The 144,179-nt window shown below is 37.1% G+C and overlaps 4 protein-coding genes and 2 long non-coding RNA genes across 19 annotated transcripts in view; 4 read left to right on the forward strand and 2 right to left on the reverse strand.

Annotated features, from left to right (window-relative positions):
• Positions 1–905: 905 nt before the first annotated feature.
• washc4 (WASH complex subunit 4) lies at positions 906–65,392 on the reverse strand. 8 transcript variants are annotated; one of them, XR_015526574.1, is made up of 33 exons: positions 65,249–65,392; positions 58,860–58,999; positions 58,725–58,778; positions 58,551–58,616; positions 54,649–54,694; positions 54,377–54,444; positions 52,769–52,851; positions 52,645–52,687; positions 49,158–49,261; positions 48,243–48,363; positions 46,693–46,816; positions 46,469–46,596; positions 46,224–46,384; positions 41,539–41,665; positions 41,329–41,454; positions 38,199–38,306; positions 37,976–38,122; positions 34,714–34,793; positions 34,511–34,616; positions 34,314–34,430; positions 33,944–34,112; positions 31,185–31,339; positions 31,038–31,112; positions 30,848–30,952; positions 27,630–27,764; positions 27,445–27,553; positions 25,722–25,788; positions 18,228–18,314; positions 15,838–15,985; positions 15,145–15,754; positions 9,072–11,157; positions 8,900–8,996; positions 906–1,555 (listed from the first exon to the last, which is right to left on the reverse strand). XR_015526574.1 is itself a non-coding variant. In XM_087312427.1 (33 exons), exons 1-33 carry the CDS (start codon positions 65,307–65,309, stop codon positions 1,485–1,487), a joined length of 3,522 nt encoding a protein of 1,173 aa, XP_087168553.1. In that variant the 5' UTR covers positions 65,310–65,392; the 3' UTR covers positions 906–1,484. The 8 variants fall into 8 exon arrangements, 3 of the variants coding, with proteins under 3 accessions (XP_087168553.1, XP_087168554.1, XP_087168555.1); XM_087312427.1 differs by having other exon boundaries at positions 9,072–9,268; positions 15,658–15,754; XM_087312428.1 differs by lacking the exon at positions 906–1,555 and adding an exon at positions 8,611–8,804 and having other exon boundaries at positions 9,072–9,268; positions 15,658–15,754.
• LOC147837869 (uncharacterized) lies at positions 3,773–7,044 on the forward strand. The gene is made up of 2 exons (XR_015526634.1): positions 3,773–5,759; positions 6,673–7,044. It is a non-coding gene; the product is annotated as an uncharacterized LOC147837869 (long non-coding RNA).
• LOC147837870 (uncharacterized) lies at positions 38,442–41,447 on the forward strand. Its single transcript, XR_015526639.1, has 4 exons — positions 38,442–39,238; positions 39,540–39,814; positions 39,935–40,109; positions 40,196–41,447. It is a non-coding gene; the product is annotated as an uncharacterized LOC147837870 (long non-coding RNA).
• Positions 65,393–69,766: 4,374 nt separating the features above from the next.
• On the forward strand, positions 69,767–101,595 carry slc41a2a (solute carrier family 41 member 2a). Of its 4 annotated transcripts, none has more exons than XR_015526588.1 (12): positions 69,767–70,013; positions 73,632–74,133; positions 74,215–74,322; positions 78,048–78,119; positions 78,198–78,342; positions 84,569–84,715; positions 84,810–84,957; positions 86,754–86,833; positions 86,905–87,036; positions 94,302–94,450; positions 99,206–100,296; positions 100,674–101,595. XR_015526588.1 is itself a non-coding variant. In XM_087312475.1 (11 exons), the coding sequence occupies exons 2-11, from the start codon at positions 73,792–73,794 to the stop codon at positions 99,365–99,367; spliced, it is 1,485 nt and encodes a 494-aa protein (XP_087168601.1). In that variant the 5' UTR covers positions 69,767–70,013; positions 73,632–73,791; the 3' UTR covers positions 99,368–101,595. The 4 variants fall into 4 exon arrangements, 1 of the variants encoding a protein (XP_087168601.1); XR_015526589.1 differs by having other exon boundaries at positions 99,206–100,284; XR_015526590.1 differs by having other exon boundaries at positions 99,206–100,221.
• Positions 101,596–105,526: 3,931 nt separating this feature from the next.
• LOC147830919 (uncharacterized) lies at positions 105,527–115,589 on the reverse strand. The gene is made up of 5 exons (XM_087312482.1): positions 113,874–115,589; positions 107,415–107,549; positions 107,041–107,101; positions 106,256–106,958; positions 105,527–105,666 (listed from the first exon to the last, which is right to left on the reverse strand). The coding sequence occupies exon 1, from the start codon at positions 114,420–114,422 to the stop codon at positions 113,910–113,912; it is 513 nt and encodes a 170-aa protein (XP_087168608.1). The 5' UTR covers positions 114,423–115,589; the 3' UTR covers positions 105,527–105,666; positions 106,256–106,958; positions 107,041–107,101; positions 107,415–107,549; positions 113,874–113,909.
• Positions 115,590–115,718: 129 nt separating this feature from the next.
• Positions 115,719–144,179, forward strand: part of nfybb (nuclear transcription factor Y, beta b) — a 36,173-nt gene continuing 7,712 nt past the window's right edge. The window contains exons 1-5 of one of the 4 annotated variants that reach the window (XR_015525708.1): positions 115,719–115,783; positions 117,469–117,562; positions 118,345–118,478; positions 119,562–121,716; positions 121,892–122,742. Coding sequence is in view for 2 of the 4 variants with exons in the window: in XM_087310721.1 (XP_087166847.1) it covers positions 117,469–117,562; positions 118,345–118,478; positions 119,562–119,759; positions 129,981–130,059 (505 nt within the window). In the remaining 2 variants the exon portion in view is untranslated. 4 annotated transcript variants of the gene reach the window in all.

Consider the following 144,179-nt stretch of genomic DNA (forward strand, 5'->3'; position numbering starts at 1 on the left):
TAGTAAATTAGTATTCTGGATGAGTAGACAACTATAGTATTCTATTTTATAATTTTTTTTTTTGGAAATAGGTTCATTTTACAAGTCACCTATAGATAAATGGTTGAGTTTTAGCATTTTTGAATTCATTCAGCCGATCTCTGGTTCTGGCAGGAGCAATTTTATCTTAGCATTAATCATTGAATCGGATTAGACCATTAGCATCTCGCTCAAAAAAAAAAAGTTTTTTTAAAAGCATTTAGACTTTCTTAAAAGAGAAATGCCTCATTCACACTAGCAGCCCATCACTCTGTGTAGATCTACTAAACATAGAATACAACCGGCCTCTGAGCAAGCAGAGAGAGGATCACATGAGCTTTACTGGTGCTCATTTTGGCTGTCGCTCCTTATTTGCATAAAGTTGAAGGATACTCAACTATTTCCTGTCAGTTGACATCCACCTGTTGCTCACATAGATGGAGGTTGCTGGAAGTCGCTCACTCTCCATTGAGATGAACAGTCGTTTGTAGTGTGAATGAAGCTTTACTCAAGAAGAAAGCCCCACCTCTAAACATTCTGTTTCAATTGGAATTTGAGGTGTCCTATCAGGAGCACTTTTAGCTTAGCTTAGCATAAACCATTGAATCGGATTAGACCATTAGAATTTCACTCAAAGTATACTCTTTTAAGAAATTCAAAACAAAATGCTAATGGTCTAATCCGTTTCAATGATTTATGCTATGCTAAGCTAAAAAAAAAACTCCCATCAGACTCAGAGATTGGCTGAATGGATCAAAAAATGGCAAAACAATAGTTTTACTGCAGGGGACTTCTAAAATGGGCCATTTTCCAAAAAAAGTTCCATGTTCATTTACTAAATAAACATTACGTGTATAATTCACCCAGATAAATTAAGTCTGAAATCATTTACTTGTTCAAAACCTGTTTGACTTTAATTCTATTGTTTTGATAAACAAATAAAAATCAAAGAGAGCCAAAACGATCTACAATAACTTTCATTGTATGGACAAGATTTTTTTTCGCTCTCTAATAATTTTCACTGAATTATCATCATATCAGTTTGAAAACAAAACATTAGGGTGAAATTTAAATTTATCTAGCTGAATTTGACGTTTCTCTGTCTAAAACATCTATCCAAAAGAGTGATTATCATATAAAAATATCTGTGTCTTATATTTAAGATGTTACCCTAAAAAAAACAACACTACAGACACCATCTATTTTTTTTACGTGACCACAAATCATTATGAAAAACATAACTGCTGATGAAGGTCTTTGAAGATACATAAAACAATCAATGTCTAAAAATGATGCATTGGTCCAATCCACAGTCAGTTCCAGTTGAATGCGAGTAGGCGAGCCAAAAATGATGCTGTACAGACTCCATAAGAAGTATAGTGGCTGAAGGGTCAAAGTCTGTAACCTCCTCTGGAACCAGTCCTTGTCCTTAAAGTGATTTATACCATTCACGCTGCTTGGTGCTTTTACTTGGCACTAGGTTCCACAGGAGAGCCCTCAGCTGTCATGGAAACGGGACCAGTTTTGGCACCTTCCTCTGAAAATAAAGATTAAAGTTGTTTATAGTGGAAAAAGTCACTTTTAGGAATGCACCAATATGAACATTTTGGGTAACACCATCTACAAAGAAACGAATTGCCATAGAAATGTTATGTTTATGTGACGAAAAAGGCTACATTTGGGCTGTCAATGAAAATCTAATAGGCATCTAACAAATAGACCAAAAATAGACAAATCATCATATTTAACAGACTTCACGAGTATGGAATGACAAGTTCTGCACAGTGGTCAGCAGGATTTTGAGCCATTCTTGCAGATTAGTGCCCAAATCACTACATGATGCTGGTGAACACAATGCCTAACTTGCTCCTCCAAAACGCCTCAAAGAAACTCAATAGCCGCGTTTCCACTATCGCGCCTAAAGCGAGCGAGCCAAGGCCAGTCGTGTTTCCACTGTCACTTCCAGGGCCTAATCGGGCCAAATCGGGGCTTTCTTGGGGCCAGCAGCCCGCCGAATACCTTGGGCCAAAGAGGGCCAGCCGGGGCTTTGGGGCGGAGTGAAAGGAGAGCACATGAGTACATGCGCCAAACACAAACAAATAAATAAATAAGGCAAAAAGAAAACATCTTGAACAAATTATAGGCTGGGGTCTTTTTGCGTATGATCGCCCTTATGTTTCTCTTTTAAATGTAAGGCTGTTGCATAAAATAATAAAGTAGTTTTCATTTATAGGTGTCTTTTCTTTGCTGCGTCCTCCTTGATGTTTCAATAACGCATAATAATCTTTACACCATATTAAAGACACAGGAGACAGTAAAGGTTTTCGAGAGTTTTTGTCAAGTTTAAAAGGTGTGTTTGTGCACGGTTAGATGCCTGTATGTGTGTGCGAGACCGAGGAAAAATGCGCTCCCTTCACAGCTCTGTTGATGCCGCGAGCGGCTTTTTTCTTTTCTTTTTTTATTGTTTTTATTTATTTTGCAGATAATACACAATATGAATACAACAGAAAGACATTAAACTTTACAAATTTCGTGTCCACTTTTGTAGGCTCAAAACAATAGTGTCATATCTAGATAAAATGGCCTAAGCTATATTGAAATAATTTAAAGAATTACAAATATCAGATATAATAAAATCACATTAAATAAATAAACCAATATAAAACTAACAAAAGCTAGCTATAACAATCAGGTACTACATCAAACTGTTTTAAAGCCATTAAACTTTCATTTTTCAAAAGCCTCTCTGAAAAAAAAGATTTTAGATATTTTCTAAAAACAATAAACACCGGCGAATGTTTTAAATATTATTTATAAAGTATTTGGATACGATGATATTAATCAAATCATGCAAACAGAGCATTTTCGGGGTGAGTGAAAGCAGAAACTAGGCGACTTTTTTTCCATCTGCAGCTGCGCAGCACTTTTTTGACGCATCGGGGAAAACTGCAAGTTCAAAATGTGTTCTGTGTCCTCAAACAAGTGTGTATGTTTTTATATGCCGTGGTAAAATTAAAAAAAGGAAACTTTAAATACATAAAGAGCTTTATTAGTGCATAGCTGCTGAGCGCAACGCAATATAGGCTATATTTTATTACGTGCTGCTCTTATGTGCTGAAACACTGAACACTTTCCTTTACTTAAGATATAATAAGCAACATCTTTAAATAAAGGGAATCACCTAACTTAGTGTCGTAAAGCCTATAGGGAAAAGTTCATGTTTCAGTTCTCTCCGGAGTATTGGGATGAATGTTGGACAGCGTCTGTCTAACTGAGGATATTATAAAACACATTTTATATTGAGTTATTAACGGAGAATTTCATATATGTGGTGTTATATTATGGATGTGCGCGCTCCCTGCGCTGGGTCTCTCCGTGAGTGGCAAGACCAGTGGATTTCGATGCCAACAGTCAGTCGGAGAGTAAATGAATATGATGAATGAGAACACACAGGTATGTGCGTATAGACATGCATTGTACTGCTGTACAGTAACGTGTCATCTGTTTGTTTTGGTTGTCCTAATTTTAATAGTTTCGTGATGATGTGGTGGGCTTTATCTGAAGTGGGTGGTTTGAGTGATGTTCGATTCGGGGGATGTACTGGGGGCGGGGTTTGCGTGACGCGCTGCGAGCTACTAGCCCGACAGTGGAAACGCGACATGATTTCGGCCTCACTGCTCAACCTCCCGGGCGATTGGCCTGGCCTGGCCAGATAAAAGCCCTGGCTCGCACTGGCCCGATAGTGGAAATGCAGCTATTAATATTTGAAACTGGTGACTGCAGGTCATGAGAGATGTTCAATTTCACTTTCATGTTCATCAAAGTCATTCAGTCATTCATTATTATCTATTTGATGACTAATCTATTTTTTGGGCTAATAGATTTTCACCAACAGCCTAAATTTAGTCTTGTTTTAGTCAAGATGTTCATAGATAACCATCTGAATGTTTCAAATTCCAATTGTAACAATATTAAGTAGGGGTGGGGCTTTCTTTTTAAGCATAATTACCTTGTAGCAAACTAATGATAAGAGGGAAGGTTGAGAGTCTTATGGCTGAATCCATCAAACTGACATTATCAAGCTGCGTCCCAAATACTATTGCACTATTCTACGGCATTTTGTAGTATAAATAGTGTAAGTAGTTCATTCACACTGAAAACTAACAATAGTAAGAGCACTTTAATTACCCGGATGATGCACTCATTCAGCCAGTTAAATGAAGTGTGTAATGATGGGCACGTCACGCACTCAACGACCGCAGGTTTGCTCATGTAGCCGAAGGGGCAGAGCTATCAGGCACACATGTTGGATAACTTTATTTATTTTGGATTGTGAAAGCAAAATTCTCCTATGAGAGTGATTATAGCGCCTCCTGATGGTGAACGCGGTTATACTCATGCCAGGTATTATTTAATAGTTTGGTCATTTATTTCACTAATTTGGCAATAGTCAAACATCATCAGAGAAACAGTTTGAATTTCCGTTTAGTATAAAAACATTAGTGCTCCATTTGGGATGACACTACATACATATACTATGCTGTTGAGTGGGTGCATAGTGTATAGTGTGCAGCTTGAGAGAAAAATGTGGGACCAAATAGTCAGACTTTAAATATTACCAAAACAAACTTTTTTGTGACACAAAGTTTTGTGTAATTTAGAGTGTTTCATTTTTAATTTGTCGACTTTAACTGCAGTTTGGCACTTTCACTTTCATGCAGGATCATTTCATGCATGCCACCTGTGACAAACGAGATATTGGATGTGAGTATGAACTGCTGGAAGAGTGTTGTTTTAATTGAATTTAATACTGTATGCTGTATGGGGAAAAAAAAAAACCTTCGAATTTCACGATAAGGGGGTCTGTGGTCTATTACTGACTTGATAGATGCAGAAAATAGTGTCAAAAATCCATGACGGTAATAGTTTAAGGTGTTTACATGTCTATACTACACTTCATAATTCGATTAAAATCGGCATACTCCACATCTTAATTCGATTTCTGTTTAGTTCGATTATGACTTTAGTCAGATTAAATTAATCAAAAATCGCTGTTTACATAGTAGACTCCTAATCAGAGTATTGTCTTAATCGTATTAAAATCAGATTATTGGTGTCCACGTAAACCAGGGGTGTCCAAAGTCAGTCTGGAGGGCCGGTGTCCTGCTGACTTTAGCTCCAACTTGCTTCAACACATCTGCCTGGAGATCTTCTAGTATGCCTAGTAAGAGCTTGATTAGCTGGTTCAGGTGTGTTTGATTAGGGTTGGAGCTAAACTCTCCAAGACACCGGCCCTCCAGGACCGAGTGTGGACACCCCTGATTTAAACGTACTTAATGTGCACTGGCAAATTAACATGATAAATTTTGATTTCACATGGACTTTAAACACAAAAAACAATTGCCCTGCGATAACTTTATATTTGGGAAACTGTAATCAATATGTAGATAGAGTGGACATTGAGATTTTCTAAGCTTTATTTCAAAAGCAGTGCGCTTAATCTAAATTTACAGTGTTTATTTGCTAGCTCACATTGTTATTCTTAAAGTGAATAATTTAGTTAATCCATTGAGAAAAATTGGTTTGTTTTGGTAATCTTCAATGAAAGTCTGATCATTTGGGGTCCTTCTGTTGAGGGCTTCCATAGCAACTGCGTATTAATACTCTCTCTTACCATTTAGTTTGCTATGAGGGAATGACATGCAAAAGAAAGCCTCGCCCCAGCTCAATATACTGTTTCAGTTGGAAGTAAGGGTGTCACGATTTCGAAATTTATGCTCAATTTCGATTATCGAATCAATAGTCACGTCAGCTTGGCTTGCCAAGCGGTAAAAAAAACGCTTGTCGAAGTGATTGTTGAACTGCAGACACAGGAGACCCGTCGACAGAACTTAAACCCTCTCCTCTTTCAATGAAGTCGCCGGTGTGGAAGTATTTTGGATTTCCAGTGAGTTATGTTGACAAAACACAGTTTGCAAGCTCTGCTATGTACGTATTAGGGTTGGGCCGATAGAAGATGGGCGCATCGCGATCCTCCGCCCCGCCCTCGTTGCAAATCCGCTTGCGAAATATACACTCTCAGGCCCTGTTTACACTAATAGGTCTTTGTTTTTAAATGCCATTTTAGAACAACAATGATCCACATCCACACTGGCGTGTAGCATTTCTGAGCAGCCCTCCTTCCTCACTACCGCTGAAAATGCACATCACGTGACCACACACACTCATTCACACACAGGCACACACACAGACAGTCATGCGCTCGAGACAGCAAGTCCAGGCAGTCAGCGGGTCACACTAGTACTTGTCATTTTAGCGAACACCTCAGATACTGTTGGCTGGTTCCTGTTGGTTGTGCACCTTCTTTACCGACGCCATTATAACGACACAGATCACTGCCTATTCACGAGTCCCGCAGAAAAATTGATTGACAGGTGGTAATTATGTGTGTAACTTGACCTAATTCATTTACTGTACGGTTTGTTTATGGGTAAAACAAAGACCATGCAGGTCAGGTAGTTTAAACAGTAGGCTACAAATAATTAATTTGTTATTAATTAATTAATTATTTATAATCGAAAATCGAATCGAACCGTGACTTTAGAATCGAAAATGTAATCGAATTGAGGATTTAGAGGATCGTGACACCCTTAGTTGGAAGTGCATCAACATACTGAATAAACTAGCATAACCTCTTTTAAAGTAAGCATCTGCTGTATGTTATGCGTTACATCATGTAAAAGCCCCCATTTATAACCACACATCTGAAAATGGATCAACGGGATCAATACAGTAGATCATTTATTACCGGATACTGGCTTGGCCACTGTTATACTGTACTATGAGGCATGACTTGTGTCTGCACTGGATGCATGTTGTGGGATGTTATCTGACTAAGTGAAAGTGAAGTAAAAGGTGGTTTATGGGACCTCAGTTTTGGCATAAGGGAACATTTAAGCCATCAAGTGCACAAATATTGAAGCAATGAGTATTAAACACATTAAACTTAAAAAAAAAAAAAAAAAACATTGACTCGCTTTTTTGGGGGCTTTTCTGACTCGCTCCTCCAAAACACCCCAAAGTGGCTCAACAATATTTAATTCAGGTGACCGTGCAGGCCATGGGAGAGGGTCAACTTGACCTTAATGCTCATCAAACCACTCTGTCACCAGTCTTGCTGTGTGTATTGCTACATTATCATCCAGATACACAACAGCGCCTTAAAGGGCCATGAAACCCCCTCGTTTCAGCAGGGTGTTTTCACACCTCTACTTTGGAAAAAGTCAGAAAAGTGGGCGTGTCCAGCTATGTTTAGGGGGGAGTGTCGGAGGAAGAAAAGAGGCTTGGTGTGGGAGTGTCTATTTGGGCGCGCTGACTTTCAGAGTCAAAACACACACACACACAGAGGACAAAGTGACTGTGTTTACATGGACATCTGTAGTGGAATTATTTGCCAAATTATTAAATGGTGGACTTTAACTGCAGTTTGGCTCTTTCATTCAGGGAATTCATTCATGCCCCTTGCGACAAACGAGATATTTGATTCAAGGAACTGCTCTAAGCGTGCATTTTTCATGCAATGTTTGATACCGCACGGCGAATGAGAGAAAAAAAACCTCCGCATTTCCCTGAAACTTAGATGCACACGGCAGGTAGCGTCAGAAAGCCGCGTGTGTTATTCCGGTCACTAAATGCGGGGAAAACCCTACACGAGGTTAAAGTTTGGTTGTGGTGCTAACATGTTTACTCTCGGTGCAATAGTTAACTTAGTTCGATACGAACAAACTGAATAAACAAAGAGCGCTGGTCGCTCACTTACCAAATTTGTAGAGACAGGACAATCACCAGCAACTAGAGCCGCATCTTTATTAGGAGAAGACTACAAGCGAATCCGGATCTCAGCGTTTGCAGATGAGAACAGCTCTCAGGTAAACAATGTTCCTCCTTAGACACGTAAGTTATTGTTATCGAGCGTCGCGTACACTGTTAATCCACAAGTGACTCCAGCTGAGCTCTCACAGAGAGAAAATAAAAGCAAAACTTAACGGCAGCAAACTATAAAAGCAACACTTCACACTTGTTTTGCCAACACAACGTGGCGTCTCTGTCATCTAAACTATGACAGTAATGAATATTAATGAAGTTGCACAATAGAGTGCGCTGATTGGTTTGAACCAAGCCTTACTCATGCATTAATGCAACACACTGGAAGACGTAATAAGACTCACTCTGGCACAGACGCCCAGTCTGCATGCTGGAATACAAAGCTCTTATATCATGACCGTGACGCAGCTTCAAAAATTCGTTTCAAACCGGAAGTACGAATTTGCTTGAAATAACGCAAAAGATACTAATTTAAACTTTTTAGTGAAATATAGGTGTCCTAATAGTGTTTTTAGCAGTGTGGGATACATATACGACTGTCAACAGCTTAAAAATGTGTTTTGGTGTTTTGTGACCCTTTAAGGATACAATTTTACGCAAAACCTATGCAAATAAAGCACCGTTTCCATCCATTGAGTGAAAGTCAACAGAAATGTCACTTCCTGATGAATTGGTGGAAACTTTCAAAGAGACAAAACGACATTTGCGTAAGTGGGAGAAGCCACTGTGGGCCTTTTTTCATTTATTATAAATGATCTGCGCCTCAGAACATGAAACACAATGAACGCATGGTGACGTTTTGGATTTCAAATGATTGAACACCACAGAAGTCCAATACATGGAGAGCTTTTCCTAGAGATCTTCCCTGCAATACTCAGTTCCAACACACCTCTCTGTAAATTCTATCAGGTTTAGATGCGTTTAATCAGGATTGAAGCTTTAATTTACAGAATGGTAACTCTAAGAACACAACTTCAAGACGATTCCATCAACCAACCTTTGTCCTTCTTTTCCTGGGTCTCCTCTGCTGCTGTTTTATCAGCTCTGAAGAAAATCCGAGCACTGCTCAGTGAGAAATACAGCAACTCAAACTCCTACAAACACAAAGACGATGTCGATAAACAAGGTGACGTTCATTATTGCTGAAAGCAATGAAGATGCTCTCATACCTGCAGATAGACGTCCAGTCTCTTCTGAGTCAGGTTCATTGTCTGCATGAGCTTCTCATCTTGGCTGGTGGACTGAACGTTCTGCTCCTTCACCACCGCATTCATTTCCTTCACATACTTTTCCCTCACAGCCTGGAACCAGTGGAGGGAGTCAAACTCCTGATACTGGTCCAGAAGCTTCAAGATGTAAGCAACTCCTGGAAAATACGGGAAAGGTCTTTGAATATTGCAGATGAGGTCGCTGACTCTGCAATAAATCACTACTCTCTGGTGGAATGAAGTGGCAGTCTTCACCTGAATTTCTAAACATAATTTTAAAGAAGCTGCTTCTCTGCAAACACATAACCACACCAAAACATTAAAGGGTTAGTTCACCCAAAAAAGAAAATTCCGTTTTAATGATTCACCCTCATGTCATTCCAATCCAATCATTACAAAACTTTTTTTTTTAATAAAATAGAGAGAGAGATCTAAAATATAATCTTTTGTGTTCGGAAGATGAAAGAAGACCTCAGGGGTTTGGAACCACATGAGGGTTGAATAATCAATACCAAAATGTAGACTGTTTGGGTGAACTGATACTTAACCCAATGCACAGACATTTCCAAAGCGATGAGTTGCTTCATTCCTCTTCTGTATGTTGTTTTGGATAACAGTGTCTGTTAAATGCCTAAAGGCACAATAGATTGTGTTATGCTGGTTGAAAATGTTTTGGCATCCTGATAGCGATCATTAAATGAAGTGGTCCTAATGTATTTTCATATATTTGAATATCCTGTAGAAGCTGTAGGACCAAGAAAAGTTTTTCAAATCAAAACATTAGGTCCGAACATTACGATTGGCTGTCCAACCTTGCCTGTCAAAATATGCAAAACTCTGCGTAACCCGTTTACACACAAAGGTTTACGTCATTGGCGTGTTCACGGACACGGCTCAGGGCAGACAAATATTAACAACCTGCTGTTACGTGAATGTTATGTGATTGAAGTTGTCTAGTGTGTGTTTGTAAAGTGTGGTTTTGGATGCCGATTTGTTGAGTAAAATGTAGGCGTCCAGTGCTATCAGGCTGTTAGCAAAACAAATGCAAGTGCAGGTTTCCAGATTGCCAATAGTTACATTTCTGTTGTGTTTCATCTGGTGCAAACAACCAAATTGCACTGAAAATCACTGAAAATTTCGTGACGTAGGATATTGTTAGGACATGAGGTTACAATGTACAGTGTTTACGTTCTAAATATTTATATTATTTGCTAATTAATAACTCTATGTGAAACTCTATGTGTGGCTCATTTCAGTCTATTACTGTCCACCGCAGGTCGCATTTCAGTAACTGAGGCATGCTTTGAGAGTCTTTCTGACTGAATGAATTAAAGGGCACATAGTTTACCCTTTTTATGATTTAATATTAATATTATGGTTGTTCTGAGTGTGCCAGTTTAGGTTCAGTTCAACACACAGTTCAGATGTTTTTTTATTATAATGTGTTCAAATGTGTCATGTTGGGGGTGTGTACACAGCTCTCTGTTTTAGGGGTGTGCTGCTTCACATGAAAATTAGTTTCGGCTTCCTGCCCAATGTAACAAGGGGTCGGAGCCAAGAGCTCACCCGCTCTGTGTTTGGCAACAGACAGGCAGACAGAGTGAAGCTAAGCTACAGTACATGAGAGGATCAGCATTCAGTTGTACATGTGCGACTCGGACACAGACCAAGCAGAGAGTACACAATCATTTGTGTCTTTGTATGTATTACAGCCAATTGTGTGCTAGTTTCAAGTGCCGAGCTTGTACGCCAAGACTAATAACTACGCACACTGAATTAACTTTAACTGAGGTACCGGATGCGCAGCTCGAAGCCGCGACACGGCACAACAGACACTCTCAGACGTGCGGTAGAAACTCGAAGTGTCTTGAATCCTCACGCCACGCAGCGCCATGCATTCCAGAACACCAAACACAGACCTCCAACCAGGGCAAACACAATGGCGCCCCAAGTCGGCGGCCACCCGCGGCATCCAGCCACCGACCCGAAGCTGTGCCGCGTGCACCCCGACAGAAACCCACACCCAGAACTCTGAAATGCATGGCGTCTACCTTTTTATTAAGGTAGACGCAATAAAAAGCACACATGTTTGCAAACCTACCAAAAGGTACAAACAATAATTCCGATTAAAGCACTAATGTGGAGAAAATTGTTCTTGTGTTGAGCCAAATGAACCTTACATCTAAAAAAAGAGCAAGGTTGTTCCTTTAGTGGCATCGCTTTGACTCACATGCTGAAAATAGCGAACGTGAAACAACAAACTGAGGATATGGTGACGCATGCCTGTCAATCAATATTGGTGAGCCGGGGGACCGCACTCCTACGCCAAGTTGCGGTCGCTCTGAAAACCGCTCTAATTGGTCCTCCGTTTTTGTATTATTGTATTGAAAAAAACCCAAAAAGGACTGTGTGTGTTTATATCACCCCAATATGACGGTCCAAACACTATACTTACACACGTCTGTCCAAACAGCTTGAAAAGTAGATTTTTCACCATAGGTGCCCTTTAAATATGCAGTTTTCTAACAAGGCAACCCGGTTGTGCTGAAATATGATTGGCTAAAGTGGCAGTGGGCGGGTTAAAAGAACTGAAACAAAGACAGCATTCAGGCACGGATAGGACATTTTCAAAGTGGAATATTTGACTATAGCATTGTTTTTCAGATGAACAAGAATGTTCACTTTGTATGTTTCTCAAATATCTACAAACATATTATAGTATTTTTATGCTTTAGAAGAGTCAAAAACTTATATACAGCACCTTCAATATGACATTTTATGTAAATGTTTAATAAAGGGTTTTCCACTCATTAATGAAAAGCAGATTCGATGACTTTTTAAAGCACAGTTCATTTCAGAACAAGCACCTTTTTTGATTCCCTAAGCAAAAGTAGCACCATGAAAGTCCTTACTGTACCTAACGTAAAACGTTACACTTACACTTAATATTTTGATGAAAATGTCAGTAATACTGGTGTTTTAAATGTGTGATTTTTAACATCTGTTTTAAACAGTCATGTTCAAAGAACTTTAGTAAAATTCGATAATGGTAATATTCAAATGTGGTTTCTGAAATGTTGATAAAATACAAGATTTGAATGTAAGATTTTTAAATAATTTTTTAGTTCTCGTGGTATATGCAGGAATTCTAAAGGAAATTTCAATACCTTTTTAAGACTTTTTAAAGACCTTCTCAGAATATTTTAGGACCTCGTCGCCACTTCAAGTTCTAATCAGTATCAAACATTTAACTTAATAAACAGTTGTAGTTACATAAATCAATGGAGCACAACCATGCAACAGAACTCAGATAAGCCTGGAAGAAACAAACCTTGAAAAAATAAATTACGCGGTTGTTTTCAGCAACAGGCTTCAGCCACTGTTTAAACTCGTCTTTCTTTAACCAGGAGTACACAGTCATACAATTTTCCATTTTGCCGTCTGTTTCACTCTATGGTTTCACTACATGTGGAGAGTGTCACATTACCCTTCTGCGTTTATCACAAATTACATGACATCATCGAGCACGCCGTTGTTAATATTAGGAGGAAAATAAAAATATTTATGCTTTTTTGGAGACAAACACTTTAGACAACGCTTGAACAAAATTTAAGACCTTGTAAAAACGTGATTAAGGGTGCTTTTTACACCTGCCTTCGGTAGGCAGGTTCGGTTGAATCTAGTTCCTTTGAATCGCACTAGGAGTTCGTTTTCCCTCTTGGTGCTGTTCGTTTGGGCACGTGTGAATGCAGCAATAGTACTCAGGTGTGCACCAAAAGCGGACCAAAAAAAGCCTACTGAGACCTGCTTGAAGAGGTGGTCTCGGTACGCTTTCAAACAAACACTGAAGCTGTTTGTGGTGAGAATATGATCTGAACTAAAACAGACCCAGCCGAAAAAAGTACTTCGCCTTTTGGACTTATCCAGCTGCCGTAGGCCGATGCGTTGTGCATTATGGGATATGGAGGAAAAATATTTGTTGACATCGCTTTACCAACAGAGTGAGAGAGAGGGGAAAACATTACCTGATAGATCGTTGATAATATTTCCGCAAGATGACCATGTTGCAGTTAAGCTAAATTAATTCACGCCTCCTCCTGAAGTGACGTGCGATGCATTTACATTGTTTTCCATCTGTGCTTCATTCTCAAAATGTATAGTTTGTATAAAGCAGGGATACAATCAATCAGCGCAGTCGTCCCAATCAATCAGCGCAGTAAAAAGCGACATTTTGTGTCTGCCGGTTTGTTTACTTGTGGGAGTTCATTGGCATTTTCCCACACGTGAATTCTGTCCAATCAATAAGCCGTTTAGGAGCCATGTTCAACCACATCTGGCCAATGAGAGATGAGGATTTTGTCAGATGAGTGCATTTTGGTTCTTTTCAACTGGTTCGGACCAAAGCCAGCAGTGTGGTGTGAAAACGTCCCAGACGACAGAAATTGGAACAATGTATCATTTATTGCTCTTGGTCCGGACCAAATGAAGCGAACTACAGTTATGAAAGCACCCTAAGACTTTTTTCTCGTAATTGATTCATCAACTTTTAATACTTTTTAATACCCTGCAGACACCCTGGTTTTGTTTTTGACAGCAGCACAGCACAACTGCTGAAATAACACCATGAACAAATTTAATTTCAGTAGTTTCAAAGACCTACAAAGGGGAAAATATAATATTTTTTTAGAAAACAATTCTAAAATTTTTCCTGAATGTTGGTAACAACTAAAGAAATCCATATATGCAGCTTACAAATCTAGTTATGCGTAATAAAATTCATTAACACATGGAAAACGTACTGAACACATGAAGAAAGGGATGTGAAAGAAAGACAGTGAAAGTCCAGACAGCAGCTGAAATCTCTCAGTAGTTATTCAGCAAGGATCTACCCCCCTTTCTCATTGTAAATTAATATCAGCTGCTTCAGTCCAACATCTACAGTAGCAGGATGATGAAGATAAAACCAGAGTGGACATTTCAGCAAGACAATGATCTAAAACACAGCCAATGAATCTCTAAAATGCTTTCAGAGAAAGAAAATCAGGCTGTAGAAAGGCCCAGCCAATAACCTGACTTCAATCCAAAAGAGAATACAAAATGAAGATCAGATTTGGTAGACGAGACCCACAGAACCGTCAAGATTTGTACATTTTGTTGAAGTCTGTGGAAAAAAAAGTCACACCTGAGCAACTCATGACTCATGACATCACCAAAAAGCCTTTTAGATAAAGTATTAAATACAGACCACTTAACTGTCATGCTAATGCCTGCTTACAGACCCATCGTCACCAAACCGGTTTGCAAGGAGATACAAGTGTGGCCAGAAGGCTCTTCAGAGGCTTTACAAGACTGCTTCAATACCACAGACTGGGATATGTTTAAACAGGCGGCCACTTACAACAACACCACTGACCTCCAGGAGTATGCTGAGACTGTTATAGCCTATATAAACAAATGCACTGAGGATGTAACAGTCACCAAAACCATCACAGTCCGTCCCAATCAGAAGCCATGGCTGACAGGAGAGGTCTTCAGCCTCCTGAAGGCTAGGAACACTGCCTTCAGAGCTGGAGATGAGGCGGCCTAAAGACAGCTAGAGCCAACCTTTCCCGTGGCATCAGAGAGGCTAAAGCCTGGTTTATACTTCTGCGTCAAGTGACCGGCGTAACCCACGCCGCATGCAACAAACATGGCTGTGCATTTATACTTCTGGGCGCTCTCTCTGTTGGTCTGCATTACACTACCGAAACGCTAGTTGGCAGTGAGGTGTAAATGTTCCTCTGTGTCGAGTTTCTTCGCTGATGTTTTGCTTTACCCGAACACTTCCGGGATGTACAAGTGGCTCAAACTCGCTCATTTTGAGGCAGGAACAGGCGGACGTGCACTATGAGGTAAACACAAAACAAAACTTTCTATCCGGAGCTCCTTCACAGGACTCCACACTTGTAAACAATCACTCCATCAGGCTCGCACCATTTACGTTGCGACGGGTAGTTAAATTTTTTGAGAGGTGCACGTCAGCGACGCCAACGGCCACTGCGAAGGGCTTTGCATCAGCGCCGTACCATACGCTGGCGTTTGACACAGAAGTATAAATCAGCCTTTAGAGACAGTACTCCAGAGGAATAGCCCATCGCTTTGATTACAGCAGAGACACACCGAGTCTGTGGAGAGGAATACAGTCCATCACAGACTACAAACCCTAACCACAGACCTGTGACAGCACCATCTCGCTACTGAATGAGCTAAACGCATTCTTCGCTCGTTTTGAGGGACAAAACAGCTCCACTGCACAGAAAATCCCACCTTCCTACCAAAATCTGGTTCAATCCCATGTCAACAGCTCCTTTAGAAATAATATTCTCAGGAATAAAACATGACATGTACAATAATTATTTTCCCCGCTGTATGTTTGTTTTTAAGTACTTTTCAGGCACTGGATCCATTTGTCTGAAATTCAAATGCTTGGAATTTAAGTGGAAGAGTGGGAACCCTTGGTAATGACGTTTCAACCATCCTGAACACAAAGCCATTGACTATGACATACCCATGGCGAAACCATCGTCTGTAAAAGCAGCTCCCACTTTATTCTTCTTGTTCAGCTTTTCTTTGCAGCTGATGGAGTGTTCCACGAAGTTTACCGTCTGGAAGGGAGAACAGAAATAATGTTATGCAAGAGAAACGGCAGTCAGCAGAAGATTTCCACATCAGAGAGCCGAAAACGCACCAAAGGAGGAACAATCATGTAGAAGTTCCTCAAGTGCATGTTCTTGATGCTGCGAAACTCTGGAGCGAAAACCCCCACCAGCATCTTGAAGTACTCTGTTCCTTCTGCAGAGTTGCTGGTCAGGTCGCTTAGCACACAGTCTAGTTGGCTGAAAAGATATATTATTATTATTATATATTTGTAATATTATTGTTATTATTAATATATTTTGTGTATATTATTAATGACTAATTATTTAGTATTGTTATATTTTATCATTATTGTTATTTAATCAATGATGGTTTATTTAATAATAAATTCTTATTTTTATTAATATTTTTGTTCATACTTTATTATGATGTGATAAGTAATAAATACTAAAACCTTATTATTATTATTATTAATAATATTATTATTATTAATGTATTTATTGTAATTGTCATTCATAATTGTAATGTTTTTATTGTTTAATAATGCTCTTGTTATTTATCTTTTAATGAGTTATTGTCATGAATATTAATGATTGAATATTAATAATTATGTATGCTTTTTTTATAATTAATCATTATTGTTATTAATATTTTATTATGATATGAAGTTATAAATACTAAACCTTAATTATTATTTTATATTATTACTGTATTTATTGTGAATGTAATTAATTAATATATTATGTTTTGATTGTGCTTTAATCATGCTCTTGTTTTTATATTTATATTTTTGAGTTATTTTTATGAATAATATTATTAATTATTGCTGCTTTATGTAATAATGATTAATTATTGTTATTAATACTTTATTATGATGAGTAATAAATACTAAACACTGATTATTATTATTATTATTATTATTTTTAACGTATTAATGTTTTGTCATTCATTTATGTAACATGTTTTATTGTGTTTTAATAATGTTCTTGTCATATTTATATTTTGTATTTTTAAATGATAGTTATGGATAATATGAATAATTATTGATGCTTTTTTAAAATATAATGAATTATTGTTATTGCTATTGATTTTGATAATATTTTATTATCTTTCATGCAGCGATGATTAATACTAAAACCTGATTAATATCAATGTATTTTTTGTTATTGTCATTAATTTATATAATGTTTTTATTATGTTTTGATAATGTTCCTGTCATTATATTTATTTATTTATTTTTGTATTTTAAAATTATTGTTATGAATAATATGAATAGTTATTGATGCTTTATTAAATATTAAATTATTGTTATTGCTATTAATATTGTTGTTATTATTTTTTTTTCATACAGCAATGATTAATAAATATTAAAACCTGATTATTATTATAATAATAATTTATGATGAATTTATCATGATATTATGATTATTTTATAATATTAATGTATTTATTGTGATTGTCATTTTTTTATATAATGTTTTTATTGTGTTTTATTCATGTTCTTGTCATTATATTTATCTTTTTTGCATTTATTAATTATTGTTTTGAATAAACTGATGCTTTATTTAATGAGTTAGTGAGATTGCTAATAATATTGTTTTTGTTATTATTTTATTATCTTTCATACAGCAATGATTAATAAATATTAAAACATTATTATTATTGTTATTATTATTATTTTATATTATTAATGTATTTATTGTGATTGTCATACATTAATGTAATATGTTTTTACTATGTTTTACTAATGTTCTCGTCATTATATTTACCATTTTTGTATTTATGAATTATTGTTATAAATAATATGAAGAATTATTACGTTTTTAAAATACTAAATTATTGTTATTACTATTATTATTGTTTTGTTATTATTTTATTATCTTTTTATCCAACTAATAATACTAAAACCTGATTATTATTAATGTATTTATTTTGATTGTCATTCATTAATGTAATATGTTTTATTGCGTTTTAATAATGTTCTAATCATTACATTTATTTTGTTTTGTATTTATGAATTATTGTTATGAATAATCGAAATGTGTATTGATGCTTTTTAATAATGAATTATTGTTTTTGCTGTTAATATTGTTTTTGTTGTTATTTTATTATCTTTTATGCAACTAATAAATCCTGAAACCTGATTATTATGATTATTTTATGTTATTAATGTATTTATTGTGACTGTCATTCTTTAATATAATATGTTTTATTGTGTTTTAATTGTGCCCTTAAACCACTTTTTTCAATTTTCCCTGCCAATCTTAGCCAGTCATAATGGTTTTTGGGTCAACTCTGAACTTCCACAACCAGCGGAGTGCCACAGGGATCAAGGAGAGACCGGCTTGACCTGCCAGATCTAGTTGACTTTTTAAATTCATCATTTGTTTTTATTTAATTGAATTATTAGTTTCCCGTGTGGTTTACAATCTGGCTTGTGATAAGGATGCTGATTAAGTGACATGAGGTGATATGCAGTACCTGCTGGCTTTTTGGGTCTCTTCAGAAAGGCCTTCCTCTTTCACCAGCTCCTCAAAGTTCACAATGTCCTCAAGATCAGGAACAAACCTGGAAGACATTTCAGCGTGAATACCATGCTAAATACTTAGTAAAAAGACTTTTATAATGTTCATACTCTCTGTGTTTTATGTCTGGATAGATCAGGGGTGGACAACCCTGTTCCTGGAGAGCCACTTTCCTGCAGATTTCAGTTGCTACCCATCTCAAACACACCTGAACCAATTAATTAGGACCTGAACAACACGTGATAATTACAGGCAGGTGTGTTTGATATGGGTTGCAACTGAAATCTGCAGGAAGGTGGCTCTCCAGGAACAGGGTTGGCCACCTCTGGTATAGATATTTAAAGGGACAGATCACCCAAAACTAAATTACCCTCCCTCTTTACTCACTTCTGAACTTTAATGAGGTTCTTTCTTCTGTTGAAGACAAAGCAAGACATTCTTGTTGAAAAAAAAGCAGCCAGAGGCTTCCATAATAGGAACAAAAACATAATTGAAGTCAACAGCTGTTGTTTTCCAACATTCTTCAAAATATCTTCCTTTGTGTTCAACAGAAGAAAGAAACTCAAACAGGTTTAAAGTGTAAATAATGGTGGAATTTTTATTTTTACACTGTGAAAAAAAGGATTTGTTGGCTTTACTAAAAAAAAAATGAGTTAGCCCATTCAAATTATTAAGCAAACAGGCTATGTGCAACTTATTCTCTTAAAGAGCCCATATTATACATGAAATAGGGTCATATCTTGGTTGTAAGGGTCTCCAACAACAGTTTAATATGCATGCAAGGTCAAAAAACACTTTCATGGTCTTATAATCTGCATTTATTTTTACCTAATTATCCCAGCGACTCCTGTATGAATCGTTCAGGGATTCATTTGTTCCCAAACCCCTCCTTAGCGCGAAGCTAATCTGCGCTGATTGGACCGATGACAGTCTGTTGCGATTGGTCGACTGCCTTCAGTCAGAGAATGAAATGCCAAACAGCTAATCAGCAATATAAAAGTAATCACAGTTCATACACGCTCGATAGTGTAGGCGTGGAGTTTAGCTGCCAGTGGGTCAATGTAAATACAGACTATGGACTTGAAAATACAGACGACTGACTATTTTATTGAGCAAAAACTCCAAAAACAGTTGAGGAGATCTCCTAGCTTCTCACTCTGCTCTTTTCACAGACACACACACACACACACACATACGCACTTAACCCTGCTCCGGACGACAACGCGCGCGCACACACACACACACACACACCTCCGGACGACAGCGCGCGCACGCACACACAGACACACACACTAACGTTACTCCCCGTCCACGGAGCTCCGTTAACGCAGCACGCGTCGCGTTTTTAACGTGACTTTGCACACGATAAGAGAATATAGCCAGTTAACCTGATACAGTACACGCGGTTACAAGTAACAAATCACAACTAAATACATTTGCAAGCCAGAGTCAACGAGGCAACTTTAATCGCACGTACTTACACTTGAGAAATAGAGGAAGAAACCCATCCTGACGTCTATCAGTAAGTTACTCTTTACTGATCCTTCCTTTAACAAACGCTGATGAAGTATTCTTTGTAGCATGTAGCTTCCAGAAGTTTCCAGTAGTTTCCAACTGCTTGGCTATAATGCTGAGGTTTCATCTTTGGGTAGAGACTCAATATATCCATCTGCAGTGTGACTTCAATCGACCGGCATGTTTGTGTGTGTGTGTTTGTGGGTGTGTGTGTGTGTGTGTGTGTGTCTCGGTTTCTGCGTCAGAGGGCGGGGCCTCAGGTTTGAAATCTCCCGGGTTTGCGCGTGCATGTGAATAACTTGGTTTCGTTCGTACGTCATGGCGAAACACCTAATGAATCCGTATCAAGGCGACTCGTTTGAAGCACTATGAGTCGACTCTTTTTTAGATGAATCAACCGTTTTTAACACTGTACACTAACAGATTTAAGCCTTAGCTGGATACTCCACTTCACTTAGAGCTGTGTTACACACTACATGGAGGGGAATTTTCAAAAACCCATAATATGGGCTCTTTAAGGCCCAATGTGTTTTTACATGCATTTTTTATTTCTCTTTGCTATTTAGGCTTATTGGGACTTAATTAGTATAAAACCTAAGGATCATCTTTTGATATGATGTACTTTTAGAGAAAAATGATATCCATATGTGGACTTGTGGTCCGAATTTACATGAAACACTTTTTTTTCTGACTGTTTTTTTAATGCATATATAACATATACATTTTTTGAACATGTTTTGACTATCAGAGAGTTTTCCCCCATTTTGGACAGTTAAAACTACTGTTTGGGGACATTTCATATGCTGCAAAACAGTTGCAGGATGACACTGTATGTCTGTAACAAAACATAAAACATTCAAAGTATTTTAAATAGCCATTTAAGAGCTAAAATGTGCTGTTCATATACAGTTAATGCAGAATTATTAGCCCCCTTTGAATTTTATTTCCTTTTTTAAATATTTCCCAAATGATGTTCAGCAGATCAAGGAAATTTTCACAGTATGTCTGATAATATTTTATCTTCTGGAGAAAGTCTTATTTGTTTTATTTCGGCTAGAATAAAAGCAGTTTTTAATTTTTTAAACACCATTTTAAAGACAAAATTATTATCCCCTTTAAGCTATATGCTTTTTCGATAGTCTACAAAACAAACCATCGTTATACAATGACTTGCCTAATTACCCTAACCTGCCTAGTTAAAATAATTAACCCAGTTAAGCCTTTAAATGTCACTTTAAGCTGTATAGAAGTGTCTTGAAAAACATCTAGTCAAATATTATTTACTGTCATCATGGCAAAGATAAAATAAATCAGTTATTAGAAATTAGTTACTAAAACGATTATGTTTAGAAATGTGCTGAAGAAATCTTCTCTCCGTTATACAAAAATTGTGGAAAAAAAATAAACGGGGGCTAATAATTCTGACTTCAACTGTATGTGGCCACTAAGCCCTTGAACAGGGGTGTCCAAACTCAGTCCTGGAGGGCCGGTGTCCTGCAGATTTTAGTTCCAACTTGCCTCAACACGCCTGCAAGGATGTTTCTAGAAAGCCTAGTAAGAGCTTGATTAGCTAGCCCAGGTGTGTCTGATTGGGGTCGGAACTAAACTTTGCAGGACACCGGCCCTCCAGGACTGAGTTTGGACATGCCTGCCCTAGGAAGTTATGTTGATTTTAAACTAAAGTAACTAATCACTTTTTCCACTCAAAGAGAGATATAAATATGGACTCAAAATGAAAGACAATTACCTTTTACTTAATTTAGGAGTGTTAGGTTAAACAGCAAGTACATTTGACAGGATACTGACAAGTTAATTGTACCTGATATAAGACAGCAAAAATGAGTTCAAATGTGTTCGTGAAAATTATTACGAGGATTTTTGAAAGTGTAAGGGACGGCGCAGCGGGTAGTGCTGTTGCCTCACAGCAAGAAGGTTGCTGGTTCAAGCCTCGGCTGGGTCGGTTGGCGTTTCTGTGTGGAGTTTGCATGTTCTCCCTGTGTTGCCGGTTTCCTCCGGGTGCTCCGGTTTCCCCCACAAGTCCAAAGATATGCGGTACAGGTAAATTGGATAAGCTAAATTTTCCATAGTGTATGTGTGTAAATGAGTGTGTTTTCGTGTTTCCCAGTGATGGGTTGCAGCTGGAAGGGCATTCGCTTTGTAAAACATGCTGGATAAGTTGGCAGTTCATTTCACTGTGCCAACCCCTCATTAATAAAGGGACTATGCCAAAAGTGAATGAATGAATGTACAGTGTAGGTGAACTATCCCTTTAGGACATATATACAGGGTGGGCCACTTACATGGATACACTTTAATAAAATGGGAATTTTTGGTGATATTAATGTCCAGTTTGTGGCACATTAGTATATGTGAGGGAGCAAACTTGGTGGGTGGTGGCCATGGTGGCCATTTTGAAGTCGGCCATCTTGGATTCAACTTTTGTTTTTTCAGTAGGAAGAGGGTCATTTGACACATTAAACTTATTGGGAATTTCGCAGGAAAAGCAATGGTGTGCTTGGTTTTAACATAACTTTATTTTTTCACGAGTTATTTACAAGTTTCTGACCACTTATAAAATGTGTTCAATGTGCTGCCCATTGTGTTGGATTGTCAATGCAACCCTCTTCTCCGAATCTTCACACACTGATAGCAACACCGCAGGAGAAATGCCAGCACAGGCTTCCAGTATCCATAGTTTCAGGTGCTGCACATCTTGTATTTTCACACCATAGACAATTGCCTACAGATGACCCCAAAGATAAAAGTCTAACCGTACGTTCACACCGAAAGCGGCGAGAGCGTCAAAGTAGCCGGAAGCCATTCATTTTCAATGAGAGCCGGCGGCGATAGGCGGCGATAAGCGGCGAGGAGCAGCGCGGCGCGTCTTCGCCGGCGTGAGCGTCGAGGAGAGTTGAAATGAAGTCAACTTTATGATAATGAGCTATGACGCGGTTCGGCGGCAAGCAATCAGAATGAAGACGTCCATCGCTTGATAGCAGTTCAGAGAACACAGACCAGTGAACTTTGGTTCCGACCACAGTTGTTCCCAAGGGTTTGATTATTGCGGTCGCCGGATTTCCAATTATTTAAATTTTTTTCCTACATGAACATACATTAAATAAGTTACTGGCGAGTTACTGATGTTCATTAATATATGTAAATTTATCTTAAAAAAGCGGGAATCTCACGCAATGTGACAGTACAAAACAGTACTGCTGCTTCAGGATATTTCAGACATAAGGACATATTGGATAAATAGAGCAAAGCCACACCACACGCAACTTGATCTTCCATTGTTGTATGAATTTGATAAGAAGTGCGCAACATTTTCACGCTAGAAACATGTTTTATGCAGGAATATAACTGATATGCTGCAACGGCTCCTTTAAATACGAGATAATTGTAGCGAGTTTTGACGCTCTCGCCGCAGGAGCTGAAGGCAGAGAGCGTTGTCGCCAGGGCGGCGAGAGCTTTCGGTGTGAACGTACGGTAAGGGGTCAGATTGGGAGACCTTGGGGGACATTCAACTGGCTCGCGACGACCAATCCACTTTTCAGGAAACTGTTCATCTAGGAATGCTCGGACCTGACTCAGACTCAGCTTTATAATCCCATGAGGGAAACTAATTGCAACAAGGTACCATAACACAGGCGAAGTTCCATGTACACTTTAATAAAATATTACCACACAACATCCATACATCAGTATGTAGAAACATCTCCCTCCCCCCTGGACTCATTTAATGACCTAATGGCCACCATTATAAAATAATTTCTGGTTCTATTTGTCCTGCAAATAGGAACCCTAAAACGACGCCCTGATGGCAACAGCTGAAATACAGAGTACAATGGGTGATCCGGGGTGCATAGGATTCCCTGAGCTCTCCTTAGAACATAATTATGGTAGATTACCATCAGACTAGTCTGGTTAAAACCAATGATCTTGCCAGCCACCTTCACCAGGCTGCTTAGCCTGTTCTTGCTTGACACACTCAGATTGCCGTACCAAGCTACAATGCAAAAAGATAAAACAGATTCGATAAATTGTTTATAAAACAGCGTCATCATAGAGGTACTATGAAAATAGAGGTACTAAGTAAAAAACAGTCTTTGTTGAACTTTTTTATAGACAGCCTGGGTGTTAGGTTGAAATGTCAACATATTATCAATAACAACCCCTAGATATTTATGCGTGTCAACAATTTCAATGTCCAAGCCTTTAATATTAGTTATATTCGGGGTTGGAGAAGCCTTCCTGTAATCTATCACCATATCTTTTGTTTTACTTGCATTCAACTGGAGAGAAAATCTATCACACCAGGAAGTAAACTCCTGCACAGCAGGACCATGCCCCAAATCCTGATCGTGGAGGAGACTTCCTGGGCTTTTTTTAGTATTAGTTCTCTGAAAGAGGTCTTTGACCTGAGTTCTACTAATGTTTACGGAGTTACTACATGACAGGTGTTGTTTTAAAATGTCATTTTCTGACTTAAAATCATCCTCATCAAACCTTAAGTAGAATGTATTTAGTTCCTCAGCAAACTCTCTTGCAGAACTAAAACCATTTAAACTGATTTCACTGCCCCCTCTATCTTCTTTACACCCAGCCATTGCCTACACCCCTTGCCTGGCTGATCTTAAATTACATTTACATTTAGTCATTTAGCAGATGCTTTTATCCAAAGCGACTTACAAATGAGGACAAGGAAGCAACTTACACAACTATAAGAGCAACAATGAATAAGTGCTATAGGCAAGTTTCAGGTCTGTAAAGTCTAAGAAGGAAAGTATTAGTACTTTTTTTTTTGGGTACAGTTAGTGTGATATCCAGAGAGGCAACTGCAGATTAGGAAGTGAAGAGGAGACTAAATAGTTGAGTTTTTAGTCGTTTCTTGAAAATAGCGAGTGACTCTGCTGTTCTGATGCAGTTAGGGAGTTCATTTCACCAACTGGGCAGATTGAATGTGAGAGTTCGCGAAAGTGATTTCTTCCCTCTTTGGGATGGAACCACGAGGCGACGTTCATTCACAGAACGCATGTTTCTGGAGGGCACATAGATCTGCAGAAGTGAAGAAATTATTACTGCTCAGCTGTTTCTCAATTTTGTCCTTATACCTAATTTTATCCTTGTTTATTTGCACTCTCACTGCCTTTTTTAGTGGCTTAACTGAGCTGGTATCACCCTGTTTAAAATATTTATGTTTACTTTGCAGGAGAGATTTTGTGTCATTTGACAGCCAAGGTTTGTTATTTGGAAAGTCAATAACAGTTTTTTTTGACACCCATAATGTGGTGGTGCACCATCTTGCTGGAAAAACTCAGGGAACATGCCAGCTTCAGTGCATAAAGAGGGAAACTCATCATGAGCTAGCAATTTCAAATATCCAGTGGCCTTGAGGTTTCCATTGATGAAGAATGGCCCCTCTATCTATGTTGTCTATGGTGAGTAGATACAAGATGTGCAGCACCTGAAACTATGCATACTAGAAGCCTGTGCTGGCATTTCTCCTGCAGTGTTGCTATCAGTGTGCGAAGAGTGGGAGAAGAGGGTTGCATTGACAATCCAACACAATGGGCAGCACATTGAACACATAAGTGGTCCGAAACTTGTAAATAACTCATGAAAGAATAAAGTTATGTTAAAACCAACCACACCATTGCTTTTGTCATGAAATTCCCAGTAAGTTTGATATGTCACATGACCCTCTTCCTATTGAAAAAAAACTAAAGCTGGGTCCAAGATGGCCACCATGGTCACCACCCATCTTGAAAAGTTTGCCCACTCACATATACTTACGTGCCACAAACAGGACGTTAATATCACCAACCATTGCCATTTTATTAAGATGTATCCATATAAATGGCACACCCTGTATATGTAGTAATAATCAATTATTAGGATGCTATAGGTATAGTAGCAAAAGGTGATGCTCAACCTAATAGCGCTGCTGCAGCAGTGCAGGCCTCCTGAGCGAATCATGCGCACGTAACCCATCGCATTGCCTGGAAGACAAGAATTTTTTGTACATTGTTAGATGACTTAAAATTGATTGCTTTCATTTTTGTTTTATGAGTGCAAAGAGACGCTAAATTTGCTGAAAGCACACATGTAACCCATTTCTAAATAAAATTGTTAAGATTTTCAACAAAATTTTTAAGGGTTCTGCTTTAATGTTTTATAGTCTGCGTGAAGTGAAAGTTGCTGAGACTTTTAATTCAGTATGTTGATGTACTTGTACTGTAACTAAATATGGCGTAGTGGGCAAGGATTTCTTTTGCGCATCACTTCCTCATAACGAACTAGAGAAACGGTTAGAGGAGCATGGCTAAGATTAAAAGTTGATTTCTACTTCTGCGTCAAGCACATGGCTATGCTACGGCGCAGCCTACGCTAGGACACATAGCCCTCGCCATGGCTGTCGGCATCGCTGATGTGTACCCCTCAAAAAATTTTACTAGACATCTCAACGACGCGTATTGCAAGCTCTGTGATTGGTCAGCTTGGAATCGCTGACGAGTGTGGGTGGGACCGAGAGCAGTGAGAGTCTGTTGGAACGACTGTTTACAAGTGTCGACTGTTTATAAGGAGCTCCGGATGGAGACTGTTGCTTTGTGTTTACCTCATGGTTAAAGTTGTTGCACGTCTGCCAGTTCCTGCCTCAAAATGAGCAAATTTGAGCCACTTGTACATTAAAGGAAGAGTAAAAAAAAAAAACACAAGCGAAGAAACTCGACACAGAGGAACATAAACACCACAACGCCAGCTAGCGTTTCGGAAGTGTTATTGCAGAGCAACAGAAACAGCGAGCAAAAGTATGAATGCACAGTGACGCGCACTGCATGTACCGTGGGTCATACCAATAACTTGACGCAGAAGTATAAACCAGGCTTTATGGTGGCTTTTAAAGTTGTCTAACTGATGTCAACAAAGAACTGCCACTCCAAACGCGAAAGCAAATGATCAGATTTTGATTGAAGATTACTAAAAACAATAATTTTTCAGTGTATTAGCTTGCACAGCTTTATCGTTTACCTAAAGAAAAACAATGTGCGCTAGAAAAATAAACGTTCGAAATTTTGATTACTCACAAACATTACATATTTCTTTAATATCCAAATAACATGTCTAATCATTTTCGTTACTATGTGTTTTCTTAAACTCTGTATTGTGTCATGATTCTGTGGCAGGCGCAATGATACAGAGACATTTGTAAGAGATTATTAAACATTTTTTTGGGTGCTGTGTAACATTGCACCAGTTGCAGCTATGAACACGGCAGCAAAGCACCTTGTTAATTTCGCTGGACGAAAGTAGATTTCTTAGCCATATTTGCAACTATTCATTTTCCGTCTGTCTTAATACACCATGTCACTACAGAAGCATAAAGCTTTTTAAAAGGAAAAATCGAATGACTTTTGAGGGAGATGCTAATGGTCTAGTCTGATTCAATGATCTATGCTAAGCTAAGCTAAAAGTGCTCTCGACAGACCTGGAGATCGACTGAATGGATTCGAAAAATGGTAAAACTCAACAGTTTAACTATAAGGAACTTGAGAATAAGATATTTTTTTTTGTGGAGTGTACCTTAAACCATCCCAACATAAAGTTGACAGTAAGACGAAAGGAAAGATTACTAGATGTGTTTGAAAGCCTCTTACCGATCTGACTGATGAGCTGTCTGAACTGGTCCAGGTAGCTCTGACCATCTGGAGTAAGACCCAACTTCCTGATACCGCGGTTGAACTTTTCTGCTCGCTCAAATGGGTACTAAACACAGCACGCATGTCAAAATAAATGAATAGCGCTTTACCAAATAATAAGACGCAAATGGAGACCAACCTACCTTTTGGTCGGTTTGATCCTTGGTTTCCCTGAAGAATCGGATGTCTTTGATGAGTCTGGATTTGATGTGCTCGTCGTACATGAACTGACTGAAAATGTAGAACTTCTTGCGGAGGAACTGATACGTGAAGTTCACCTGAGGAGATATAAACATGGTTTTAGACAGGACATCAAAGACTTTAAGTAATGTCAAGTTCAGACTGCGTGATTTTAGCCCCGATTTTGCCTCGCCGACAGATTTTGAGAAATCGCAGACAAATGCCTGAAATCACAGGCAAATCGGTGCTCGTTCACGTGAGTAACAATTACACAGCCTGAACTATCAATGACACAATCTGAGAGAATCGCAGATAAGTCACAGACACCCTTTAGATATTTGACATGCTAAATATTTGGACCTGTTGGCTATTCAAATCATGCCGTGTGAATTGTGGTCTGATTGAAAATAACATCAGCGATCACCTACAGCCAATGAGACAGCAGTATCCACTAGTGTGGGTATCTGCAGGCCAGCGGGAGGATGGGGAGAAGATAAAAGCGCTCATTTCTAGTCTATTTGCACCCAAAATGAAGGAAATACTAGTCTAAATTTGGCAGGAGCACCCATGTCTGTGTGACGTGTCATCTGAGCAATATCAGAACCAAGTCGAATAATTGCTAATTCTCTTCAAAGCCAAGTGAGCAAAATAAGTACATTTTCGAGGCCACTAAAGGCTTCTTTCTCATTATGTGGTAAATAACAATACTACGTGACCTCGCTTTGTTTCTATGTCACTTCTCACGTGTGTTTGGTTGCGAGACGTAGTTTGGACAAAGTTGTCGGCGATTCTCCTATTGTAAAGTCATGCAGTGTGATCCATCCTGCAGTGTGAACACAGCACAGACAGAATGCTGCCCAGATAGTCATGCAGTGTGAAACCATCAGTGACACCACTACTTTGAAAATCGTGCCGTCTAAACTCGGCATTAAACAACACCTTTTTCCAAGTACAAGTAGAAAAATGTGTCAGTTAACCTGTTAAATTTCACAAATCACATGTTATAATTCATTTGTGGACTGGAAAAATCCGATTGCGTGTGTTCTCAAGTAAAAAAAAAAACAGATTCTACAGTTGATACTAACGATTTATATTTTCCCCCAATTTCATTTTTTTAATAAAATTTTTGGGGGGTTTTCACCTTTAAATGTACAGGACAGTGGAGATTACAGACAGGAAGGTGAGGGCAGCAGAGAGAGGCGAAGGATCAGCAAAAGACCTCGAGTTGGGAATCAAACTCAGGTCGCCGTAGGCACTATGTTGACGCACTAACCACTAGGCTACTGGCGCTGAAAATTTCTGTTTAATGGAAAGAAGACTTTTGCCAACTCATTCTAATAACTGACTTCTTTTATCTTTGCCTTGACAGCACATAATATTTTACTAGATATTTTTCAAGACACTAGTATTAAGCTTAAAGTTAAATTTGAAGGTTAATTAGGCAAGTTAGGGTAATTAGGCTCTGCAGAAAACCAAATAAATATATTGTTTAAGGGGGCTAATAATATTGACCGTAAAATGTTTTTTAAAAAAAGTGCTTTTATTCTAGCCGAAATAAAACAAATAAGACTTCCTCCAGATGAAATAGAAGTTATAGGGAATACATAGGGAATACCGTGAAAAATGATTTGCTCTTCTAAAAGGCTTTTAACACTGAACTGGAAAACTCCTTCCCCACCCAGTTATGTACATTGGATGCATGATCTAATGCAGTCTATGCAAATAGAAAAGATTAGATATACAATTTGCGGTAATACTGAAAAATTTGACACTATTTGGCAACCCTTTCTCTTACACTTAAAAAAATAAAATAATCTGGTAACACTTTACAATAAGGTTCATTAGTTAATGCATTTACTAACATGCACTAATCATGAACAACACATGTACAGCATTTATTAATCGTAATTGAACATTTACTAATGCATTATTAACATTTAAGTCCATGCCTCTTAACATTAGTTAATGCACCATGAGTTAACATGAACTAACAATGAACAACTGTATTTTCATTAACTAACGTTTACTAACATGAACAAATACAGTAGTAAATGTATTGCTCATTGTTTGTTCATCTTGGTAAATGCATTAATTAACATTAACTAATGAACCTTATTGTAAAGTGTGACCAATAAAATAATAATAAATAAAGAAATATGGGTATATGTATGTGCGTATATGAATGCATGTATATAGCTGACCTAGCTATAAATGGATACTGCTTTTTATTTATTTATTTATATAATTGTTATTATTTTATGTTCTACTGCTGTACCCTTTGCATATTTGTATTCATATATGTTCTGTATTGTTTTATGGCCTAATATGTGTTTATCTATAATGTTATTTTATCTAACTTTTTATTTTATATATATATATATATATATATATATTTTTTTTTTTTTTATTCTTTTTCAAATGATGTTATATATATATATATATATATATATATATATATATATATATATATATATATATATATATATATATATATAATTTTATTTATTTATTTATTTTTCTCTCTTAATGCAAAAATATGCATTTTTAATACTTTATTCAGAGAGAAAGAAAATATAAGCAAACTGTGTTCGGCTGCTACGTTGGAGCATTCTATGTATTTGATGCTATGGCTCTCTGACTAATGTCTTTCATTAAAAAACGGAGTTAAACTAAAATTTCTTTGCTCTGTTAAACATAATTTGGAAATTATTCGGAAAAAAAAAATCCTCAGGAGGCTAATAATTATCACTGCAACTGTATATACACAAACAAAATAAAATAAAGCACAGATTTAAACATTAAGCAAAGATAAAAAATGAAATAAACACCACTGTATGGTTTTCGGTGGATTCCTAAGCTCCACCAAAACATTATTAAAGTTTAGAAAATCCGTGATCAAATGTAACATAACATAGTGTTGTCTTCATTGTATAAATACCGAAATTAATCTTTGTTTAAGTGCCAAACTTTCTAATTTCTTGTGTTCAAATGGTTTAAGCACATTTAAAATTGGCGTGACATCCTGCAATGTTACTATTGCAGATTCGCACATTGCGATATCAATGCTGAAATTATATACTGTACAACCCAACTTCAAAAGCACATAAATTTGCAGCATACTTTTTTAGCATTCAAATGATTCCTCAGGTAAAAAGAGAACCCTGACAGGATTTCTACACACCGTTGTGTTCATGATGCCAGTTCCATGAGTTCGAATGGAGTTGGCGATATGGCGGATGTTTATGGTGTTTAAGTGCTTGTTGTTGCTGGTCCTCTCAATGAAGATCTAAAACACAATACAGAAGATGTAATATAAAAAACACACCAAGCGCAGCCTTTGTGGATTAATAACCTCAGAGGTGAAGTCTTGCCTGGTTGTTTAGGTTGTAAAGGTAGCGAGACACAAAGACGTGAATGTTCCTCATGATCTCCAGGACGTCCAGCCCCTAGAAGACACTCAACTATGACATCATGTTGAATGTAACACAGTTTTTGAGATGTTCTGTTGTGTCACACACCTGTTCCAGAGTTTGGCTGGGTAGATGAGCCTCGGTCATGACTAAACCGTAGCGCTGGGTTGCCAGGTTCCTCATCTCACTGTACGTGGCCCAGTCATGAAGAGCCACGGTCGTCAAGTTGTAAAATGTCTTGTCTAGATAGTGAGTCACATAGGCTGCAGGAGATAGAAGGTTTGATCAGAAATAAACCTCAAGGTTATGCCAAAATAAGGCAGGATAATTAAAGTTGAATATGCCAAGAAAAATACTCATCAGGTTTGTTAAATGTAAATGTAATTTTGTAAATTTAAATGTAAATTTATTCTTATTAAATAAATTAAAGTTATTTTTTTCATATACTCATAAACTCTTTCAAATAACATTACCATGAATAATGTTACATTAATATTTAAATGATTGTTAAATATAAACAATGCAGCATTCACTTTTTAACAGAAAAAAAGAAATGAAAATTAAACATAAAATTATTTAATATAATATTTATATTTAATATTACTTTATATTAAATATCAATAGTTATAGTTAACTAAGTTATAGTTAATATAAAACAAACATTTTCTATGGATACACAAAAAAAAACTATGCAAGAACAAACATTTATTTTTGTTTGCAATTAGTTCATAGCATAACAGCAATAAAATATATAACTAGTTAACTCTGTTAGTGTTTAAAATATATAGGCTCTATTTTGACGGTCCATGCGCAAGAAAGTGCAGGGCGCAAAGGCTTTCAGGGCGTGTCAGAATCCACTTTTGCTATTTTAAGGACGAGACAATCCGCTTTGAGCCGTGGCGCATGGTCTAAAACAGGGGTTTTCAAAGTGTGAGGCGCGCCTCCCCTGGGGGGCGCCAGAGCATGTCAGGGGAGGCGCGGGAAAAAATATTATATAATAAAAATATAATTTTTAAGTTTAATTATTATATGTATTTTTTATTATGTTTAAACGTTTATTATATGCCTGCTAATACAATGGGTCGGTTTCTGAGACCCACCCCAATTCAAAGCTGTAATGAAGTTCACGGCCCTTTGGCCGCCGGGAAGGAGGCGGAGAACCGAAGCAGTTTTAAAGTGATTTATTAATGACAGTGACGGCAGCTCCGTCTAAACCAAAACAAACGGACGGCAGATCCTCACGGAGACTGCCGTCAAACTGAAAGCAAAAGTAAAATATGTCCGGGTCCGGTCCTCTCTCGGCTTCCTCTGCCCTTGTTCCTCCTTTTATGATCCAGAGCTCCTTCCGTGGGATCTGAGGCAGGTGCGCACCGCAACGTGGTTTGTCAAAATATTTTGGCTAATGACAGCATGAGACCCACTAAACTTCCACTGTTTTGACTGGGATGGACAGTTCTTGGAACTGTTCTATTCATATTGAACCATCATCCTAGTTTTAAAAACGTTATATTAAATTACTTGTTATTACTCTGTAAATAATTTCACTTTCATGCAAATGATGATAAAAGTGAGTTAACAGTCTGGCATCTGTCTGTGTCTTTATATATATGCGTGCGTGCGTGTTTGGGAGGAGGGGGGCGCCAATGGATAAGTTGTGTCAAAAGGGAGGCCCACTGTCTTAGACTTTGAAAAACCCTGGTCTAAAAGGGTTGAGTTTATTTTCCTAATGAGCTATAGGTGTGTTTTGAGAATAAACCAATCAGAGTCTCATCTCCCATTGCCTTTAAGAGTCAGTCGTGCCTTAAGCGCATTTGCTATTTACATGACGTAAAGTAAGTGGAAGTGGAAAAACTGAGCATTTCACTAGCAAGAACAAAGAGAATGAGAGATAAGCCATCTCATAATTCACTTTCACTTTTGCTCTTGTGGATAGGGAAACCTTGTACGCACAGACATCAATTAGCCTATAAATAATTAATTTCGTTTATTAAGCACAAATATTTGTTTCAAGACTATTTGTAAATTCAGTTCTAATTTCAAGCAAACGAATAAATGAACAATAATAACGAAGTGTGTTCAAAATACTGAGTTATAACCAAATACACATGCTGTGCTCCATCTGGTCTGACACCTGACAGGTGGACAAATCTAAGGTTTTTAAATTCATGTAGGCTAGAAAATAAAATGTTTTGTAATATTTTAATCCTTTATATTTATATCCTATATTCTTATTATATCCTTAATATTTCAATTCTTTTTCATATGTAAAGATATTTGCATATTGCTCTACATCTTGTGTGTATTAAGCAGTGTGTAAGCGAGGTGCACTCTGCGCCGGACTTTCGACCGGGTTTGATCTGGTCTAAAGAACAGACTATTACAGTTTCAGTACAACGCACTAAAACACGCCTGCTTTTTTAGACTCGAACGCCTATGGGCGCACATATGAGCGCAAATGCATTTGCTATCTAAACAGCGTGGCGCAAAATATCAAAACGACTCTTGCGCCAAGCTGAAACTAGCAAATAACAATTGCGTCACGCCTTGCGCCACATTGCGCTGGGTGTATGATAGGGCCTTTTATTTCAGTATGTTTATGTCAAACTGATGTCAACAAAGAAGAACCGCAACTCCAACCGCGAAAGCAAATGGTCAATCTTTTTTCAGTGGATTAACTTTTACCAATCCATTTATCACCCTAAAAAATACCTTTAGGTAGCAAAACTTTAGGCTAGCAAATTGAAACATTTGCAACAAATTTTGCACACTCATTTTAAAAGGGAATTTCAAAGACGAACAGCCGACATCTGATGATATGTTCCTATTAAAATATTCATTATTTACTAAGGGTGTTTCATGTGCCCTACCTTTGATGTCGATGAAACGGTTGAAGAAGCGAATGGGCTTGAGAGAGAAAAAGTGAGCCAGATCCTTCATGCCCACTTTGAAAGGGTTTCGGTCGTCCAGTTTGAGGTGTGTGTGCACAGATAATCGCAGGTCCTTCTCGATCTCTTTACACAGCTTATCTAGCAGGTGCTAAAGACCAGAAAACTACAATTTATATTTAATTTAATTGCAAAATATATATATATACATGTATAATATACAGGTAAAATATATATATATATATATATATATATATATATATATATATATATATATATATATATATATATATATATATATATATATATATATATATAAAATATGTATATATACAGCCTTCATTTTGTTAACCTCATTCAGGATTTCCATGATCTCAGTGTCATAACACTCCAGCAGTTGATCACATGACTCCATGTGTTTGGCATGTAGCATTGTGGGCACACAGTCTCTGAGCGCACTGAACATGTACTAGAGAAAATATATTAAAGTATGAATAAATTATTTAGTTATTAAAAAATCAAGCAAGTATTATTGAAAGGTTGTTTTACATGAATTCTGGCTGCGTCCACAGCATTTTCATACACATCATCCAGGTAGATGGGGAAGACAGTACGATGCCAGTACAGAAAACCGCAGTCGCATTGCACTTTGACTCTGAGAAGAAAGCATATCCCATCATGCACTTGTAAAAACCAAATTAAAATCTGCTGTTGCTTATCATAGCATTGCTAGCTGAGTAAATGTAACTTACCGTTCTCTTAGTTCACTGATTAAGTCTAGTTTTTTCAGCACAAGCTGTAAAGGCAAGAGTTCTTCATCCTTGAAGGTTTTCTGTGTAAAAACAAACAAACAACATTTAACAAAACAGGAAAAAACAAACAGAAACAGACAGTACAGCACATAAAACTTGGTCCTGGAGGGCCAATGTCCTGCAGATTTAAGCTCCAACTAGCTTCAAAACACCAGCAAGGATGTTCTAGAAAGCCTAGTTATAGCTTGATTAGCTAGCCCAGTAGTGTCTGATTGGAGTTGGAACTAAACCTTGCAAGACAATGGTCCTTCAGGACCTAGTTTGGCCCCCCCTGACATAAAAAAACAAAAACACTTAAACAAAAAAAAAAGAACGTAACCAATCGAAACAGGAAACAAAACAGACAAAAGAACAAAACAGAACACAGCATTTAACATAAAAAGCAACAAAAAACAGCACAGACATACAATTAATGGGAACACACAAACAAAAAAACATTTAAAAAAACACCACAAATCAAAACAAGTCAGGGTACAACAGAATACAACATTTAAGAGCGTAAAAGAAATCCGAACACACACACAAAAAACACTAATCAAAACACAGCATTTAACAAAACAGAAAAAACAACAACAATAACACTCAGTACAGAACATAAAGAGGACACAGAGGTGCCCAAACTCGGTCCTGGATCGCCGATGTCATGCCGATTTTAGCTTCAACTTGCTTCAAAACACCAGCAAGGATGTTACTAGAAGGCCGAATAAGAGCTTGATTAGCCAGCCCAGGGGCCTCATGTATCAACGCTGCGTACGCACAAAAACTTTGCGTACGCCAGGTTTCACGCTCAGAATCGCTCACGTTTGGATTTACTAACAATGAACTGAACGTGGGAATGTGCGCAGCTTCACGGCAGCTTTCTGGCAGGCGTACGCACATTTTTTGTGCGTGTCTGTTTTATTTTCATTGGCGACTCCTAGAGGCAGTTGTGTTAAATTCCTCTCCACAAAGTGTCTGAGCCTTGCAATGACAGCTGTATGAGACGGGTTCATGTAGCAGGTATATAAGGTTTCCATACCATACAGTTGACCAGCCAAACATTAAAGCACATTTTGCAGCAGTCGCCTGTTTTCCCAATGTAATCTGAACAATCTACCGCACGCACATTGCTATAAAGACACTATCTGAAGATGAATTTGCATGCGTGAATCAGAAACATTTCCATTCAATAAATGTGCAAATAAAATATGATGCACAAACTTTTTGATGATTCCTATTTGTCTTTCTCGTGATAAATAGTGGGCAAAATCTGATATGTAGCGGGAAAAAAAAATAAAGAATTCATCAGACGCTGGATTCGAGCCGAATTTATGCTCGAACGTGTCAGTACATGATCACATGCGTCTTACGAGGTGCGCCACTGAGTCTGCTAAGGGAACTGCAACATTTTACAGATAAAAACCACACTATTTCTTTTTTTAATGCACTCAGTGCGATGTTCAGACCCAACTGTGTTAACCGCATCAGCTAAACTCTCCCACTATATTTTTTTCTTTTGTTGTTAATTCCGGAGAACAAACCTGCAAATAACACTGCTTTTCTCCGGTCTACCTCAGAAAGCAGCACCTCCATTTCACATTCTGTTCAAAGTTTCTCTTTTTGCTTGATTTTGCCTTTGCTTTTTCGTTGGGTTTTGACATTAGCATAGTCATTAGCATATTCATACGGGGGAGGAGGCAGGGAGGGGTTTTGTGCTCGTGCATGTTGCGCTCAGTTTCACGTTCATTCGGATGTACAAAAGAATATGCGTGAGATTCGGCGTAAGCAGTGTTTCATACATCTGAATTTTTTTCTGCGTACGCACATTTACAGCTTTGTGCGTACGCAATGTTTTAGTAAGATTTCCACGCAAGTCTTCGTACATGAGGCCCCAGGTGTTTGAATGGGATTGCAACTAACCTTTGCAGACACCGGCCCTCCTGGACTGAGATTTTGGGATAACACAAGCAGACACGTATGTGTGTGTATGTATATATGTGTATATATATGTGTGTGTGTGTGTGTGTGTGTGTATATACACATTAGTTCTGTCACTCGAGTAAAAAAAATAACTAATTAACTTCTTTTTGCAATTAATCATGATTAATCACATTTAAAAGACTGAAAATTTCTTGAAAATGAAATATTTTAGGGGCTCATGCTGAAAGGCAGAAGAATGCGCTGACTTTGACAGCTCGCTACATCATTTGGCACTGATACACTGATACATTTACATGGACCCCAATACTCAATAATAAACAGCGATTTTTGATTAACATAAAGGACCACGGAGTCACAAAATGCTGAGCTTTTTCTTTTCGTTCGGCATGTGGTATCAAATTCCATTAAAACAAAAGTTAAAAGATTAAAAATGAAACATACGAAATTAGATGAAACTCCAGGGGAAACGCTGGATAGCCTGGTGATGCGACATTAATTGTTTTATACTGAACCTTTCAAAAAGTGCTTCCTTGGTCTTATCCACATTTCTTTGCTTATTAAACAAACGTCGACCACAACAGGAAAAAAACTGCAACTGCGTTAATTGTTTTTAACACGTTAAATATTTCAAATGAATCGTATGCATTCACGCACAAATTTTGACAGCACTAATATACACACACACACACACACACACACACACACACACACACACACACACACACACACACACACACACACACACACTCGCACGCACGCACTTACACGCACACACACACACTTACACGCACACACTCGCACGCACGCACTTACACGCACACACACACACTTACACGCACACTTACACGCACGCACATGCACGCACGCGCACACACACACACACACACACACGTATCCAATATATATAACACTGTTCTAGTGGTTTATGGATATTTTAATGAAAAAATAAATAATTTTACATATTGAGCCTTTAAAGAAAACGCAACAAATAAGATCACAGAAAACAGAACAAAACACACAAAATAACACAGAACAAGACATAAAAGACAAAATAACACAGAACAAGACATAAAAGACAAAATAACACAGAACAAGACATAAAAGACAAAATAACACAGAACAAGACATAAAACAAATCCCTTGGCATTATGCATTTTAAAAATGTTAAATTACCTGGATGCATTGTTCTCAACATCTTTGTATTAGTTTATATGCAAAGTGCAAGAGCTACAAACTGACCATTGATTTGATTGAAAAACGCTCTTTACTGATCTATACTCACCATCTGAGTGCCAACACTGAGAGCCAGGGACATGATCAACCTCCTCTCTTTGGTGCTCGGCCCGTTCAGAGTGTTTTCGGCCAGAACCAAAGCCGAAAGCACATCCAGCCTCTGCTCGCTGTACTTTTTATCAGAGATCACTCGTTTCTGAATGAAGAAAACATCCCGTCATTGTCCGCAATACCTGATACATAGTGCTAATTTATGAGTAATTCGATTGTACCTTAGCCATTGAGATAGAGACCAGAGCTTGAGACTGCAGCTGTTGTGTGATGTGGGACACTGAATCTGCTACGACCAGTGAGCGGCGGTGGAACGTATGCTCTACGGCCTGTGCCAAACAAACACCCATATAAAAACTTCCTGATAGAACACAATTAGTGTTTTAGACATCATGCAATTAGTGTACAAGCTATACAGTTAAAGACAAAATGATTAGCCCTCTTGTGATTTTTTTTTTCTTTTTCAAATATTTTCCAAATCATGTTTAATAGAGCAAGAAAGTTTTCCTGCAATATCTTTCCTCTGGAGAAAGTCGTACTTGTTTTATTTTGGCTAGAATGAAAGCAGATTTTGATTTTATAATAAATATTTTAAGGTCAATATTATTAGCCCCCTTAAACTATATATTTTTTGTTTGTGTATAGAGTAAACCATTGTTATGTAATGATTTGCCTAGTTAACCTAACTTGCCTAATGAACCCAGTTAATCATTTTAAGTTAAAATATTATCTACTGTCATCCTGGCAAAGATAAATAAAATCAGTTAGAAATTAGGAATTAGTTATTAAAACTATTATGTTTAGAAATGTGTTGAAAATATCTTCCTTTTTTATTTATTTATTTTTATTTATTTTTGGAACATTTTGATTTTAAACAAAGCCAGAGATCCACCCGACAAAACGTGTAAAGTAAAATAAAAACAGTAATATTGTGATAATAAGTACAAAATCAGGAATAAAACATTTCTGATACAGCCTCTCTCATATTTAACCAAAAATATACAGTTTTTTTTTTACTGGCACTACTTATTTTGGCTGTGGTGTATTCCAAACTAATAATGTCCAGTAGGGCCTCCAGGATAGATCAGTTGGAGCAGATGGATCCAGCCATAGTTTCAGGATTGTGTGTTTTTTTTTTTTTTTTTTTTTACAGAAGTCAGAACTACTGACAGAATCTTTCTTCGGTTGATGGATAATGAGAGTGATAAATTGTCCAGCATGAGAAAAAGCAATGGGTCGCATTGGATCAGAGTTTCCATTAGTTCCATTCACTCGCTACTTTTAAGAAACGACTAAAAACTCAACTATTTACTCTCCACTACACTTCCTAATCTGCAATTGCCTCTCTGAATATCACACTAACTGTACCAAAAAATAAAATAAAAAAAATACTAATACTACTAATACTTCCCTTCTTAGACTTTACAGACCTGAAACTTGCCTATAGCACTTATTCATTGTTGCTCTTAGTTGTGTAAATTGCTTCCTTGTCCTCATTTGTAAGTCGCTTTGGATAAAAGCGTCTGCTAAATGACTAAATGTAAATGTAAATGTTAATGTAGTTCTGATTAAAAGTCTCATGAAAATAGCTTCTTTCCGTTAAACAGAAATTGAGGGAAAAATCTACAAGAGGGCTAATAATTCTGGCCTCAACTGTATGTTGGAGAAGATGTTTACATGCAAGATGCATGCAAGATGTTTACCAATATACAATATACTAAAATATATTGCGATAAATGATATTGTTTTCCTTGTAGGGCCATATTATGCCTAAAATCAGAATGTGAAAATGCATATCCTAAATAAATAAATAATAAATGTTAACTAGTATATACTAGTATTATACTAGTATATACTAGTATATAGTATATACTAGTATATAGTACTATATAATAGTATATAGTACTATATACTAGTATATACTAGTATATAGTATATACTAGTATTTACTATGCAGTACTTAGTATATTTTCATGCGGGTGTCTTGAAAACTGAAAATAGATCTGGTACTAAGTACTGCATAGTAAATACTGTTTTTTAACCATACTGACACTGACACCTCGAATAGAGATAGAGAGGTTGACAGATGATCAGCTAAAATGTTGCTGGAATTGGGTTTTATGTATGGGTATGTATATATATATATATATATATATATATATATATATATATATATATATATATATATATATATATATATATATATATATATACACAGTTGATGTCAGAATTATTAGTTATTATTTAAGCTGTCTAGAAGTGTCTTGAAAAATATCTAGTAAAATATTATTTATTGTCATCATGGCAAAGATAAAATAAATCAGTTATTAGAAATGAGTTATTAAAACTATTATGATAAGAAAAGTGTTAAAAAAATCTCTCTGTTAAAACAGAAATTGGGGAAAAATAAACAGGGGGGCAAATAATAATTTAGGAGGGCTAATAATTTTGACTTCAACTGTAGATATATATTATATGAAGTGAGAATTATTATTTTGGGGGTGAACTAACCCATTTTGGGTGAACTAACCCTTTAATGTCTACATTTTCTGAACACCACAATGCATGAAATTGTAATTGTAATTACAAACATATTCAAATGTTGTGTTTTGAAGCACAACAAAATCAGTGCATTGCTAAAGTAGGCCTCTTCTACATTCAAAAACATTCATTTGTTATGTTTCGAACTGCGTAACAATTAGGGAAGCAACCGTTATAGATATTGATTGTACGATTATAGTCTAAAGAATAGTCATGGTTTTACGGTTATCACGATTATTATGCATTCATTAAATTCAAAACACTACTAGTTTAGAAAATTACAAGGAAACTGCTGATATTTTAAAGTGTTGTTTATTGCTGCTCAGTATCCAAATACAGCACAAAATATTAATAAAAAGCAAACAGCAGTCCATATCTCTCTTTGGACTTGGAAATGAAAAAGTTTTTGATTTAAACATGAGTGCTAATTTTACTAAAACAATAACTGACAGTACAATAAATAAATAAATAACAATAAGAATAAATAAAAAGTAGTATTTGTCTATAGTTAAGCCATATATTAGCTAAGAATTTAAATGAAGTGTTGTTATTATCTGCGTTCATACATACTTAATCATTTCGACTGAACTAAATTTATTCTCGATGTCTTGGTCGCACTTTTTTGGAGGACAGAAACAAATTGTCTTGGGGGCCGGGTTTGGCCTGTGGGCCGCCAATTGAATAGCCTGTACTAGACCTTCAGTAAAACTGTCTAGTAGCTATCAAACAGTAAACTATGCTATAAAAAGTTTATATAAAATGCAAGAAAAGTCTGCTTGAAATACCTAAAGGATTAACTCATCAACCTACTTTTAACAGTTCGACCAATCGGCACAGGGCCTTTACCGAGGTCTTGGTCATGGGTCGCTGCATGGACATGTACATGTTCATAGTGGTCTTGATGATAGTGCTGATGCTGTAAGCGTACAGTATTCCCTGTCCAAATACAAACGCATCGGATTATGAAATGCACTGGAAATGTAATTAAGTAAAAAATGGAGAACAAATATCAGTTAATACCTGCACAAAAATATTACACCTGTTGCTCAAATCCTCAGACAGTTTGTCTGGTTTTGGTTCTTTTGATAATATCGACTCCATCTTCATCATCCAGGAGGTTACAAATATGTAGTAGGACTGCATGTCCCTGCACACAGAAAATGCTAGCTATAATATCAGCCCTATATAAATCCCTTATGAAAACACTTGAAAAATTATATGTAAATTTATATATATCACACATCGCAAAATGCACAAGATTTTTTCTTTCCATTTGGCGTGCGTTATTATATTCCATAACACTCTCACCAGTCCTTACTCCTTCTTTGCGTCTAATACCCCAGTTTGTCAGGGGGCATGAATGAAATGTTCATGAGTTAAAGTGAAACTGCTGAACTGCTGTTAAAGTCAGGCATCCTGCTGATTGGATTCAGAAGGGCACTTTTTTGTCAGACGGCTCACCGGTCAGGTATACATGCGCGCTAAAATATCAAGGAGAAAGTCATCATAGCTTGCGTAGAACAGACCCAGCTCCCAACTCAACTTTGAGAACAGATTAACGGCGACATTTTTTTTTTCGCGCGGTAAGAGTCTCGCGTTAAGGCAGCACGTTCACGCCGATAACGGCCCACTACTAATATATAACTAACCCGCTCACATACAGCAAGCAACAAACAGGTTACAGTTTGACAAATAGTACTGTTGTTAGACAACAAAATGTACTTTTGAGGCTTTTTTAGTCGAGCATGTAGTGTTTTTAGATTGGAACTATGCAGTTTATTAGTAGAATAGTGCATATTTTAAAATATTTACAATTTCTGAGAGCTCGTCGGTGGCCATAGATGGTTGACATTGTCGATCCACAAGATGGCGCCAGAACCGTATAATAAGCCCTTGCTCAGTGTGTTCTCTTGAGGAAGGCATTTGATGTCACGTTCAGCCTTCTAATCTTAAAATGTGAGCAAAATTTTCAAAAGTAAGGGGGTCACACACCAGGGGCCTCATGTATCAACGCTGCGTACGCACAAAAACTTTGCGTACGCCTGGTTTCACGCTCAGAATCGCTCACGTTTGGATTTACTAACAATGAACTGAACGTGGGAATGTGCGCAGCTTCACGGCAGCTTTATGGCTGGCGTACGCACATTTTTTGTGCGTGTGTGTTTTATTTCCATTGGCGACTCCTAGAGGCAGTTGTGTTAAATTCCTCTCTACAAAGTGTCTGAGCCTTACAATGGCAGCTGCATGAGACGGGTTCATCTAGCAGGTATGTAAGGTTTCCATACCATACAGTTGACCAGCCAAACATTAAAGCGCAATTTGCAGCGGTCGCCTGTTTTCCCAATGTAATCTGAGCGATCTACTGCACGCACATTGCTATAAAGACACTATCTGAAGATGAATTTGCATGCGTGAATCAGAAACATTTCCATTCAATAAATGTGCAAATAAAATTGATGCACAAACTTATTAATAGTTCCTACTTGTCTTTCTCGTGATAAATAGTGGGCAAAATCTGATATGTAGCGGGGGAAAAAAAAAAAGGAAAGTGTTCATCAGACGCTGGATTCGAACCGAGTTCATGCTCAAACGTGTCAAAACATGTTGATATGCGTCTAACGAGCAGCGCCACTGAGACTGTTAAGAGTACTGCAACATTTTACACCTATAAACCACAATATTTCTTTTTTAATTCACTCAGTGTGATGTTCAGACCCAACTGTGTTAACCGCATCAGCTAAACTCTCCCACTCTATTTTTTTCTTTTGTTGTTTATTCCTCCGGTCTACCTCCGAAAGCAGCACCTCCAATTCACATTCTGTTCAAAGTTTCTCTTTTTGTTTGCTTTTGCCTTTGCTTTTTCGTTGGGTTTTGCCAAAGTATAGTCATTAGCATATTCATATGGGGGAGGAGTCAGGGAGGGGTTTGTGCTCGTGCATGTTGCGCTCAGTTTCACGTTCATTCAGATGTACAAAAGAATATGCGTGAGATTCGGCGTACGCACATTTACAGCTTTGTGTGTACGCAATGTTTTAGTATGATTTCCACGCAAGTCTTCGTACATGAGGCCCCAGAAGCGCCGCTTCACATTACGCTATAGAGAATCATTCAAATACTATCTCTAAAGTGACTGCTAAAGTTTCTGCTTTTCTGACGTCAGCTGCACATGTGAAAAATGTTTTTTTTTTTATGTACAAGATTGTGCCGTCGAACTGTTGTATAAACGCAATATCACACTCGCAGCAGTGTGCTAATATCACTATTGTAGCAGTGTGCATCGCACGCCTCCCACCAATACAGCCATAGCACACTGCTTGCTACTCGTGTGATACTGCTCATATATATATATATATATATATATATATATATATATATATATATATATATATATATTATTTGTATTATATTTAAAAAAAATATTGAGCTCTTGAAAGCAGCAGGACTGTGGCACAATCATCGCAGTTTATTTCAAAGAGAACAGATCGCCCAATTGTGTTTCCTCTAGGCTGGCAAGTAAACGGGAACACTCACGCTTTTTAAATAATCGCGCACATCCCATCATCTCTATTCACCTGCTTTCTTTTGCTTGCACAAACACAATTATTTTTGTCAGTCATGCTGCTTCTCGATTCACAAGACTCAAGATTACATTTGCACAAATATTGGGCCATGCATAATGTCAAAAAAAAATACAAATAAAAATTAAAAAAAATTCCAACCAGCCAAAGTGGCTAGTGGGAGTGTCAGTCTAACCAGCCACAGCTGAAAGCTACCTGCATCTGGGGGGTTGGCGGGTGTTAATGTCAAGCCCTGTAAATACATACTAACATTAAGGGTGCTTTCACACCTGTGAATCAATTCAGTTGTTCCGAAACAGAGATTAAAATTGTTACATTGTTGCTCTTTGCTCTTGGAGCGGTTCGCTTTCACACTGCAAAGTTTCTAATCGGACCAAAAGAGCTAAAACAAGTCACGTGCGAGTAAACTCTCCTTACATTGGTCAGAGTGTCAGGGTTTATTTTGCAGCGTCCCGCTCAGCTGTCAGGAGAGGTGGTGGTTTGGTGGTGATTGACAGGGTGCGCGCGATTGACGTGTCTGAGGAGAGATGCGGTGGGGAGGGGTGAGAAGGGTGCGCGACGATGCCTATTTGAGGACTGGGAGAGAGACGCGAGATTACCGGGAGATCATCACTCATTTGCGGGCATCCGGAGACTCGCGAAACTTCCCGCCCTACTCATAATTCTCTCTTCAAATAGCCGTAAGCCTATTACATATCCATAAAACACTGTGATATAACCGCGCTCGGATCGGATCGCTTTCTCAATGCAATCGAACCGCTCCAGGGTTCGTTTCAATCGAGCCGAGACCACCTCATTCAAGCGATCTCGGAGCGATTACTTTGGCGCGGAACAGAGCGCGATTGCCCTGTTCACATATGCCAATCGAACCGCACTAACTGGGCAAACGAGATACGTTCCGAAACAAAAGTGTAGGTGTGAAAGCCCCCTTAGTCAATGTTAAAACACCAATTACAAAATGTTATGATGATAAATGTCGCAAACATCGCAGTGGCGCAGTGGGTAGCACGTTCGCCTCACAGCAAGAAGGTCGCTGGTTCGATCCTTGGATCAGTTGGCATTTCTGTGTGGAGTTTGCATGTTCTCCCTGCGTTCGCGTGGGTTTCCTCCGGGTGCTCCGGTTTCCCCCACAGTCCAAATGCATGCGATACAGGAGAATTGGGTAGGCTAAATTGTCCGTAGTGTGTGTGTGGATGTTTCCCAGAGATTGGTTGCGGCTGGAAGGGCATCTGCTGCGTAAAAAACTTGCTGGATAAGTTGGCGGCTCATTCCGCTGTGGCGACCCCGGATTAATAAAGGGACTTAGCTGACAAGAAAATGAATGAATGAATGAATGAATGTCGCAAACACCTAACGTATGCCTAGGTTAAAAAAACTCCCAAAACAAAACCAGGAATCTGAAAAAACTTAATATGGGCACTTTAATTACATCCTGGGTTCTTACACATTTTAAAGTAAGACTTAAGCACTTTTCAGATGCATTTTCAAACTTTTCCAGCACTTTACAAGAGTGGCAAGCTGCATGTTTACATACATATACAGTGCATAGTTCATACTACATTAAACCAGATCCTGTTTGTTACAGTATTCTGTAAATGCTATTATTCCAAGCAAAAATTAACTCTCTTAAAATGTAATTGACTTATTTGACAAAACATTTTATTTTCCATTAGCATTTGACCCTATATAAATGTGTTTTATTATTTAAACTGTTATCTGGTACATTAAAACGTATTGTCCTTGTAAATATGAAGATTACATTTTGGGTTGTGTGAAGATATTAAGGTAATTAAGCTCTTATTGTAGGTAAGGACATTGTACTTAGTGTTTAATTCTTATTGTTGGCGTACAGCACTGTGGTCAACTTTTGTTGTATTAACATGTGCTTCTTAAATAAAGTGAACATCGAAAAAGACTAGGCTACAAGCATATCCATAGACTCCAGAGTTTTCATTTTATGCTAATCCAAAAATATTAATTTTATTTAAATAGTTCATTATTATTATTACCCATTTAGTAACAAATCATTATGAAAGCAACATAAGTATATTTCCAAGCACTTTGAAAACACTAGATTCAAAGTTTTTAAGGATTTCCAGAGGCCTGGACATCAGAAATGTGTCTTACTTCATTAGTGTCTGAGCTTTTTGCTGCAGAAACACATCTCTACTGCTGCGAATGCTCTGGAGACTCTTCTTGTCCATCAGTTTAGCTGCCGCTGGAACTTTATTAATCAGAAACGTGTCCGGAAACCAGATTATATTAGCTGCTAATGTCACAGCAGGAACCTGGAGGAAGAGCCAAAGCAAATGAGATTATACTTGGAGAGCAGATAGACACAAAGTTTTCATCTCACTAGTTAGTGCACTCACTTTTTTACACACGTCCAGCAGGGACTTGTAGATCTTCTTGTCCACAGCTCTGAAGATATGGAAGTGGAGCACAAATAGGCCACAAACACCCGTATATTTATCCCGCTGGTCAATCTCTGATGGCTCACCTGCGTAATTCAGATGCATTAAGGATTTTTTTTCCGCAGTCATGATGTCTCAATAAAGCCATTTGGAGCAATATTAATATAACTATTAATACAAACCAAGCTTTGACTCAACGTTGGCAAAAATGGTTCTGATATTGTACGCAAACTCCTCTGCAAAGGCACTGTTCTTAGAGACGGATACATTTTCTCCTGGGTTATCAAACCTCTGTTCCACACAAGCCTGCATATGAGAAAGAAAAAGTGAGAGAGTAAGAAAAAGCAGTGTTTGATGAATAACACTTTTCCCTAATAGATATAGATGGTTTATAGCAAGAAAAAAGAGTTAAACAACAATAAATAAATGAAAAATCTATAAACAAATTTAAATTAAAACCGCTTTTTAAGATCTAGTTTGATTAAAAATAAATCTATTAGTTCTAAAGGAATCACATTTTAAATCTTCCAAAGGCTCAAGTCTGTATGAAAAACAAAACATATAAAAAGAATGAATAAAATAACAAAATAAACAAATAGAAAAATAAATAACACAACATATTAAACACTTGTGACATTTCAAAGCACAATAATTCAGCCACTAACTTCACGCAGTCTTTAATGTATGACTCTTTTCGTAATACATGGGTTTATAGCAATTATAAGACATAAACAACCATAAATAAATGAAAAAAAACATCTATAAATAAAATAAAATAAACAAAACTAAAACGGCCTTTTAAGATCTATTTAGATTTTTAAAAATCTACTATTTCTAAAGGAATCACATTTTTAGCCATTCAAAGAGCCAAGCCTGCATGAAAAACAAACATAATATAGAAATAAAATAACAAAATAAACAAATAAAACAATAAATAACACAACAAATTAAACACTCAATAAAAGCACAATAATTCAGCCACAAATTTTAATGAAAAAAAAAATCTTTTACCGAAATATTTACCTTCATATTTAATATACAAATTCATGTATGTATATTACCAATTACATGCATATAGTATAGTTTTATGAAACTATTTTCTTTTTACAATTACATGAAAACGTCATTTTTACAATACATATTTAAGCATTTTGTCTATGTACTGTATATGTCTAAACATCTTTACAAGATTGTCTCAAAATATATGTTTTATATATATATATATATATATATATATATATATATATATATATATATATATATATATATATATATATATATATATATATATATATATATATATATAAAATTATTATACATCTATGCATAACATAAGTATTTAATATAATTTCAGAATATTTGTTCAAATGCAAAACTTTATTCATGATTTATGATATTATTGTGCACAATTATTCAGCGTGTACTCTATTGTTACAGTATTTTTTTCTTCTTGATAGTTTGATTAGTTCACCCCAGTGGTTTTAAACGTTTTCGAATTTCTTTCTGAAAATGTTTTTCAAAAAAAAGCCATTATCATTCTCATTCAATCTTATGAAAGTCATTGACTGTTTTTCCAACATTCTACACCATATCTTCCTTAAAAGAAAGAAAATCAAACAGGTTTGGAACAAGTGAAGGATGAGTAAATAATGATTGAATTAGATCAAACTATGCCTTTAATAATAAGGGTTTCAAAAACATTAAAATGAGGAAGTGTAGAAACAACGTCAACCTGAAAGATCATGCTGTCCAACAGCTGCCCCTCCAGCTTAAAAATTAGCTTCTCAAAGGGTTTTAGCTTCTCCTCTGGAATGGCAAACTTTGCTGGGTTATGATGGACAGATTTCAGCAACCTTAAGGAAACAATGCAGGGTTTGTGATCAGATTTTAGCGCACAAAAAAATGAAACAAAGTCAAAATATTGGTCACAAAACTTCATTAACTGAAATAAAATTAAAATGTGACAACAAATGACAAACTAAAACACAACAAAACTAACAAAAGTGTCTGAAAAAACTGGCTGAAATAAAATAATAATTAGCAAAAATAAATTAATACATTTTTTTTATTTATAAGTGGAAAATCTAACCTGCAGCTGCTGTTTAAAGAAACATCTGAAGATGTGCTTTTACAGTAAAACAGGTCTGTCTAGAGCATCATTATATACAAAAACATCAACAAAAAAAATTTATCTTTTCTTTATTTGCCAAAAATGTAACTAGGCAAGTTTAACTACATATACAGTATGATCATTAATATGACTATTATGAAGAAGTCTGTCTAAATTCTCCATAATGTTTTACTTTTATTAATTAAGCTGCATTTGTATGTGATTTTAGCTTCAGTCTCTGTTAATATTGTTTTATTTTTATTCCAAAATTTCCTACAAGATGTACAAACACTAAACTTTTCTTTGGTCATCAATGGACAGTTAACTAAAATAACTAAAACTGAAAATAAATATGTAAAAACTAAACAGAAATAGTAAAAATGAACAAAACTATTAATGAAACTAAACTGAAACGCACAACAAACTTAAAAATAGTACTAAAATAAAAAACTAATTTAAAATGCAAACAGAAACACCATTTGACATGACCATATTTCATCATCTTTTTATAGCATCAGCGGAAAGGTTTCACTCTACCTTTTGTACATTTTCCAGTGCTCTTTTAGAGTGGCGTGGTTCTCCATGATCTCATCCAGGGTTATGAGGACCACCAGAAGCTCTCCCAGATGTTCATAAACTGTCTGATTGTAGAAAAAAAAGAGAAACCATCGTTAGGAAGCGGTGAAGAAGCATATTAAACTGTTAGTTCACCCAAAAATGAAAATTATGTTATACATTACTCACCCTCCTGTCTTTAAAAACCTTTGAGAAACAAATTAAGTTATTTTAGATGATATCCTGGAGCTCTCTCATCCTCAATATACAGCATATAAGGGTCTCGAAATGCCAGAAAAGGAACAAACAAAATTCCATGTGCCTACAGTGACTGAACTACAAATATTCAAAAAACACTTTGGAATGCACAACCTGTTTTGATATCAAAGACCTTGACCAAAAAGGTTGTTTTTACAGTGTTTTTGTGGACAAAAATGTTATTGGAGCTTTGTATGATTACAATTGAGCAAATTAAGCCACATTAAATGATTTGACATGTTTTTTTTCTAGAGAGTGTTACGTTTGTAGCCGTATATTTGTTGTATTTTTGCCTCCCGTTCTCTCTCTCGCGCGTGCTTTCGCAGAGCCTGTCATTTCTTTTAGGCCCACCTTCGCAACAACTGATTGGTCAGGACGCCAGTCTATCATCATTATGTGACGTGGCGCAGTCATATAAAAACGGAAGCCAGGAAGAGAGGAGGACAGTGCTTTTTCCTTTGATCTCGTTTTGTGTGTTTTTCATTGTTTTTGCTTAACTTTCGTTTGGGTAAAATAATTTTGTATTACTTTTGGCCATTTTTGAGAAACTTTGTGATTTTTGTACATCTTTATTTCGATTGATTTGATTGATTTGTTTTCCCGAAAATATTGAGATATATACTTTAAGTTCACTCTGTTCTCAGAGTAAGGTAGATAGGGAAGATGTCGTACGACTTCCATTTTGCAAACATGTAGAAATGAGATGAACGCCATCTTTGTATTTATTGTATTCTACACTTCAGTATAGGAAAGAATACGGCGCTGAAGACTTTTCTTTTCTTTTCATCTGTTTCTAGCCAGGTAAGGGATTATTCATGAGTTAGAAGTGTTTTGTTATATTTCTGTCTTTTGTTTGGCTTCACTATCGACCCTTTACTTTTGAGTTGAACTAGTTTTTGTTTGATACTTTGTTTAAATTTGCTACTTTATTACATTCTTTTTATTATTGTAAATATTGCTTTTTTGTATATATATATTTGGGCATTATTCTGGTTTTAATTTGTGAAAATTTGGTGAAATGAAAGCTGTTTGGACAGATGTGTGTAGGTATAGTGTATAGACCGTCGTATTGTGGTGATATAAAACACACACAGTCCTTTTTTTAACCACTTAAAAACGGTGGACCAATTGTAGTGGTTTTCAGAGCGACCGCAACTTGACGTAAACCCACCACCCACAACCCACAAGTACTGATTGACAGGCGCGCATTAACATATCCTCAGTTTGTTGATTTACGTCCGCCATTTTCAGCCTGTGAGTCAAAGGGATATCACTAAAGGAACACCCTTGCTCTATTTTTAGATGTAAGGCTCATTGGGCTTAACACAAGATCAACATTCACCACATGATTGCTATAATCGGAATTATTGTTTGTAACTTTAGGTAGGTTTGCAAACGTGTACTTTTCATTGTGTCTACCTTAAACTATCATCCATTTGCATTTCTCGCGTTCACAGAAGCTCCCTGTGATCTTAACTAGGTGCAGCTGGAAAGTGCGAGCGCAATGCCTCACGTGCGTGTCTCTCCATTGGAAATAATATAACAAACTTGCCTGCAGGTGGCACATCAGAAGCGTCGCTCGCATACAGTGCCATGCATTTTAGAATTCCAAACATTTTTATCAGGGTACACACACCGGCGCTTCAAGTCAGCGGCTGTCCGCGGCACCCAGCCTCGATTCGGGACACTTCATGCCGCACAACAGAGCGCCATCTGAATAGTTTCATTTGAAATAATATCCGAATGTGCGTGTCTGGTGTGCCGTGTTGTGGCTCAGATCGACGCATCCGGTGCCTCAGTCAAAGTTAATTCAGTGTGCGTGGTTATTAGTCTCTGTGTACAAGCTTGGCACTTTAAACTAGCACACAGTTAGCTGTAAAACTATACAATGACACAAATGATTGTGTACTCTCTGCTTGGTCTGTGTCCGAGTCGTACATGTATGGCTAAATGCTGATCTTCTCACTCATGTTGCTTCCCTCTGTCTGCCTGTTTGTTGCCAAACACATAGCGGGTGAGCTCTTGGCTCCACCCCCTTGTTACGTTGGGCGGGAAGTCAAACTAATTTTCATGTAAAGCAACACACCCCTAAAACAATGAGCTGTGTACACGCCCCCAAAATAACACATTTGAACACATTATATTAAAAAATCTGAACTGTTTTAAACTGAACCTAAACTGGCACACTCAGAAGAACCATAATGTTAATATTAAATCACAAAAAAGGCGGACAACTATGTGCCCTTTAAATCACTTTTGTTGGCGGTTTTGTTGTCAGTGTCTTTTGCTTAGACTCTGACATTGTAAAAGTACCACACCTTTTAAATTGTTATTCCTTTTACCCTAGACTAAGATCAGAGGTTTATATAGGCTAATACCTATATAAACTGAGTTACAATATTCCAAGCGTGATGATATAAATGCATAAATGAATCTTTCTTGATACAACCTCTTCACCTAAAAGTAGTCCACAATACAGCCGCTAGGCTTCTTACTGGCACCTGTGAATTTGAACACATTACACATTCCTGTGCTCCCTAAACTGGTTGCCGACATGTTTTAGAATAGGGTTTAAATTTTTACTTTATGTTTTTTAGGTATTGAATGGTCAGGCACCATCTTATCTTTCTAATCCTATTACTGTTAAAATAACTGGCAGATGTTTAAAGGCGTCGAACCAGAAAACCAAGTTAAAAGTCCCCTTTTTCTGTAGTAGGTTCTAAAATGTGGAATGGGCTAACTATGTCTATTAGAACAATCTCTAATGAATCCTTGTTCAAATGGAGAATCAAACTACATCTCATAGAAAAAGCTATTAAACTGGGATGAAATTGATCTTATTGTGCCTATCTTTGTTTCTGCTGTATGCTTTCATTGTTTTTGTGGTATGTTGGTTGTACTGTATGCTGTTTTATATTTTGTTGTCTATTTTTGATCATTTATAACCCAAGGTATGTAAAGCACAATGGTCAACAACTGTTGTTTTACTGCGCTATATAAATAAACTAAAAAGGGAAGTAAGTAAGAGTTGGAACGTCTCGCAACTTTAGATGAGAGCGCTCTCAGATTTCATCAAAAATATCTTAATTTGTGTTATGGAAACAAACAACCATCTTAGGAACATTATGAGGGGGAGTAATTAAAAACAGAATTAACATTTTTGGGGTGGACTAACGCTTTAAGATGGCAAAGAAAACATAGGTGACGTCACCTGAAAGTGAACACCTGTGGACTCGATGATTTTTGTTGCACCCCTGAGATTTAAAAAACAAATAATGAAGCAATACTGAATTCAAGTACCACTACATAATATTGAAATATTTGTCATTTCTTACTTGCTACTGTTGTATAAAGCAGCTAACTGATGAACCATGTTGACCACCACCTCAAAACAGCGTGACACAAAGCAAGACAGCTCCTGGAACAAAAAAATGAACATTAATGCTTTTAACCACCGCCTTGTTTATATTTGATGCTGTGGTTATTTGTAAAACTGTATTTAACTGAAGAGGTTTTATTTATTTTTTTATTTTCTTTTAATGTATGCTTTTTTGTCATCATGTATGGTACTTTTCTTATTTTTGTTCGTCTTTTCTTTTTCTTTTATGTTTTTTTTTTATTTCTAGTCACCTATGTGATTGTATTCTTTGTGCTTTAAAACTAAAAACTACAATAAATAAAATAAATAATAAATAAATAAATAAAATAATGTTAATGTGTATTTTATTTTCAATGACAAACCACCTGTAGAAAACACTCTTTCATCTTTCTGACACTTTAACGACTTTCTTTTTTTTTTTTACTTAAAATCACTTCATATCTGTAGATAAAAACATTGTGCATTTCTGTGTGTGCCTCACAAAGGTGAGTGGGCTTGACAAACCACCTGTAGAACCACTCTTCTCTCTACTGGCACTGAAAACTTTACCTAAACCCCATCTTACAAGGACTCAATGGGGTATATGCCGAGCTAGTGTGTTTCCCATACTGATTAACTTCCGGTGACCTGTTATTGTGAGGTTTCTTCCATTTTATACGATTCCTTTTACAGCATCGATGTTGTAATGTCATTAAAATACAATCAGTTAAACAGACTTTGGCATTCATTTAGTTGTTCAAGTGTAAAACGAGACAAAAAGTCGTTTTCTCGCACGCCTGTCAAATCGCCAGGTTAGCGCAGAAGCTCCATTGAATATACTGGGGTCAAATAAATGCTCATATTATAAAGACATGGCGGAGGGATGTAATTTAATGCAGTGCTTTTTGTACAATCTGAGACCCACTTTATATTGGATATCACTCAGCCAGTGGAGATTTTTAAAGAAAACAGACCTTAAACGTGTCAATTTTGCATTGGCATACAATTCACCGGCAACGATTAACCCAGGTTACTGGCAAATTAAAAGTCCTATTAGCATGCTTCGGCATACACCCTATAAGGAAAACAATGTTTACCAGTGAATTTACCACAAATCGTGTTGCACTACTTGCTTTCTTCAACCTTAAAATACCTTCGTGCACAATATTTCTTATTTTCTGTCTTATATAAAAGTACTTGTATAGTCTGTCTTAGAATATGAGTATATAACCTAAATACATTAATATTCATAGTATATGTGTACCTCTCCAGTATGTAAGTTATGTATTTGTTTAAAATAGCTCCTACGTCCAGTGTTGTGTTGATATTCATGATTATGTTTATTTAAGTAAACATCATTCCATGTGTAGGTCCACACATGTAGCACAATGACAATAAATCAACTTCAACTTAACTTTATTGCTTTTATTTTAATGTAATATGATTGAATAACATCTGATAAAGAGTGTCTTAGCATGATATGCCACCTGCGGTGAGAACATAATAATTATTTTGCAACTGGAGCTGTGGTGTGACTATTTTTACTTTTGGCTCAATGGGGAAAAAAAAGACTACAATATCACACCTGTAAAAAGGAAACGAAGCGGCCCATCTGAATCTGAGACTCTCCCTCCACCACACTGGTGTCCGACACTGCAAATCCATAAAAAAAAGAAAAGTTATCAAATGGAGTCAGGTAATAATAATCTAATAAATTAATCAAAGCATTCTGATCATTTGGTTCATTGAAGAATTAATTCCAGATGAAATATAAAATTATTGTTTAATGTCATGTTGAGTAAAAAAGATTCTTGTGCAGAAGGTCCAAAAGAAAGAAACCAAAACAGCAATTATTACCTCCTTCCCCATAATACAACAAGCCGTTGTAGAACTTGGTTTCAGCCTAAAAGTAGAAAGCACAAAAATATTTAACAGTTTTGCTTTATTTGACTTCACAAAAGTTAGTTCAAAATATCAGTATTTTCTGTGTTTAAAATATAGTCATTTACTGAAAACATTGTATTGTATCGTATTGTATCTTTTATTTAATGCCATGTCAGCTTTATTGGAAATCTTCATGGTAAAAACTATTCAGAATAACACAAATATAATACATAAAGTAAAAACCTTTCGAAAAAACAAACACAACTGATATTACATCAGACTATTTACTTTAACATATAAAACATTTTTTCTGGCTAAACTTTACTAAATATTTCTTAAAGGAGCACTCCACTTTAAGAAAACGGGCTTATTTTATAACTCCCCAAGTGTTTAAGCAGTTTAATTTGACCATTTATGAATTCATTTAGTCAATCTCTGGATCTAGCAGGAGCATGTTTAGCTTAGCTTAGCTTATAAAAACTTAGCTAAACATATAAAAACTTTTTCTGACTAAACTTTACTAAATAATTCTTTAAGGACCAGTCTACTTTATTAAAATGCGCTCATTTTACAACTGCCCTAGTGTTAAACTGTTGAATTTGACCATTTTTGTATCCATTCAGTCAATCTCTGGATCTAGCAGGAGCCATTTTAGCTTAGCTTAGCATATAAAAATGAGCTTAACATATAAAAACTTTTTCTGGCTAAACTTTACAAAATCATACTAAAAGCACCACTCTACTTTTTGAAGAAAATAGGCTCATTTTACAACTCTTCTTGTGTTAAATTGTTGAATTTCAACATTATTGAATCCATTCAGCTGATTTCTCGATCTAGCAAGAGGACTTTTAGCTTAGCTTAGCGTTGCTGATTGAATCAAATTAGATCATTCAATGATTTATGCTAAGCACCAAACTGGGAGGGATTCTAAAAGCTGTCCTTTGTCAAATGCTAGCTATATATATATATATTGTTGAAAAGGCCAGGTATATCTGGCGTTCTGATTTGATGCTGGTTTGATTGACAGCTGGGTCTGGCCCGCCCAGAAGACGCATATCATTTCCGTTCCTGTAGCGGGACATTGCAGTTCAATACATTCTGGCTAACAGCTCGATGCAGTGGCTTATTGTGTGTGCGTCACGAGAAGTAAGTGTTTATGTCTTCTGTCCGTGTGCTTCTAACACTTAGTATATGGGTTTAGTGTTGTAACACAAACTTTGAATGACGATCGGACCGCATGATTGCAATTGCGTCATCAACGCAGGTGGTGCGCGCTTCCGAGCAAACGCCATTATTAACGACGCACATGTTATCCCCGCAAGTTTATATACCATTGAAGTGTGTTGATATGCAAATTAGTAAAGTGTTAAGCAATGTAAATGCCATGTTTACTCAGTATTTGGGCATTGGATGTGTCTCACATGTATGTGTTTACTGCATATTTAGACCTGATGCCCTGTTAATCTTTACTTGTATGCCATAATTGATGTTATATATATATTATGTCATATTATATTGTTCTGTATATTATACCAATTGCAGTTTAATCATTGTGGTACATTTCTCTCTTGTTTCTAGAAAATACCACACACACGCATGTGCCTTCATGACTGCAAATAAATGCTGTAAAAACATCAGCTAACTACAAAGCCTGACTTGTGCGTTCTTACCGATGCCCCCTGGTGATCACATCATAAATAGTAAAGCCAGTGCCATTTAACAAGCTCACCAACATATATATATATATATATATATATATATATATATATATATATATATATATATATATATATATATATATATATATATTATGGGTGGAGCCGAACCCGAATACGGTATTCGGAAAGGCACAAATAGCGTGTTTTTATGAATACTTATTTCGAACAAATACTTGAAAAATTATTTGTATTCGGGAACAGGAAAAACATTGTATCAAAAAGCAGCGTTTCCTCATGAGACCACAGTGCATGCCCGCGTGAGTGAGTGAGTGAGAGAGGAGCAGAGGGCGGGGCGAGGTGGAGGTAAAGGTGACTGGTCTGGCACAGGCTTCTCCACACAGCAACAGAGAAGGCTCGGCTGAGCGAAAAAATACTTCACTGCATCACTATTTTTGTTAAATAGATTTTTGTAACTTACCTGGGTTCCAGAGGCAGTTTATAAACTTGTAGCGTAGTTAAAGCGGAGTTTGATCGGGATATTCTATTATTGACTCTCCTGATACTGTCTGCCAACCCCCCACAAGCATCAATCCCCTCATCAGCACAGCCATGTTCTGCTAAATTTTTCACAATCACCAAACCATCAACACAGCCACATCCTGCCCCGGCAAGTCAGTTTACTTTTACTTTTGCTCTGCCAGACTTCCCAGTCAGGGGTTTATTTAGTTTTTGGAATTCTGTGCATTAGAAAGAAGTTCTTTCAGAAAAAGAACAGTTCTTCGAAGTATTATTTGTTGTTATTCTGTCTATTCAGCGTCCTTCAACAAGAACGGTGGTGGTGGGGTTCATAATATTCACAATGGTATTTTAGTTATTGGTTTAACCATGGATGAGGTAATGGCTTATATGTTTTCCATGACGTTTCTTGTTACATGTTCAAAAACATCAACCAATATTGAATATCCATAATTATTATTCATTTATTTATTCATTTTCTTGCGGGCTTAGTCCCTTTATTAATCCGGGGTCGCCACAGCGGAATGAACCGCTAACTTATCCAGCAAGTTTTTACGCAGCGGATGCCCTTCCAGCCGCAACCCATCTCTGGAAAACATCCAGACACACACATTCACACACACGCTCATACACTACGGACAATTTAGCCTACCCAATTCACCTGTACTGCATATCTTTGGACTGGGGGGGAAACCGGAGCACCCGGAGAAAACCCACGCGAAGGCAGGGAGAACATGCAAACTCCACATAGAAACGCCCGCTACCCAGCCACCTTCTTGCTGTGAGGCGACAGCACTACCTACTGCGTCACTGCCTCGCCTTCCATAATTATTGTAATTGGTATAATTAAACGATACTTACACTATAAAGTAAATTAGAGGTGTAATAGAAAAAATATATATTTTTACGCCATTTTGAATTTCACTCGAATACAAATACAAATACTTCCCCCCCCCTCAACAAATTAAAATACAGATACAAGTGCCGGCTGCTCTGCACATCCCGAATATATATATATGTAATATATGTATATATACAATTCTCTGGAACATAAAATTAAATTGTAAGCACTTTTCTCTTTCTGTCATGTATATTGGAAGCCCGAATACAGAAACAAAACAAGCTCTGAGGAAATAGTAGCATTTGGACAGCATTTTAGCTTTCTCTGCTACAACATTACAAAACCTCTGGCCACGCCCCTTCACTACGCGGGGTGTATGCGTGTGGTGAATGCACATAACCTGAAGCGTTTGTAATCTCACTAACCGAGAAAGTATTTTTTTGTAGTCCCCAAACTTTGTTAGCTGTTGGCTTTGCTAAGCTAACTCTGTGAAAGCCAATGTCTCCCTTTGCATTGAACTTTGAGCCTATTACAAGCGTATTAGATTCAGAGATGTTGTTTATGTTCACACAGCTGCATTGCACATGAACTAAAGTTTAAAATATGATACCTTAATGGACCATGTCTTTAAAACAGCACTTGGGAAACATTTGACAAATAATTACAATTTCACACGAGGGCTGATTATTTAGCTGTATATTAACATAAAAAATAAAGCATTTATTTAAAAGTCAAGTAATATTTCATAATATTACATCTTTTTAAAATCTGTTAACAAACATATGCAGCCTCTGTGAGCAGAAATCTTAACCAATGTATGTTCTTGTATGCCTATTTTTTACACCATTTTTCCAACTTACCTCATGTTTCAGCTTTTTCACCTCACAACAAAGCGCTGCATACACTGTGATGACTTTATTAAGCACCTAAGAGAGACAGAGACAAAAGTTAAAACACAATTAACCTTTTTCCACAGCATCTAAAAAAAAGCAATCAGTTTGAAAACAAAAGAAGGAATAATAAACATCTTCTACCTTATTGTCTGTCTTAATGAGCTCCAACAATGAGGACTGTTCATAAGGTAAAAGCTGGAAGAGAGCAAAGATATTGATTAATGTGGATTATAAGAAAAGAATACTGTTATGAAACTATAATGAATAACACAATACCTTTAAAGTGATGGGGTCCAGAGTGAAGTCCCACACATCTCCAATAGAGTCATCTAAAGCTTCTTCAATACCCTGCAGCTGAGCGATGTATTCTTCTAAAAACCGCTCATAGTTTTTGACCTGCACTTCTGTGTGGATTTCTGAACAGGAACAAAACAAATGCAACACTAAATTATTGAATGACAATAAATTACATTTTTAGGAATTAATAAACTAATGTAACTTTTAACCATTAGAAGTCTTTTATATGGGTCATTCCATGTCAACTTAACAACAGGTCAATGGTTGAAAATGATGAATTTAATTAATAAAATGTGTTGTATAAAAAAACAAATTATAAATTACTATGAGATTTAGAACATTCAGAAAACAACCAGAAATTCGGTGCAGAAAATGTACATTAAGTTTAAAGTTAAAACTGGTGTATTTTAATGATCATTTTAAATGAGAGATATATAATTACATAGACATTTTTGATTAATACATTGTAAGAAATATTTGTGGCTTTAATAACTGTGTGTACAAAAATACCTCCACACAGAGTTAAAATTAAGACTCTTTTTAAGGATCAAACTCTAGTTAGCTCTAAAACTTTGCTGTCCATACTACAGTGCATCTGGAAAGCGCTTCAATTTTCCACAATTTTTATGTTACAGCCTTATTCCAAAATGGATTAAACTCATTTATTTCCTTAAAATTCTACACACAATACCCCATAATGACAACGTGAAAAAAATATTGTTTGAAATTGTTGCATATTTATTTATTTATTTTTAAATCACATGCACATAAGTACACATTGCTTAATACATTGTTGATGCACCTTTAGCAGCAATTACAGCATCAGGTCTTTTTGAATATGATGCCACAAGCTTGGCACACCTGTTTTTGGGAATTTTTGCCCATTCCTCTTTGCTGTACCTCTCAAGCTCTATCAGGTTGGGTGGGAGCAAGCAGCAACCTCCCGCTCTCTCTCAGGAAGCCAATAAGGAAGTAACTAAAACTGCAATTCATCCGAAATTCCGCTAGTCGTGGCCGCTCCTGGCTCCAAAACAGAGCAAATTTCAATTGAGCCCACTGTTAGAATGGCCAACTTTACAGCAGAAAAAAAGGTGTTTACAGCCTGGTACAAAAAAAGGTTTTGGTTAATACAGCTAATATTACCCTTCATGACAACTGTGAAGGGGGTGAATTTTTTTATAACTCATCCGTTTCCCTTATATTAAGTTATATTAAGTTTGCATAATTAAGGGCGTGGCCACTTGAGTGACAGCTAGGTCTTGTTGGTCGCCGTCACGTCACCTCAGCTGAATCCTGCAGATTAGCCACTGATCTCGGCATATTTATCGTATTTCTGTGTTGTTTTATGTGGCTTTACACAGTCAACTGCCTTTTGGACTTGTTTCCTACAATTATCAGATGGCTTGGCATGCTGAGTGCACTTAATTGTGCTCACAAACCATTCACGTGGCCTCCGTTTCCTATGTGAGTAAAGTTATATACTTATATACCATCTCTATACATGTATTTGTTTTATTTAAGATCATTTATCGTTTATATTTATATTTAGAGCTGTAATGCACTCCAGAATCTGACGAATTGATTAGCTGTAGGCTCTAGAACAGTCGTCTGAAGCGTTGTCATACAGTGTTATGCTGGATTTCATTAATAGTCTTACATTAACTAATACAGACTATATCTGAAGTGTTTGGATGTAATTCGCATTTTTCTCCTCTTGAGAAATGTCATAAGAACAATATTTAGTGGCTCAATGTATTACAGCAGTGTTTTTAAAAGACTAAACACTTTATTGATATAGTGTACAACCAAGCACAAGTGGTCAAAATACAAACGAGTCACAAGTGATAAAGTATTAAGCGTTCTCCCAAAGTAAACCAGGTGTCTGAACCAGGTCCAAGCAAAATGCAGCATGCGTCTGTAGCTCCGCTCACTCTCCGCCTCTTTGCCCATGTTTGGTATCCCGTCGTGGGTGTGATGACGCGCGAACAAAATGGCGATGGTTGGCCGCGCCTACTTGTGGCTTCTTTTGCGCTCTGTAGAAACCTATGGGTGACGTCACGGATACTACGTCCATATATTTTACAGTCTATGGGTGGGAGCGACGATGTATAGTCCTTTTTAGATCTCTCCAGAGATGTTCAATAGGATTTAGGTCTGGGCTCTGGCTGGGCCACTCAAGGACATTCACGAGTTGTTGTGAAGCCACTCCATTGATATTTTGGCGGTGTGCTTTGGGGCATTGTCCTGCTGGAAGATGAACCGTCAGCCCAGTCTGAGGCCAAGAGCACTCTAAAGCAGGTTTTCATTCAGGACGTCTCTGTACATTGCTACATTCATCTTTCCCTCTATCCTGACTAGTCCTCCAGTTCCTGCTGCTGAAAAACTTCCCCACGGCATGATGCTGCCACCACCATGCTTTACTGTAGGGATGGTATTAGCCTGGTTATGAGCAGTGCCTGGATTTCTCCAAACGTAACGCCTGGCATTCACTCCAAAGAGTTCAATTTTAGTCTCATCAGACCAGAGAATTTGGTTTCTTATGATCTGATAGTCCTACAGATTGCTTTCGCAAATTTAAGGCAGGGAGTGGCTTCTGTCTGGCCACTCTACTATACAGGCCTGATTGGTGGATTGCTGCACAGATGGTTGTCCTTCTGTATGGTTCTCCTCTCTCCACAGAAGAACACTGGAGCTCAGACAGAGTAACCATTGGGTTATTGATCACCTTTCCTGACTAAGGCCTTTCTTCCCCAGTAGCCGCATTTCCACTATCGCACCTAAAGCAAGCGAGCCAAGGCCAGTCACGTTTCCACTGTCACTTCCGGGGCCTAATAGGGCCAAAGCAGGGCTTTCTTGGGGCCAGCGGCCGGCCTTTTTCGGCCCGCTGAATACCTTGGGCCAAAGAGGGCCAGCTGGGGCATCGGGGCGGAGTAAAAGAAAAGGCATACACTAGTTTTCCGATCGCACAAGAGTATATGCGCCAAACAAACACACAAATAAATAAATAAGGGAAAAACATCTAGCCTTATAGGCTGGGGTCTTTTTGCGTATGATCGCCCATATGTTTCTCTTTTAAATGTAAGGCTGTGTTGCATGAAATAATTAAGCTTTAACTTATAAGTGACATTCTTTGCTGCGTCCTCCTTGATGTTTCAATAACGCATAATAATCTTTACCCCATATTAAAGACACAGCAGACAGTAAAGGTTGTTGAGAGTTTTGTCGAATTTAAAAGGTGTGTTTGTGCGCATTCAGATGCCTGTATGTGTGTGTGAGACTGAGTAAAAGAGCGCTCGCTTCACTCTGTTGATGCCGCAAGCAACTTTTTTCTTTTCTTTTTATTTTTGAGGTAATACAAAAATGAATACAACAGAAAGACTTAAAACTTTACAAATTTCATGCCCTATTTTGTAGACTCAAAACAATAGTGTCATATCTAGATAAAATAGCCTAAGCTATATTGAAATATAATTTAAAGAGTTGCATATATCGGATATAATAAAATCACATTAAATAAATAAACCATATAAAATAAACAAAGGCTAACTATAACAATATAGGTATATACAATACATCAAAACGTTTTAAAGCCATATATTACTTTCATTTGACAAAGGCCTATCTGAAAAAAAAATATTGAAATATTTTCTAAAAACAATAAACACTGGAGGAGGTTTAAAATGTTATTTATAAAGTATTTGGATACGAAGATATCAATGAAATAGTGCAAACAGCAATTTTTGGGTGGTTGAAAGCAGAAACTAGGCGACCTTTTTTTCTGTCATCCAGTCCTGCGGAGCGCCGCTTTATAAATGCATCAGGGAAAACTGCAAACACAAAATGTGTTCTGTGTCCTCAAACAAGTGTTTATGTTTTTATTTGACGTGGTAAAATTTTAAAATGAAATTTTAAATGCATGAAGAGCTTTATTAGTGAAAAGCTGCTGAGCGCAGCGAAATATAGACTATATTTTATTAATTGCTCTTAAGTGCTGAAATACTTAACACTTTCCTTTACTTAAAATGTAATATGCAAACATCCTTAAATAAAGGGGAATCACCGATGAAAGGTTATATAACCTAGGGAAAAATTTATGTTTCAGGTCTCTCCGGAGCATTTGGGCTGAATGTTTGACATCTAAATAAGAATGAATGTTATAAAATACATTTCATACCAAGTTATTAACAGAGAATTTCTGTGGTGTTATTATATTATGGATGGTGCGCTCACTGTGCTGGGATCCTCCGTTAGTGGCAAGCGACGCACGATGCCAACAGTCGGTCAGCGAGTAAATTAATTCAATAAATAGAAACACACAGGCCTGTGCGTATAGACATATAATGTACTGCTGTACCGTAACAGTGTCTTCATATTAATGGTTTCGTTATGATGCGATGGTGCGCTTTATCTGCCTGATTCCCACTGAAGTGGGCGGGTTGTGTGACGTTTGATTCGGGGGACGTTCTAAGGGCGGGGATTGCTTAACGCGCTGCGAGCTACTAGCCCGACAGTGGAAACACGACATGATTACAGCCTCCCTGCTCATCCTCCCGGGCGATTGGTCCGGCTCGGCCCGATAAAAGCCCTGGCTCGCACTGGCCAATGCAGCTAGTCACTCAGCTAAGATGGCCGGCCAGCCCTAGGAAGAGTCCTGGTGGTTCTACTTATGGATGATGAAGGCCACTGTGCTCATTAGAACTATTAGAGCAGAAGAATTTTTTCTGTAATCTCCCCCAGCCTTGTTCCTCGAGACAATCCCGTATCTGAGACCTACAGACAATTCTATAGTCTTCATGCTTGGTTTGTGCTTTGACATCCACTGTCCACCCTGGGACCTTATATAGACAGGTGTATGCCTTATCAAATCATGTACGGAGGACGCGTGAAACTTCCCGGATGTGATCTTGATATCGAGGACGCACCGTTGCAGACTTGGGCACCGAACTCGCTCTGGAAGTCCCAGAAGTCATTGCGACTGGAGGTGGGAAGCGCAGCATTTTATCTAGATTTATTATTAAAGTTCAGAGATATCACTTATTTACCTCAGGAGTTTTCCCTAAATGAAACAGTGAAAGTAAACATTAACTTGAATATCTTAATAAAGGAATAAACACATTAAGGGTTGTTTGTTTGCTGAAATTCGTATTAAAATTTGTTTTATTTATATTGTGCAGAGTATATTTATAATGTTTTTATGCAAAGTATGTATTTTGAAGAGGGGGAAAACTAAAATTGTTGTATGAATGCTGTAATATTTAAATAATTTCCATTTAAAACGTGTGAAGGTCACATGACCATCAGGAAGAACGCAGCATCCCATTTCTCAAAGGGCGCGTTCTCTGCACTCGCGGTCTCCTGAGTTCGTTCTTCCAAGGACACCTGGCAAGACCGATCTCCACAAGAACACAAGTCCGTTCTCTGCGATCTTGGAATTGAAAAACAGCCCATGTACCTGAGCTCAATTTAGAGCTTCACGGCAAAGTGAATACTGATGTACATGTGATTTTTCAGCTTTTTTATTTAAAAAAAAATTGCAACAATTTCAAAAAATCTTTTTCTCATTGTCATTATGGGGTTTTGTGTGTAGAATATTTAATAAATAAATAAATTTAATCCATTTTGGAATAAGGTTGTAACTTATAAAAATGTGGAAATTCTTCCCGGATGCACTGTAGATAGCTAATGTTTATCTAACCAACCTTCTGTCTTAATAAATTCCAACACACTCTTTAAAATCTCAAAACTCAAGACTTCTGGTAGTACTCAGGTCAGGCGTTTTCATATATGGCTCCTAAACTCAGGAATAGCCTTCCTGCTAATGTCCGAGACACAGACGTACTCTCTCAAATCAAAACTATACTAAAGATCTAGACATCAGGCAGTTTACTTGCATTCAACACGCTTCCTTTAAGTAAAAAATATTTTTTAATAATTACAATAATAACATTATCTCAACTATTTAGAAATAATCATATTGGATGAATTAATATATATATATATATATATATATATATATATATATATATATATATATATATATATATATATATATATAAACATTAAACGATTACCATTCACTGGAGAATTTACTCAAATGAATTAACAATTTTAACACTGAAAGAAACCCAAACCTCTAATAATGTAACTGGAAGAAAATGACTCGAAATGAAAGACTTCCTTATCACATTTCCGTAAAATCGATCAAAACCACACATACACACACTCATTTAATCAGAGGGCTTAAACTTGGCCACTTTCCCCTGGTCATCTGACAGCTAGCTAACATTACTGAGCTAGCTGCAGGCTTTGCACAGCTCTACAACACACAACAGTTCTCAGTATCATGCATTATCAGACGCGTTTCTTACTTTGTGATCCATCGTCAAAGCGGTCAAACTCCCAGTCAGGAGATAATGAATCCACAGCCATCCTTACAGAAACGCCACAGACTTGGGTTTTCAGTGAGCTGCCATTAGGTTAGTCTGTTTTGGGGCTTTACTGCACAGACAGAGGAGGGTCTGTGCTGGGAATCACATGATTTCGTATGCTAAAGCCAACTTCCGGTTGTGCTGCTGAGCGAATTACACAATAAAAGCTCTTAGGTAAAATCGAAAGTCGAGTAATTCTATATATTCCTCTTAGTTTTATTAAAATATGCGAAATTACAATCATTCACTTGCTCCTGCTCTCCTAACATAGCTCTTTACAGCACTTCACAATATTTACATAAACGAATAATGAACAATACATTACAGTATTTATCATTCTTTATTAACGTTATAGTTAGTGGAAATAAAGTTATTGTTCAGTCTAGGGTGGCGCAGTGGGTAGCAGCACGTTCGCCTCACAGCAAAAAGGTCGCTGGTTCGAGCCTTGGCTGGGTCAGTTGGTGTTTCTGTGTGGAGTTTGCATGTTTTCACTGTGAATGTTTCCCAGCTGTAGCTGGAAGCTGCTTGGGACGTACTGGATTAGTTGGCAGTTCATTCCACCGTGGTGACCCCAGATTAATAAAGAGGCTAAACCAAAAATAGCATGAATGAATGAATAAATTGTTAGTCTATGTTAAATCACATTGTGTTAATGTCACCAAGCATGAAATGGAATTTTATTAGTGCATGTTCAAATGAGTGAAAAAGGCTGTACAGTTTTCATGTTCAACAATGTTCATTATTTGTTCATGTTAGTAAATAAATAATGAAACGTTTTTGTAAAGTGTAGGCCTTCTAATACAGTTTGTTTTAGTTTATTGTTTACATAATTATGAATAGTTATTCATAGTTGTAAAAGGCTATTTTTTCATATCTACTGGCATTAGCTAGTTGAATAGTGATCTGAAAATATTTCAAACATGGAAGACTTTTGCCATGTAATGTTATTGTCATACAGGAATACAGTAATATGTTTATGTGTGTGTGTGTGTGTGTGTGTGTGTGTGTGTGTGTGTGTGTGTGTGTGTATTTTCATTTTTCATTTAAAACAAATCATTTTAAATGTAATCAAATATCATGAATTGGGCGAACCGGTGGCGCAGTGGGTTGCACGATCGCCTCACAGCAAGAAGGTTGCTGGTTCAAGCCTCGGCTGGGTCAGCTGGAATTTCTGCGTGGAGTTTGCATGTTCTCCCCGTGTTCGCGTGGGTTTACTGGTTTACTGTTTACTGTGGGTGCTCCGGTTTCTACCACAGTCCAAAGACATGTGGTACAGATGAAATGGGTAAGCTAAAATTGACCGTAGTGTATTTGTGTAAATGAGTGTGTATATGGATGTTTCACAGTGATAGATTGCAGCAGGAAGTATATCCGCTGTTCAAAACATATGCTGGATAAGTTGGCGGTTCATTCCGCTGTGGTGACACTCGATTAATAAAAGGACAAAACTGAAAAAAAAACTGAATGAATGAATGAATAAATGAATATCATGAACTGTGAATATACAGAATGTTATTAAATGACTGACATATTGAAATGTCAGCCAGTTATTAATATTTGTATGTTTATATTTGCTAAAGTTTTTTAAATTCCTCCTCTATCAGTCACAGTTGATTGATGGCCAGTAGACTAGATATTTATTTAGAGTAGGGGTACCATGTTTTTATATGATTTATTTATATACAGTTGAAGTCAGAATTATTGGCCCATCCTGAACTATTAGCCCCCATTTATTTTCCCCATTTCTGTTTGATGAAGAGAAGATTTTTTAAACACATTTTTAAACATAATAGTTTTAATAACTCTAATAACTGATTTTTCTTTTGCCATAAAGACAGTAAATAATATTTGACTAGATATTTTTCAAGACACTTCTATACAGCTAAAAGTGACATTTAAAGACTTAACTAAATAGGTTAACTAGGCAGATTAGGGTAATTAGGCAAGTTATTGTATAACAATGGTTTGTTTTCTAGACCGGTGGTCCTCAGACTTTTTTTCATCAAGTACCACCTCAGAAATAATAGTGACCAAATAATGACCAGTTTTGAAATAAAGTAGTGTAGTAGGCCCAGTAAAGCAGCTACAGCTTTGCACAGTTTAAAAACATGGCAGATTAACTACTATTATTAAGAAAATTATTATTGGACCTCATAAATATAGGCTATATGTGATCATATTCATATTTGAATCATTTTTGATACATTTTGAAATCAATGTTGCATGTACATGTGACATATTGGATTCCTCTGCGTATCGCTAGAAGAAAGCTCAGAACCACTAGTGGTGCACCTACCACACCTACCACTCACTGCTCTAGATTATCAAAAATATATATATAGCTTGAAAGGGCTAATAATTTTGACAATAAAATGTGTTATAAAAAATTAAAAAAAACTGCTTTTATTTTAGACGAAATAAAACAAATAAGACTTTTCCAGAGAAAAAATATTATCAGACATACTGTGAAAATTTCCTTGCTCTGTTAAACATCATTTGGGAAATATTTGAAAAAGAAAAACGATGAAGGGGGGGCTAATAAATCTGACTTCAACTGTAAATGCCATTTGTGTAATGTCTGATGTCTCTGTGAGTGTATGCTGCAAATGAAATTTTCTTACGGGACAAATTAAGTTAACTATCTGACACTTAGGTGAAAATATATATATATATTTATAAAAATATATATATTTTTAATGTTATTCAAGTATTATTTTTGCTGTAATTATGCAACTGCATATAACTGCTATAGTAAATTGTATTATCAATGAACAAACCCAACATAGATAACAAAAAATCTAATCTTTTTTTCTGTTTTAGACACAAAATAATCAAATCAATTTGATGTTAGGTCAAATGGATTCTAAAATTGAAATTACATTAAATTACTAACTACAGTTTTCATTAAGTAATTTCAATCAGTTAATTTCCTGAAAGTGGAATGAACCGCCAACTTATCCAGCATATGTTTTATGCTCTTCCAGCTGCAACCCATCACTAAGAAACACCCAGGAAATCCACACACTCACAAACATACATATACACTACGGACAATTTAGCGTCTTTGTGGGGGAAACAGGAGCACCCGTAGGAAACGTACGCCATCACGTGGAGAACATGCAAACTCCAGACAGAAATACCAACTGACCCAGCCGAGGCAAAGAACCGAAGCTGGAACCAGCGACCCTCTTGCTGCGAGGTGACAACCAATGTTTATTTTATTACATTAAATAGTATTATAATATAATTAAAACAGAATGTTATGTCGCCCACATTATGTCAATTATATTGCACTGGCATATTATTTTTGAATTATTCAGGATTGTGAGACACAAATAGTAGATTAAATAGGCTATTTTGTTTTAGTATATCAAGAACTGTGAACATGCAAATAGGAATAAGGAAGTATGTTACCTCTAAATTAGGGTTCAGCCTAAGAAAAAAAAGTTGGTAAATCCATTTATCACATCACCAAAAATTACCATGACATTACATTGGCCAAAACATTTTTTGTCAAGCTATTTAGAATCCATAATTAGACGTAAAAAAAATTTATTTCACATTTTACTATAAATCATAATATATAATTATTTAATTAATAATATATTATAATGTTATAATATATAATATAATAATATATATAATGTTTTATCTTATTGCAATCGCTACGTTTTAAATTATTATTTTTTTTTTTAGATGGATTTTAAAGCCTTTACCTACCTTACTGAAAAAAACAGCTTAATCCAGCCTAGGCTTGTTGGCTGGTTTTAGCTGGTCGACCAGGCTGGTTTTAGAGGGGTTTTGGACATTTCCAGGCTGGTTTCCAGCCTTTTCCAGCCTGGTCTTAGCTAGTCAGTTAGCTGGATTTAGCTGGCCATTTTCCAGCCTGACCAGCTAAGACCAGGCTGGAAATGGCCAAAACCCCTCTAAAACCAGGCTGGTCAACCAGCTAAAACCAGCCAACCAGCCTAGGCTGAATTGAGCTGGATTTTTCAGCAGGGTAATTGAACTGCTGGACTGCTCGATGATTCAGAATGGGGGACAAATTTGTGTAGTTGTAATAATTACATTAAAATTGTATTTGTTAGACCATTACCATACATAATTTACCATATATTTTACTTGGGGGCCCCTAAGCACCCACTTGCTTATTGGGTAAATCCGCCCCTGCTACGCTGTGTTATCAGGGCATAAGCAGATAAATGATTACGTCATTTCTTAATTTGAATAAAACTAAGTAGATTAAATCAAAGCAATTATTTAATCTGTGTAAATACAACAGCCAGTAGTAAACCTGGTATTAAAAAGTAATGTTTTGAAGAATGTGACTTGACTTGCACTTCTCAAACTTTCCTGCGAGTGGCGTCAAGCATCACAGCGAAAACACAAATACGGACCAACCTTTTCCTCGTTATTGTGCAAATGAATACATTATTGTTTACCAGTCAGTTAAACTCCAGTGACCACATTCACAAGCATACACCCTACAGCAACAGTTTGGTCTGTCATCATTTTGTAATGAAAAAATGTGTGCCAAATAAGTTAATGGGCCGTATGGGGACAGCACAACATTCACCACAAACCTTCATTGACTGTCACACAGTCACTCTAATAATGTGTATGGAAGGCTAATCAGGAGAGAAACGAGTACAACATGTACTCGACTACTTTCAGCTTGTTGGTTTTAGGTCTTTGCTGCTTTGAGGTAAGTTATATTTATTGTATCATTGACTTAAAGTTAAGAATAATAGCCAATTTAATAGCTATAGCTTTAAACACAGAACATATTTTGTTAAAAAGTAAGACCTGATAGTGTTTGCTAAATGACAAGTGTGTTTATGTTTCTGTTTTTTATATACAAGACATATCTTATTTAATTTTTGTGTATTTTATACATTTTATACAGAAAACAGTAATTAGCAGTACTATGTATTTAGTGCTTTTGAAGAATTATTTATTCTTTTGGAATTGTTTTATGGGACCTTGATTTTTTCTCCAACAACTTTTGATGTTAAAGTTTGAAAATATGACTTTTATTAACATTGTTAATAGTTTGAAGTGATTTATTGTCTAGGGTTGTGTTGTAAATTAAGGTACAGAAGCCTGGTTATAATCTGCCAGTATTTTTTGTGTTATTTTACAAACTTAATTCTCTATAAATTTATTATTATTCAATATATTGTTATAAGTCAGGCCCGTAGCCAGCCTGGTGAAAGGGGTTGTTTTTTTTTCTCAAAAAGCGGACCTTTTTGCAGTTATTCACAGTGTTATTATTATTTAATTGTGAGATTTAAATACCACATTTTAGTGTCAAATAGTCACCATAACCACTCTTTTTTATGTACCGAAGATATTTCCTAAAGATTTAGAATAAAGAAATATGAATAAATACTTATTTTTAACATAAAAAATCACATTAGGTGTCTGCTTGAAATTAAAAACAGTAGCCTATTGTCATTTATTAGGCAAATAACATACTGGACAGTGCATTCGACTTTACTCAGTCAGAATTTGAACATTTGAATATTAAATTTTTTTAACATAATATTAATATTAATAATAATAATAATAATAATAATAATAATAATAATAATAATAATAATAATCATAATAATAATGTACATCTTCACTTTTTTCTAGTTTCTCTTATAAAAAGTACATTTGAAAACGAATGGATAACAAGAATAGCCAAATTAGTATTTAAATTTAAATAAAAGTTAGTTGTAAAACGTTTTCTCCATTTAAAAACAATACAGTAGGGAAAGATGGCTTCACCTGGTTCAGATTGTATGTTTTCTTGCACAGCTGGTTGTTGAACTTATAAAAAATAGCCATATGTTCCTCTGGCTAAATAATTCAATTCGCCAGGAATGCATATAGTGATATGTGTTGCAAATAATTGTTTGCATAAGCCAAAACTGATTAGCTCACAGAAGCAACAGCCAAAAGAGGATTCTGCTTGGTCTTACAGTCTTTTTCCATGGGTTATTTTCACTATTTATGATGGCATAGCAGTCAAAATAGGACATGTATGGGAGAAATTCTGGACTTTTGTCAGTGAGGGATGGGTCTTTCCAACCACCCGAACCCCCCCTGCCTACGGGCCTGTGACTACTAAAATGTCAATAAAATTCACTTTGTTCAACTGTTCACAGTTGAACTTTTAACATCAAAAGTTGACAGAGATCAATGTTTCATAATGCAATAAATAAAACAAGAAATAAAATAAGAAAACTGACAGTGTTTATCATGCCAATATTGTGCCTTAGCATAAACATTATAATTTATCCTACTTGTTGTACAACAGCACTGTAAATATTTGTATGTTACATAAAATGTGTGGAATTAATATAAACATATTTGTCAAATTAAAACACTTAGTGCAATGAAATTACATTACAAACCTGATCTTCAGTGTCACGGTGACTCCAAATGAAATTGCAAATAATAAATAGAGAAAAATTCTGTGTTTTATCCAACAGTGATGCAAATGTTCAGTATTATTTAAATATGACTCGATTTGATGATGACCAATTTTGTGTTTTCATTTTTCTTTCCAAAACGTTTTGGACTTAAAGTTAAGATTAATAGCCAAATTAATAGCTATTGCTCTAATAGAGTAGAACATTTTTTTCTTCTTATATAGTATGTCAGACCAGTATAATCAATCATGTGTGCTAAATGATAATTGTGTCGTTACTGCTTCTGTTTTTTTATCCAAAAAGTTCAAGTGTTAAAACACAAAATATGTCTAATTATATTTGTATGTATTTATAATATAATATAATATAATATAATATAATATAATATAATATAATATAATATAATATAATATAATATAATATAATATAATATAATATAATATAATATAATTGCCAGTGATGGGTTGCAGCTGAAAGGGTATCCGCTGCATAAAACGTATGCTGGATAAGTTTTCGGTTCATTCCGCTGTGCGACCCCAGATTTATAAAGGGACTAAGCCGAAAATAAAATAAATGAATTTATAATGTAATATAATTTAATATAATATAAAATGATATGGTATGATATAATATAATATAAAATGATATGGTATGATATAATATAATATAATATAATATAATATAATATAATATAATATAATATAATATAATAATATAATATAATATAATATAATATAATATAATATAATATAATATGGTATAATATAATATAATATAATATAATATAATATAATATAATATAATATAATATAATATAATATAATATAACATAATAATACAGTATAATGTAATATAATATAATATAATATAATATAATATAATATAATATAATATAATATAATATAATATAATATAATATAATATAATATAATAATACAGTATGATAATATATAAACTATATATAATAATATAGTTTCCCAGAAAAGGCTTGCGGCTGGAAGGGCATCCGCTGCGTAAAAACTGGATAAGTTGGCGGTTCATTCCACTGTGGCGATCCTGGATCCTGGATTAATAAAGGGACTAAGCCGACAAGAAAATGATTGAATGAATAATAATATAATATAATATAATATAATATAATATAATATAATATAATATAATATAATATAATATAATATAATATAATATAATATAATATAATATAATATAATATAGTGTGACGCGGTGGCTCAGTGGTTTGCACTGTCGCCTCACAGCAAGAAGGTTGCTGGTTTGAGCCTCAACTGGGTTAGTTGACTTTTCTGTGTGGAGTTTGCATGTTTCCCCCATGTTCGTGTGGGTTTCCTCCGGGTGCTCCGGTTTCCCCCATAGTCCAAAGACATGCGCTGTAGGTGAATTGGGCAAGCTAAAATTGTATCTGCCCAAAATCTGTAGTGTTTGTTTGTGAATGAGTGTGTATGGGTGTTTCCCAGTGATGCATAAAGCATATTCTTAATAAGTTGGCAGATTAATAGAGTTAGCCATAAAGAAAATGAATGAATTATAATATATACTAATATAGTTAATTATAGAGGTATTATATAGGTTATTAGCATAACCATTATAATTTTAACCTACTTGATAGTGGTTTAATACAACAGTACTGTAAATATTTAAAGTTTTGCATCCCAAAATTAAGTTTGTAAGAAAAATAATTGTTTGACAAAATAAATCATTAGTTTTTGACACATTTTAGGTTTAATATTTCAAAGCTGATCTTTGGTTACAACGACTTTGAGTACAATTGGAAATAATAATGTAATGTTGTAATGTGAGTAATTTAACAGCGATGCAAATATTCAGCAGTCAGATTTAATTCTTTTTAATCTTTAAATTTTTATATTCTGACTTATGTTTTTCAGATGAAACAAGGAACCATCAAATCATCTTACATTGGTCCGTAATTACATTTTTATTCTGAATATCCAACAGTGAGATTCATTATACAACATATCTATACATGGTCCACCACTCATCAATTCAAACTCCAAGACTGTGTAAAAAAATATTTGGCATGGTGTGATGGCGATGGAATCAGTCATTGAAGTGAATCAGGGAGAGGGTCAGCTGACATCGTCTCTCCTGTCCTCCAGTGAAAACAGCCATCAGCTTTCTCCAGAGACCGGACATCTTGACAGGGCATCTAGTTTGACTCGTGTCTGCAGTAGGGAGCCTTCAGAGTCTGATCCTCTGCTTTCCACTGCTTTTTACGGGGCAACAGTGAACATATCACAAGATGAGCCACACAATATCCAGGAGATGCCCAGTGAGTCAATCAGGGCCATGGTTTTACAGATTTTGTTTCCATTCCTGCTTGCGGGTTTTGGAACGGTGCTGGCTGGGATGTTGCTGGACGTAGTGCAGGTAAATGTATGGGGGATGAAGATTTTTGGGCTGGATTTGAAATATAATTGTAAATACTTGTTTTTTGTTTTGGTCAATCAGCACTGGGATGTTTTCCGTAACGTGACTGAGATCTTCATTCTTGTCCCACCTCTGCTGGGCCTAAAGGGAAACCTGGAGATGACGCTGGCTTCAAGACTTTCCACTGCTGTAAGATTATATTTTATTTTAACGAGATAGTTCACCAAAAGAAACTGAGAATAAGTTTATTTATTTATTATCTTGCAAGGTTATTTTCAAAGTTTAAAAAATGAAACGGCTCTTTAAATTGCCACGAATGGACTTTATTGCTGCAAGAAACATTCAATTGAGTGTCTGAAGGCTGGTGTCTTAGGCCATGTCCACACCCTGCAAGCACAGGACATCAACATGATGTCTGATTGACGTTGTACTCCAATGTCGTCAGGTTGTTGGATTTTGGTTGGAAATGAAAATCAGGTTGACGTCAGAATTCAACGTCAGATAGACATCGATGTCCAACTTCAGGCAGACGTTGGATCTTGGTTAGTTAATGCCACAAACAGAAAAAAAAAAAAAATCAGCGTCTATTTATGTTACACTTTGACATTGTATGGACGTCACATTATGACATTAAGATGAGGTTGGATTTTGGTTGGTTAATTCCAATGAATTACCGAAGCATAGCATCCATTCACTCATGCAAACACAGCGAGAACATGCAAACTCTACACAGAAATGTCGGAGCAGCAACCTTCTTGCTGTGAGGTGACCGTGCTACCCACTGCTCCACCGTGACGCCCCATTATGATGTTAATGCCACAAATTTAAACCAACCAAAAATCAGCGTCTACTTATGTTACACTTTGAAGTTGTATGGACGTCACGTTATGACGTTAAGATGATGTTGGATTTTGGTTGGTTAATCCCACAATCTAAAATTAACCAAAAATCAATGTCTACCTATGTTATACTTTGACGTTATATGGACGTCAAATTTCAACCAACCAAAGGTCACGGTCAACAAATGTTAGACTTTGACGATGTATTGATGTCACATTATGACGTTAAGATGATGTTGGACTTTAGTTAGTTAATTCAACAACCTTAAATCAACTAAAGATCAATGTCTACTGATGTTACACTTTGACGTTGTATGGATGTCACATTATGAAGTTAAGATGATGTTGGATTGGGTGACGCAGTGGGTAGCACGTTCACCTCGGTTCGAGCCTCGGCTGGGCCAGTTGGCATTTGTGTGTGGAGTTTGCATGCTCTCCTCATGTTGGCGTGGGTTTCCTCCGGGTGTAAAAATATATGCTGAATAAGTTGGTGGTCCATTCCACTGTGGCGACCGGAAGTTAATTAAGGGACTAAGCCGAAAAGAAAATGAATGAATGAATAATGTTGAATTTTGGTTAGTTAGTGCTACAAATTTAAACCAACCAAAAATTACGATCAACTGATGTCACACTTAGACGTTGTATGGACGTCACATTATGACGATAATATGATGTTGGATTTTGGTTAGTTAATGCCACAAATTCAAACCAACCCAAGATCATGGTCAACTAATGTTAGACGTTGTATGGGCGTCACATTGTGATGTTAAAATGACGTTGGACGTTGGTTAGTTAAATCCACTACCTAAAAATTAACCAAAGGTCACCGTCTAATGATGTTATACTGACGTTGGATTTTGCTCCCCTGACATTGCAACCAAAATATACCCAAATACCTACATCGTATGACTATGTGTGCCTGCTGGGCACGTACATGGGTCAGAGGTTTTTTTAAACACACTTTTCCCTGGTTTGATTTTTGAAAAAACTCTCTGTCCACATAAAAATGTTAAGGGGACGCCTAACCAACTGGTGAAAATCACAACACTTTTATGCTAGGTTCACACTAAACAGGGAATTAAGTATTTTCACAAGTAAATTGCATACTAGTCAATGCAAACTGTACACAAGTCAATGCAAAACTCCAAATCAAAATCTTGAAGGAACCAAAAAATACTGCTATGACAAACTGATTTAGTTTGCAGTGATTGAAATGATGCCACACTAGAATGTTTGATTTCTTTTTAAACACATTAGTTATTAATTAAAGTCAAATTAATGTTTCATCAGAGAGGGCTCGGATGATGGCTTAGTGGTTAGCACTGTCGCCTCACAGCAAGAAGGTTGCTGGTTTGAGTCCTAGCTGGGCCATTTAGCATTTCTGTGTGGAGTTTACATGTTCTCTCCATGTTCGCGTGGGTTTCTTCCGGGTGCTCCAGTATCCCCCACAGTCCAAAGAAACGCACTATAAGTGAATTAGATTAACTAAATTGGCCGTATTGTGTGAATGTGAGAGCGAATGGGTGTTTCCCAGTTTAGGGTTATGCAGCATCCACTGTGTTCATTCTACTGTGGAAACCTCTGAAATAGAGACTAAGCTGAAGGAAAATTAATAAATAAAAGTTTTATAAGATGGTTCATTAGATTAAGATTTGGGATTCTTCTATGGCATTGCAACATAGTATATTAAATGTTAATACATTCATATAAAATTGTTCATGTTGAGTAAATATTTATAATTTTTTTTGTTATGTTCAGCTCAAAAAAGAAGTCTAAGGGGTCTATTTTGACGATCCATGCGCAAAGTGCAAAGCGCAGGGAGCAAACGCATTAAGGACGTGTCAGAATCCACTTTTGCTAATTTAAGGTTTACGCTTTACGCCGTGGCGCATGGTCTAAAAGGGTTGACGTTATTTTCTTAATGAGTTGTAGGTGTGTTTTGAGAAAAAAACAATCAGAGTCTCATCTCCTATTCCCTTTAAGAGCCAGTTGCTTCGCACCATGGTGCATTTGCTATTTACATGACGTAAAGTAAGTGGAAGTGGAAAAACTGAGCGCTTCACTAGCAAGAAAACAGTTAAACAGAGCATCTACAGCGCGAGAACGAGATGTAAGGCCTCCTCATTATCTACTTTCACTTTCACTTTCGTGGATAGAAAAACCTTGTACGCAAAGACATCAATTAGCCTATAAATAATTAATTTTGTTTGTTGAGCACAAAGATTTGCTTCAAAACTATTTCTAAATTCAGTTCTAATTTCCAGCTAACGAATAAATGAACAATAATATTGAAGTGTGTTCAAAAACCTGAGTTATATCCTAATACACATGCTGTGCCCCATATGGTCTAAAACCTGACAGGTGGGCAAACCTAAGCTTGTTTTTAATAAACAAATATAAATATGTGCATATAATAAATAATACTGCTAATAATAAAAACATTATACAAAAGCAAATTGTTATGAATAAACTAGAAAAGCACCCCGAGATGAAGAAGGCATGAACGTATGGTATTTATATTTATGTAGGCTAGAAAATAATGTTTTGTAATATTTTAATCCTTTATATTTATATCCTTATTATTTCCTATAAATAGATCCTTAATATTTTAATTCTTTTTCATATGTAAAGATATTTGCGTATTGCTCTATATCTTGTGTGTATTAAGCAGTGTGTAAGCGAGGCGCACAACTAACGCTCTCTGCGCTGGACAATAGACTGGCTTTGTTCTGGTCTATTGAAAAATCTATTATAGTTTCTCGAAATAGCAACCCACCAGCAATGCACCTAAGAACGCCTTCCTTTTTAGACCAGAACACCTACGGGCGCACATATGAGCGCAAATGCATTTGCTATTAAAACAGCGTGGCACAAAACGTAAGACTCTTGCGCCGAGGTGAACCTAGTAAGCAACAATTGCATCGCGCCTTGCGCCACATTGCGCCGGGTGTATGATAGGGCCCTGAGTGTTAAACTTGAATGACTTTTAGCAAATTAAGCATATTTTGTCAAGCTTTGTTATATAATTTATTCCCCAATTAAATGAGTAAACAGTAAATCAGTTCATATCTACAGGTGAATGTTGGCAGAATGAACTGTTCAAGGGAGAAGTGGAACCTGATCAAAGGAAATCTTGCCCTCAAACAGGTCAATGCAGCTCGTTTACTCATTTAATGTTCAATTCTTGAAATTCTTCTCTTTGTTAAGGTTCATTTGTCTCTACAGGTACAAGCAACTGTTCTGGGTTTCCTGGCTGCTCTTGTGGCTTCGTTTCTTGAATGGATCCTGAAAGCTGAGCTGATTACAAACCATGTAGCACTGCTTTGCGGTTGTAGCGTGGTGACGGCATTCACAGCATCCCTGCTGCAGGGTAGGAATACAACTTTTGATAAATTAATTACTTTTACTGTTACTAATTACTGATTACTTTTATCTATCAAATATAGACGTTTTTTTTATCTTTAAAGGGGTCCTATTATGTTTTTTCACTGTTTAAATGAAAGTCAGTTTTAGTGTGTGTGTTTGGGCATACAAAATTTACAAATGTCAGTTCCAAAAGGAGATATCTATTTAAAAATATGCATTCAAGAACTACAACAAACAGTTTGTTCAGACAACAAAGGTAGTTTTCTGGGGTTTATGATGTCACAAATCTGCCCAATTAGCCCCACCCATGTAAATGCAAGTGTTGGGGGTGGGGAGTAGCAAAACGACAATAACATTGCTTCTCGGATGCATCCTGTATATCAGTGCAAGCCTTTTTGACCAATAATATCAGCTCAAATTTATCTAATTGTGAAATATTTGAAATCCCAATTCTTAAATAATTGCGAGAACACGTATTTAGGTGTTGAAACATCTTAATAATGATCATATTAGCTGATCTATGACCATTGATGGGCACCGCCATGTTAGTCTGCACTGCAGTGGAGAGATAAGAGCTGCTGGATTTGCAACATGAAAACTCATAACTTCTTTCCCCCAAAAATAAACCCAGCAAGCATTTTTGTTTTTAAAAGACATCTAATAGATGTATAATAGACAGCTTAACATAGGCCAAAACTAGACTAGTCATCAAATAAACAGAAATGAATGACTAGACATAGAAAGTCTGTCTAATCTGTCTATTTGACGACTAGTCTAGTTTTGGGCTATTCTTAATGCTGATTTATACTTCTGCGTCAAACGCCGGCGTATGCTACGGCATAGCCCTTCGCCGTGGCCGTCGGCGTCACTGACGTGTACCTCTCAGAAAATGTAACTACACGTTGCAACGACGCGTAGTGCAAGCTCTGTGATTGGTCGGCTTGATAGCGCTGACGAGTCTGGGCGGGACAGAGCCGCGTAAATGGTGCAAGCCTGATAGAGCGATTGTTTACAAGTGTGGAGTCCCGTGAAGGAGCTCCGGATGGAAAGTTTTGTTTTGTGTTTACCTCATAGTTAAAGTTGTTGCTCGTCCGCCGGTTCCTGCCTCAAAATGAGCGAGTTTGAGCCACTTGTACATCCCGGAAGTGTTCAGGAAAAGCAAAACAGCAGCGAAGAAACTCAACACAGAGGAACATTTACACCTCACTGCCAACTAGCGTTTTGGAAGTGTTAATGCAGACCAACAGAGACAGCGCGCAGAAGTATAAATGCACAGCTATGCGCGTTGCATGCGCCGTGGGTTACGCCGGTCACTTGATGCAGAAGTATAAACCAGGCTTTAGATGTCTATTAGATTTTCACTGACAGCCAAGTTTAGTCTTGTTTTAGATGTCTATTAGACGTCTATTAAATACAAAATTGTTTGCAGGGAAGTAAGTGGCTGATTAGCTGGAAGATTAGAGTAAACATTCTGACTAAATATTGTAAAACATCCTATAAAAACATAATTTAAATGAGAGATTTGTGAGGGGTGTACTCATATATGCTGAGCACTGTGTCTATTCAAATGTCTTTAATATATGTTATATAATTTAAAACATTGATAAGTTTTTTTTTTTTTTTGAACAATGTGTTTATTGTTTTTGATTATACAAGACAGGTAACAGAAATACACAATTCCATTTCGTTGCAATTATTCCCACCACAACAAAAGATCACTCTCTTCTCCCCTATACAAATACACAGAATTCTCTTACAAGAGACAATTTAAATGCAAAACAAATATTGTTAGGTACCTAAAAACCAAGTATACATTACTGTACTTTACACATAAAAGTTACGTTATCCAACAAAACAAAATGAACCAAACACACACAAAACAAAACAAAAATAAATAAATAAATAAAAACACTATACTTAGTTACACTTCTTGTAATAAATGACCAATATTATTGTTGTTAATGTAGTAATTAAATGGCTTCCAAATTTCTTCATATTCATCCATTTGGTTTTTAATAAAATTTGTTACTTTTTCAATGGCCATACACTGTGCCATGGCAAACATTGATAAGTTTTGATTTTTGAAGTGATGTGCTCATCTTTCTCTGGCTCAGCGCCAGCCCCCAGAACGAATACAAATTGCTGCTTCCAGCATAGCAGATACTGAAACAGTGTAACATGTTCGCCAATCACAATGCACCAGGACAGCTAACCAATCACAACACATTTCATCAAATGCGGGCCTTCATCAACTGATCGATCCATTTGTTCCAGCCTGGAGAGAAAGGTATTGTAAAAATAATGTGTATTGTAAAACGATGTGAAAAACAATGGGTTTTTCGAAACACCAATCAAGAGAACATGATTTAGGACACCCCTCAAACAGAATCAAGACTTTGTAAAAGAACATAATATGACCCCTTTAAATGCTCCATGACATCAAATAAACGGGGCATTGTTTTTGTGGTTGCTGGTTATGAGGCAACTAAAAGATTCATGGCTTGTGATCTTAGCCATGCAAACCCATTTTCCATACAGGTTCATATTTAGACCCAACATCCTCGAGTCACATTTATCTCAAATTATCTGCGTTCTCCAATAATAGATCCGATTTTCAGCATGATTCTTTGAAGGAATTCCTCAGCAATGAAAAATAAGGTTAAGCTTAGAAAATCTTTAGAACACTCTCAAAGCAAGAGTTCACCCAGAATGAAAATTCTGCCATGAGTTACTCGTTCTCCACCTATTTCAAAGTTATATCTTATGTCTTATTTAAGATGTACTGAAGAATTTTGGAAAATAGCAACCATTGACTTCCATAGTGTGATTTGTTCCTACTATAGATGTCAAAGGTTGCTTTTTCTAACATTCTTTAGACTATCTTGTTTGAAGAAAGTCATTCATTGAGTTTACAACCACTTGAGTGTTCAAAAACAGTCAGGAACATTCATTTTTGGGTGAACTTTACCTTTAAATTGTTAGCTTGTTAAAAAAAGGATAAAAGATAATACATTGCATTTAGAAAAGATGCAAAAAAAATCAAAGAACGTCCTATGTGACTGTCACGATTACCAGCGATCATATCCAATAAGATCGCTGGTTTGCACTAACAATAACCATGGACTACAAATCTGCCATTTTTGGACTACATATTCATACATGCACTCCGGTCACACTCACACATGCTTCCTTATCTAGACTGATTACTCGCACCACCTGAGGATTGTCAGAGACTGATTGCACACACTACTTAAGCTATACACTCACTCATTCACTTTGCCGAGTCGTGCAGTGACGTTACAATGCATTTTCCTAGCCTTGTTTTCCCATGTACTTGCCTAGCAATGTTTATTTAGTTATCCCTGTCTGCCGCCTGTTTTTCGACCTCTCGCTTGTTATATTGACTACGATTCTGGATTTGCCTGTACATATCTGTTTGCACCTGTGCTGACCTTTGCTTGCCTGATGACGAATAAACCTGCATTGTGGATCTTACCTCAGTTGTATGCGTCACTCCCCGGGGTTAAAGCGACACATGCCATATCTTTTATTATGTGATTGATTTTTTTGTAAAAAATCAACCTACATTATTGTTCCGTTTATTTAAAATCGATATTTTTTTATTTTAAAACCATAATTACAAACGTACATACAAAAAAATGTGCAAATTATTAATATTCTACGGTATAGTAATAACTTATTGCGTTCTTTTAAGTCAAGTCAGTACCCACATAGCAAAATATCTCTGGCCCAGATCTGGCCCACACAATCAGCTGCAATGAATTACGGTACATGATTGGACCAAGTCTGGCTTCCAGACAAGGGCCAAACACGGACTATATCTGGACCAAGTCTCAGCCAAGTTAATAACCCATAACTGAGACTGAACTGGGATAGATATGTGGGTGTGTCAAAACTGCAATTAAAATCGATAAACCCATGAATCATTGTGCTTTAGGCATGCGATGGGTGTACTTTTTTCTTGAAGTGACCTGATTGGTAGAATTTATTTATTTTTATTTGAAATACCAAGGTATTTTTAATTTAGGTCAAGATGGGCCAAGTTTACATGGCCCACATATTAATTATTAACATCTGGGCCAAATACTACAATTTAAATCTGGCCCAAATATCATGTGCCATCTTAAAGACGGTGTCACCTCTGCCAAACCAGGGCCATGTTTGGCCCACCTGCTGTGTGCCCGTGCTGGATGAATGCCTGCTGTGCCAGATTTATGCCCAATCTGGGCCAGAATTCTTTGCTACCTGGGTATTATTAATGTGGAATATAATTTAATACAATCTCATTTCAAATTAACCATAATCTATTTTAAATCTAACTTAAAAGTTATATTCTTTGGTTTTTAACTATATCATTTAATTCAGAAGATAACATTAATAAAAAATAGTGCTTTTTACAAATCAATGACAAGTATCTTTGCAGGAAAAACCGCCATCTGACAATTGGATTAACATTTTTTAAATTCAGTCAAGATTCTACATAGATACTTTGGTCACACTTTACAATAAGGTTTATTAGTTAATGTCAATAATGCATTTACTAACATGAACAAATAATGAACAATACATTTACTAAAGTATTTATTCATGTTATTAAACGTTAGTTAATGAAAATACAGTCGTTCATTGTTAGTTCATGTTAACTCACGTTACTAACTAATGTTAACAGGCACAGACTTGGATGTTCATAATGCATTAGTAAATGTTCAATTATGATTAATAAATGCTGTACAAGTGTTGTTCATGATTAGTTCATGTTAGTAAATGCATTAACTAATGAATTATTGTCTTGTTTTATTTATCACACTGTCCTTTTAGTAGGAATCCACAGGATTAGGATTTTTGTGTGAAGGTGAAAGATTCCCCAGAGCAGATTATGTTGACCACATGGATTTGGCATATCGACCAACAGAAAATCTGCTTAATTTGTAAATGTCACTAGCTTTGTTTTAATTGGTCACACTTTATTTTGACGGTCCGTTTGTTGAATTTAAGTTACATTGCATCTACATGCCCACTAATTCTCATTAGATTGTAAGTAGACTGTGAGGTTGGGGTTAGGGTAAGGGTTAGTGTAAGTTGACATGCACTTGATACACATAGGCTACACTCTCAGAAATATAGGCAATGGAGAGGTACCTTTCCAAAACATACATTTTAATTACTTAATGGTTACTTAATGCAGTGGTTCCCAAAGTGGGGGTCGGGATCCCTTGGGGGGTCACGGGACAATGAGAGGGGGTTGCTTAGTGATTTCCAAAAATATAATTCATTTTATTAAACTATTAGAATGATCATATTTTATCCATAACCTACTGGAGAATAAAATAGGTATTAATAGTAATATTGTTAACCTGTTAGTGATAAACATTAAAAAAACATCATGCAAATAAAAAGCCATCAGCCTTTCGATTTTTTTGTGATCCTTGAGGTGATATCATTATATTAAAGACACAGTAATAGCGTCAGATTCAGCAGATTGGTTTGGTGGTCGCTAGTCACTGGCATTGTTATTTTGGGGGTCGCGGGCTGAAAAGTTTGGGAACTGACTTAAAGGTAATTCCTTAAAAGAAAAGTAGTAATTTTAATTCTAGTATGTACCTTTATGATACTTGTAATGAGATAAAATGTGTAAAAATCCTTGCAACAGCTGTATGGAGAACAAGACAGAAGAGTAATCAGTAAGGAATGGGTTAGACAACAGCAAACAGAGTCCATAGGGCAAGGCAAATGAGAATTCCAATAAGCAGACCAGACAGTAACCCAAATCAACAGGAACAGAGATAACCCAGAGTACACTAAAGGCAAAATGGTATATCCAACAAGGCAATGGAACAAAATAGGAAGAAATGGCTTCTAGAGTTGCTGTCAATGAACAGAATATATGTAGAAAACTGCTCTGCCCAGAGCGAAGTAAAAGTCTGGTATTTACATGGTGTTATATTGGCTGTGTAATTAATAAAGTTCAACATGGTAAGTGATGTATGATAATCTGAAATAATCTGTGTGAAAAGAGCGTTAGTGTAGCAGGATAGCAACATCTGGTGGTGAGTAGACAGAAGGACTAAAGTAAATGATATACTTTTATTGGTATAATATACTCCCAACCCCCTCGCCTTACGCCTGTGATTTTGTATTTTTTTACTTCCATAACACAACATGAATTCTTTTTTTTTTTTTTTTTTTTTGATATTTGGAAATATCTCTAGGCATCTTAATGGTTGGTGTGATTATTGGATCCAAGAAGGTGGGTATCAACCCTGATAACATAGCCACGCCCATCGCTGCCAGTTTTGGTGACCTCATCACACTTGGACTCCTGGCTGTCATCAGTCAGGGCTTGTATTACTGCATGGGTGAGAAGCTGACCAATGATTTTAATGGGTTATTTATACTCTTTTTACAAACATTTTTTGCATTAACTTTAATATAAACTCTCTCTGTTTGTAGAACCTTACCCTTATATCACCTACCTGGTATGCCTTTTTTTCCTGTGCCTTACGCCGATGTGGGTGATTCTTTCATTTCACCACCCCGAAAGCCAAAAGCTGCTGTTTTCTGGCTGGGAGCCAGTAATAACCGCAATGGTGATCAGCAGGTAACGTTCACAGCTTGGTACATCAATATATAAGTCTCATTCCACAATTGTGGGTACATTTCAAGCACTTTCAGTTATTTTTCTCAAAACTCATATGATATGCAGGAAATGTAGAAACGACAGCAAAACAATTTTAATTTATTATTAATTTAAAATAATGCAACGAGCATAAATATGATATGGAACATTTGATTCTGTTACTAAGTGTTGTTTAACTAATCGTTAAACTATTAAAAACAGCTAACAAGGTTGAGAACAACAGAGTTGACAGCTTTTAGCTTTAGCTCAAAATGCTAACTTTGAACTATGTCTAAAATAGACTATTATGTACTTTCAGCCTATCATAGTTTTTAAAATGTAATCGAGAATTTCAGTTAAATATTGGTTGGTTTACCCTAAACTTTTTGTACCTATGAATGAGAGAAGAATAATGGTAGGTGCCTCAGTGCCTCCCAGCATTTCCCGCCTGAGGAAGGGACATTAGTTAGAGCAAGTCATCTGCTTTTTCTATCAGCGTTTTAAAGATAGTCATACCTGTTTTATTAAAGTCAAAGCTGACAGAATCAAAATGGCTAAATGGACATGACGGTGTATTCACCTTATTCTCCACCGACGAGCAGGCGCTGCCATTTGAATCTTTTTGGCTTGAGACTTCCGGTCTCATTCACTTCCATTAATTTTTTGACGTTAAAAAACTGCTCATTACGCTGCTTGATGTTGCAATTTGATATTGTCTTATTATATTATTCTACTTGGTGTGTATAGTCATGCAAACTTTTGGTTGTAGAGCTAGTAGTTTAACCGTTTTCTGCCGTTTATTATTCCTAGTCATTTCTCCCATAGGCGACTGAATCGGATGTTCTAAGACAATCGCGAAAACAGGCGCACTTCCTCATTTTAGAATAAGGTCAATACACTAACCTACGTATTATTCAGTCACAATATGGCTCCAAACAATCAAAAACAGTGCCAGGCCAGTTTTTTTCCACTCACAGTCAGCACAGTCAACACAATCACCCCTATTAAAGTCACCTGAATTCTGATTAACCCCGCACCTGCACGTCATCACCAGTCATTACCACAGCCCTATAAAAACCAGCACCACAGCCATTCTGCACCTAGCCTTGTTGCTGTTATGAAAGACTATACGCTCCTCACGGACAGCGGCAATTGCTATTCCAAGTTTACTTACCTTACTTGTTTCCCTATGATCTCTAGTGTCTGCATCTCTCCATTGTAGTGTGGCTTTCTCCTGGTCCCTTTCTGATGTTTGTTGATCCCATCTCTCTATGTGCCTGGCTTCGAATACTCCTTTGGCTCCGATTCATCTGGTCATCCATATCCATTCTGCATGCGTCTCCATTGAGTTCCGTTATCTACCTGCTATCCTCCATGAATAAACTTATCAGTTTATCGTACTTCCCATCTTCTTCTGTGACAGGCGGAAACAGACAAGTATATAAGTGAACATATTCACTGACTGTCAAGATGATTAAAGTAATAACACTCAAGATATGGAAATTAGCATTCTTTCGTTAAAAAATTCAGTCAAATACAGTCAAAATTGATATAGTAGGAGTCTTAAGTTACAAACATAATTTTTTGGGATAAATTGATATGATTTGTGTTATTCGAAACTCTTTCATTTAATTTTTGTTTATAAAAATAGGTTTATTTTGGAGACTAAAATGTACCCACAATTTTAGAATCAATCGATTTTGGATCAATTTTACAATCAGTAAGTCCATCATAGACCTTTTTGTGACGGAGAAACTGTATTTTTTTTTTTCTTCAAGCCTTGGAGGATTAATTCTGGACCGAACAATCACAAATCCAAAGCTCGATGGTCTTGTTCTATACACTCCTGTTATAAATGGTGGGTCACTCAAACAAAACTCATGCTCTGAACAAATGTGATTGTTTGTTTCAAAATGTCTTTTCTTTAAGGTGTTGGTGGTAACCTGGTTTCCATCCAGGCCAGTCGTATAGCCACATATCTTCATTTCCAGTGTCCCCTGGGCGAGCTTCCAGAAGGCACTAAAGGATGCTACTGCCCCTGCCGCTACTTTTGCTCCAAAGGTAAAATTCCTGATATTTACTTTTTTTTATTATTATAATTTTTTCAAATTGTATCAAATTGAGTAAAAGAAAGATTTAAATACTTTAGCAGGTAAATCCTAGTGACACTAAATGATGATTCCCTGATGTTCTCTTTTGTTTTAAGTTTATACACTCAACGGCCACTTTATTAGGTACACCTGTCCAACTGCTCGTTGACTTAAATTTCTAATCAGCCAATCAAACGGCAGCCACTTGTCATGCATTTAGGCATGTAGACATGGTCAAGACAATCTGCTGCAGTTCAAACCGAGCATAAGAATGGGGAAGAAAGGGGATTTAGGTGACTTTGAACATGGCATGGTTGTTGGTGCCAGACAGGCTGGTCTGAGTATTTCAGAAACTGCTCATATACTGGGATTTTCACACACAACCTTCTCTAGGGTTTACAGAGAATGGTCCGAAAAAGAGAAAATATCCAGTGAGCGGCAGTACTGTGGGCACAAATAACTTGTTGATGTCAGAGATCAGAGGAGAATGGCCAGACTAATTTTAGCTGATAGAAAGGCAATAGTAACTCAACTAACCACCTGTTACAACCGAGGTATGCAGAAGAGCATCTCTGAACGCACAACCTTGTCGAACCTTGAGGTGGATGGGCTACAGCAGTAGAAGACCACAACACGTGCCACCACTGTCAGCTAAGAACAGGAAACTGAGGCTACAATTCACACAGGCTCAACAAAATTAGACAGTAGAAGATTGGAAAAAAAGTTGCCTGGTCTGAAGAGTTTCAATTTCTGCTGCGACATTTGGATGGTAGGGCCAGAACTTGGCATCAGCAACATGAAAGCATGGATCTATCCTGCCTTGTATTGACAGTTCAGGCTGCTGGTGGTGGTGTAATGTTGTGGGGGATATTTTTTGGACACTTTGGGTCCATTAGTACCAATTGAGCATCATGTCAACGCCACAGCTTACCTGAGTATTGTTGCTGACCATGTCCATCCCTTTATGACCACAGTGTACCCATCTTCTGATGGCTACTTCCAGCAGAATAACACACCATGTCCTAAAGCGCAAATCATCTCAGACAGCTTTCATGAACATGATACTGAGTATGTTTACATGGACACCAATAAACCGATTTTAATAAGATTAGGACAATGCTCTGATTAAGAGTCGACCATGTAAACAGCGATTTATTTATTTATTTTTATTAATTTAATCTAATTAAAGTCATAATCGAACTAAAGAGAAATTGAATTAAGACATGTGGAGTAAGCTGATTTTAGCTGCAATATTGAAGTGCAGTACAGACATGTAAACACCTTAATCGAATTATTACCATCATGTAGGACTTTTCGCTGTGTTTTGCGACAGGATAGTCCTCACACACTTACACACACACAGCTGTTTGACACTATTCCTTTTAGCTACCATGTCAGTGAAAGACCACAGACACATACACAGCGAAATGCAGTTTTTTTTTCTCCCATATAGTGTGCGGTATGAAATTCCATTAAAAAAACACATTTCCAACAGTTCATAGTTGCATCCAATATCTTGTTTGTCACAGAGGCATGCATGAAATGTTCCAGAATAAAAGTGAAAGTGCTGAACTGCAGGTAAAGTCGGCAAATTAGAAATGAAACACCCAAAATTACATGAAACTCTGGAGGAAACGTGGATAGTGTGGTGACGCACTGACATCAATCGATCTACATCACACGTGTCAAACTCAGTTCCAAAAGGGCTGCAGCTCTGCACAGTTTAGTTCCAACCCTAATTAAACACACCTGATCAAACTAATTGAGTCCTTCAGGCTTGTTTGAAACCTACAGGTAAGTGTGTTGGAGCAGGGTTGGAACTAAACTGTGCAGGGCTTCGGCCCTCCAGGAATTGAGTTTGACACCCCTGATCTACATGCTTTAACACAGGGGTGCTCAATCCTGTTTCTGGAGATCCACCTTCCTGCAGGTTTCAGTTGCTACTCATATCAAACACACCTGAACCAATTAATTAGGACCTAAACACCACTTGATAATTACAGGCAGGTGTGTTTGATATGGGTAGCAACTGGTAGATCTCCAGGAACAGGATTGAGCACCCCTGCTTTAACATGTAAAGCGGGATCATGGAAGGAACATTCAAAAAGCAACTCATGAAAACACCTTAATCATATTGACTTAATTAGATAAAGGAAAACATTTTGATTACTGATTGCCATGTAAAATTAGTCAATGAGTTCACTTTACTCAAATGGCCTCCACAGGAGGAGATTCAGGAGATTAGCATCATGGATGTAAAGCCAAAATCTGCAACAACTGTGTGATGCTATCATGTTGTTACAACCTCCTGGCTCAAGAAAGTAGCAACAAAACCAAATAAAGATCCAAACCAGAAAATCAAATCAACTTAAATATATTTAATCAAAAATTAAGTGAAATGATAAATAAATATAAAGAAAAGAAAACAAAACAAACAAAAATAAAACTCCAAAGCTGAAGAGGGAAGGATGAACACCTGCAGTCCTGTTCTCTTGGTTTATATCCAAACCACATCACAGGTAACACTGCACACCTGGTCCAAACGTCAATCACGGCAAAACACCACACCTGTTCAAAACTCCAGAAGAATACCAGATCATGGAAATCTTTCATCTAGTGGACACTGGTTAACAAAACCTTACGACCGTCACAATGTCAATATGGACCAAAATCTCTGAGGAATATTTCCAGTGGCTTGCTAAACCTATGCCACAAAGCGTTAAGACAGTTCTGAGGGCAAAACTATGAGTTAAAAAATTGAAATTATGAGAAAACTGTCAGAATTATGTGATATAAACCCACGGCTGGAAATGTTAACTGGAAATCTGAGTTTACATTTTGCTGTTCTTATTTTTGCTTCCTCAGAATTACGACTTTATTATAACTTTATTGAAGTAAATTGCAAGTTTATAGCAGTATTTAGAGCAGTTTATAGCAGTATTATTTATTTATTTATTTTTTTTGCCCAGTTCTAAGTTTAGGCAGAATGGTCAAATATAAAAGTACATGTTCATAGCAATTTTTTCCTGTTTTTATTTTCTTGCAATCCTAAATTTATATCTCACAATTCTAAAGAAAAACATAAAAAATGCTAAATATAAACTGAGTTATTGTAAGGTTATTGCAATGCCACACATATATTCATATGTGTTTGTAATTCAAGAGTGTACATCTTGCAATTTGTAGAAAAAAGTTTTTTAAAAATGTTTTTACTGTCAGGATTATAAGAAAAATGTCAGAAATTGTAAGTTTATAGCAATTGTTTTACATTTCTGACATTTTACCTGTGAAGTTTATAGCTGAAAGTTCTCCAAATGCATAACTTGAAATTCTGACGAAAAATAGCAAGACTTCAAATTTTCTTTTGCAAACTAACAAATAGCGTGTGTGTGTGTGTGTGTGTGTGCGCGCGCGTGTTTACAATTGTGACTTTCTTTGCAACTGTGGGTTTATAGCAGTGTGTTTTTTTTTAGTTGGGGACAAACGAAGGTGACGATCGAAATGTAGGCTTATTAAAAAAGGATGATTAGACAAGCGGGGGTCAAATCAGAGGCATCCAGCAGTATCAGGGGCAAATTCAATAAAGTAATCTAAAGCAAAGACAAGGGTCGGAAAAGGCACCAAACAATCAATAATCCAGACAGTCCAAGGCAAGGAACACAAGAATCCGTTAAACAAAGAATGGCAAAAACAGATGTGTGTTATTTCTTAACAAGGCAAATATTAAAATCATGTATGTACAAAAATTCAGATGTGAGGCAATACGGTGACTCAGTGGTTAGCACTGTCACCTCACAGCAAGAAGGTCACTGGGTTAAGTCCCAGCTGGGTCAGTTGGCATTTCTGTGTGTAGCTTGCATGTTCTCTCTGTGTTCACGTACATGTGTTTCCTCCGGGTGCTCTGGTTTCCCCCACAGTCCAAAGACATGCGCTATAGGTGAATTGAAAAAGCTAAACTGTCCATAGTGTATGTGTCTGAATGAGAGTGTATGGGTGTTTCACAGTAATGCGTTGCAGCTGGAAGGGCATATGCTGTGTTAATCATATGCTGGATAAGATGAAGGTTCATTCCACTGTGGCGACCTCTGATTATTAAAGGAACTAAGCCAAAAAGAAAATGAATGAATGAACTGCTTTCCTCTGGCTTCGAATCCAAGGTAAATGCATTCTAATTAGGAACACTAACCACTCCCCTAAATCACTTGATGATTTGGCTATACAACATGGCTTACTGCAGTTAAAGTTACAAAATTACAAATGAAACACCCAAAATTAAATTAAACGCTGGATAAAACTTGGATAGCGTGGTGATGCAAAGACATTAATCAATCTATGTGCTCTACCATGTAAAACAGGATCATGATAGGAACATTCAAAAAGCAGCTCATGTCAACACCTCAGGCCTGGATTGGCTAATCGGGAGAACCGGGAGAATTCCCGGTGGGCCGGTCCGTTTTTTGGCCACGAGGGCCGGTGTCCCTAGCTGCTTGCACTCTCAGCAGTTGCACTTTTTTTCATTTATTTATTTATTTGACCATAGCCTCACTCTTTTTATTCATTATTTTGCCGCAGATCCGCTCTTTTTATTTTTTTTCTCGCAGCCCCGTAAACAAAATGCAGCCTGCAAATTATTAATGATGTAACTATCATCATTCGACTCTAAACAGCGGCACCTTAGTGAATGTAAGAATTTGAATAATTAATATTGATTAATAATACACCTGCTCAATGAAAATCAGATGATTCACTACATTAATAAATCTGACATAGTGCCATATTTGTTTTTCATTCCAGCCACATTAGATCAACAGTGCCACTGTGGTCCAGTGGTCAGCATGTTAAAATATGACACGGCCGACCCGTGTTCGAACCTCATCTGAAAAATTATTATTATTATTATTTTTTTTTTATTATTGTTAAGACATATAATACTGTTAGGGTTGTTGGAAATTTGAAGTTCTAAAGCAGCTGTTTTCTTGAAAAATGACGTGAAAGTGTCCTTAGAAACTGAATTGAAAATGACCTTATTTTAATAGTCAGTTGTGAACTGAGATGGGCCGGTTCAAGAATTGAAACTCCAGGGCTGAAAAGGAGTCCCACTCCGGCCCTGCAACACCTTATTGGCAGATTACTGTTTTATTCGGATGAAGGCAAATAATTTTATTACTGATGTCCATGTAAACGTATTGTGTGTATTTAAATGAGCAAAATAGTATGGATCTTTCCAAACTGGTAAAAGAATTAAGAAAATGTGAAACAGCTGGCATGGAGTGATTTGGTGAAATGCAATGTGGGAGATGTAGTCCTAGTGAATGGCAAAGGCACAGGATGGATGGAGTGTCCTTTAGTGAAGCCTGATTTATACTCGACCCGTTCACTTGTTCGCTTGAGTGCGCGCGGCGAATGTGACGTCATCACGGAGTTTGCGGAGGTTCGCTTTGGGTGCGCGGCATGATTTCGGCTAGCGGTGCGTAGGGCATGTTTTGAGACTCGAGCAAACAGCACGCGCGGTGCCACAACTGATTTGAGTTGAATATGAAACACTTTGAAGAGCTTTTATCTGAAACAGTATGACTGGACACACATCTTATAACCCGTGATCAGAGAGATAACCTAATGATCAATAATTCTTGGCCAGAAATTGCAACAGCCGTGGGAAAGGAGAACGTTTTTGTTAAAAGGTTTGGAAAAACCTGAAGGAAAAGTTTATTAAAACCAAAAGTGGCCATGTCAAAAGTGGAGACCAGGTACACAATCACAAAATATGTTTTTCCACCATTTATAGGTTTTGCACTGATGTACTTTGTTTAATTTTGAATTTAAAACAGTTTAATAGTTACAAAACTATAATGAAGTCACAGAAGTATTTCTTTGATAATTGGGAAGTATTTAAACCTATCGGTTTACATATACTGATGCCCTGTTTCTCTGGGCTTTATTGGTGATAATGGTCTGTAATGTTGGACCATCATTGCTTTTTTAGCGTAAGAAGAGGACAGAAACTAGCCAGTAACACTGATTTATATATTTGTAAAGCAAGCTAAATCTAAAAAATAATCTTTTTCTAAAAAAATTATTTTCTTTTTTTTTTTGCATTTATTCTTGCCATAATAAAAATATATTTGCAGAGTAACTCATGTTCTCTTGTGATATATTAAACTTTAAATGGTAATACTGTCTGAGATATGAACAAAAGCAAGTGATTAGATAAAAAAAAAAATCTTGAATGGTTATAAAAATGCTTATAATCATTAAAATAATGTATAAAAACAATAAAAAATCAATAGTTTAAAAATATTAAACGATATTAATGATACAGTATGACGTAGTTCTGGAAACTTCAAACTTCTCTGTTTATCCATCTGATTTTACGGTGAGTGTCTTTTGACCGCCCCCCGTTGTTTTAAAGAATATCACAACGGCGAACGCGGCGAGTATAAAAGCCTCAGCCGTTTCGTAAGGTGCGCGCGCAGTCATTGGAGGTGTGCTGTGTGGCTTGATTTTTTTTATTTTTCTAATTCCAGCTTGAGTCTCATGGACACTCCAGCTGATTATCAATACACATTCTCATATTTTTGACTTTTTTTCTTTTATTTGTAATTTTAAAGTTCACATTTCAGACTTTTTTCTCAGAATGTATAACTTACATTCTGAATAACTTACATTAATGTAGAACTTTTGGGAAAAGGTCTAGTTAGTGTGATGTTAATCTGAAATTGCATGCTACAGTTTTTTCATTTTGTAGTTGTGACATTTTTACTGTCATAGCAGTATCTCACATTTCTGACCTTTTTTGTAATTGTAAATGTATGTCTTACAGTTCTGACTTTTTACATTCTGAGATATAAACTCAGAATTACAACAAAAGTCAGATATTGAACATTCATGGTAACATCTCACATTTCTCACTCTTTTTCTTGTAATAATTTGCATTTCTGACTTTTCCCCTGAAGTTTTGTAATTGTGAGAAATTAAGTCACAATTCTGAGAAGGAAGAAATGAGATTTGTGAGATGTAAATTAAAAATTGTGAGAGAGAAAATCATAAATCTGGCTTCCTATGGCTACGACTCAAAAACAAACTTAGTTTTATTTCACATTGTTACGAATTATTGTCATTACAGTTATTTCTTGAATTTCACTTACTGTATAATGAGCCTTTTATTATTAACAACAATTTTTAAGATGTAAAGATTTTAAAGCAAAGCTAAAAAACATTTTGCATTGCTTCTGGCAGGGCCGAATGGAAGATCAGCCCAGGTGCTGCTCGCATTGGTCGCTCCAGGTCATCTGGTCTTCATCTACACAATTTACATAATACAAGGCTCCCAATCTCCACCCACTGCTGTCTTCATTTTCTTCTACATCATTGCTGCATTTACACAGGTGAGTGAGAACGATGTTACTGTGTGTTTTAGGCTGTGCTTTCATTTTTAAATGTTTTAGAATGAAAACATTTCTCACCCAGACTGGCGCTATTACTGCATTTCAGAAAATGGTCTATGTGCACACTACACAGCTTAAAATGCAAGATACATGACTATTCATGTGCATACCCAGCGCAATCTCACGGCAGTTCATAACTTTTTGATTTAGTGGCTAATTCAAATGAATTCGTACGATCTAATTCGTACAATTTAGTACAATTTGCTCATCACCCAATGACAGTTAGCAGGGCCGGCCCAAGCCTTCAGGGGGCCCTAAGCAGGATTTTATTTGGGGCCCTCTTGGTGCAAACAATATGACAAATTATCGTCAATCCTTGATAAATCGCACACTATAAATTTCAAACACACGTTATCGATTTTATTTGCTGTAGCTGTGTTGCTTACATCATAAAATATATGTTTTAAGAAAATTCTAAATATTATTCTGCAGAAACAACTTCCTATTGATCCAACTTTTTATATGACTACTTGACACAAATCTAAATAATTAAACACCAAACATTAATATGGGGTGGCAGAAACAAAAGCAGCTGAAAGTAGCCAATAACATAGGCCTACTTATTTTTGTTATTATTCAGGCACAAGACGCTGCCAAATAGTCAAACATAGTGACAATAAAGATACTTTTTTTTTAAATTGGATATAACAATGAAAAAAATTCATATTCTATTTTGTAGTTCAAATAACTTAAAACATCTATTTAAACTAAAATCAAATTAAATCAGGAAGCATTTTCTAGACATACTCGCATATTAGTCAAATTACTAAATATGTACAAAAATTGTTCAGTTTTCAGAAATAATTCTAAATTAAGTGATTTTTTTTTTGTAAAATGAATGAATCTGATATGATGAATGAGATAAGTAAAATAATCTTATTTAAAACCTAAAACAATATTTTTTATTTACCCTAATTGGCAGATTATTGAGCTTTTTTAATGAAAAATTCACATCATTTTGACTAAAAATCTGACTAAAAAATGTTTATTGGTTTAAGAATTTTTAGATATTTGGACTAAAAATCACACAAAAACTATAAGAAAGAAAATCATTTTTGCAATGTATTTACCAACTGTCAATTGTATAAATCAGAAGCTTATTTTTTATCACCAAGTTCATGAAAAAGCATTTTGCTGCTGCTTCAATCACGATATCAATGATTCTGCGATAAATTGATATATCACAAGATAACCAGCCACAATATGTCACAATTTTGGTAAATGAAGGGGAAAAATTGATCAAAAATTTATGATGAATTTCTTTTATAAACAAGCATTTATAGAAATGCAACAATGTAAAACAAGTGCACATCTGTCAAACAAGCTTAAAAATGCTGATGTGCAGAGAGGAGTTTATGACTGAAGAGAGCACATCTCTATCACAGCAGCAGAATCTCAATTTAGGAGAATATGCATTTAAGAAAAAAACTGCCAAAATAGTAATTTATTGCTTTCTAATTTTCTGTAAACTTAAAACACTTTTTACAACTTGACCAACTAATTTTATGTAAACATGGAAACATTTTATGCTAACCCTGGTTTATGTTACATATATATATGTGTGTGTGTGTGTGTGTGTGTGTTTGTGTAATATTAATATATAGTAATATGTATAGAAAATATTAATTAATCAGTTTTAACTTGTCTTGGCCTTCAATAAAACCAAAATCTAGGTAGGCTTTGTCATACTGTCTAATCTTTTTCTTCGCCTCTGAAGAATCGCTGCATTTACGTTTGTCTGCCATTTTTGTTTTGATTTTGCCTTTACGACACGTTGACAAGCAGATTGCGCGAGTGAGCAAAATTTAAATAATTATTTAAAGTTATTTATTTTAATTATTTTCACTATTATGTTGGAATTTTAAGCATGTGTTTAGATTTTTTTTTTGGTACTTAAAAATACATATATAATAGTAGGGCTACTCTATTTTGGGAAAAATCATAATCACGATTATTTTGGTCATAATTGTAATCACGATTATTCAAAACCATTGCCAGTGAAAGTCAAAATTATTAGCGCTCCTGAGATTTTTTTTTTTATATAAATATTTCCCAAATTATGTTTAACAGAGCAAGGAATTTTAACAGTATTTCCTATAATATTTTTTCTTCTATTTGTTTTATTTTAGCTAGAATACAGACAGCTTTAAATATTTTGAAACCAATTTAAGGTCAATATTATTAGCCCCCTTAAGCAATATATATTTTTGATTGTCTGCAGAATAAACTACTGTTATAATGACTTGCCTTATTACTCTAATTAAGCCTTTGAACTGCACTTTAATCTGAATGCTTGTATTTTGAAAAATATCTAGTAAAATATTATGTGCTGTCATTATAGCAAAGACAAAAAGAAATCAGTAATTAGAAATGAGATATCAAAACTATTATGTTCAGAAATAAGTTAATAAAATATTCTTTCCATGAAACAGAAATTGGGCAGGAAAAGGTTTGCTAATATTCAAGAGGGCTAATAATTCTGACTTCAACTGTATACATACAGTTATTTCCCACCCTGCAAAGGAAAGAGAAATAAATACAATAGAAAAAAATATGAAACAAACTGTGCTTTAAGCATCTTCACTGTAAGAAAAACACTTTAGCTACAGCAGTCCTTCAGTCAAGAGCAGCGAGGGTTTTCTCGTTATGTTTGTTTAATAATGATAAAAACAGCCGGCAGAAGGATTACAGCGCGCTGTCTCTTTAATGGTTTCTCTTTCACGTCTTTTGATCCTCAACTCGTTTGTTTATTACACAAATGAGGGTTAATGTACATAATCACTAAACACCGCGTTTTGACACCTATTTGACCATTAAAGCGCTCAAGTTAAGATGACTTTAGATGTCTGCGCTCCTCTGCTCGTCTCAGTGTGTGAATGAGAGTGAATGCTGACCGGCCGCATGCTTCTGACTGCGTGTGCGTGCTGCACACACACATAAGCTCTTTCGCGCTTTTAAGAAAAACACGTGTACAACTGGAACGTGGCAAAATATGACGCAATAATCATTTATCTCGATTAATGCTTTTTTATAATCGTTTGAAACCGAAATCTAAATCGGATTTTCGATTAATTGCAAAGCCCTTTATAATAGTGGAGCATTTTTATGCCTTTTTCTACCTCAATACTTATCCTCTCCCGCGCCCCCCCTGTGAACTCTCTGCGGACCCCAGGTTGGGAACCACTGGTTTACATGACGCTGGTGTATGTCTAATGATCCGCCATTACGGGAAGCGCCACCTGGTGGCGGCTGGGTGTACTGTAGCTAAAGCGGTTATCTGCTGCAGTCAGTGTGGAAAACTAATTAATTAAATCAGATCTTTTGTAAATTTAGGTAAATATCTTGGCGCCTGAGTATGTATCGCGGTCAGAAATAACACTATAAATTAGCATATATTTTGTCCCACCACTAATCCACAACTCAACAAACTAAAACGAAAGTCACACAATAATTTCAAGCACTCCTGGGGCCCCCTGTGGCCACGGGGCCCTAAGCAGCCGCTTAGTTCGCTTATGCCTTGGGCCGGCTCTGACAGTTGGGGTTAGGGATGGGGTTGGGTGCCACGTCTCCTTTTTAAAATTGTACATTACCGTATGACTGAACTTGTACGAATTTGTACGAATTAGCCACTAAACTGACAAAACGGAAAATACTTACGTTTCCTCGTGAGATCAGGCTGGCATATCATATGAAATAGATTACTGGTTATGTAATGACTTGACAAAGGTAATAATACTCAATGGTCCAGAAGACCAGTGAGAAAGCAATTTGCAACTGTGCCTCCATTTTCAAAAGTTTACACGTCTCATTGTCTATACTGAAATGGAACACCAGAATTGTCAAACTATAACGGCTTTTTATGCACTAGTTACACTAATGTATTTTCATTTTAAAATATAAAGTCACTGGTGTCCACACAACTCCAGCATGTTCGACCTGTGAAGAAAGAGCATTTTGAAAATGCTAAAGACCCCATTTTAGTTTGGATTTAGATTTTTTTTCTGAAATGCAGGACAAGGAATGAGAATGAAAACACACTAATGTAAAAGCAGCGTTAGGCCTTGATCACACCTTTTTTTGTAATTCTAAATTTATGTCTCACACTTCTGACTTTTTATATAGAAACTAAACACAATTTTTTCTGATAAGAGGTGTCTTTTTTTAATGCTTTTCTAATGGCTGCTGCATTTTTCTCGCTGTGTGTATGCCCTACACACCTCATGTTTTTGCCTTTGCGCTCTGTGCGCCTGCAGTAGAAAAGTCAACTCTGAGCAGAAAAAGCAATATGATCTCACGGCAATTCATAACTTTTTGATTTAATGGCTAATTCGTACAATCTAATTCGTACAATTTAGTACGATTTGCTCATCCCCTAAAGACGGTTTGGTTTAGGGGTGGGGTTAGGTGCCACGCCTCCTTTTTTAAATGGTACAATTTCGTACGACTGTACTCATACGAATTCATACCAATTAACCACTAAACCGACAAAAGGTAAAATACTTACGTTTTCTCGTGAGATCAGGCTGGAAAAAGCGCAACACATTAGTCAATAACCATTGGCATTTTTAAAACGCTCCATTTTTCCCAGTCGAAGATCCTGGAGAAGTGTGGATGGCAGGTTTAACCGTACCAAAATGCATGTTGTTTTGAAACGGAATTGAGAATTGATGTGTGATTGAATCTTCTTCAATGCAGGTGCTTCTCCTGATGAGCATCGCTGATGTGATGGTTCATTGTTTGTGGAGGTACGGCAGGGATCCCGATAGCTTCTCCATCCCATATCTGACGGCTTTGGGGGATCTTTTGGGCACTGCTTTACTTGCACTGTGTTTTTTTCTAAAGTCACTGGTGACGTAATTTACAGATTTCATTTGATCTAATCTTTCAGCACTATCTGATGTGTTAGTATACATTTTTGTCATTCCTCTTCACAATTCAGCCAATTGACTGTTACTGGATGACTTGAAATAGTTTAAATCACTGTATTCAATTCAATAAATCGCACATGTTGCCTCATGTGACAATAGTAGCTACTTCTCCAAGCCATATAGCCATGTGCACTGAATAAAGAGCAGCTGCTGTTAGTTTCTGCAAGTCTTGTTAAATATCTGATTTTAGGACATCTTCCTGGATTATTAATTTAGGTCAATTTTGAAATTTCTATTCTTAAGGTGAACAATTAGTCTATGTAAATTAATCCACTGAAAAAATTAGGTTGTCTTGGTAATCTTGAATGAAAGTCTGACCATTTGCATCCACTCTTGGGGGAAACCTGAGGTCTTCCATAGCAACTACATATTAATACCCAGTCTTACCGCTAGTTTGCTATGAGGGAATGATGCGCAAAAAGCCCCTTTCACACATACAGACCTTTCCCGAAAATTGTCGGTAATTTTCCGGAAATGTCTGTATGTGTGAACAGGCCTTTTTTGAAAATACCGGTAAATTCGTTTCGGCTATTTTCCGGAAAGAGAAGTTGTAACATTACCGGTAATTTGCCGGAATGCTGCGCTGTGTGAACGCCGAAGGAAGATTGCCGAAAAGAGCGCATGCACGTCTAGAACGTGTTGACGTGAGACGTCACTTTAGCCAATTAGAACAGTCAGACGCGTTCACGTCCGCTCGGTTTATGAAAATAAAAGCCTTTGAATATTTTTGCAGACACATTTAGCTGCTCGATGTTAGATAACATTTCTTTGTTCCTTCTTAATGCCAGCTGTGTAAATAATTATCGGTAAGATTCTTATGATAAGCCGTTGTTTGTTTACCTTCAAGCTCTGCTTCTAGTTGCTTGACGCGTCCAAAGAGCTTAGAATGACCAAGATTTGACACTCAATTTGACACTGCAGCGCCCAGCAACAGCCCCTTATTCCGCCATTTTGGGGTGAAAGTGATCGGCCGTCCATTGGATCTCATTGCTGTCGCGATGGCAAGCAGCTGCTTTGTTTTTTATTTATTTATTTAAAAAGCGCATTAAAGCTGAGATACAACCTGAAAGACGACAATACAACACTTATCACAATCATCAGCACGTTTAATAGTTTATTTACAGAATTATAATATGCTGTTGTTTTACTGGAGTTTTAATTCCAAAATGGCCGCCTCACCCTCTAGTGGGTGTTTCCCAAATTACACTACAGTGTCGCCTCTTGGTCATTCTAAGCTCTTTGACGCGTCGGGTGTGCCTGTAAAGCAGCTGGCGAGTGTCAATACACACACATATCATGTACATCTTGACGTGCGAAAGTGTTTCTTTATATGTTTTGATAGAAGTTGTTCACAATACTGATCCATCCACAGAGTTTGTAATGTAGTCAAATGTTTACAAATACAAGCGCAGCCGTTTAGAGCTAATTTCTGGTTAATGATGTCAGAATTTATTTTGGTATTTTGAAATGGATGTGTGAATTCTCTTTTCCGGAAAAATTCCTTAACGTTCTCCTCTGTGTGAGCAGTGCTTTTTTTTTTTTTTTTACCGGTAAAGTCTTTCAGTAAATTTTCCGGATATTTACCTGTATCACTTTGTGAACGGCTAAAGAAAGCCCTACCCCCTATGTAATATTCAACTTAAGATGGAAGTACATCAACATATTGAAATAAATGTCTTTAAATGACTTTAAATTAGTTAGATATAAACAGAGGCCAGAGCCAGCTCCAAATGAGCAGGTCAGCCCCAAACACATGTTGATCCAGGAACATGTCCTAATTGGTGAAATCACACTTAACCTACACCTTAGAGTAACCTGTTGTGTTTCATTCCTAAACCTACCCCAATGAAAAAACAGTAATTATTGTTGTACAGTTTCATAAAAATGATGCTATTATGTACACATTCTCAGTAGCTGCAGCTGTAACCCTTCTAGCCGTAACCCAGGCCAAGCATGGAGGTCTCCAGGCTGCAGCGATATATACTTGAATTAAATATCTTTGATTGGTAATATTTGGCAACAGTTTATTAATGGTTGTCAATTTAATTTTTATATTTATGAATTGATGTTTATGATGTATTTTAAAGAGTATTTTAAAAAGTATGTGTCAATTGTAAAAACGATTGGTGACAATTCATTAAAGAGAAAATGACACAATTTGATTTCATATGATTTTTTTATTTGATTCATGAACAAATTTTAAATCTTCTGAAAAATCTATTTTTCCTTGTTTACTACTTTCACAACATTTGTAGTTATTTTAACAACGTTATTTAGTACATTTTACTTATAAGTTGTTTTATTGTGATTTTTTTAACTGTGTTTTTATTAAAGTTTTTTATAAACATAGTATGCAAATAACATTTACTTAGAATGTTTACAATCACAACAAAAGAGAAACAATATAATAATAGATATAATTTATAATAATAGATAAATAATAGTGACAGCTTAAAGAAAAAAAAAAGAAAAAAAATTATAATAAAATAAAACAGGAGGGGGTTGGGGGGGTGGGTTAACAAATAGATAAATAAATACACTCTAATGCCCAGGGCACGGTTTTTCAAAAGGTTTAATCTGGATAAAATTGATCCGGATTTAGTAATCCTGTTTTTGCGATCCTTGATCAGGTAATCCAGCTTACTTTTTGAGCCAGTTTTTCAAAGCAACATTGGATTGGATCAATCTGATCCGGATAGGAACTTTTCAGGATCACTAAATCTGGATAACCAGTGCTCAAACAGGATAGGAAATCACAATGTAGAACTATAGATATGTAAAGAGTAGAATAGCCAGCGTGGGGTCAATATAACTTTATTTTTATTTGAAATGAAAACTAAGAAAATGTAATCATTATTAAAACAATAATGAATAAGAAAAACAAGAAAAACCCCACCCCATCCTCTTTAAGCAGTCCGCTCATCTGAGACCTACAACACTTTACATTGAGGATAATTATAATAAGTTTCAAATATAGATGTAAATAAAAAAAAGACTTAATGTCAAAAACTCCACAATAATTTCAGACTTCCTCATCTGATGTGGAGAGACCAGCTTATCTGAGCGCAGCCTTTAGGAGGCAGATCTCAAGTCTGGCCTTGGTTTGCTGCAGTTTGGTCAGAGTCAGTTGTTTCTCTGCCAGACGAAGCTGTGCTTCTGCCCTTTCAGTCTCTTTTTGCAATTGTTGAAAGAGATTTCAAAAATCAGTGATTGCCATTCTTTGCATTTTTTTTTTTTGTTATTCTGTAATCATTGCATGCATCACTAATAAATATTCTAAAAAGAAAAAGATTTTTTCATTGTGATGAATATATATATCAATTAGTGAAAGAATAAAATTAATTGTTTTTGGTCTGTTTTGACAGCTGTTTAGGGGATTATTTTATGAGGCCAAGCTCTTTCTACTTTGCTGTAGGCCTATACTGAAAGGCTGAATACGTTAAAGCCTATAATCACTATAGCCTGACGGATGAACAAATAAAATTAAAACCTTATGAATAAATAGTGTAGCTTGTAAGAAACTGTACGATCCAAAAATAGTATTATTTAATAATTTTTTAAAGTTTTCATTACATTTCGGGCATGAACTCCACGCTAAATCCACCCTTCTGATGGGATCAGTTAAATCCAGGTTTTTTGGATCAAAGTGATCCAGATCCTACAAAAAAGGTCTGAAAAACCCAAACTAAAGGTTTGATCCGGATCAAAACCAAGATTAGATTACATGATCTAATCCGATTATGTAATCCGTTTTTTTTCTTTTGAAAAACCCATTTTCAAGATTTGATCCAATCCCTTATCCAAAATCCTAGTGGATTACTTTTGAAAAACCGGGCCCTGGTCTGTTAAAAAAAACACCAAATCTGCAGTCATTTTCTCAAATATATATATCTGTTTCAACCTCTGTGTTCATTGGTGGGTCTTTATCCAGTTCACTGTAATTATTTGTCTTTTTGTGTTTATATTATAAAATTACAAAAAGTAAGAGACTTTGAAAATAGGTTTTAATTTTTTTCTTGGGAAATCTCAGAAAACTTCCATTTCCTTCAGTATCAAATGTTTCGAAATTATCCTAATATAATGTAACCTGCCATTTTAGCTTCAATCAGATGATCATATTTCCCCCCACTGCTGTTTTATATTGAGGTTGATATTTAACCACACCATGTTGATGTTTAGTAACATCTAATTTTTCAACGCAATCTCACGGCAATTTGTAACTTTTTGATTTAGCGGCTAATTTGTATTAATTTGTATGATCTAATTCACACAAGTTAGTACGATTTGCTCATAACCCAATGACATTGGTAATTAGTTCCAAGAAAAACATCAGTTTGTGCACGTCCAGGAGATTCTTGAAGGCAGGTGCTCGATCAAGCCAAACACAACAGAAAAAGTAAAAAATGAGCATCCTGCCATTTAGCTCTCAAGAAACAAATTTAATCTGACAACCTTTCAACCTACATGGCATTCATCAGTCAGCTAGAATGCTGTCCTGTGGTCCGATGAGACTAGAATAAACTTTTGTTTGGCCAGCCTGATCTCACGAGAAAACGTAAGTATTTTACATTTTGTCAGTTTAGTGGCGAGTTCAGTCGTACGAAAATGTACGATTTTAAAAAGGAGACGTGGCACCCAACCCCACCCCTAACCCTAAAGGGAACATGGTAAATCTGCTCTCTTTTTGGCCTTGTGGCTGTTCATCAAGACCACGACAAGGCTTGTTTGAGCCCAGGTTGACCATGGCTTGTTATTATATGTATATTTTTTTACACTGTAATCTCTCAGCTGTGTATTTTAAACATGGTGGCTCTGGCTTTGTTTCCATTTTTGCTTGTTGCGTAAGCGAATGACGTTTCTCTGTAAACCAATAGCATTTAGCTGCGTGTCTAGCTCCGCTCTTTGGTACCCTTTCTTGTGTTTGGTACCCTTTCGAAAGGGTGCCGAAAAAGTGGTACGGTATGGTTCAGTTTGGTTTAGAACGCCTTTTGACAGTGGAAGCGGCCGAACCAAACCATACCGTACCACTCAGTGGAAACAGACTCGAATGGGCCATCAAAATAAAGTGTCACCCAGAAGTGTTGTTCAGCCATTTAAATATTCCGGCAAAAGATTGATTTGACTATTTTAAATGTCATAACTTTTACAGCATTGATAATGTAGATTTTTATTTAGTTTAACAACAAAACAAAAGTAAATAGCTCTATTCCACCTAGGCTGCTTTACTGAGGTGAAGTTGGTTTTATATTTACATCACATTGGTTCATTTTTGAACAATGACAGCATGTGACGTGCTCCATATATTGTTTACCATGCTACTTTGTATTATTAGTCTGAAATAGCTTGCAAGCATGGCTTAGTAATAAATGATATTCCTGCACACTGCCAGCCAACCACTTGTAGTCAGCAGGACTAAGCGCGTGAGAGAGTGAGACCAGCGACCCCTGCTGGGCAAAAAATATTGCACATTATGACAAGTTTTGCTTGTTACACAACTGAAAACGTGCTAGATATAATACAGTTTATCGTTGGGAATTGTAGTATTATAAAGTACTCTACAGTTTTCTAACTGGCGAATGACATGATCTAGTAGGTTGTCTACTGTAATCTTTAAGGCGCGTGTGGCAAAAGGGGTCCGAGAGCCGTGGGAACGGAATAAGTGGATGCACCTGTGCTGCGCAGCGGCGTCGGATCCCACAGAAGGAGCTCTGGACTATAAGAGGAGGAACGATGGCAGAGGAAGCCGAGAGAGGACCGGGCCCGGGCATATTGTTTTACTTTTGCTTTCAGTTTGACGGCAGTCTCTGTGAGGAGCTGCCACCCGTTTGTTTTGGTTTAGACGGCACTCTCCGTGAGGAGCTGCCGTCCCTGTTTTTAATAAATAATTTAAAACTGCGTCGGTTCTCCGCCTCCTCCTTCCTGGCGGCCAAAGGGCCGTGAACTTCATTACAGCGCACGTTCATGATATCAGGAGCCGTGGTTTTGGACGGCAGAGGGAAACTGTGTTTTCAAAGATAGTATGCTAAACAGTTAGCATTTTGGCAGATCCCCTACTGCAGCTTTAAATTTAATAAAAGTGACAATGAAGTAATTTATAATGTCTTAAATGTTTAACTGTTTTTCTGAATTTTGTAGTTATCGAAGAAAGCTGAAAAAAAAAACTCCCTGTAAGTCTGTCTGCTTTACCAACCAGGATGTAGATGTCTGTCTGATGGACTGAAATCCCACCTGAAAGAAGCAGAGGAACAGGATGACATACATAGACTTAGAATTGAATTCATCTGCAAAATATTGACTACTGGGACCTCAATTCAGACGACTACTGTAATTTGTGCTTATTTTATTGTGTATGTCATGGAAATATGTTAACTCCACTGTTATGACCGAGCTAAAAGAACAGTTCACCCAAAAATGAAAACCACCCCATAAACATTCATAAAAGCCGCAGTCACACAGCAGTTTTCCGATAGACTTCCATTCTTATGTATGCAAATTCGGGAGACTGGCAATGCAAGCTCGTATAACAAGTTTCACAGTTCTCTGCATTGGAAAATTTAAGCTTGGAGAACTCTAACCTGCAAAATCACATCATGTGATTGTGTGAGACCAATCGTACGACCAGGTTCTTCCAATTCACAACCACCACAATAACTACAATCCCCGTCACATGATTTCTGATTAGCCCCACACCTGGACATCATTTCCTCAGCCCTATATAATCCGTCACCAAGCTTCATTTAGTGTCTGGTCTTGTTGCAATACGAAGAACTGCAATCTCTTCATGGTCAGTATTATCAATCTATTTGAATGTACTCACCTCTTGTGTTTTCTTGTAATTTCCAATGTCTGCGTCTCTCCTTTCTAGTGTGGTCTATACTGGTCCCCTGTCTGGTTGTTGTTGTTCCCCTTGTTTCTGGTTGCCTGTGTTCCTGCCCATCTATATCTATGCTCTAGTCCAGGGGTGGCCAACCCTGTTCCTGGAGAGCCACCTTCTTGCAGATTTCAGTTGCTACCCATCTCAAACACACCTGAACCAATTAATTAGGACCCGAACACCACCACGTGATAATTACAGGCAGGTGTGTTTGATATGGGTTGCAACTGAAATCTGCAGGAAGGTGGCTCTTCAGCAACAGGGTTGGCCACCCCTGCTCAAGTCTTTCCAGCTCCTTTAGATCCAGCCATATCCATTCTGTAAATCAATATTTAGTATCTGTTTAACCTGCCATCCTTAAAATAAACTGTTATTACTTACCACTCTTGTTACAGTCCCTAAGTGAATTTTGGGGTTATTTTTTTATTTTATTTTTGGATGAACTATTCCTTGAAATCCTAAGCCAATTTTGTCAATACGGTGTCAGGTAAAAAAAGCAACTGTGATCATTGTAATCTGTTTTGTATCTGCTGTGGTGTCTTTTGTCCAGCGGAGTGATCTAGAAACTGAAGGTGGTCTGTCGCTTTCAAGATGGCCAACCATTCTAGATCAAACTCCAGCTTCTCGCAAGGGCTTCCCCCACAATCTGCAATGACAAAACAACTTAATCTACTTCAGAATCTCACTACATACTAAACGCTGGAAGACGGAAACAGCAGGATCATTACTTGAAGGAAGACATTCGTTAGAGAGAAACTTGCTGATCTTCAGGGCAGCATTATTCTTCACCTGAAAAGACAAACAGTTTATTGTTATTCATTTTAAATCGACATTTTATTCTTAGCCTTTTTATCAAATATGCTAGCCATTTGCAAGAAAAGTGTTTCCTTTTTGTTTAAAATACCTTTTAGGACACTAAATTTCAAATATGCATAAGTTGCAACAGATCTAGAGTATCTATTACAATTAATATGTGCATAACTGATATATATTTTTGTTTAACAGATTTTCTAATGATTTTTGTATGAAACAAGCTTAATCCAAAGGCAAGCAAAAGCTTTAATTTGTCAAAAGTACAGAGTGTCAGTGAATGAGAACCCACCTGGTGCTGCATCAGTGTTGAGTTGAGTGCAGGTGAGCAGAGATCCGGTATCTGGACTGCAAGTGCTCTAGAAGCTCAGCAGCAGCAGGGCTTCCCAAAGTACTGCTCTCCGCTTCCTGTCTGAAGAACTGCTTCCTGCACACAAGAGCATTTGTGTTGCTGTACTGATAAAAGCCTTATGAACACTCATGCACCAGGAAGATGTCTTTGGGCATCTACATCTGGAGAAATTCAGTGAGAATGTTTTTCTTTTAATTTCATTAGAGAGAAATCTGATGTGTCTTAAATTAATTTCCAGTTGTTTCTAACAAAACAGGTCATCTGACTGATTGACATTGAAAATTGATTTTTTTTTAAATGTATTGCAATAATTGTAAAAAAAAAAAAAACTGGATGTCATTCACTATAAAAAACTAGGTCAATAGCACTATATAGTAATAACTGTTTGTTTAGGCCCTCAGTAGCGATTATTAAACCACGCTGAACTGAACTTAAACACTAAATACTGAACTGCACTTTTCCAATTTACTATGATCTTTTATGTGAAGCTGCTTTGACACAATCTACATTGTAAAAGCGCTATACAAATAAAGGTGAATTCAATTGAATTAATACCTAATAGAACAGAGGCCAGTGTGGCTCTGACCCACTCAGATTGAAGGCTGGCCCACCCAGACAAAATATTTTAAAGCTTAAAAATTCTGCAATGAAAGCATGTAACGAATGTAAGGGGGAATACTTTCAATCAGAGTTTGTCAATTAAATTTAAAGACCCTTTCCTTTAGACAAAAATGGAACTGTCCGATTGTTGCTCCGCACTTTGCATAGATGATAGCAGCTCTGAAAATGAAACTAGAAGTGCTGTCCAGCTGACTATTCTTATTTGCTGGTCAAAATAATTCATTCATTCATTCATTTTCTTTTTGGCTTAGTTTCTTCATTAATCAGGTTGCCACAGCGGAATGAACCGCCAACTTATCCAGCATATGTTTTACAAAGCGGATACCCTTTAAGCCGCAACCTAACTCTGGAATACACTCGTACGCACTCTTTTACACACATACACTACGGCCAATTTCACTTATTCAATTCACCTTTACCGCATGTCTTTGGACTGTGGGGGAAACCGGAGCACTCGGAGGAAACCCGGGGAGAACATGCAAACTTCACACAGAAATGCAAACTGACCCAGCAAGGGCTCGAAACGGCAACCTTATTGCTGTGCTTAATTTTCATTGTGTGTTTTGTCTAGCTTAATAAAGTATAAATCATTTAAGTATCGCAATCAGTTTTTAAAAAATTATTTTAATTCTAGCTGAATGACAATCAGTTTTCTATTGGCCTCATGACATTTTGGATTCTCTATTACTTAACAGAATTATTATTTATTGGGCCAAAATCCTGTACACAGCAGATCTCACAAGTCGACCTTTAGTTAGAGGGATACAAAGTTAGCGTTAGCTCAACTATAAAAGATCTGGATGTCATATTAGACAGCAATTTAACTTTTGAAAATCATATATCTCATGTCACAAAAACTGCCTTCTTTCATCTGAGAAATACCGCTAAGTTACGAGGTTTGTTATTCATCTCAGATGCAGAAAAGCTAGTCCATGCTTTTATGATTTCTAGGCTGGATTACTGTAATGCTATTTTTGCTGGCTGCCCAGCATTCTCTATTAATAAATGTCAGCTTGTTCAAAATGGAGCTGCCAGAGTTCTTACCAGGTCAAGAAAATATGATCATATCACCCCAATTTTATCCTCCTTACACTGGCTGCCTGTTAAGTTTCGTATTAAATTTAAAATATTGCTTCTTACCTATAATGCTTTAAATAATCTAGCTCCTGTTTATTTAACCAAGCTTCTGTCTCGCTACAATCCAACTCGCTCTTTAAGATCTCAATACTCAGGGCTTCTAGTAGTACCTAGATTAGCAAAGTCCAGTAAAGGAAGTCGAGTCTTCTCATTTATGGCTCCCAAACTCTGGAATAGCCTTCATGATAATGTCCGAGGCTCAGACACACTCTCCCAATTCAAAACTAGATTAAAGGCTTTTGTAACATGGGTGAGATGTGGAATTGTTTCTATCAAAGACCTCTACATTGATAATATTTTTGCGCCATTTGAACAACTAACTCAAAAGTATAGTCTACCAAAGTCACAACTTTTCAGATATTTTAAGATTCGGGATTTTGTCCGTAAATACTTTCCCGGTTTCCCTACTATACCACCATCTACCCTGATCGATACCATCTCTAATATTAATCCCGGTCAAAATGGAGCCATCTCTAAAATATACAACTCCTTGCTCACGTCTCATACTTCTACATCTGATAATTTGCGTTTTATTTGGGCTAGGGATCTTAACATAGACATAAAAGAAGATATTTGGTCAACAATTTTACAAAAGGTCCATACATCATCTGTATGTGCTCGCCATGGGATTTTACAGTGCAAAGTAGTTCACAGAGTTCACTGGTCTAAGTGTAAACTGGCTTGCATGTTCCCTGCTATTGATCCAACCTGTGACAAATGTCATGCTGAACCTGCAAATCTAGTTCACATGTTTTGGACCTGTCCAGCTTTGTTTTCTTTTTGGGAGTCTGTTTTCGATTCATTTTCAGCATTTACATCTATTAATATTGATCCTTCTCCGTTAATTGGCCTGTTTGGAGTTCTTCCCCCTGACTGTGAGTTACCATTTTATTTTTCTAAATTAATAGCTTTTCTGTCATTATTAGCTAGGGGGTGCATCTTGTTGCAGTGGAAGTCTCCTCAACCCCCATCCCATACTCAGTGGATTAAAGATGCCTTATTTTTTGTTAAATTAGAAAAAATTAAACATAGTCTTCGAGGTTCAGTGGTCAAATTTTCTAATATTTGGTTGCCTTTTTTGGAACATGTTAAATCTCTGAGACTTGAGGCAATTACTGTGGAGTGAATGGTTGCCATTCTTGCATTTTTGTTTTGATCTGTGCTTCCAGCTGAGTATTAGTGTTGCTGATATAGCACGAACATACAACTTTTTCTTGACATAAAACCACAAGTTAAGAATGTGCCACCCCCCAGCCTATTTAGTTTAATACATTTTCCCTTTTTTTCTCGCTTTTTTTTTTTTTTAATTTCTTTTCTATTTTTTTCTGTTTGTTTATTTTATTTTATTATTACTGTTTATTTTACTTAATACACCATGCTGTCAACCTCAACGTCTCGTACAGACCTGTTTATATGCTCAATTTGAAAATTGATTTATGCACATCATATAGTGTTTATGCATGTCATATACTGTGTGTCGCACAATATGAGGGTTATAGTGTGGTTTATTTATTTATTTATTTATTTATTTATTTTTATCAATGTTGTACTGTTATATATATATATTTTTCTGTTTGTACTGTTATTGTCTCTTTTTACTTTGTTTGTTAACTGTCAAAAAAATCTAATAAACAAATCTTAAAAAAAAAAAAAACTAGATTAAAGACCTATCTTTTTAGTAAAGCATACACTCAGGGCATTACTTAGCGGTATGATACATGAATGTGCTCCACACAGGTTTCTGCAGCTCGTTTATTCACTAAGAACAGCAGCTACGCTACTTATTTTCTTTATTCTCTATTTCCACCAAGGGATACTAGGCCCTCAGACTACGCAGCGCCACTGATTCGATCCAAGACCAGCGACGAGATTATCCCAAGGTTTCCATATCCTGGTCCAGGCCGTATCCTGAGCAGCTATTGTGGTGGTCATGGAGGAGTGCCGAGCATTAGACTGATTCCTGTGACACTCCAGGGACAGACGAATCTTCGCTGAGGTCCAGCTTCCAGCCTCCGTTGTGTCTAGACTCCAGCTCTGCACAAGATGTTTGGCCAGTGGAGAATTGGTCGTGCCCAACTGAGCCTGGTTTCTCACAAGGTTTTTTAATTCTTCACTTTCGCCAATTGGTGAAGTTTTTTTTCTCGCCGCTGTCGCCACTAGCTTGCATAGTTCGGGGTCTGTAGAGCTGCGCATCGATGGATTTGCTCTTCAGTGTTTGGACTCTCAGTAGTGATGATTATTAAACCACACTGTACTGAGCTAAACTAAACTGAACTTAAACTCTGAAAACTGAACCACACTGTTTCAATTTATTATGATCTTTTTTATAAAGCTGCTTTAACACAATCTACATTGTAAAAGCGCTATACAAATAAAGGTGAATTGAATTGAACTGAATTCTCCGCACATTTTTGCAATTTATTTATGTGGGCAATTCCAGTGTTATGGATGTGACATTTGCAGTAAAAACTCAAAACATAAGTTCATATAGAAAGTATACGTTAACATTATATTGAAAAATCTGTTTTTATTTTCCAAAACAACTAACCACAGAGTTATGGGATCAGAAAAATATTAATTTGTAAACATTTTTTTTAAAATAGAAAAATAGACATGCGTTACGGATGTGACAAAAAAAGTTTGCGAATTACAGTCCACAACAGACTTTGTAGAAATTCTGTCAGTTAAACTGCACAACCCAAAAGAAACAATGCTAATTAAACAGATATGAGTCGGCTTACTATAGAATTAAAAATTATTGATTTTTATTTTATTTGACATTTTTGCATTTATGAGGAAAAAGTGTTGTTATGGATGTTACACTTTTCCGTTATGGATGTGACAGCTGTGTAATTGCCACTTGTGATTTTGACAAATTAAATATAATAGGTTGAAACACTGACAGATAAATCTTTTAATATTTTTAAAGTACTGTAAAATACTTGCTAACACAAAAAATTTAGAAACGGTTTCTCTATTTTGGTGAAAACTTAATTATTTTTCATGGCAAGGTTGACATTTGCATGAAATTGCTCATTTATAAAAAAAAATAGGGATTGGATACTCTAAAATGTCACTCATTAAATCAATTACTACATTATCAGAGATCATAGATATAAGAAACTAGTTATTATACACTAAGTTTAAGAGTAGGCAATGAGGTCCAACCTTAGTTCACCAAGGTCCCCTTATTTTAAAATTTCTGTCCTCGCCCTTGACTAGTAGTAGCAATAAAGTAATAGTAATATCTAGGTCAATAATAATTCTTAAATTAAAACTCTGAAGTCAGATTTTTGCTCATGGCCACTAAGAGATTTGAGAATACATCATACGTCATAAATTAGGTCAAATTTACAACTTTTTTTAATTTAACAATGAAAAAAGTAGTAAGAATTAAACATTACGTTAAAAGCCACAACCAAGATCTTTTGTGTGTCTTTCTGAATTAATTCATGTTTTAAACAGTCCAGATAGTAGTTTGTAGTAAAATTACAGATACAGCACTAAAAATGTACTCAAGGGAAAGTAAAAGTACACATTTTAAAAACTACTTGGTAAATTACAATTCCTGATAAAAACTACTCAGTTACAGTAATTTGAGTATTTGTAATTAGTTACTTTACACTACTGCCTACTGGAAGTTTTAGATTCTTACTCTTAAGATTATTTTCATTTTGGAAAATCATACTTGCATTATTAAAATGCAATAAAGTACAATAAACTTGATTCTTTGAAATAAAAGGATGTCACACTCACAAAATAATTTTGTCATAATTTTCTGTGCCATTTAAATCTGTATTTCTTTGTATTATAGATTATTTTTGTAAATGTTTACTTGCTAACTTATTTTCACATTTAACACAATAATAAACTGAAATCTTATTTTTTATTATATATATATATAATATATATATATATATATATATATATATATATATATATATATATATATATATATATATATATATATATATATATATATTTTTTTTTTTTTTTTGTATGTGTGTGTGTGTGTGTGTGTGTGTGTGTGTGTGTGTGTGTGTGTGTGTGTGTGTGTGTGTGGTATATATATATATTGCAGAGAAGATCTAAAAGTAGTTTGCCCTGGTCCATCTGAAACTCCACATAAGCAGTCATTTAAATTCTTTTGGTCATTCAGGTGACATCTTCTGTCTGGAGCATCAGGCCAATCTCATGCTGTCCAGAATCAGGTGGTTTGTCTTGGTCGGGCATCTCAGCTGAGACCTGTCCACTATGGGTGACCCTACCGGTAGCTGTGAAGTACCAGTGGCGTAGCTCTCAGCATCACTGATGCACACAAGCCCTCACAGCACGTCAAGCTGCAAACCGAGTGAGGGACCCTAACCTACCCTAACACAAACAGCCAACACTAACAACCCTAACAACCACTAATGTGCCAAAAACCACTCAGAGGAGACCAGCAACACGCAAGAAACCACCTAGAAAACCTTGCTTAATGCATGTCAACCAACAACAAACCATCCAAAAGAACCCAACGACCCGAGAGCAACAGCACTGACAATCACCAAAACATGCAGATATGTGATGAAAACTTGTGATGTGTGAATGTAATGCAAACTTATTCTGTAACTATATACAATATATACAGTATGTACATACGTGCCCTTGATCTTCCATCCGGCACCATAGGATGGCTCAGTGCCTCGCCTTCTTTCTTCGGGGCTCCCTGGGCAGCGGCTCTTTGCTGATGTCCACCATGATACGAGGAGCGACGCTGGAGCTGGACCTGCTCTCCGTGATGACCACTCGTCCATCAGGCAGCTCGGTCTCCAGCAGTGCAGGCCGGTCCAGCTTCTCCCACAGCCGCTGCTTTATCTTCAGCCCCCTCTGAAGTTTGTAGCGGCCACGGCGCGCCTTCATAGTGGAGTCCATCATCACACTGTTATAGATGTGCTGGTATTCCTGCACACTCCGGCCGTTGATGGAGAGCGGCTCCTCTTGTGGACACTCACCCACTGAGGAGGCTGAGGCTGCGGGAAGGAGGGCAGGAAGCACTGCCGCGTTCCTCAGGTGACGCTCCTCCAGAGGTGTGTCTGCCATGCAGCTGTTTGTGTCCGGCCTGGCCGCCTCACTGGAAGAGACACGGTCCAGCAAGAAGTCCTTAAGATGTGCAGGGAGAGACCTGGTTCTTGAGCTCCGCAGCTTCATAATGAACAACTTTAAAACAGATTGCCAAAGTAGACGAACTGATGAAACTTGACCAACAGGGGATCTGTTCAGAGTTTTGTAACGCAATGATTGATAATAGTTGTGTGGATTTTTAAAACAACTCAAGTTGCCATGGTGACAGAAAGACGAGGGTCATTTAAATGTACACAATTGATATCAGCGTTAAGTCAATTAGAGCAGCACTGGCTGTATGTTTGTACCGTGCAGTTTTGTTTAATAGTATTAAATACATAAAATATCCTAATAATTATTAGGTGTATAATAATAAACGGCCTATATACCTAAATAAATAAATAAATAAAAAATATTGTGCCCGTTTTTTATTATATTTTTACTATTTAACTTCGTCATACGTTTTGAAATCGGCATACGTTTCATACTTTTAAACCCGTTTTATTATACAGATAATCATAAAATACAAGTTTGATCACCGATAATGTTTAATAATGATAATATATTTAATTTCAAATGAGTTATTGCAACAATTTTTTTTGGTTTAAATAGTTCCAGTTTTGGCTTTAATGCCGACGAACCCAATGTATAAGCACATAGTTACAATAATATTTATACAATGTGGTTATAATAATATTTATACATGACCAAACTAGTGTGCAAACTAAGCAAAAGTAATAGTATTTTTTACATTTAGTTTTGTAGTTCTTGCTTAAACAAATATTTGTTGCATTTTTAATTGTTTCATTTGATTGACAATGTACAATCTTTAAACTATGTTTAATGTTTCATTGTTGAGTTAAACATTCGTTAAGGGTCTCTGAAACATTATTTATCTTTATTTTGGTAATCAACGTGTGCGTCAGCAGTTTTTGTTATGTTCATTATTCAATATAGGCTCCCTCAAAACCCACAGGCACACACAAGATGGAATTCCAGTGTGAATTATAATTTTATTATAATAATAAATTACATTTTTAAAGTTTTTTAACTTTAAATTTGTCAAATCTCATTATTTCCAATATATGGCTTTTGTGCTTTAGAGTGGGTTGGTAAACATATTCAAGGGAGTGTAGTTGGCCGCTCTGTTCCAAAATGCCAGGGCCGATTTTTTTTGTCCCAGTCCAGCCCTGCACATATATTAATATAAAGCATCCATCTTTAAAAGAGAGATTTGTGAGGGGTGTATTTATGCTTAGCACACTACTAACAAGGAGCGCCATTTGAAAGCATGGTGTTTGAACAGGTCTATAGCGCCATCTGGTGTCCGGCTGAGGCTCCTCCTCGAGCGCTGCTCAACCCTGCGCAGGGACTGGCTCTCCCGCAGCCATTTTCTGTCCAACCAAACGGCCGAGCTGAGGCGAGAACCAACCAGGGCTTCATCGCAGGTTAGTGTGCGGCTCCGGCCAATGATTGCTAACCCATATTTCGTTACATCGAATGGAAATCTCCGCGCGCGAGGGTTTTATGATTAGTTGGCGGAGAGAATGAGGAATCAAGCGCGCGGTATGAAAAACAGCTTGTCGTTGTGGGAATAAGTGTAAAAAGCTCGTCATGGTGCTCGGCCCCTTTGTTTACTACGACGGATTTACGTTTGCTTTGACTTTGTCCAGACAGCTGCCCTCTTCTGCTGTTCACACATCCGCCAGTTGTAATAGCTGTTTACAGAAGTTTATCTGAGGAAAATGTGTATTCTGATAAATAAACACGTATATGATTCATGACCATTGCTAGCGCCGGTGAGATGTTTACATTAGCCAATAAAATACAGCAATGTGATCTAACTTAGTGTCACTGTCACCCAGATACTATTGCACTGTCAGAATATGAAATAGTATGTCCTGGTATATTTTAGTTTGCCTAAGTTATTATTAAATGATGAATTTAGTCAACACTTAATTTTGATAAATAACAGTTTACGTTACAGTGCTCAGCATACTAAATGAGTACGCCCCATTTTGAAAATGTATATTTTCATTAACTCTTAGTTAATAGAGGTAATATTTTAGTTCATTTGAACAACACGTATTTATTAAACAGTTATATGGTTTGGTTTCCAAACATCTTTAGAAATAGATAAAACATTTAAATTCAAATGCGATATTGCAACAACAACAAAAACTATTAATTCTGTATATATTTTTATATATGATTTTCCCCTAACAAATAAATTTGGGCATCAATTTAGGACCTTTATCTTAAGTTTTGCATAATTTGTGAAAATGTGAATTATTTTGAGAAAATGGGAGAGATCCTACAAAATGCATATTACTGTTTTAGCACTGTCTTAAGTAAGAAATGAGATGCAGAAGATTTTTATATAGTTCACAAGACAGAAGAAAGCTAAAATTATTAAAATATACCCTACAAAACATGGTCATAAATATATACAATTTAGTATATAATAACTGAGTACACCCCATTTGAAAAATTAATATTTGTATCCATTTCTCAGTGAATATAGGCAATATATTTTTGGTGCATTTAAACAAAACAGATTTATTAAACATATATTTATTAAAATAATATTTTAGTCACCAAACATATTTGGAAATTGAAAGATAATACAAATAAACTCAAGCAAAATATTCAAGAAATTATTACAACCTACAAAATTTCAACTAAATTTTTCAATGTTTTTGCTTCTCTTGATTTTTCCTCTTTTTTTAAATTTGTATTTAATATTTTTCTATAACATAAATTTGGGTGTGCTAGTTTTTGGACCGTTATCTTACGTTATTTTGTTAGATAAGCTCCAGATTTGGCTTCGGTACTGACTAAAGTACATACACAAATATAATATTGTATAGCTTCCTATGAAAATATAACATTAAAATATAGATTTGTGAGCAGTGTACTTATATATGCTGAGCACTGTATGTGTGTTAATTGAAGAATAAAACAGGTACTCATATTAATGTCTTTAATTATTTTACATGCATTATAACTGTCTCAAGTTTATAGATACAAATGCTCTGCGATCATTAAAAAATGCTGTCTCAGTAGGCAGCTTTCTTGGATTTAAGACCCCGTGAAAATATTTAGCTGTAATGCTGTTATGTTATTGTTTCAGATGGACGGAGACAGTTCAACCACAGATGCCTCCCAACTTGGCATGACAGGAGAATATATGGCGAGTAGCCATTTTGTTCTACATGCTCAGGATGGTAGGTGAAAGGATATTTAAATGATTCCAAATGATTTATATGGCAATAATTTTGTTTTTTAAATAAATTATTTATTAATAAAATATATACTGTTGAAGTCAGAATTATTTGCTCCCCTTTGAATTTTTTCCCTTTTTTTTAAATATTTCCCAAATGAAGTTTAACAGAGCAAGGTAATTTTCACAGTATGTCTGATAATATTTTTTCTTCTGGAGAAAGTCCTATTTGTTTTATTTCGGCTAGAATAAAAGCAGCTTTAATTTTTTTACGCACCATTTTAAGGACAAAATTATTATCCCCTTTAAGCTATATACTTTTTCAATAGTCTACTAAACAAGCCATCGTTATACAATAACTTGCCTAATTACCCTAACCTGCCTAGTCAACCCAATTAACCTAGTCAAGCCTTTAAATGTGACTTTAAGCTGTATAGCTGTCTTCCAAAATATCTAGTCAAATATTATTGACTGTCATCATGCCAAAGATAAAATAAATCAGTTATTAGAAATGAGTTATTAAAACTATTATGTTTAGAAATGTGTTGAAAAAAAAGAAATTGGGGGAAAAAATTAACAGGAGGGCTAATAATTCTGAATTCAACTGTATATTAAATAAGTATATTCAGTGTAATATAAAATATGTATTTTTTTTAGATTTTTAGTTAGATGTATTTGTCAAATTTTAACTGTTTTAATTAATTTTGTTGTTTAAATTATCTGTTTATTGCTTTAGATATTAATTATTTTGTATTGTAATGTTTTGTTTGTATGCTTTATGTGAAGACGAAGGTGATGATGGGCTCAATGATCATGAAGATGGTAATGGAAGCAAGGATAACCTACGGGAGCAAGACATCTATCTCCCCATCGCCAACGTTGCCAGAATAATGAAGAATGCGATCCCACAAACTGGAAAAGTATGTCGTTTTCAATAAAAATTTGGATTAGAGTACTACAAAAAAAATTCTTAATGTTTTGCCTCTTACACTTTACATACCTGAAACTTACCTACAGCACTTATTCATTGTTGCTCTTATAGTTGTGTGAATTGTTTTTATTGTTCTCATTTGTAAGTCGCTTTGGATAAAAGCGTCTGCTAAATGACTAAATGTAAATGTAGAGAAGGAAAATTAGCTTGCACTTTTTTCCATGTATTAAAAAGATACCCTTTTTGCCCACCATTCAGTACACATTTGTTCAAATGTGTTTATTCTTTTCTTTTCTGCAAGTAATACATCAGATAAACAGTTTACTGCAAATTGAAACTTAACTCAAGCTCCACTTGTTACAAACCTAAATAAGATTCTTTCTTTAGTTTTACGATCAAAAAGATATTTTAAAGAATGTCGGTAGCCAAATAGATGACATTTGTCTTCCATAGTAGGAGCAAAATACTATGGGACTATGGTAATATCAACTGCTCAGTTGCCAACACACTTTAAAATATTTTCTTTTTGATTAACCTGAGCACTCAAAAAAAAAAAATTTGCTGCTTGTTCAAAATGCTTCTTTAAAAATAAGCTTAAACAACACAATTCTTAAGATTTTTTGGGGGGGACAACCTACTTATTTTATGTTCAATCCACTTAAATTTAAGATAGCTTGAGATGGCATGAAGGAATTGTGTGAAACCCTGCAATTTTTTACAGTGAAGGACGAAAATTGCACACATTTAAAACAAATGAATAAATGATGACTTCATTTTTGCATGAACTATCCCTTTAAAGTTGACATGAGGTAAAATTTGGCACATTCAGAGAAAGACCTGCAGACCTGGTGCAGTGCAATCTGGGCTGCATCCAATACTTTTTAACGGGCTCACCTAACCCCACCCCTAACCCTACCCGTCACAGTGACGTCACTAGCTCCATTTGAGTGCATTGTGTCTGACATTGCATCGCTGAGTGATGCAGTCTCAGCTTGCATCATAAAGGCTGCATCCAGATACTATTGCACATTCATGTCATTCAAAAGAATGAAATTTCTCTCCTTCCTACTAGATAGCAAAGGATGCGAAGGAGTGCGTGCAGGAGTGTGTGAGCGAATTCATCAGCTTCATCACTTCAGAAGCCAGCGAGAGGTGCCATCAGGAGAAACGCAAGACAATAAATGGCGAAGACATCCTGTTTGCAATGTCCACGCTGGGTTTTGACATGTATGTGGAGCCGCTGAAGCTCTACCTGCAGAAGTTCAGAGAGGTAAGTAACATTTTTAGTAGCATCATCACACAACATTCCGCAAAAAGTTCTGTGATCGAAAGAGTGAAAAGGAGTACTAAACCACCTATGACAACTTGGAGGGTCAGATACAGTTGAAGTCACCATTATTAGCCTTCCCATTTTTTTTATTTCCCAAAGATGTTTGACTGAGCAAGGAATTTTTCACAGTATTTCCTATTATATGATTTCCTCTGTAGAAAGTCTTATTTATATTATTTCAGCTAGAATAAAAGAATAAAATTATTAAAAAAATTTTTAAAATCATTTTAAAGGGCTATGAAACCCCCTTGTTTCAGCAGGGTGTTTTCACACCTCTACTTTGGAAAAAGTCAGAAAAGTGGGCGTGTCCAGCTCTGTTTAGGGGGGAGTGTCGGAGGAACTAAAGTGGGATGGTGTGGGAGTGTCTATTTGGGCACGCGCGAGTTTCAGTCAAAATACACACACATAAGAAAGTGATGGTGTTTAACCTACATGGACATCTGTAGTCGAATTATTTGCCAAATTATTAAATGTTGGACTTTAACTGCAGTTTGGCTCTTTCATTCAGGGAATTCATTCATGCCCCTCGCGACAAACGCGATATTTGATTCGAGGATCTGCTCTATGCGTGTATTTTTCATGCAATGTTTGATACCGCACAGCGAATGAGAGAAAAAAAACTCAGAATTTTCCGGAAACTTAGATGCACACGGCAGGTAGCAACAGAAAGCCGCGTGTGTTATTCCGGTCACAAAATGCGGTGCTATGTTTGCACTCAGTGCAATAGTTAACTTAATTCGATACGAACAAACTGAATAAACAAAGAGCGCTGGACGCTTACTTACCAAATCTGTAGAGACAGGACAATCACCAGCAACTAGAGCCGCGTCTTTATGAAGAGGAGACTAACGTTACAAGCGAATCCGGATTTCAGCGTTTGCAGATGAGAACAGCTCTCAGGTAAACAATAATCCTCCTTAGACACGTAAGTTATTGTTGTCGAGCGTCGCGTACACTGTTAATCCACAAGTGACTCCAGCTGAGCTCTCACAGAGAGAAAATGAAAACGAAACTTAATGGCAGCAAACTATAAAAGCAACACTTCACGCTTGTTTTGCCAACACAACGTGGCGTCTCTGTGGCGTAAACGCTGTGACAGTAATGAATATTAATGAAGTTGCACAATAGAGCGCGCTGATTGGTTTAAACCAAGCCTTACTCATGCATTAATGCAACACACTGTAAGACGTAATAAGACTCACTCTGGCACAGACGTCCAGTCTGCACGCTGGAATACAACGCTATTATGTCATGACCGTGACGCAGCTTCAAAAATTCGTTTCAAACAGGAAGTACGAATTTGCTTGAAATAACGCAAAAACAACCAATTTACACTTTTTAGTGAAATATAGGTGTCCTAATAGTGTTTTTAGCAGTGTAAGACACATATACGAGTGTCAACAGTTTAAAAAATGTGTTTTGGTGTTTCGTGACCCTTTAAGCTCAACATTTTTAGCCCCCTTAAGCAATATTTAATTTCGATTGTGTACAGAACAAATCATCATTATACAATGATTTGCCTAATTACACTAACTTGCCTAATTAACCTTGTTAAGTCTTTAAATTGCACTTTAAGCTTAAAAATAGTGTTTTGAAAAATATCTATCAGGGCAGGCCCTGTAGATTTAAGGGCACTAAGCAAAAAAATAAAACAATCTGGGGCCATACTATGCTCTGGTAGTAGATTATAGCCATCGCAAACTGGCCCACAGTGATTTTTATTGCTTATTAAATACAATCAATAAAACAGAAAAGTAAAGCTTAAAGATTTGTTACATTTCTTTTACTAAATAACTGAACTATTTTTAAAACAGCACTGTCTTTGTCATCTAGCAGCTTCAAAATTAAACCATAGTTGATAAAGAGACCAGTGATTCCTACTTTGCAACCTTCTAGAGCAGGGATCACCAAACTTGTTCCTGGAGGGCCGGTGTCCTGCAGATTTTAGCTCCAACCCTAATCAAACACACCTGAACAAGCTAATCAAGGTCTTACTAGGTAAACTTGAAACACCTAGGCAGGTGTGTTGAGGCAAGTTAGAGCTAAACCCTGCAGGGACACCGGCCCTCCAGGAGCAAGATTGGTGACCCGTGTTCTAGAGCAATGGTCCCCAACCATGCAAGATCCCTAACCTTGGCCTTGCTGTAAGGCAAGATCTACCAATGAAAAAAATTCCATCATTTCCATTTCCAGCTTGAGACCTTGGGCCCTATCATAGACACGGTGCAATGTGGTGCAAGGCGCGACGCAATTGTTGTTTGCAATTTGAAATTCAGCTCCAGCCTTCTAGTTTCATCTGATGAAGAACACACACACACATACACAAAGAATACTTATCAACTTCAAGGATTTCTTGCTCTCTAGCAGACATCTTATCAGAATGGTACAATAAACATCTTCCCACTGTCAGCTAAGCATAGAAAATGTCTCTTTCATGCAATAGAATCTTAAAATAACAAATTCTTTAACACACAGTAAAATCCAGTGGCAGCTCTTCAAGTAGCTTCAAACATCAAGTTTTACATGAGAGGTTTTAGTGACCTCTTAAATGGGCCTAAAGATCCTGAGGAAATCAAAAACTTGGCATACAGAAAAAGCAATGGCACGCATATCATTCCAGTTTTACTGTAAAGAGGGATGGCACCATGGTCATCATATAATCTAAACCTTAAACGCATTCAACTTTATTAATAATCTTATCTTCATTAACAATCATCATCTGGATACCCCTCCTTCACCTTACACTCAGGTTAAAGTAAGTTGAGTCTTCTTAAAGTTATACATACATCACAGCACATTTCCTACAAACAAAAGCAACATATTCAAATCATTACACTTTCCAAATATGTGTAAAATCCATTCATTCATTCATTCATCTTCTGCCGCTTTTCCGGGGCCGGGTCGCGGGGGCAGCAGTCTTAAGGCTGATTTATACTTCTGCGTCAAACACCGTCGTATGCTACGGCGCTGACGCATAGCCCTTCAGCGTGGCCGTCGCCTTCACTGACGTGCACCTCTCAAAAAATGTAACTACATGTCGCAACAACGCGTAGCGCAAGCTCTGTGATTGGTCGGCTTGGTAGCGCTGACGAGTCGGGGCGGGACCGAGAGCCGCGCGAATGACGCGAACCCAATGTGTCAATTGTTTACAAGTGTGAAATCCCCAGACTTCTCTATCCCCAGACATTTCCTCCAGCTCCTCCGGGGGGATCCCAAGGCGTTCCCAGGCCAGCCTAGAGACATAGTCTCTCCAGCATGTCCTGGGTCTTCCCCGAGGCCGCCTCCCGGTGGGACATGCCTGGAACACCTCCTTTGGTAGGCGTCCAGGAAGCATCCGAAACAGATGCTCGAGCCACCTCAGCTGACTTCTCTTAATGTGGAGGAGCAGCAACTCTACTTTGAGCTCCTCCCGGGTGTCAGAGTTCCTCACCCTATCCATAAGGGTGCGCCTTGCCACCCTTCGAAGGAAACTCATTTCAACCACTTGTATCTGAGATCTTGTCCTTTCGGTCATGATCCAAAGCTCATGACCATAGGTCATGTATAAAATCATCTTATATAAATAAAGAGGCAAGATAATTAAATTTTCTTGATATTATACAACAAGGGGCGGCATGGTTGCTCAGTGGTTAGCACTGTCGCCTCACAGCAAGAAGGTTGCTGGTTCAAGCCCCGGCTGGGGCAGTTGGCATTTCTGTGTGGAGTTTGCATGTTCTCTTCATTTTGGCATGGGTTTCCTCCGGGTACAGTACAAAGACATGAACTGTAGGTGAATTAAATAAGCTAAAATTGGCCATAGTGTATGTGTGTGAATGAGAGAGTGTATGGCTGTTTCTCAGTGCTGGGTGGAAAGGCATCCGCTGCGTAAACCTATGCTGGATGAGTTGGTGGTTCATTCCGCTGTGAGGACCCCTGATAAATAAAGGGACTAAGCCAAAGGAAATGAATATACAGCACAGGATAAACAGTGAAAATAAATCATTCACTTCTGCTGTCTCTATTAGTTTAAAAATCACTGATTTCTTTACATTGTGGAAGGAATCTTTGGATACCTTTCTTTATAATGTTCAGGTCCATAACATGCTTGGATGTTGATTTAAAACAGGGTTCAACGCTAAGGATTTTTTGTACTGGCCTGATCGGGCCAGTGGTTCAGATTTTTACTTGCCCTGCCAAAATTTTCATTGGCCCCACCAAAAAAAAGGGAAGTTAATAGCTATATTTTAGCCGCATATTTTAAATAATGTGTCGAAAATAAAGTTTGTGAATCTACAATTTTAATGCTTAAAAGAAATTTAATTAAAGTGTTATGCAAACAAAAAGAGTAGTATGGAAAATGTGGAGGTATTTTAATACAGTTCGAAATTATTTAACAAAGGGTGGGCTGACTTGTCAAACTGACGGCAAACTGTGCAAAACATCACTTCATTTTTTTTTCACGTTGTTCACATGTAAATGTGATAAATCTGCTTCCAAGACATTAGAAACAGACATTTTCTTTTAGCCTTATATTTTGATGTTGCCGCCTTGTTGCTGTTTCTTCTCTGTACTGGTTGTTACCAGGTTATGGAAAAAAATTGCATGCTCAAAACACCAAATCAGATAAGAGGAACCTTAAAGCAATATGGTGTTTACGACATCAAAGACAAGGTAGTGTTTAAAGACTTAAAAGCACAAACTTAAAATGCACGCAATTGACAAATAGTTGCAGACAAATTAAATGTTAGTGACAAGGCAGTACTGTCCCAATCGGGCCAGTAATGATCCTGTCTACTGTCCCAAGCATCTCTCACACTGGCCCTAGGCCACCGGGCAGTCCTTATTGTTGAGCCCTGTAAAAGCTTTTTTTTTTGTCAAACGTTTGTTAAATCGTGGGCTGACCTGTAGCTTTTGATGTGGATGGTCTTTTGCTGCTGTAGATACAGTTGCCCTAAAAAATGAATAAAATTGTTTTTGACAACATGTTTAAAAAAAACCTAACATATACCACAGGAACGGTTTAACAAATAACTAGCAGTTTTAAAATTGTGACTTTTTCAAACCACAGTGAACCTTGAAACCGGTTATCGTCCCATGTCTAGTGCGCACACCTCGGTCAAAGGTCAAAATAAGTCAGTAATCTGCTCATGTAACTGAATACTCGCTGGAAAAGCATCAATGACACACAAACACACAAAGTTTAATGACCCTTCAGGCTCTGTTTCAAGGGCCAAGGGGAATTGGTAGGGGTAAAAAATAGAATTGGGATGGGGCCTTAAAGGGTCACAAAACACCAAAACACATTTTTTGAGCTGTTGACAGTAGTATATGTGTCCCACACTGCTATAAACACTATTAGGACACCTATATTTCACTAAAAAGTGTAAATTGGTTGTTTTTGCGTTATTTCAAGCAAATTCGTACTTCCGGTTTGAAACTAATTTTTGAAGCTGCGTCACGGTCATGACATAATAGCGTGTATTCCAGCGTGCAGACTGGGCGTCTGTGCCAGAGTGAGTCTTATAACGTCTTACAGTGTGCTGCATTAATGCATGAGTAAGGCTTGGTTCAAACCAATCAGCGCGCTCTATTGTGCAACTTCATTAATATTCATTAGTGTCACAGTGTTTTCACGACAGAGACGCCACGTTGTGTTGGCAAAACAAGCGTGAAGTGTTGCTTTTATAGTTTGCTGCCGTTAAGTTTTGTTTTCATTTTCTCTCTGTGAGAGCTCATCTGGAGTCACGTGTGGATTAACATTGTACGCGACGCTCGATAACAATAACTTACGTGTCTAAGGAGGATTATTGTTTACCTGAGAGCTGTTCTCATCTCCAAACGCTGAGATCTGGATTCGCTTGTAGTCTTCTCTTCATAAAGACGCGGCTCTAGTTACTGGTGATTGTCCTGTCTCTACAGATTTGGTAAGTGAGCGACCAGTGCTCTTTGTTTATTCAGTTTGCTCGTATCGAACTAAGTTAACTATTGCACCGAGTCACCGAGTGTAAACATGTTAGCATCACAACCAAACTTTAACCTCGTGTAGGGTTTTTACCGCATTTAGTGACCAGAATAACACACGCGGCTTTCTGACACTACCTGTCGTGTGCATCTAAGTTTCCGGGAAATGCGGAGGTTTTTTTTCTCTCATTCGCCGTGCGGTATCAAACATTGCATGAAAAATACACGCTTAGAGCAGTTCCTCGAATCAAATAACTCGTTTGTCGCGAGGGGCATGAATGAATTCCCTGAATGAAAGAGCCAAACTGCAGTTAAAGTCCAACATTTAATAATTTGGCAAATAATTCGACTACAGATGTCCATGTAGGTTAAACACCATCACTTTCTCATGTGTGTGTATTTTGACTGAAACTCGCGCGTGCCCAAATAGACACTCCCACACCCTCCCACTTTAGTTCCTCCGACACTCCCCCCGAAACAGAGCTGGACACGTCCACTTTTCTGACTTTTTCCAAAGTAGAGGTGTGAAAACACCCTGCTGAAATGAGGGGGTTTCATGGCCTTCATGGCCTTTAGTGACAGTTTATACATTTTAGAGAGGATTTTAGTTCTCTGTTTAGGACCAAAGTCTGTCAGTCCTCTGTCTTGTGTGGGGGTTAAAAACCCCATTTCCTCTGGTCAAACACAAGCTCTTTGTTAAGAAAAGAATTTTCATGATCAATTACCCATTTGTCTTAAATTAACTTTATGAAGATAGGGGGTTTAATGACACTTAACTGATGATGAACTTGTCACAAGGCTAGTAGCCTCAAGGTATCCGCTTCCTGTTCTGTACTACAATATAGTGGTCTGACCATCTGATCTCGGTCAGAGACCATAATGTTTCTAGATCAAGGTGATTCTGATGACAGGTGTCGACTCAGTTGTAGCTGTATGCAGAGTTAAGACATTAATTGGCAGAGTGGGTTAGTTGTGCGCCTCGCTTACACACTGCTTAGTACACGCAAGATATAGAGCAATACGCAAATATCTTCACATATGAAAAATAATTAAAATATTAAGGATATATTTATAGGATATAAATATAAAGTATTAAAATATTACAAAACATATAATTTTCTAGCCTACATAAATATAAAAACCACTGCCTTCATGCCTTCTCTCGGGAGGCTTTTTCAGTTCATTCATAACAATTTGCTTTTGTATAATGTTATTATTATTAGCAGTATTATTTATTATATCCATATTTATATTTGTTTTATTAAAAACAAGCTTAGATTTGTCCACCTGTCAGGTTTCAGACCATATGGAGCACAGCATGTGTATTTGGATATAACTCAGTTTTTTGAACAATCTTTGTTATTATTGTTCATTTATTCGTTTGCTGGAAATTAGAACTGATTTTAGAAGTAGTTTTGAAACAAATATTTGCGCTTAACAAACTAAATTAATCATTTATAGGCTAATTGATGTCTGTGCGTACAAGGTTTCCCTATTCACGAGAGCGAAAGTGAAAGTTAATAATTTATCTCTCATTCTCGCGCTGTAGATTCTCTATTCAACTGTTTTCTTGCTAGTGAAATGTTCTGTTTTTCTACTAACACTTACTTTACGTCATGTAAATAGCAAATGCACCATGGCACGATGCAACTGACTCTTAAAGGGAATGGGAGATGAGACTCTGATTGGTTTATTCTCAAAATACACTTATAACTCATTAAGAAAATAAACTCAATTCTTTTAGACCATGCGCCATGGCGCAAAGCGTATTTTTCCATCCTTATATTAGCAAAAGTGGATTCTGACATGCCCTGAATGTGTTTTCACTTTGCACTTTGCGCATGGACCGTCAAAATAGAGCCCAAAGTTTGCAAGTTCACACACACACTATACTCCAAATAACTCCATATAAAGGGGTGACACGGTGCGGGAGTGGGTAACGTTGTCATCTCACAGCAGGTTCCTGTTTCGAGCCCTGGCTGAGCCAGTTGGTATTTCTGTGTTCTCCCCATGTTTGTGTAGGTTTCCTTCAGGTGCTACTGTTGTGGAAATAAGATTCTGGTCTGCAAAATATTCTCTAAGTCAAACTTTTCAAAAAATGACAAAGTCTGAGATGTCCGAAGTCTTGAGGCAAAGCAGTTTATTGTTATAGCATCAGCAACAGAGACAGGTCGTTCGAGTGTCTGCCGAACATCCATCAGCTTCTCCGCTTATGGAATCTTAAATCTCTCAGGTGCCCGCCACCAATAAAGTCTCAGGGTCTTTCAGGGGTCTTACCCATGTCCAGTAAGGTTTTTCCTTCCTGTTTCAAAAGCGATGACTTAGCCAAAAAACAATGCTCAGCAATATATCTTGTTCACTGTACACTGAGCTGTCAACTGTAAGTTCAGCTGAAGTTCATGGGTACTCATATTTTTTTAGAAGTCATTACAAATGCGTGTGCGTGCATGTGCAGGTGTGCCTTATCATGAGTTACAGAACAGAACACAGGTGTCCTTATGGCCTTGCATTCATAAATCTACCCTCATTGTGACATTAATGCTGCTCTTCTAATTTATCTTCTCATCTCTGACTGCATTTACACAAAATGCCTTTTTTATATACCAAAACACACACATACCTGATAATAATGCCACCGGTATGGGTAATAATACAATAGATAATAATATTTTTTTATTTGCTTGTTGATTTTACAGGGACAATACACTTGACATTGTTATACAAAGATAACCGATGTTGTGTACATAGGGCATATAGCATAAAGCTAATTTGCAGCCCTCGTCCCTGGTTAGGCTTTACATAAAAAAAAATTAAATTAAATTAAAAATAATAATAATAATAAAGAAAACCGGCTAGAACAAAACACAATACAGCAAACATGTACAATATTTACAGAGCCATAAACATAAGATGCAAGTCCATATGGATAAAGAGAAATGTAAATGGGACCAACCTGAAAGAATAATGCTTAATGTTCACATTGCTGTAAAGATTTCAACCATTCTTTTAGCTTTACAGAAAAAACTGGAAGTTCTGATTGTAACTTTTAATGAACAGGCATGGCATTCCATAGATGTGAACCTTTAACTGAAAAGGATGACTGACCCACAGCGGTTCTGCATCTGCGGATTCTACAATTGCCACTTACTGCCCCTCTAGTCTTCGCCCCATCACTACTGAGTTTATTTATTAACTCACAAACTACTTTAGGAGCAAGACCATGTCTACACTTAAACATGTTTTTTAAAAACGAAAACTTTAAAAAACTATCAAAACTTAACAAATGATATTTTTTAAGAATTTGACAATAGTGCCATCTTATTGGTTTCTGATCCATTACTTTTAAAGTTTGTTTGTAAAGAGACATTACAGGCTTAACAACTGACTGGGTTGCTTGACCCCAGATTATTGCACAATAAGACATAGGTGAAAATATCATAGCATGCACAAACATTTGCGCTGCTTTAATAAATAATAATAAATAATAATAAAAATAATACGGAAGTCCCTCAAATAGGCATATAAATGAGAGTAATACATTCATCAGAAATTCATACACAATGAATTCCCCAACACTCCGGTTTCCCCACATTCAGAAGTCATGTGCTATAGGTGAATTAGGTTAGCTAAATTGGCCGTAGTGTATGTATGTGAATGCAAGAGTGTATGGGAGTTTCCCAGTGCTGGGTTGCAGCTGGAAGGGCATCCGCTGCATAAAAACATATGCTGGATAAGTTGATGGTTTATTCCACTGTGGCGACCACTGATTATTAAAGAGACTAAACTGAAAAGTAAATGAATGCACTTCCTTTAAAGGCCAGAAGCGTTCTTCCTAATGCATGTGATGATCAACAATACAAATGACAAATTGTACCTCTTCCCAACAGGGAAAACCAGCTCTAATCAGGAATGCATGATTATATGGTGTCATGACTTTGCAATCAAAAATGTTGTTATGATGGAAGTCAATGGGGCAAAAACAGCCACTAACAACTATTGAAAGAGTAAAAAATGTGCTGTGTTGTCGAGTTTTTGTAAAATTTTAAAGCATTTTCCCAAAATATGTATCAAAATAAGATTTGTCACAAAAATCATTCCATTTGCTAAAGCATAGAGAAAGTTGGGGCCAAATTAAGACTCAAAATCACCCCCGAGTGGATGAAAACATCGCCAAAAGCAGACAAGGGTTCATTTATGTTTCATTTGTGTTTATGTTCTCAGGCGATGAAAGGAGAGAAGGGCATAAGCACTGTAACTGTAACTGAAGGTATGGGAGATGAGCTGACTGACGAGTCTTTCGGTAAGTACCTTGTTAACTTATATAGATGTATAATTTATTATTTATTTTGTTTTAATATCATTGTAATATTTTATACGATATTATTACACTGGAATACTCGATGCTGTATATGTACGTATTCTATTATTGGATTAGCTCTTTAGATTTTTATTGTTTATTTTAATGGTAACACTTTAAAGTAAGATTGTATTAGTTATTGTATTTACTAACATGAACAAATAACCAACGGTGCATTTATTACTATATCTTTGCCAATGTTAGTTAATGAAAATAAAGTTGTTCATTGTCATGTTCACTCACAGTGTGTTAACTAATGTTGTCAAGCATGAATTTTAATTTTAATAATACATTACTAAATCTCTGATTAATAAATACAAGCAGGGCTTGACATTAACTTTTTTGATCACCAGCCACAGTGGCTAGTAGTTTTCCAACGTTACTAGCCACTGTGCATTTTCACTAGCCACAATTTTGTTATTGGGAAAATATTTTTTACATGCATAAATATGACTTTGACATGCTCAAATTACTTTAGATTTTGTGTTTTGTCCACATGCCTCCTCATTCATTTCACATTTTGTGTGTCGTGTATGAGCAAATGGGCCATGGTTTCATAGTGTTGTATTACAATTAGTTTTTATTTCACATGACTTCAGAACTCAAAATTAAGGATTTACCAAATTTATCTCTGACCACACCAAACAATAATTATTTCTTAGCTACAAATTTTAAATGTCTCAAAACAAGCTAAATACAGCGGTGTACTATACTTTTTATTTAACAAAACATTTAAAAAAAAAAAAACAAAGAAAAACAATTGACTTAAAAAAAAAAAGATAATTATTGTCATGAATAAAAATTATGCACAGTAATCTGTCTTCGCTAAAGTTCTCTCTGTTCACAGTTAACTACACATTAATGGAGAGTTAATCACATATTAAAGCAATGTTGTTGTAAAAAAATGATAATTAAACTATATAAACAAAAATAACCGTAAGCAAAAGAAAGCAGGTGAAAAACATACTGTGTGATAATGAAAGCATGATCACATGGTTAAGGCCAATTAATAATCTCTTCAAGGGGGGGCGCTAGTGAGCAGGTATGGGATAGGTGGTGTTTTGGGTGAGCTCCGCTAAATTTGATTAACTTAACTGTATTTTGAGCGTCTTTTGTTTGCAAACCGCGTTAAAACATCATTTAATACTTTGTTTACACAAATTTTCTTTCTGTTTTGGTCACGGAGATACGTAAATGGCGAAAAATCTGCGACAATATACCTACACCGGAAAGACAATTGTGAGTAGGCCTGGCGCCTCGTGTACTGATCAGAAATCGCCAGAGAAACTTACCGAGATGGAGGATACAAAAGCTGAAATCCTGTCGCTCTTGAAAAATGACATCCCCACGTTGCTTAGGGTCGAACTGAAAGCTGTTCTTTCGGACGAATTTAACAACATGAGATCGGAACTACAGGCTGTCAAAACTGAAGTTGTCGGCAACATCACCCTACTGCGATCTGACTTTGAAACCATGAAAAAGACGGTTACTGAAATAGAACAAGGGCTGTCTACATGTTCGGATGATGTGACTACATTACAAAAGTCAGTGAGAGAACTTGAAACGGCTGTTACGGCGTTGCAGGAGAAATGCACTGATATGGAGGGTAGGATGAGGAGGTCGAACATACGTATACTGAACGTGGCAGAAGGACCAGGCTCGAGCTCTCCAGATTCAGTCTCAAAGTTGTTAAAGGAGGTCCTAGAAATTGACAGAGAGATACTCGTGGATCGCTCGCACCGTGGCCTCCAGCCCAAACAGCCCGGTGGCAAACCTCGGGTAATTGTGGCCAAATTACACTACTACAGGGACTGTGTCGAGATTCTCCGCAGAGCAAGAGAGACGGGACCCCTCAGATTTAAAGGATCTACAATCCTCATATTTCCTGACTACCCTCCAAGCGTGGCTCGCGCACGATCAGCGTTTAATGATGTCAAGAAGTTGCTTCGAGGACGAGACGGAGTGCGTTATGGTATTCTCCACCCAGCAAAACTCAGGATCACTTACAATGGAAACGAGAAGGATTTCTGTGACCCAGAAGAAGCCATGACATTTGTGAAGAGAAATATCGTCTTGGACAATGTTGAACATTAGACAAAATATTGTGCATCTGACGGGCGAGGCTACTGTATAGAACAGACACTGAACTTGCATTACAGATATTCAACGTGCTTCAAAAAGACAGTTATTACTTACTTTCCATTTCAAATTTTTTTTCTATAAATGGTGAGCAGATGACATCTTTAGAATTCGAAGACGCAACGAGGTTGTAGAAAGCAAACCTTTTTTTTTTCTTTTTTTTTTTTTTTTCCCTTTAAATCTTTTAAAGTCATCTACGTTCTTAGTTGATTATTATTGTGTTGTGTAAACCGACCACTTTAAGTTAAATATAGTGAAATAAGGTTACACGCTCTATATTTATGTTTGGTTTAGGAGCGCCTGCTACACTGTGATTTCTCCAAAACAAACACTTAAATGTGTGGAAACTTAATCAATGGGGTTGGGAGTCACTCTGTTCATTCGAGTGACGTGTGGGTGGGTTTAACAGCACCAGTTTTACATTTTATAAATTACTTTATGTACCTTTTCTTTATTAGGGGGGAGGAGAGATTTCTGCTTCATTTTTCAAATGATTAATAAAATGAATAAATCATCAGGCTGCAACATTAATATTATTAGCTGGAATGTTAAGTCCTTAAATCACCCTGTTAAGCGGAAAAGTGTACTTTTGCATTTAAAACAACTTAAAGTAGGGATTGCTTTTCTTCAGGAAACGCATTTGCGTAAAATAGATCATTTTAGGTTAAAATGTGATTGGGTGGGTCAATTATATCACTCTAATTTTAATTCTAAATCTAGGGGAACAGCAATCCTTATTGAAAAAAATGTCCCATTTGAGGCCTCGATGGTAAAAGCAGACCCTGCAGGTCGCTTCATCATTGTTATTGGCAAACTTTATAATATCTCAGTCATCTTAGCTAATGTGTACGCACCAAATTATGATGACAGTGTTTTCTTTACAAATATCTTCTCTAAACTAGCAAATTTGGACACACACTCTTTGATATTAGGAGGAGATATGAATTGTGTAATGTCATCCTTAGATCGTAGTTCAGTTAAAACTACTCCCTCGTCAAAGTCAGCTGAGGCCATTAAAACATTTATAGATACATATGGGGTATCAGATATTTGGCGATTTCGTAATCCTGTGTCTAGAAGCTATTCTTTTTTCTCATCTGTCCATCAGACATATTCCCGCATAGACTACTTTTTTCTAGATAATAATCTTATACCTCTGATTAGCTATTGTGAATATTGTGCCATTGTTATCTCTGACCATGCCCCTTTATTAATGACGCTGTGCATCCCAGTCACACTTGACAAATATTGTCCCTGGCGTTTAAATACATTACTGCTTTCAGATGAAACATTTACTAACTTGATATCCTCTAAAATTAAAATATTTCTTGAACTTAATCAAACACCAGAAACATCTTTCTCAGTAATATGGGAAGCTATGAAAGCATATTTAAGAGGAGAGATAATATCCTATAGTTCCTATATTAGAAAAAAACAAAGAGTCAGGCTTGAGGAATTAACCAATGCTATAATTAAATTAGATGCCACACTAGCCCTTACACCATCACCCACCCTAAATAAACAAAGATTATCGCTTCAAACTGAATATAATCTTCTAAACACCAAACATATTGAGAATTTATTAAATAAAACACGTTATAGAATATACGAACATAGTGAGAAGACGGGTAGAATTTTAGCTCATCAGTTAAGACAAAAAGCAGCAGATCGCACTATTACCCAAATAATAGATCAATTAGGCCAAAAACATACAGAGCATCAGCAGATTAATCAATGTTTTTATGAGTTTTACTCAAAATTATACAAGTCAGAATCTCCTAAGGACCCAAATTTGCTCTCATCTTTTTTTGATAAAATTACTATTCCTTCAATTGATAAAGAGACTGCAGCCGAACTTGAGGCCCCTTTTTCAGTTCAAGAAATAAATGCCTCAATATTGTCAATGCAAAACTCTAAGTCACCTGGACCTGATGGGTTTCCGAGCGAATTCTATAAAAAATTTAGGAATGACTTAGCTCCACTGTTGTCAAATGTATTTGGGGAAGCATTTCATTCTGGGACTCTTCCTCCAACTATGCAACAAGCAGTCATAACGCTTATCCTCAAGGAAAATAAAGACCCTCTCGAATGTGGCTCTTATCGCCCAATCTCTCTTCTCAATGTAGACAGCAAAATCCTGGCCAAAATGTTAGCTCGTAGGCTGGAAAACGTTCTGCCTTCTGTAATATCGAGTGATCAAACTGGGTTCATTAAAAACCGGCAACTATTTTTCAATATACGAAGACTCTTAAGTATTCTTTATGATCCCACTCCGTCTAATACTTCTGAGGTACTACTATCGCTTGATGCTGAGAAAGCATTTGACAGGGTGGAGTGGGACTTTCTTTTTTATGTTTTGGAAAAATTTGGGTTTGGTTCAAAATTTATTCATTGGATTAAAATAATTTATAACTCACCGGTGGCGGCAGTGCGAACAAATAATAATCTATCTCCTTTTTTTTCTTTACAACGTGGTACTAGACAGGGCTGCCCATTATCTCCTCTTTTATTTGCATTGGTAATCGAACCACTAGCCGTGGCTATACGAGAGAATACTCTAATTAAGGGAATATATAAAGGGAATGTTGAACACAAAGTTTCTTTGTACGCAGATGACATGCTTGTATACTTATCTCATCCACTTACAAGCTTGCCAGCACTGATTGGACTTTTAAATGATTTCGGGAAAATTTCGGGTTATAAAATTAATATTAAGAAAAGTGAACTTATGCCGGTGAATTGTACAGCTTACACAACATTATCTAACTCATTTGCGTTTAAAATAAGTACCGAGAAAATTAAATACTTGGGTGTCTGGGTTACTCATAAATATCATAAACTTTATAATGCTAACTTTAGCCCACTTATACATAACTTAAAACAAGATCTTGATCGTTGGAACCTGCTTTCTTTATCTTTAGGAGGTAGAATTAACACTGTTAAGATGAATATACTGCCTAGACTGCTATTTTTATTTCAGTGTCTTCCAATTTTTTTAACCAAGTCTTTCTTTAACAACATAGACTCCCTTATATCTGATTTCATCTGGAATAGGAAAATACCTCGCATGCGTAAAAATTTATTACAAAGACACTGCTCTTTTGGTGGGTTATCTCTCCCAAATTTCCAACATTATTATTGGGCTTCTAACATTAAATTTATGTTGTATTGGATTAACCCTTCTGATAATCCCACATGGTTACAACTAGAAAAGGCTTCTTGTAAATTTGCATTATCTTCTTTACTCTGTTCTAAGATTCCTCTTCCTGATCCAATATCTAGATACTCTCCGAATCCAATTGTTAAAACATCTTTTAAAATATGGCACCAATTTAGACGAGCTTTATCATTTACTGATCTATCCATGCAGGCCCCTATTATAAAAAATCATATGTTTACTCCTTCGATTGCAGATGCTACATTTAATTGCTGGATAGAAAAAGGGCTCACCACACTGAATGATTTATATAGCGATTCCAATTTCATGTCCTTCAACCAAATAAGAACAAAATACAATATCCCTAAAACACATTTCTTTAGATATCTACAGATCCGCAGTTTTATGATTTCTAATACAGTAGATTTTCCAACTTTACCTACAGAAACATTACTTGACACCATTTTAAAAACCAATCCAGTTCTCAAAGGTAATATAGGTGTGATTTACTCTTTTATCTCCTCACAAAATCTAACTTCAGTAACAAAGTCGAAACAACAATGGGAAAATGAACTTGAGTTGACCCTCTCTGAGGAAATTTGGCTAGACATTATAAATAAGATTCATTCAACTTCAATTTGTTTGCGACATACAATTATTCAGTTTAAAGTGGTCCATCGCCTTCATTGGACAAAAGTAAAATTAGCAAAATTTTTACCAACTATAAATCCCCTATGTAATAGATGTGACGTAGAAATAGCTAATCACACACACATGCTTTGGTCATGCTCTAAAATTACCAAGTTCTGGCAATTAATATTTAATTTTTTTTCAAATGTTTTACATGTAACAATTGACCCTTGCCCTGTTACAGGAATATTTGGTTTAATAACAGATCCCGGTTTAGACAATAATACCAAAAGCATGATTTCTTTTTCAACATTAATTGCTAGACGTCTTATACTGCTCAAATGGAAGGACAAATTTCCTCCAACTTTTAATCATTATATTAGAGACCTTATGTACCATCTTACAATGGAGAAGATTCGGTACTCTACCAAAGGTTGCAGCCAAAAATTTCATCTTATTTGGCAGCCAGTGTTGACATATATAAAACAAATGGATCAAAACTTAATTTTTTCAGTTTGACCATTAGTTATGGGTTTCTCACATTTTTTTCCCTCCATTTTATTTGACTACATTTTAATTTCTATCTAAATTATTTAATTTCTTTGTTTTACATTTGCTAAGCCTATTGTGACTCGTTGTGTGCGTATATATGTACAATAGATGAGTGAACATATAATGGAACTTTTGTCTATTTGTATTGTATGTATGTATATATTGCGACAGAATGTAAAACAGATTAAAAATAGGCATAACATATTGTTTATAAACGGTGCTGTGGGGTGGGGGGGGGCTCTGTTGGAGCAAAGATCATTTTTCTCTGTTTTTCAATTACTTTTGAAATTGATGTTTTATTGACCAAAATGTTAATAAAAAGATTTGAAAAAAAAAAAAAAAAAAAATCTCTTCAAAGCGAAAGCAACCGGTGCTGCTTACAAAAAGACACTTTTGGAGGCTGAGCTCTTGAAAGCAGCAAGACTGTGGGTGCATTAGTATAACTTTTTGTCAGTTCTATATGAAAGAGAACCGGTCATAGTTGCGTTACAGGCACGGTTGCTTCAAGCAAGGTAACAGGAGCGCGCACGCTTTAAACAGTCGCGTGCATTACATCAGCTGTTTGCGCGACTGATCATCCTCTCATTTAGTATTCATCTGCTTTCTATTGCTCGCGCGAAAGCAATTATTTTTGTTAGTCGTGCTGTTTCTCTATTCTAAGATCACATTTGCACGCATATTGGGTCATCATTATTGTCGAACCCTGCTTTTAAGAAAACTCAACTTTCAACCAGCCAAAGTGGCTAGTGGGAGCGGCTGTCTAACCCGCCAAAGCTAAAATCTACCCGCATTTGGTGGGTTGACGGGTGTTAATGTTAAGCCCTGAATACAAGTATCGTTTATTAACAGTTAATGTTAATAAATACATAAAGTAATAAAACCTTATTTTAAGAGAGACCATTTAGATGTATTTAAATGTTAACAATTTTGTAATTATGTGCTTTTTTTTTTTAACAGACTTACAGTGAGTTGTATTTTAGGATATCTAGTCTTCATTAAAAGAAAACTAAACTAATGTTATTTATATCTTATTTCACTCATATTCAATAAATAAGAACTATTTAATAGGTTTAGAGTGTGCAACAGTTCCCGATAACCGCATGGAACAGATTCTTGATCAGTCAAACAGGCCGCCTCTATTACACTACTCAAATTAACTTAGGGATATTGTTATTCACATGAGTGCTTGTCCTATTTGCTCTGAAATGAAATAAGTAAAAGTTTCCATTGATATTACCAATAATATATGAGAAGAAACACCATTTTCAGTAGTTTAATATTTATTACTCCAAAAATTTAGACAATAACAAGAATAGCCACAAATAACAAAAATTGACAATGTCAGTAGCGCGCATCATTTGCCACAATGACAGCTTGCCAGCAAAGTCTCATGCTCCTCGCTAGCCTCATGATGTTGTTCTGAGGCAATGCGTTCCACTCTTCGACAAGTGCTACACGCAGTTTTGCCAGGTCACGTGGGGGTGGGGTACGATAATCCAGCATCTTCTTCAACTGGTCCCAGACTTGGGATGCGTCCGAAACCGCCTACTACTCGGTAGGTACTGCATTTGAATTTAAACGTACTACTCGGCCGTTAGAAAAGTACTTTCTATACAGTATGAATGTGAAAAGTATGAATAGAATTCGGACGTACTACATCCACTATTTTGACATAGTCACGTGACGTTGTTGTGTTCAGCATGTTGTAAGATTTATTGAAGTGCGTGCGCGTGCATGTGGTGCGTGCGCGTGGAAAATAAAGCGGAAGTTTTAGTGTGTTCATCTGGACTAATGTGTAGACTGAGTTATTGAGTGTCCATAAAAGTTTATACACAATATTGGCGACGAAGATGGCTGAATTTAGCTTACCTGCACCACCACCTTTCCTCCCAGTGGCTGGCGACCCGCCTATTCCATGGGCGAACTGGTTAGATGGTTTCACAGTGTACCTTGAGGCTATGGATTTCACGGACATCTCCGATCGGAGAAAAATCGCTCTGCTTCGCCACTGTCTCGGGGCGGAGGGACAGAGAATATATCGTGCTCTGGGACATGCAGAAACATACGAGGAAGCAGTCGCTCTCCTCGCGAATCACTTCACCGGGCAACAGCGCGTGCTGCTGCGCCGATACAAGCTGCGCAAACGGCTTCAGCACTCGGGTGAGTCCGTGCAGAATTATGTAACTAATCTGCGAGATATGGCACGCTCATGCAATTATGGAACTCTTCAAGATCAGATTGTTCGGGATCAGTTTATCGAGGGGATATTGTGTGACAAGACCAGGGAGAAACTGCTGCTGGAGCCTGATGAATTAACTTTAGATCATGCTGTTGCTATAGCTGTGCAGGTGGAGGCTGCCACTGAATGCTCTACGTTGCTGGCAGATGCGCGCCCCCTGGCGGACGTACCGTTACAGCAGATGCGATCTGTCTGTCTCACAAACCACGGCCCATTATCCCCACATAATACAGAAACTGAAGAAACATGTTTTCCAGTGCAGCTTACACAGCATCAAGGAAATCGTAGAAGTTTAGTTTTCTGCAGCAATTGTGGATCTAATTCACACAACTCTATTCAAAATTGTCCTGCACGAGGACAGATCTGCAGGAATTGCCAAAAAAAAAATCACTTTGCAAAAGTATGCCGTTCTGCACCAGCTGCTCAAGCATCACTGAAGCGACACCCACATGCTCCGTATAACTGCACTGAAATCAGACATGTTTCAGGAGGGCAAGCAGCTTTTAGGACATGTACTGTACTCCTTGGTGAGGTGAGCCTTCCACTGTTGCTGGATACGGGTGCGGCAGCTTCTCTGCTCAATGCCAACACATACCACAAGTTCTTCTCCCATCTGCCACTGCAACAGCCCTCTACATCTCTTTGTGGTTATGACAGCTCTAAGATCACTATGCTGGGTGTTCTTCATGTTCCAGTCCGCTATGGCTCTAAACACATACCATCATTTCCTTTCTATATTACTGAGCGGGGTGCCAACCTCCTGGGATTGGACCTTTTCACATGTTTAGGATTCACACTGCGAGACAACAAGGGGTCGGATATCCACCACATCACCACTACATGGCAGCAGAGATGGCCGGCACTGTTTAAAGGACTGGGGTGCCTCACAGTTTTTACCCACAGGCCTCTGGTGGATCCGGAGGTGTCGCCAGTCATTCAACCCCTGCGCAGAATCCCTCTCGCACTGCGGGATGAAGTGACTGCAGAGCTTCAAACGATGCTGGCGATAGGAGTGATTGAACCAGTCAATGCTGCCCCCTGGATCTCTAACCTGGTCATTGCTAGGAAAAAGTCTGGTGGAATTCGGGTATGTGTGGATTTGCGATCTGTCAATAAGGCTGTTATACCAGACAAATACCCTTTACCCACAGCGGAGGAGCTGACCACTCATTTCTATGGGTCAAAAGTGTTCACAAAGCTGGATCTGAGACAAGGCTATTTGCAAGTGCCACTGCATCCTTCTAGCAGAAACCTCACAGCGTTTGTCACACACACAGGGGTATATCGCTACACACGCATGCCATTTGGCTTAAGCTCCGCCCCCAGCTGTTTTCAAAAGGTGATGACAACTATCTTGGCTGGTATCCCCGGGGTTGCTGTTTTCTTGGATGACATTGTAGTGCATGCAGCAGATATCCAGACACATAATGATCGTCTCTACAGGGTGGCTACTGCGCTCATGGAGCATAATCTCACACTGAATGAGGAGAAATGCACATTTGCTACGTCAGCCATTGATTTTGTTGGGTTTCGACTCACATCCCAAGGCATTGCCCCGCTTCAGTCAAATATCGAGGCCATTCACAGAATCCCAGAACCCTCCTCCACTTCCCAGGTAGCTTCATTTTTGGGCATGACAGCATACTACCTGCGTTTTCTACCTCAGTACTCCCGAACCACAGCACCCCTCCGCCAATTGCTAAAGAAAGATGAACCGTGGAATTGGACTGCAGAATGCACTGAGGCTGTCAAAATTCTAAAATCTCAGCTAACCACACCTCCCATTCTAGCTCACTTTGACCCAAACAGTCTGACTATTGTCACTTGTGATGCCTCCACACAGGCACTGGGAGCTGTTCTTTCACAAGAACAGGATGGTGTTGAAAGGCCGGTAGCATTTGCGTCCAGGGCCCTGACGCCCACTGAACAGCGATACTCTGTGGGCGAACGGGAAGCCCTTGCCTGTGTCTGGGCCTCAGAGAGGTGGCATCTCTATCTTTATGGCAGACGTTTCACACTCCGCACGGATCATCAGGTGCTTACCACACTCTTATCAGCTTCCGGCTCAGGTCATAAACCTCTGCGCCTACACAGATGGGGTGAGCGCCTGAGACAGTATGATTATCAACTCAAATTCACACCTGGGAGAGACAATGTGGTAGCAGATCTCTTATCCAGATCTATTACTGCACCCACACCGGCAGTCCCACCAAGCAGTAACGATGCGGAGCCAGAATTCATTCAGATGCTCCATGCACCGTTGCAATCGGCTGTCTCCTTGGAGGAGTTGCAGAAAGAATCTGAGCAGGATCCTATACTATCAACTATCCGCACATATATACGCTCAGGGTGGCCTGCACGAGTACCTGAGGAATTGGTGCCATTTGGTAGGGTGCGGAATGAACTGTCATGCTGGGGTGATGTGTGTGTTTCCAGGGGTCTCTGTACAGTAGTGCCAAGCAGCTTGCGTGCCCGTGTCCTATCAATGGCGCATGAGGGCCATTTAGGCATTGTGAAATTTAAGCAGAGATGCCGGGATCTGGTCTGGTGGCCAGGCATCGACCGGGATATTGAAGGACTTGTCAGAGACTGTGGACCATGCCTTCTCAGTGGGAAGACTGGGCAACCAGCTCCAACCCCTTTGCAGCCAGTTGCATGGCCATCACGTCCATGGGAGCACCTTCAGGTAGATATCTGTGGTGAAATTCATGGCCACGGAGTTCCCCCTCATCAACGCTTTCTGGTTGTCATCTATGATCTCCATTCCAAATGGCCAGAGGTAGTGCCAACAGGAACAGTTACTTCCCAAATTATCACACAGATACTGGATAGCCTGTTTGCTCGTTGGGGCATGCCCCGTGCTATAACTACTGACAACGGTCCCCAATTTATGTCTGCGGAATTCTCTACTTTCCTAAGCAGTAAGGGGATCAAACACATTCGTGCTGCACTCTATCACCCGCAAGCAAATGGCGGAGTGGAAAGGTTTAACCAGAGTCTTAAGAATGGGGTTCGGGCACATCTGGTTCAGGGATACTCATTCCAAATGGCACTTAACCTAACCTTAATGCACTACAGGGCTAGTCAGCACAGTACCACTCACGTTTCACCTGCTCTGCTCATGCTTGGCCGGGAGATAGAACTGCCCCTAGACCGGCTAAGAGCATGTGGTTTGCCAGCAACGACAGTAAAGGAGCCCCAAGCAAAAGCCAATGTGGCTGTCACTACAAACCAGGATCGTATGAAAAATAACTTCGACAAACGACACAGGGTTAGGCATGCTAACATCGAGGTACTGGACTGGGTGCGGGCCCGCAGACCCCACCGTAGCAGTAAAATGGCATCTTTCTGGTCTGAACCTCACCAAGTAGTTCGTCGGTTAGGCTCAACCACATATATGTTGAGTGATGGTTCTCGCTGGCATGCAAGTAGATTGCAGAAAGTGCCTATTCCCCTTACTACAACAAGAGGCCCAAGGGCAACAGAACCAATGGGGGCAGCAACACGAGGAATAAACTTTCCAACCCCACAACCTGAGCCAGTACAGCAGCAGCTATACCAGGCACCTCAGGGTCGTCAGCTCAGGGAGCCCCCACAACAGGCGGAGCCTGATCCGCCACCACTCTTGGCAGACACTGACCCCTGTCCTTCCCAAACATTGCACGATCCTATCCAAGATGTTCCAGAAATGCAACAGCAGGAGGGTTTGGGAGGTAGACCAGTTCGGGCGAAGACTCGTCCAGCCTATCTTAAGGATTATATCATAGACTTTCATGCATAAAGGTTAAGATGTGTCTGCTGTTTTGGCTGTTTACTAAACTTGTTTACTAAGTCATCTAGTTCTTGGAGGGGGGGGGGGAATTGTTGTGTTCAGCATGTTGTAAGATTTATTGAAGTGCGTGCGCGTGCATGTGGTGCGTGCGCGTGGAAAATAAAGCGGAAGTTTTAGTGTGTTCATCTGGACTAATGTGTAGACTGAGTTATTGAGTGTCCATAAAAGTTTATACACAATAGACGTACCTGCATCATTTGCGTCGCTTTACTCCCATTCATGAATTCGCTCTCGGGGCATCATGGGATAGCGCAGTATGCATGGGATGCACACTTTGGAATCTCGCCGGAAGTAGTAAGTCATCCGGGTACTTCTCGCATACTGTTTTTCGAATTCTATGAATTCGGAAATACTACTCGGCTCGCATACTGATTTTAGCGTACTATATATTATGGAAGTATGCGGTTTCGGACACAGCCTTGCTCTATGGGGTTCAGGTCAGGGGACATTGATGGCCATACCATATGAGGCACTCCAACTTCCTGAAGTTGAGCTGTGACAATTCTGCCACAATGGGGTGGATCATTATCATCCATGAACAGAAAGTTGGGGGTGTGCTTGCAGAATTTGGGGATGATGGGATCTATAATGTCTCTGAGGTAAGAACTTGCAGTGACTGAGCCATCTACAATAACCTAATCTGTTTTGCACTGACTGATGATGCCTGCCAAAACTTTTGCACCTCCTCCACTAAAGCAAACCCTGGGGACCATGTTGACCTCAGCAAATGGCTCACCTCGCCTTCTCCAGCAACACTGACAACAATCATTGCTGTGCAAGGTGACTCGACACTCATCAGTGAACAGGACTGTAGACCACAGGTCACATAGTCTGACTTGTGCTCACTGGAATGTTCATGTCGGTGTCTTGGTGTCAGTGGAGTAACCTGCAATGGTTGTCTGGCATTTAAGCCAAAGTGGTGGAGTCGTTGCAAATGGTTTGTCTGGAAACCCTAGTACCCCTCACATCTCTTAAACGGACCTGCAGCTGTGTGGCATATGCATATTGATGTCTGAGTGCAAAGGTGCTTAGGTGCTCATTGTTGCGGTCTGTCACTCGTGGGGCTCCACTCCTGGGTATGTCATGAACTCTGCCAGTAGTTCTGTGTCTTGATGCAAGTCTGCTGTTGACACTTTGAGACACACCAAGTTCACGAGCAACATCTGTCTACCTGCAACTGACCTGAGGGTGCACCTTAGCCAAGTGGTGCTGCTCGTACATTGAGTGACATTGTGTTTTTATGGCTGTTTGAGCCATGACCCTAACCCTAACCCATGATAGGGACAGTCCTCACCCACACCAAACCCTAAACCCAACCAAACGGCATAACCATAATTCTTGTAAAAAGTTTGGGAAAACGACAGCCCTCACCTAACTCAAACCCTAACCCTAACCTCAGTTTAAAGGGACAACCCTCACCCACACCAAACCCTAAACCCAACCCTAAGTCATTAAAGGGCATAACCCCAAGCCTTTGGAAAAACCATGCACAAATCCCCTAACAACCCTGACTA

This window comes from Danio rerio, chromosome 25, assembly GCF_052040795.2.
Source record: "Danio rerio strain M-AB ecotype USA chromosome 25, GRCz13ab, whole genome shotgun sequence".
In the NCBI taxonomy this organism is placed as follows: domain Eukaryota; kingdom Metazoa; phylum Chordata; class Actinopteri; order Cypriniformes; family Danionidae; genus Danio; species Danio rerio.

Excerpts from the sequence above, each read along its gene's own strand:
- LOC147830919 (XM_087312482.1), bottom strand. The coding sequence starts at position 114,422 with ATGAAGCTGCGGAGCTCAAGAACCAGGTCTCTCCCTGCACATCTTAAG.
- slc41a2a (XM_087312475.1), top strand. The coding sequence starts at position 73,792 with ATGGCGATGGAATCAGTCATTGAAGTGAATCAGGGAGAGGGTCAGCTG. Across the intron at positions 84,716-84,809 it reads GGGCTTGTATTACTGCATGG|AACCTTACCCTTATATCACC; the intron begins GTGAGAAGCTGA and ends CTCTGTTTGTAG. Across the intron at positions 87,037-94,301 it reads CCGCTACTTTTGCTCCAAAG|GGCCGAATGGAAGATCAGCC; the intron begins GTAAAATTCCTG and ends TGCTTCTGGCAG.
- washc4 (XM_087312427.1), bottom strand. The coding sequence starts at position 65,309 with ATGGCTGTGGATTCATTATCTCCTGACTGGGAGTTTGACCGCTTTGAC. Across the intron at positions 41,455-41,538 it reads GGTGTAATATTTTTGTGCAG|GGAATACTGTACGCTTACAG; the intron begins GTATTAACTGAT and ends GTATTTGGACAG. Across the intron at positions 15,986-18,227 it reads GAGACCCAAAAAGCCAGCAG|CCAACTAGACTGTGTGCTAA; the intron begins GTACTGCATATC and ends ATATCTTTTCAG.